Raw genomic sequence first — 132,122 nt, forward strand, 5'->3', positions numbered from 1 at the left:
TTCTCATAGGTTTTCCAAGGACCGGAGAATCCCGCGTTTATGATCTACATTGGGCTCGTTGTCCCTGGCCATTTCTCTCCTGTCTTCCCCACGATCCCGCATCAGGTGAGGGTGATATGGCGGGGGGAAGTTGCATGAGCTGGGTTAAATACGTCGTGGGACGGAAGCAACGGGCATACTATGCTTAGCCGGAATACTCGTCAATCTGAAGCAAGGCGGAGAATATTGCCGGCAGTGGAATTGAGTAGTAGTGGTGGTAGACCACAAGGAAGCAAGGTAGCAGTAAACCACAACACTACGCATCAAAACGGGAGCCTGCATATTCTGATATTCTGATGTTGAAGAAACTCTAGTTATGTTGGGAACAGATCCAAGCCAATTCAATGCAATATGAGTTTGGCAACCGCCTCCTAGACAGAGCTCGGGGAGGAACTGGAGGAGGAAACTTGCCCAACAAACATGCCAAACTGGTAAACAGCGCGGGGGAAGAGGAGGAGGGTTGTTCAGTCGTCGTTCCTCCGGACGATCGTGGGATCGCAGTCATCCCAAGTTCACCCCCAAGACAAACGCAGTACCGGCTTGGAAAGTTTGCGGCGTCTAGAACCCCAAGGATTGACAGAATCATTTGTCACCTGCTGTGCAACCACTTACAGACATTGGCACACACTCTACTTACAGACAGACACACGACACATAGGTACCAGGGAGCACACCGGCGGCACACTACTGTACAGCTAGCATCCCAGTCACCGTGGTGCCGTCTATTGCTTCGGGTTCCGCGCGCGGAAATCTTCAGGAGCAGCGGTTGAACTAGACTAAGGTATTCGACTTTCTTTTGCAACGTCAGTGCTTCGCACCCTGGGAGAGTGCCGTGCGCCTCGCCAACCCTCGAGTCCACCACTTAAGCATATCACCATGGTATTTCTGGATCTTTAACATAGTAGTCGTGGTAGTGGTGGTGGTGCCGTGTGCGCGCCGGCGGCACTCTTGCCATGGCCAGGGAAACGCTGCCCGGCAATCGGAAGAGCCCGGCGAGAGGTGAGCGCATCTGTCTTTTCTGTCCGCCCCCCCCCCCCCCCCCCCTTTCTAAATTGTTGTAGTGATCATTAGATGGTTGGATTGGTGTAAAGAGAATCTCTTGAAGAAACCTGGAAGACGCTGCCGCTGCCGCTGCATGATTGACACTAAGACGCACAGAGAGCAGCGCGGCCATGCAAGTCGAGGTCGTGATCATATGCTTTTTCTCGGCAGCATTTCTGGAGACTGGGCGCGCAAAAGAAAGGAAATCCACTTTGGAGACACACACAGCGTGGTCCTTGCCTAAAGAGGTAATACATGCGCGGACCAGACCGTTTCGGAGCACACCCCCGATCCATACCCTTACCGCGACCCGACGACGACGACGATTTCTTCTCCCCGTTCACAAGGTACACTAATTAGTAGAGTAAGGTGGGTAGGGGGGTGATGCAGTCTGCGAATAAGAAGGAGCTCATCACCAACAACTGATCACCGTACCGCTGCCCGCCTGCCCGCTTGCCCGCACTGCACCGTTCCTGCTCCTTACCCGCATCTGCGCGCGCGCCCAGCCTGCACCCCGCCCCTTCCGCAGTACACCACCTACCTACCAAGGTACTAAGGTAAGGTAGGTACCTACACAGTACAACTTTTACGGGCCCCTGCCTTCCCTTGCCGTGAGCCTGGGCTTGCCTGGGTGTCTTCTGCAACCACAATCCCGCAACCCGCACCCTTAGCAGTCCATTCCCCGTCCATCATGTCCAATTCCATCTCTTTTACCCCAGATCTAGCAGGTTACGCCCAGCCTCACCCCAAGCCCAAGCCCAAGCCCTTCACCACCCATACTTCCTTCCTACACCCATGCCTACCCGGTCCGAGGAGGGCTAAAAGAATCAGATTCGAAAGGGATGGCCGGGGAGGAGCGGAAGGAGTGGATTCACTTCCTCACTCTCCTTCATTCCCAACATGGATTGGCGCATGACTGTTCGACCAGTGGCGTTGGACGAATTCTGAATGACTGCCTCCTGCGGCAACAAACACTGCTTCATGTCCGGCTGCCTCACTTCTAACCCCTACGTATATTCTACGTATCCCACATATGGACGTTGGGGCTGGCCATGGCACACGATCATCCGTCTTCGCCGGAACCCGGGTCCAAAAAGACGTTGGCGGGGGAGGGGCTACGATCCTGCGAGCACTGAGCAGCACCGTTTGAAAAGTCTCACATGCTTGCCCCGTAAACGTTTTGTGGCTTTTCCTCTCGCTCCATTCCACCGGCCTTGGGTACACACTCCGTCGAGGCTGCCACACTCACCCACGAGACCATAATCTCGGCGTCAACAGCCAAGGGGACCATCAACCTAAACCATTGGCGGCGGCGGCAGAGGCGAAACCTGGCACTGGGACACTGGTCACTGGTCACGCAGAAACTACATGCTAAGGCAAGGACGGAGACGGTGTGATTCTTTTCATGCGTTGTACCTGGGGGCTTGGTATTACCGAATTGGCGTCAGCTTAGGTAGCCGGATCCTTTCTTCCAGACTCCAGTTATCATCTCGGATGTCTATAATAGAAGATGGCGCGCTCCCGTTCACGCGTACATTGTCTGGGACCAAAACACCCAAGCCTCAAAAGCAAGCATAGCCGCAGGTTACCAAGGAACGAAGCGCAAGAGAACACCTGTTTTAGGCCCGCTGCGGTCTTCTACGTGGGAACACGTCGAGCCACAACTGGATCCGATATTTGAAAAAACGAAGCTGGGACCAGACGACTAGCCGGACCTCCCTCCGTGCTACTTAGCCTTACGACTCTTTTCTTTACTTGTGGTACGGACACAAGGCAGATCGTCCCGGGACAAGGGCAGTCGAGCTTACCTTACTTACACGGGCGCCGATTGCGAGACATCAAGAAGCAACGAGTCAACGTTGAGAGAAAGGCAGCGCATCGTCACCACATACCACAACAGTGGGTCGCATACAACGTTGAACCCGGGAGCTAGACGACAGCAAGCGATAGAAACGCCAAGGGCTCGATGCTGTAAAGCTAAAGCTGATTGCCTTTTCTGTCTATGCTGGTGAATAGACCAGTAATGTGAAGAGGGGCCTTTGCTCGACAAGGAATGCGAGAAGCGGCAAACCGGCAGATGCAGCGGGAATCTGGGCGCGGCACGACTTGATTTGGTTTCTGATTCCCCGATCTCTAATATCCCGTCATCGGCCGAGCTTCAAACCTACAGGCGACAACTCTGTTCGATCTTCAGACCAAGAAATCTAACTTGGTAGCGTCCACAAAGAAAAAACCGCAGGGTATCTGAGTGGGAAAACAGGGTTCTAGACCAACGTACATGACAGCAGCTCCAGCTCTGTAGGGATTTCGTTATTGGTATGTCATGTTGAAGGTTACTTGAAAGGTATGCGACCCGTCCAGAGTCGCCCTTAACGGTAGTTGGTCATCGTTGTTGAACTGCAGTGCCATTTCCTCTCTGTTTTCTTTTGCACATCTCTTCTTCCTTTTTTTTCTTCTTTTTTTTTTCCTTCTTCTTTTTTTCCACAAGCAGTTTGAAAATCTGAGCAGGCAGAAGATATCTTCTGTACTGCGCAAAGAAAACAACACGATCAAGTACTGACCGTTGTACACGGCAGCTTATTGTCCGAGTTACACAACAGAAAGACACGCCGGACAAAGCATAAACACCCACATGAGGGCAGGAGGTCAATCATCTCCTGAGACCGACATTGGATGGCTGTGCTCCAGTGGCCAAGTGTGCCGAATCTTGAAGAGGACGGCGACATTGAGTTCCCCGGAGTTGTGCTATTGACGCAGCAACAGCAGCAACAGGAAACCCATCAACATTGTCAACAAAGCGAACATCTATCACAGCAAAACTACTTTGGATTCGAAGAAGAAGTAAAACAAGACATCAATTTTCCAGAACTGGGCAAAGACGCCGACAGTGAGGTTCGAAAGCACAGCCTCGACCATCACGTCAGCCGCGACCTGGACCTGAACTTGACCTTCAGCCTTGACCTCGGCATCGACGGTGACATTGACCTTCCAGCGGCTCAGGTTGACGTGGCCGAATCTGGGATTCTGACAGAGAACAATTACAACGCGATTGCCGGTCTGCGGCAACAAAGCGAGTCCAATCCAACGTCAGTGCCCTTCCCGTTTCATCAGCCGCAGCAGAGACAAGAAGAAGAACAGACGGGGCAACATCAGTTGTTGTTTGATACGGGTACATTGCCGGATATAAGCAGCAGTGCAGGAGGAGTAGAAGAAGAAGAAGGAAGAGAGGCAGGAGTTATAGAGGTCCCCACGTTTGCATTGCACCTTCCTGGACCTCAAGCTGTGTTAGGTTCCGGACCTACTATTGACCCATCTTTTTCTCTTTTGGGATCATCCACAATACCAGCGACAACTTCAGGAATCACAGGAGCAGCATCATCAGGAGTAACAGGAGCGTCGGCAGACGTGCATTTTCCGAATTCCATCTCATCAATCTCCAGCCCCAGCAGCTCTGGCACTAGCAGCTCCACCGCCTCCAGTTCCACGTCCCGCCGGCCCATCCTCTTCCCATCAGCATCAGCACCGGCACCAGCACCATCACCGGCATCAGGGGAAACACCATTTGCCCACTCCCACTCCCACTCCCACCACTCCTTGTCGCTGACTCCACCCCCCCTCCACCCGCATCCGCATCCGCACCCGCACACGCACCCGCACCCACGCCACCTGAACAATCCTCGCACACATCAGAAGCACCAGAAGAAGTACCAGAAGCCTTACCAGCGTCACCAACAGGGCCACCACCACCAACACCACTCTCACTCCCACTCCCCGTACCCAGCCGGCCAGACCAGCCACCACCACCACCATAATCACCAGGCTCCGCTGCCTCCGTCCATCCCAGTCTCAGTCTCAGTACCAGCACCACCAACACCAGTGCGACCAACACCACCACATCCAGAGCCAGCGCCAGAGCCAGACGTTGTTGCGCCTGGGCCACCAGAGCCAGTGACTCGGCCGCTGCCACACCTGTTCCCTCCCACTGGCCCTCCTATTACTAGTCGACCCGAGAAATTCGTCGACAAACCTCTTCACCACTACCCTCACGACTCCGTCGCAGCTCACGCTCCACGGCTGCCCATGGATGTCGATATGTCGTCGACCGACCTTTCGGCCCAGCAGCAGCAGCAGCTTAGCCAGCAACAATCACCACAAAAGTCCGAGTCGCCATCACAGGCCCAAGGAACCTCTTCCAATCCCGCTGGTACGAGTCCCAACGCTCAGGGTAGCTCTGCTGCTGCTGCTGCCGCTGCCGCCGCCGCCGCCGCCGCGAACCACTTGAGTTTTCGCAGGTTCGTCCCTCACCACCAACCTGAATCCCGTCAAATTCTTTCAATAGTCATCTTCCAATCAATGGCGGATGCAACCTGCGTGCTAATATGATTTTGATTCGAATAGGCAACGAGCTTCCAGAGCTTGCGAGGTACGTAGTCTCACACCTTTATGTTTTGTCGCGCCCGCCATTCCGTGGCCCCTCTGCCCACTTTGTGCCGAGGTATCGCTACTCGCGCCGCGGCGCTGCGCTCTACTGGTGCAATGCTGCCCTGCGAGACCTCACGCCCACCTCTTGTAGACCTTCCTCGATCCGAATTAAAGCTAACCTTGTATATTACAGACATGTCACGCCCGCAAGGTACGAATAATCTTTTTTTCTCTACTTGAGTGCTCTCTGTCGTGGACGATTGAACTTCCGACTCGGCCGATTCCCACCCACGACCAATTGGCACCTGCCCTCTCCTCCGATCGACACTTCTCGCCAAATCTCTTCGTCTAACATGTTGTCTAGGTACGATGCGACGCCGCGAGCCTCGGCGTTCCCTGCACGAACTGCGTAGCCTTCCAGATAGAATGTCGCATTCCGACCCCTAAGCGCAAGAAGACTACGAATGCCGGAACGAACAAGGACTCGGACAGGTCTGCCTCAGCTTCGCCATTTCCACATGCTCCCAATCATGGGCTAACTGAGGTGTGCTCCAGCGAGAAGGGAGATAATGCTGAAGAGCGTTCACCGAGAGCTCCCAGTGTTCCTGCGCCAGGACCTGGGACCTTCCCGCCGCGGACACCTGCTGTCTATCACACCACGGATGGCACGCCGTCGTCCACCTATACCGAGTCGCAAGCCCGAAAGGAGGAGGTTGACAGTGGCACTTATCTCAACCTGGTGATGAAACCAAAGTTTACAAGAGCCCCTATAACGGATGCCGGCAGGGTCGCATATCTTGGAGAATCGTCCAATCTGACCTTGCTTGTCCACGATCGACAAGGCTCTTCAGATGTAGTCCACTATCCTCTGCCCGAAAATGTCAGGGGCTCCAGGGCCCGACTGACCGAGCTGGACAATGTCGAAATCGATATCCTGCACCAGCGCGGTGCCTTCCTACTACCACCGAGGTCCCTATGCGACGAACTCATCGATTCCTATTTCAAATGGATCCATCCGATCGTTCCGGTCATCAACCGTACCCGCTTCATGCGACAGTACCGCGATCCCAAGAACCCGCCGTCCCTTTTGTTACTGCAGGCTGTGCTGCTGGCCGGCTCGAGAGTCTGCACAAACCCGCAGCTGATGGACGCCAACGGTTCGACGACGCCCGCTGCCCTGACCTTCTACAAAAGGGCGAAGGCGCTCTACGATGCCAACTACGAGGACGATCGGGTGACCATTGTGCAGTCATTACTGTTGATGGGATGGTACTGGGAGGGACCTGAAGATGTCACCAAGAACGTGTTCTACTGGAGTCGAGTCGCCACCATCGTCGCTCAGGGTTCTGGAATGCATCGAAGTGTTGAGCAGTCACAACTCAGCCGTTCCGACAAGAGACTGTGGAAACGCATCTGGTGGACTCTGTTCACACGAGATAGGTCCGTTGCCGTTGCTCTCGGTCGGCCAGTTCACATCAATCTCGATGACTCTGATGTCGAAATGCTCACGGAGGATGACTTTATCGAGGATGACGGCGATCGCAACAGCGAGTACCCCCCGGATCCCATACACGTACAGTTTTTTATGCAATACGTCAAACTTTGCGAGATCATGGGCCTAGTGCTGTCTCAGCAGTACTCAGTAGCATCTAAAGGACGACAGAGAAACGCCATCGACTTGACCCATAGCGATATGGCTCTCGCCGACTGGCTCCAGAACTGTCCGAAGATCGTGTACTGGGAGGTTGCCCGGCATCACTTTTGGTCAGCCCTGCTGCACTCGAATTACTACACCACTCTGTGTCTCTTACATAGAGCGCACATGCCGCCGAATGGAGGCAGTCGTTTCCCCGACGATTCTCCCTATCCTTCACGAAATATTGCGTTCCAAGCTGCGGCTATGATTACCTCTATCATCGAGAACTTGGCAGCGCACGGCGAACTTCGATTCTGCCCGGCGTTTGTTGTTTACAGCTTGTTCTCGGCCCTGATCATGCACGTCTACCAAATGCGATCACCGGTCCCATCGATTCAGCAGGTGACCCAGGACAGGTTACGAACATGTATGCAGGCCCTCAAGGAAGTGTCGCGAGTTTGGTTGGTAGGAAAGATGGTGTACACCTTGTTTGAGTCCATCATAGGAAACAAGGTACTCGAGGAACGGCTGCAGAAGGCTGCGGGCAAGAGGCATAGGAAAGCGCAACAGGCGTTGGCGCAGCTGGAGCAGCAACAACGCCCGCAGGATGTCGCCAAGAGGAAGTATGACGACATGGCGATCGACTTCAGCGTCAATACTCCAACACCTCAAGAGTCCTACGAAAGATCACGCCCGCAGACTCCCAGCCATATGAAGGGCGATGGAGGCCCTAATCAACAGACGATGCCGCCACCGATCACATCACCCAATGCGAGACAAAACGCGGACACGTTCATGGGCGGAACCTCCTCTAGGCCGCAGACCAGACCAGCGACACCCTTCAACCCTTCATTCTCAGTGCCGGCCACGCCGCCAGACCTCTATCTTGTTACACGTAACTCGCCCAATATTTCTCAGTCTTTGTGGGAAAACTTCCAGCCCGACCAGCTTTTCCCAGATAGCGCAAGTATGCCAGCATTCCCACACATGTCGCCTCCGCCACCAAATCACCAAGGCCTAGATGCTGGCCTCATGGCGCAACTGCAGAATCAAAATACGTCCCATGGTCTACCGGCGCAAAGCACTCAGTTCCAAGCACGGGGCCCCACCAAACAGGGGTTGAGTGGAAGCCCTCAACAAGGCGTCAACGTTCTTGGATCTGGCATGCAGGGTTTCCAGCAGCAGCAACCGCAGCAGCAACAACAGGCTCATGGGCAAGGACAGAGCTCCAACAACAATAACAGCCTCAACAGCAATCTCTGGACGGCGAATTTTGACGGCTTGATGCCGGACGGACAAAGCCCAAGTGATAGCTGGAGCACAGGATCTGCTCAAGGGCAACCTGTCCCAAACACGCTCAATGTTGAAGATTGGTAAGTGTATGCTCTAGCAGTTTTACGAGAACGCCGCAGAGAGCTAAGATCATCGTCAATAGGTTCCAATTTTTCGGCATTAACAACGGCGACCTGGCTAGCATGAACCTCGATCTGGGGTTGGGACCCCAGTAGAGTGAGCAGGAGGACGATTTTGCGGATATTCCATTGACCATATCCATAGTATTTGCAATCAAGGTTGACTTACGACTTGCACATGGCGGAAAGGTGCATAGCGGATGTATCGCCAAATGATACCATCTTGTCACGGGAGCTTCGTATTTACTTAGTAGCATGTGTGGGAAAAGTCGGGACATTCCTGGGCGAGTGACCTAAGCAATCAATGCATATCAATTCTTCAGTCCAGGTCGTTGCTTCAAAGTTTGAAAGACGCTCAAGCAGTATGTTGCGATGAAGACATGCTATTCATACTCTGCGGATAAAAGAAGGACTTTCATGTGACATGGCCAAGCAGCTATACAGTTTCCAATACAAAACTCTCATTCTGAGATATGCTCGCTCAGCTTTATCAACTATCGGGTACGAACCCCAAGGAAACAGATCATTTCACGTGTAGTCCAAAGAGTCCACGCAAAAGTCGATACTTGAAATCATGACCGCCAGCCAAACATTTCAAGCATTATGGTATTATGGAAAGGCTGGCTGGGGGTTGAATGATACTGTATAGCCAAAGACTGGATCGGTGGTTCTAGAAGCTGACAAAATTTGGTGTCTTTCCCCCTTTCCACCGAGAAGAATCCTTGTCAACCATCCCCCCTTCGAGTTGCCCGCCGCCAAAGCCGGGTTGTACACAGCCCCCAATCTTCTACTGCTTCCAAGTCTAATGTTTGAAAATAAAAAGAAGTTTGTAAACAAAGATGGAAGGGGTGGGTTTACTGGCGGTGGGCTCAAAAGGTTGAACACCAACCCCCTGAACGGCGCCGTACCCGCCCCTCTTCTATCTGCCCTTCCCTCAATGCCCGCTAACGCCTGTGTCATGTGCAATCACTTCAACACGAGTCCGACACCTTCCCATCTCCTGTATACCTCGCAAGGGTCTTCTCCTTGGAAATTCGAATCAGAGGGTGTGTTTCCTGCTGAGTCTTTGTTCAAAAAGCACCACCACCCATTCATAATCCCTAGTTCCAACTCTTCCCCTTTCGACAGCAGATGACGGCAGACTTGTTGTGGGCGAACTCCTTCAGTCCGATTTCTTGCCCTTTGCTGCTGCTCCGGTATTGCTCAAGCCTCGTCTCAAGACGGCTCCCTCTCCATCGCTCCTCCCACTAGAGCCCATCGTCATTGGCGCAGCGTCGAGCATGCCTGTGCTAGTCACTCCGCTGCTTGCTGGCATAGACAACCTTCCATCATCGCTGTTTGTATCCGTCAACTCGATTAGATCCAGATCATCTACTTGACGGCTTAGGGACCCCAAGGTAGGCGTGCCCGGAGACTTTGCAAATGCGCCTCGAAGCCACGTCTCCACTGATGCTGCTGCGCGGTCTAAGCCAGAGCCTTGTCGGGACGTTGCTGACAGATCCTGTCCCTCGTCAAAGGGACTTTCCACAATGCCGCTGCTGGAACCTGGCCGAAATCCAAAGTTTGCAGTCTCTGACCCCATGACGGAAATCGATGGCAGAGACTCGTCGATGGCGATTCCAGGGAGGTGCTTCTTAGCCCAAGAGTTTAAATAATCTTTCTCCGGACCAGGTGCTCGTACACTTCGCCCCATAGAGCCCACACCTCCAGGCCTCCTCATCCAAGCTGGCCGCGTGTCGCCCGCATCACTGCCCATCCTGCTTCTCGACGATGCCGGAGTCGATCGCCCTGGAGTGCCGGGGAGGTTTGGCCGACTACTCAAGTTGCTCTGGCGCCGCGATGATGGCCTGCCGACTTGCTCGGGACTTTCTGTGAGGCCAGCTGTAATTGCCGCGGCATCGAGAGAGTGTCTCGGCGTCGATATGCTTGAGGTGCTTCGGAGGCTCTTCTTCCGTCGTGGAGGGAAGTACCCAATTGTTTTGCTCGACACGCGGGCGATCTCAACTGGTTTGGGAACAGAATCCAGTGTAACCCATCGAACGTGAGACCAAGGAGGCTCCTCCTGATCTTCACTGTTGGAGAGTCGAGACGCTGAGCCGTTTTGAGCCGGCAGACTGAAGAAGTCGACTTGTTGCGGTTGTGCCGAGGTCTGCTTACCCCATCCATGAGCGCTTCGAGGTTCCGGTGTTGGGGCAAGCAGGTCGACACTTTGCCCCTCGTGCGAAGGCGGCTCGCAAGGGCGACCCTTAACTTCGCATGCATCTACTGGTATGGCAAGCCACTTGCGCACCAGTATATCTCTAGACCACAGGCCGTTTGCCTTTCTGAATGCGTCTTCGCGGCACCTGTACTTGAGCACTATGCCGGCATAGGTGTCAGTTGGTTGCACATGGTGTATATACACCAGTTGATCTTGGACCTCTTCTTGCTGTGGTGCGTCCCTGGCGACTTCGTCCGAGTTCCTCTTCTTATACTTGCCCGACACATCAAGGCCTCCATTAACTCCGTCGTGACTCTCCAGGACGCTCGCTGTCCGGGCTGCCTTGAGGGCAGCATCTCTTTCTGCGAGAGAGCCTGCTGCAATGTCTCTCTGAGCAGGCCGATTACTGGGCGGCGGCGCGGGACCCCAGTCTTTGGGAGCCTTTCGTGGCGGGGTAGAGTAATCTCTTTTCAAAGGATTGATGTTCGTCCGTCTCCCTTCCCGGTGATCTGACTCGTAGCCCGCATCGTGGACACTTCCACCAGACAAGATGGAAGAAGCAAGCCCCTGGATAGAAGCCCAGCCTTGCGACCATGTGGTATCGAGGAAACTGGCCGAGTTTGGTGCGGTGTTGTTTCGGCGGGCGGCGGAGGATGCACTTCGAGCACCAGACTTCGAGGCATCTCGGGATAAGTGGCCGGAAGGCATGGGGCTTGGCTCGCGGCTTGGTGAACGTAGGGCAGAGAAGGAGGCCGAAAGCCTGTCCAGGGGTCCTCCGGCCGCTGAGGAATCCTCTACAGTGCTGATGAGTCGCCGGTTGCGTGGGCGGGCTTCAGCATCATGACGTGCTGGCATGAGGGCCGAAGAAGACATGTGTGATGTCGACCCAGCCGGGTTTAAGGAATCTGCCATGATGGAGCCAGGCCGCCCACCTCGTCGCTTGGGTGGAAGGCAGTTGAAAGGGAGGGCATCAGCGCGTGGCTTCGATCATCGACAGTATTCGGTCGCTTGGAAGACGGTAGTAGGCGATCTGGGTGGTCGGCGCCGTGGGCGACTTCGGAGTAGGAAGCACAGAAGTTTGAGAGTGGTAGGGAGTTCGAAGGAGCGGGCGAGGAAGTGTGTGTTTCGGTCAAGGCGGATTAGGTTCACAGGGGATGTCAGAGTGTCGCTCTCGCGTGTAATTCGAAGAGTAGGGCGGCTGAGGCGAAGGGAGGAGCCGGTAGTCTTTGGTCGGGTGAGGAATGAATGGATGGAAGTGATGGAAGTGATGTAAGATGGCCGAATGGATGGACAATTGGAACCGTGGTGGTGTACCTTTTCTTTAGCGTATGCAGTAGTAGCAAGCAAGTAAGCAGTGACAAGCAGCAGGCAGTGGGAAGCGGTGGTAGGATGGCGACCGACCGTGGGTGGTGGCAGCGGGAGCGTACCGGTACTGTATGTGCGTATGTGCGTATGCGATATGGGCACCTCTCCACTGGGTTAAGTGTCCTCCCATTGCGGTGCTGAGGCGGCGGGTTGCACTGGGGCCCGTCGAGGGACGTGGACCGGGGTTTGCCAAGGGACCTGAAGGGACCCTTGGCCAGCCGCCAAAGACGACGCAATCACGCACCGAGAACTATCTGAAAGGTACTTCCGAACCTCGTGGCTCGAGGTACTTAGGTAATGTAGGTAAGGTAGTTACCGAGGATTGCTTGTGGCTCCCTGTCCTATCCGTACTGAAATGATTAGCGGTCCTCCCAGTGGGGACAGAACAGGTGGCACTCCTGCAATCCCCCAATTCGCTTGAGGCCTGGGCTGTTTGAGGTCCCGAGTTAGCGGGCTACGGACATGAGTTCCCAGCGGTGGTGGGGGAAAAGGACATGACTGTCAGTCCTAATTGCTGGAGAGACCTGGCAAGCCTGGGACTCCTGGGAGAGTCATGTTCGCTGGCTCGCCCACCACCTGCAGTAACCAATTCGCCCCTCTTGGACTTCGTAGCTACCTTACTGCCCCTCCGCCGGGTGAGGACATGAACCGTGCACGGCCATTCCACTCCTCCGACTCGACGCTCCGCCCGCCTTCCAGCGGCCCCACTCAAAACACTTTGTGCGAGTTCGCGGTCGCGGCAGGTACCTCTTTTTCCCCATATTGCAGAACTTCAAGGTACTCCGTACGAAGCTGGAATTCAGGTTCTGGCGCAGCGCAGACAAGCTCCGGTATAGACGGGCACGACCGTGCCACACGTCGCAATCGCCAATATCAATAGTCGCATACGGTCGAACAAGATACAGTAGCGAGCAACAACCTATTATCGCCGTTACCCATGCCGAACGATTCATCCCCTTGCGACGTCTTTCGACCCTGAACCCACCCCAGCTTGCGATGCCGATTTGTATCGAGTGCCGCCATCCGGTCAAGACACTATGGACCAAATACTCCAACGCTGACGACAAGTCGAGTGGTCACAACATTCGTCTGACCGTTTGCAGAAACTGCGGTCATTTTTGCGACAAATACGTCGAGCACGATTTCGTGGTGCTGTTCATCGATCTCGTCTTGATTAAACCCCAGGTCTATCGTCACCTGTTGCACAATACCTTGATGAAGGATGACGACCGTTTTGATGTAGGTCATAGGGATTTGCGTCACCTGTCTACTTCCAAGATCAAGATCTTTACTGACGGCTTTTCCTGCGCAGTCATCCATTGTACGACTCGGCATCCTTTTGCTACTATTCGACGTTTACTTGACATGGGCGCGCATTGAGAAGCAGACGGTGCCCATCTCTGCCCGGGGCGAGGGTGCCAACCTGGGCAGCTTGGCACAGCAGTCTATTGTATCCCAATACTTCTTCTTCCGTACGTATAATGCGAGACCTAGGGGCGTGCCTCAGATGAAGAACTAAAGCTCCGACAGTAATCCTTTGCGCTTTGTCGACATTTGCCTTCCACATGAGCATTCGCTTCCTTACTTCGTCCAAGTTCTCTCCGCTGAACTTTTTTAATATCTTGCCCCGATATTCGCGTCCGAATTCCGTCTCGACCGCACTCCTTGTCTCGTCCTCGACCAAGCTATTCCCGATCCTCATGGTCATTTGGCAGTACGATGTCCCAGCTGCCGCTCGATCGTTGGGGTGGGCCGTCGTAGCAAACAACGTCGAGGCCCTTCGTATTTTGCTGGACTGCGGCTACGGAGTTGCCACCTTGCTCGCCACGCTGGGAGCTCTTGCCCGGTGGACGGTGGGACGCAGTGTCCTCTGGGCTGCCGGCCTAGATGGTGTTGATTCCATCGGAGAAACGAGCATTGCCGCAGATGGTAAAGCACTCTGGGCTCTTCTGATGTACGTGAGGGAATGGGCAAGTGATCTAGCCGCAGGATAACAGGCAGTATATAGATGCCAGACTCAAATAAACGAGATGAATGTGTAATATGTACCGCTCGGCGTTGCGTGAATTGATGTTGTATAACTAGCCGTCTTGCCATCTCGGGTGCAAACTCAGTCCGGCCACAATCCTTATCACTAGCGGACTGGCATCATCTGTCGGTATCTTGAGCTACCCTTTGGGTGTGAGGCGGCACTCTTCAACAGCCAGTCACGCGCCGTTCTATGACAGAACCCTATCAAGCCCCTTAAACGCCGTCCTTATGAAGTTGTAGTTGTGTGAAATCGATAATAGTACATCGCCCCCCATCGCGTTGCATCTCTTCCCCCGCCCTTCCACCATCACCTCGAACGAGTCGTTAATGGTGCACGGCACTCTCTCGGAGGTTGCTACGTTTGGGTTCGATCAAGGGGTGGAGCTGGGCGAGGAACGTGATGGCCCACATGAGATAGCAGCATGCGAGGGCGAGGAGGAGGGAGGATCTCCAGATGCTGTAGATGATGGTCAGCCATGTGTTCTGTCGCAATGACGAAAACGATGAGAGTTCTTCGATTGCGGAGATAGTTCGCTTTCGAGTGATAGAAACACATACATTTGGGTGTCGCCCTTGGGAGACAGGAACCATGCGCCAGCGCCCATCGCGACGACGATGACGAGGCCGACGAAGATGCTGTACCTGTTGTTTCTCGTGTCAATACATCGGTCGTCGGAGTATGCTTTCGGTGAGGAGGGTGAACGAACCCTTGCGCCATTTTTGCTGCTCGATTTGGAATACGGTGTGGTATGGGGGTGTGTACAGGTATGTTGGGTTTCGCGTTGATGTCGTCGTGCTACTTCGTCGATTGCTTCTGTCGTCGTCGGGAAGGCTGAGCTAGGTAGGAGGTCCTGGACGTCAGTTGTGGGAGCAGCTGTCGGTGCAGAGCACCAGCCGGCAGCTCGACGGTTGATGGTGCTTAGTCATCCATGTTGTTCCCGCCTCTGTGAACTGATCTGTCATGCCAGGGCAAAGTACCCATCTAAGTATCTTTTTGTTCAACACTCAAGTCACTAACAGTAGATCCTCTCGAGGTTTAGCTGCAATGTGGCAATCATCTAGAGGCATGCAACTAAGTCAAAATCAATATTCTCATTTCGTTCCTAGTTTCATTTCATGCTGCATGTATTTATAATCTCATGAGCTTTGAGCTATGTTCCGAGCATTGGGATCTCATGCTCAAGAGTCATTCTCGTACTTGAGCCCAGCTTCCTTTCTTACAGCACCGTAGATGCCAGCCATATCACCTGACGGCCCTACGTGCTCCTTGACAATCTGCAAATGCCTATCGGCGTTTTCGGTATTCTGCAGTCTTGTGCCTGCGGCTTTGGCAATAGCCATCGCGTGCCCGGCGTCTTTCCTCGCCAAATCAACAGCGAAAAGCGGTTCCTCCCTCTTGTAATAGTCGCCTTCCAACATCCGCATCGAGTACGCAGGGTAAGGGCTGCCACCAAACATGGCATCAACAAACTGCTTCATATAGCCGGTTCCGAGCCCACTCTTCTCGGCAGCCACATAAGTCTCGGCGAGCTGCTCGACCATGCCCAAGATGACGGTGTTGCCCAGCACCTTCAACGTCGACGCCTTGTGGTACGGCTCATCGGCCATGTTGATCTCACGAGCCGCCATGGCATCGATATAAGGCCGGATCTTCTCGATCGAGGCTTTTGGCCCGGCAAGAACCAAGGTCGCGTTGCCGGCAGCCACCATGGCAGGCGCTCCGAACACGGGCGCGCAGATGAACTCGGCGCCCTTGTCCAGCACCGCCTTCGCGGCCGCCTCTGAGGCGCCGGGAGCAATGGTTGAGCACTCCACAAAGACCTTGCCCTCGAGTTTCTGCTGGGCTGCGGTTGCGAAGATCTCCTCCACTGCCTGGTCGTTGGCGACACACGTAAAGATGATGTCGGCCTGCGCGATAGCTTCCCCGAGCGACTCGACGACCTGCGTCTTGCCGGCGGGCAGGCTCTGGCTCAGTTCTGTGGCTCGCTTGGTGGTGCGGTTGTAGATGAGGAGCGGCTTGTCAAGTTTGGACTTTTCCGCAATGTTTTTACACATACCCTGAGTGCTAAGGTAAGCTTGCATGTCTTGATCGAAACAGGGTCTTTAACTCGGAAATTGGGAAACACTCACTCTGCCGATGTTGCCGAGGCCGATCCAAAGAAGTATCTGAGCCATTGTGAAGTGTGTTTCGGAAGATGATGACTAGTAGTAGATGAGGTTCGGAGAGAAGAAAGGTGATGATGCAGATCAAAGCCAGGTACAAGCAATTAGGAGATGAATGTGCCTGTTTTGAGAATGAGACTCAAGAGAAGCTTAATGAAGTTGGTGACATGTTAGCGGCGGCTTGACCATGCCGAAATGCCCCTCAGGGCCTCTGTCAGTTGAGTTTGAAGGGCGAGGTGACGACAACGGCTTTGCCCGAGCGGGGTTGCTTCGGTTCATCATAGAGACCACAGCGGCACTTTGATCGGTAACTTGGAACAAACAATGGCAGGGGCTAAGAGCTTGACTAGCATAGTGAATAGATATGGAGTACTCGGAGGTTAATAGAACGGGAATGCATCGGTAACTAAAGTAGGTTACAATACCTAAGTAAGTAGTGTCAACGGCACCTTAATAACAGTTGAAGACAAGTGATCAACCAACGGGTTTACAACTTTGCTCCACTGCATAGCTTGCTTTACAACTTTAGATACCTATGCATGATCCCTTTTCCACGCCAACGGAGCTCAGACGTCGGGAGCGTACCTGACGCGGAGTCGAGCAAGGTAACCCAGCTGATTAGTGTGTATCTACGGCTGTTCCCGCCCTGGCAGTTGTGCCTTGAGTTGCCAAGCAGGGAGATTCTTACTAGATTATCTGTACCTTTCTTGGTCGGCGGCAGTTGGTGTAAGTCATGCGAAGCAGCCACTGCTGAGGTCTTTTTTTGCCCCTCGTCACATGCTGAGCCAATTTTTCAACGTGCATGCAATTACATTAGGAGTGCGTGGAAGTAGATGAACCACGCCAACTGTTGAGGTTTTTTTCTTCGATTGGTGATTTGTCTTCTCTTACCTCGTCTTCTTGTCCGACAGCTCGCCTCGGTGCTACGGTAATACTTAACGGTCGCCGATGGCGGTCCGCATGATGGAGACGTATCTGATCTTATCGTCTTATCAGTACGCCCTTTGGTAGGTCACCTTGACTCACAAAGTGGGAATTTCTTGGTCGGGGGAACAGGGCGGGTTGCAGTTCGTGCTCTCTGCCGGCCTAAGCCAAGGTCCCTTTCCCTTCGTCACCGACTCTTAAACTCTCTCCGACTTTGACATTCCAACTTCACTCTTACGGGGGCGATTCAGTGCTCAGACGGATTCCAAAACGACCTGACAGTCATTTGCATGGTTGTCTGAAGGGATGGATTTGCTTTGACCTTTCCCCCTCTCACGACGGTGCCACGCTGCCTCTAATCGGCTGGAGACTTGGGCCACAGAGTCTAGCTTCTTTTGACACCTTCACTTATCTCAAAACTATTCCCTTTCTTGCTTATACTCTTTGCGAAGGAACAACAGGATTGTGTTCATCCGGACTCATTTTCAAATATCAGACCGCATCACCTTCTATTCGGTCTTCATATTACCACTGTAGGCCAACGAAGCACATCTCCGGCATGCCCTACATTTCTCGTCGTTATCGGTAAGATGCGGTCTCCAGCGTTGAAGCAAGCAAGCAACCTAGTTGCCAGGGTATGCGTTTGAACCCCCAAATCCAACACGGCTTGAAGTCGTTGTGTCTAGGCCTTACAAAGTTGATATTAGGCACCGTTTGCTCTCGACTCTTGCAGTCCGCCCAATTGTAGACTTTATCACCGCCCACGGTTAGGAGGCACGCGCCAAGAAGAGGCCTTGCAAAGTGCCCTCTCAGCAGTCCGCCACTCATCCAGCAATCAAGCTCGTGAGAGGCAACGAGCAGAGGACAGGGTACTTATTGAATGGCCGCCTTGATTATTCTTTCAATAGCTGACATGAGCTACAGGACTTCATTGTGTCCGTCTTAGAAGCCTCGGCTACCCGTCGTGATGCCAAAGGCTACCTTCAGAAATACGCCCCTCAGTCCGGCGAGGACGGTTCCAGGAAGCGCAAGGTCTCCAAGTCGCAAGAGGGGCCTGATCAAATCTATTCGTCCGTTAGAGTAATCAATCAGGCGCCGAAATTCATTCAAGGCACTGAGTTCAAGGCCGAAACCGCCATTCCTGAAGGCGAACCCATTAACTTGGCAATTGTCAAGATACGCCTTCCCCAGGATGTCGACGACGAAATGCTTAGTGCAATGGCCAAAACCCTGACCCAACTTAGGAAGCTAGGTCTCGTTAGCCTTATTGTCCTCGATGGAGGACAAGTGTCGTCTCGAAAGCTTCTCCGGGAGCAGTCATGGAGAGTCCAGCAAGCCATTGAAGCGTTTGGCGAGCCGGGTAGCATCCTACTCGACCAGTGTATTGCGGAGGCTGAGTCGCAGACCGCGCAAACAAAGGGATTCATGCCATCCGGCGTTTATGTTCAGCACCCGCACCTTCTGCTGCGAGCTCTGCGAGACAATGCGATTGTTGTTGTTCCTCCAGTCACCTTGGCACACAACATGAAGAGCATCGACGTGGTGGATGCTGACGAAACCATCATCGCGCTCACCAAATTCTTTTGTGGGCTTCAGTTCAACGCCTCTGAAAGCCCCGTTGGGGCGCCTGACTCCAGTCTCAGCCCTGGCGCCAAGGTTGCCTCGGTCGAGAAAGTCATCATCCTAGACCCAGCTGGAGGCACACCTCTGTCTGATGCACACGATGATTCGTGTCATCGATACATCAATTTGGACCAAGAATTTGAGGGCATCATGTATGGCCTCACACACCCGACAGGGTCAGAAGCACGACGAGGTAAATACCCCGAGAGTGTGCGGCAGCTCCACGCTCGGAACCTCGACCTGTCAAAGAAGGTGCTTGCGATGTTACCCTCGACTTCTTCTGCCATAATCAGCACCCCATCTGCTGCAGCAAACAAGCCGATTCAGCAGTTTACAAGCGTCACGACACGTAACCGGCAAAATCCTTTGATCCACAACCTACTGACGGATAAACCCGTCTTTTCGTCATCACTACCGCTCGACCGGGTCCGCTCTGGGAAAAAGGGCGTCATGGCATCTGGCGAGACCCATGTGGCAACTTTGGTCAAGCGCGGCATGCCGCTTACAGTGTATCCCGATCCCACGATCAGTGCTTGGGTGCCGCCTCGGCCAGGCGGTCCGCGCTTGAGACTTACAGACACCTGCATAGATATGCCACGGCTGGTCAATCTCATCAACGACTCTTTCAACCGGGAATTGGACGTTGAGCACTACCTAGAGCGCGTCAACGAGAACCTGGCCGGCATCATCATTGCAGGAGAGTACGAGGGTGGAGCAATTCTAACCTGGGAGAAGCCTTTCGGACTGGATGAGGAGACTGCGTACAAGACTGGTCGACTGGTTCCGTACTTGGATAAGTTTGCGGTTCTCAAAAGCCGACAAGGAAGTGGTGGAGTTGCAGATGTGGTTTTCAACGCCATGGTCAGAGGCTGCTTCCCAGAAGGCGTCTGCTGGCGCAGCCGACAGGACAACCCCGTCAATAAGTGGTATTTCGAGAGATCCTTGGGCACATGGAAACTTAAGGATACTAACTGGACCATGTTCTGGACAACGCCACACCTCCCGCTGAGCGATCCAAAGCTGCTGGATTATGAGAATGTTTGTCGTTATATTGAACCATCATGGGCAGATACAAAACCGCCCGACTAAGACACAAGGGGGTGGCTCTGAGAAACAGCTTCACGTGGCAGCATCAAGATTGGAGGGGGGCTCAATAGAAGGCAAAATGCAATCAAAGGAAACAAAAAGCGAGATCAACTTTGATTGTGTGCTTGTTACAAATGAGCTGTCTTAGCTGGGCCATCGTGAATCTCTAGACATCATCATCTTGCATATGGGACTATATTCCCTTACCTTAGATATGAAATTACGATCAAGGAAGGATGCATGTAAGGTCTGTAGTTCCACCTAAGACCAGGAACTCAACCAGAACCTACATGACGAACTACTCCTCGGCATTTCTACGCAAGGGATGCATCCACCAGCTGTGAGGAGGCAATGCCATCTAAAGCTGTCAGGGACGCAGGTAGTACGTACCGAAGAAAGTCCCATAAGTCACGTGCGCTAGTGTGCACCCATTCCCTGCTTGACTGATCCACATGGCCAGCTGCCCCTGGGTAGCTTGTGACAGCATGCTGGAGGTTGCTGTGCAGCCAATTTAACATACTGGATACCTGTCTATCTTGCTTCAGGTCGCAGGCAGGCACGAAGGCAGAACTCCCGCATCTACAACCCACCTCAACCCGTTCAACAGGCATTTATCGTCAGTGCCGACTTTCCCGCAGCGACCGAGTCGCTTTCTTTTTTCCACCCTACTTTGTCACATCAAACTACCGCCAAGATGGATTTCAAGAATCTCGGCAAAAGCTTCACGTGCGTTGTCGCATGCCCTTCATGTCAGCGGTCGCGAGTGCTGTATCCAGGCTGACGAAATCCCATTAATGCAGCTCCTTTGGGTCCTCAATCACCCCTTTCGCTTCCCGTACCTTCCAGTACACCAAGGAGCAGCTTGGCCAGGCCGAGGACAAGGTACGTTTGTTTCTTTGCGCCGACCTAATCAGTTGCTTAATGAAGCAAGAGCTAATCTCCTTGTCTCCCACAGACCCAGCTCCCTCCCGACTACATTGATCTCGAGAAGCGCGTCGATGCCCTCAAGCAGGTGCATCAGAAGATGCTGGCCGTGACGTGAGTTGTTGGCAGAGATGCCCCGCGAGTCGAAAATCGACCACTAACACCACTGACTGAAGCTCGCAATACTCGAACGAGGCCTACGACTACCCGCCCAACATCAAGGAGACCTTCCAGGATCTCGGTCGCACCGTCAGCGAGAAGGTCACTCTCCTTTCGTCCGCTGGCTCCCCGGCCGAGGCCCAGGCAGCCCTGACCGCTCCCCCTTCGGCGAAGCCCCAGCCCAAGACCTTCAACCATGCCATTGCCAGAGCCAGTCTGTCAAGCAGCCAGGTGCTTCACCAGCAGCATACCGGAACCGGCGAGGATCCTTTGGCTACGGCTCTCGAGAAGTATGCCTTGGCTATGGAGCGAGTCGGCGAGTCCCGCATGGCCCAGGATGCCCAGATCCAGAGCCGCTTCCTTGCCGGCTGGAACACCACCTTGAACACCAACCTCAAGTTCGCTACCCGCGCCCGCCAGAACGTCGAGAAGTCCCGCTTGACTCTCGATGCTGCCAAGGCCCGCGCTCACGGCACCACCTGGAAGATGGGCCCCGGTGCCACTCCCAACGAGGGCCAGCCTCCGGAGCTGAGCCCTGAGGCCCAGGAGGAGATTGAGAAGGCCGAGGACGACTTTGTCACGCAAACTGAGGAGGCCGTTGGTGTCATGAAGAATGTTCGTAGACCTAAACTTTTCCCAGCATGACAACGGCGATCGCTAACTCTCTTGACAGGTTCTTGATACCCCTGAGCCCCTTCGCAACCTTGCCGACCTGATTGCTGCTCAGATCGAGTACCACAAGAAGGCCTACGAGATCTTGAGCGAGCTTGCCCCGGTTGTCGATGGCCTGCAGGTTGAGCAGGAGGTTAGTCGCGCCTCGAACTACGAAGTATAACGAAGACCGATCCGTGCTGACGCCCTTTCGCTGCAGGCCAGCTACCGCAAGAGCCGTGAGAACGCCTCTTAAGCGGCTGGAAGTGAGCGCCTCTTTTCTTGATCGCCACTGCCTCTGCAGTGCTACCAGCTTCATCATACTTAGATTTGGTTGACGTCTGCCGAGCAGTCAGCATCCTACGGTTTGGTGTACCTGGGGGTCGGGGAAAACCCGATTGCTATTGTTGCAGCCGCCATGGCTGAGGCCTAGTGTGTTGCGCCCCATGTATCGTTGAGAGACGGCTTGTTTCTATTTCAGCCATGTGTGGCTTTAGGGACTACTTCGATTCGTTATCGACGTCTGAAACTCTCATACCAGGGTGTGAGAGTGTCCTGATCGCGTCCGTCCAAGGTTGATTTTACGACTTCTGAATATAGAGTTGTTTTCACGTTTGACGAACTCCGAACGACTACCAGCAGTTGTGACTGGTAGGACGACTTGGCATTAAGTTCAGATAGCTTGTCCATTTCCTCAATCCGGTATTAGCCTGCATGCCTACCTATCTGTACTTCTGCGTGAAAAGAGTCTGTTCATTGGCTATTCTATCAGTAGTGCATCACCAGTGGAGCGTCATGTCAACAGTGATCTTTGACCTAAAGAGTGCTTTCAAGTACGGCACTCAAAGTCCCAAGTAAGACGTAGAATGCAGCTGAGATCCTTGAGACCGTCAAGTACATGCACTCGATTGAAATAAATAACATCTGAAAGCGACACAGAATTGCTTGCGCTTCCGAGGGTGTCTAAGTGACAGAGTGGGAATCACGTGACTCGAAAGTGCTGACTTATGTAAGGAAATCTACTGGTCAATGAAATCCAAGCGACACTGCATCCCCCAGAATAGCTGGCCGACCTTGCGCTCCATAGCTCAATTCACCGAACACCCGCGATCTCCAATTCGAGCCAATTGATATCGCAACCATGCGGAGAACACTTCGCCTCCTCGCTGGCGTCAAGCCTGCTCGCTACCTTGAAGCCGGCACCCCGACGGGCCTCACCGGCCTCTGGACGCACAATAGCCCGCGGTCGACACTGCTCTACCTGTACGGCACCACCCTCGAGAAGCTTCAGACGGTCCCCGAGTCCTCTCTCTACCGCCAATCGGTCGAAGCCATCACGAAGCACCGCCTCGGCCTCGTCGAAGCGACGGTACCGCCGGGCTACCCTGAGTGGGAGAAGCGTGCCGAGGCGATTGTCAAGGAGAAGCCCGAACAGTTCCGCCTCGTCAGCGGCCGCGTCGACGGCAGCGGCGCGCGGACGGTGAAGCTCGGCGGCCGGACGTTTGTCGTCGCGACGCAGCACGAGGAGGGCGACGTCCGCCTCGAGGAGTGGGACGGCGAGAAGGACGAGGGCGGAACCCTGGAGGGCCCGCGTACCGAGGCCGAGCGAAAGGATCACCAGCTTCTTGCTGACCGCAAGGACCTGAACGATATTGCCAAGGTGCAGTGGGAGGCGGAGCCGCAATTGACAGCCGATCAGTACGTTTTGTTCTTTTCCCCGGGGCAGGGCCACAATTTGAGATGGTTTTGCTGGCAAGGGGGTAGGGGGACTTATACTGACGTGCGGTTTCTGTAGGGTTTCTGAGTTGGAGACCAAGATCGGAGCTGGCCTCATTGAGGAGGTCATTCAGGTTGCCGAGAGCGAGCTGAAGCTCGTGGATGTGATGACACAGGCCAAGGTGTACGTTGTTCTGCCTTTCCAATCCCTTTACCCCTCGACCTTTGCTAACTGACAATGATCAGGTGGGAGGACCTTGAGGAGAAGCCTGTTGAGGGCCAGTGGACCTACTTTGAGCGCAAGTCCTCGTAAGCGGATGCTTTCTTGCTGCAGAAGACACTTGCCAATTCTAGATAATGTACATTAGGCGACTGTGATGACCAAAGATACATCGAGATGTTGCTTTTTTCCCCCATGTGGGTTGTTGTGCAGACAAAGGCAGCTGTCGTGAGAGTGTCTTTTCCACGTGTTCCCTGGCTACGAGGTTCATTACGAGGAGTTGATAACATCATGAACTTTGTCGGCTATTGAGTCTCGAGACGGGAATAATGGGCTGGTTGAGACGTTACTCGCCTTATTCAACACCGGACAAAGCCTGCGGTTGAAGCAGGACTTGACTATATCAACAGGGACTGGAATCCGTATGGGATCATCGCGATGGCACTTCTATAGACGGATTTGGATCTATAGGAAGAGTCCGGGCTGGATTATAGGTATTGGAGCGACGCCTCTCGAACTTGGACTGAGGCCAATAACGGATGGATCAAAGACATGGCTGCCTTTGATCCCTATTTAAACGTCTAGGCATAGGTAGATATTTGAACTGAATGTAAACAAAAAAGAAGTCATGAATACTGGTGCGAAATGATTTGAAGCAACTTGATGAAACTTCGGCGTCCGTCACTTGATAATTGGCACCCTTCCGGTAGACAAGGTATAAAAGAAGCCAGCAGCCCCACTTCACTCTTGACCGAATTCTCACCACAGACTCATCTTACTTACACCATTACCTCGACCTCACTCAAGTCTGCCAACACAGATGAAACCTCAATAACAATACCAAAATAATCCATAAGACATACGACACCAATTAATTCAACCGTATCATCAAAATCCTCATCATATGTGCGCGCACACGCGGCGGCAGCAACCATGAGCCAGCCGACCACCAGCCGCAAGAGGTCCGCCTCAGCCATGTCAATGAGCGACGGCAACGAGTACAGATACCAATCCCAGCTCCCCAGCGACTCCATCAACCCGCTCAGCCATACCCCTTCCATCCTCCGCCAGCTGAATCTCGCCGGCCTCGCAGAGACGGACGAGCTGCCCTCGACAACGCAGCACAGATTTCCGCACCGCCACTGGCAAGACCCCGATGCGCCGCCGGCCCGGCTGGGACGGTCCGCCGCGTCAAAAGCACTCGAGACGAGCGAGGTAGAAGAAGAAGAAGAAGAGAGAAACGACGACGACGATGACAATCTAGAAGACGAAGAAGGCAAAAGGCGCCGCCGGAAGAAAAAAGACGGCGGTGGCATCCCAAAAGCAAAATACGCCTCTGAAAAATCTCCCTTCCGTCCCCTCGTCCGTGCAATCTACAACTTCCTCGACACCGGCGACATCTCCAACGCCAAACGCGCGTTCGGAATCCTCGCGCGCTCCACCGTCCACGGGAAACCCGTCGACGTCCGGCGAAACAACTACTGGGCCCTCGGCGCCGAGATCCTCATGCGCGAGGGCGGCAGCGCCCGCGCCACGGCGGCAGACGACGAGGCGTACCCGTTCGCCAACGCACCCGTCGTGCGCGAGTACTTTCGGGATCTGATCCAGCGGTTTCCGTATAACTTTAAGCACCGCCGCGCAGTGTGTGCCGTGGACTTTTGGCCTGCGTTGTTGAGTTATGAGGTGTTTCAGGTGCATGCGCAGCATGCGGCCTCGTTGAGGCGGATGAATCGCGAGGCGGAGGATTGGGAAGATGAGTCGTGGCAGGAGCCTTCTTCGCTGCTTGGCGGCGGCGGCAATGACAGCATGATGGACGGCACGGGTTACCATGCCCGGCCTGGGCAGGTCTACGGACGGGACATGCGGCTGCGGCAGGCGAGGGACCAGATCCGGCTCAAGACGCTCGACCTGCTGCGCGAGGTGGCGGGCCGCATGAACGACCTTCTCGAGGACCGGCCGTTTTCGCACAGCGCCGAGCTGTGGCGGGTACGCGGGATGGTGTCGCTGTATATCGGCGACCTGCTCATCCCGGCGTACACGCATGACGACGACGACGAAGGGGCCCAGCAGATGGCGGAGGCGAGGGTGCGGCGCGAGGCGGAGAGGAATAATGCGCGGAGCAGCTTTCAGAAGATGGTGGAGCACGGCGGGAAACTTGATGCTTTGATTCAGAGGCTGATGGCGCCCGTTGAGGAGGACGAGGGGCCTGTGTTGCCCGTCTTTTCGTCACTTGCGTTCAGAGAGTATCGTACAGCTAGCTAGAAGCGCTGGCCGATATTATTCTGATCCGAAAAAACCAAGATAGTCGAGAGTATCAAAGATTGGTACGATTCGAGGGACTACTCTAAAGGTACCCGGCATTGCCCTTCACCGCCCCCTCCCTGCCGATTCACTCACGCATCCTTCTTGGGTACCCATCTCTGGAAGACCAGAGCAAAGTTGGAGCTACCCACGACGACGCACCATTCACCTCCAGGACTCCAAGCGACCTGTCTGCCCACGAACGTCGATGCGCCGCAATTCTCAATCTTGTGGGGCTTCAGAGGAACCTGAGGATTGCCGACGGTAAACTTGCCATCCCACGTCTGCAGCGTCTCCTGGTTGTACTGGGCCCTCAGCTCGGGAATCTGCTCGAGCTCCGTCCGGTGAGCCTTGTCGGCCGCTTTCTTCTCTCGGACCGTCGGCGCCGCCTTGCCGTTCGTGTTGGCCCGATGGGTGATGGCTGGCAGCCAACTGGGTTTCGGAATGGCCTCCTCCCCGCCCCTCCTAGGTTTCTTGACGGCATTGATGTAATCGTGGAAGCCTGTAATCTGCTCAAAGTCCCAAAAGTAGATTTTACCGTTGGCGTTGCAGAAGGCCAGGATGGGGTGCTGGTCAGGAACGAAGTGCAGCTTGAACCGCATGAAGAACTGCGGGCCGCAACCGAGCGTCTGGAACTCGATGAGCCGCGTGTAGGGAGCTGGACATTCTGCCGACACGCCCGGGCTAAAGGCAGAACGGGTAAGATTGGCCGGGTTGATGGTAGTTGGAGCCATGGATTGTGGAGGGGGCGGATCTTGGGAGGAGAAGCCTTCAATCTTCCACAAGACAATCACATCGTCGTGGCAGGCTCGAGAAAGGATGTAGTCGCCATAGAAGGATACACTGAGAGACGTTAGTAGCGTGTAATATGCAGCTTTTCAAGCAACGACTGACCAATCTACGAGACTGCTGTGAACCTCTGATGTTGAAAAGTGAGGATAGTGAACCTCCACTGGGCGTTCGGTGTGCTCAGTTGGAAGGTCTGGCACGGTCCACTGTTTATTCGGTCTGTTAACAATGAAACTTGGGCGTGACACCATGGGGATATTGCCTACGAGGTTGATTATTTGATCATGGCCAGCGGAAAGAATGTATCGGCCCGTGTCGTGCCACGCCTATGAAAGAATCAGCATCAGGGTTGCGTCCGGGGAGCGGCAATCGAGCTAAACCTACCAATGTCAGCAAGTTCCAGTAATGACCTTCGCCTCCAAGAATGCATAAGCAGGGCTGCTTCTCGTGTTTGGGATCTAGGCTCCATATCCGGACTGTCGTATCATCGGAACACGAGGCAATAATTAGGGGGTCTATGGGAGACGTGACCACGTCACAAACATCCTGAGGGTTCATCAATAAGAGCCTCAAATATGTGATATCCTCCCGACATGACTCACCCCGCCGTGGCCTACGAGACACTAAGTGAGATGTGAGAAAAACTCCTGCGGGACTACTTGGGCTTGTCTCGACTCACATTGACGAGCTTCTGCTCAATGATGTCGTAAACTTTGATCTTGGCGTCTTCGCCGCCGTAGCACAATAGCGGTCTGCCGGTCTCCGCGTCTCTTGTCCAAGTGCAGGAGTAATTTCTTGCCTCAGTCTTTATTCGAGTCAGTGGCCGAGGCTGCTGTGGGTAATTTGGCTACTGGGGAGAACGCACATCATCATCCCGAATTATGCTAATAATCTCGCATGGATTCGAGTCATCGGCAGCTGCCGTGAGGCGGCAGACTATTATCTGAGAAAGAGGTTAGGACGCAAAGATAACTCCCTCAGTAACCCGTAAGCGCAACGTACATGTTTCTTGCTGACGGCGGCGAAGACAGGTCTCGCGTCCAATGGCTGATAGGGGCAGAATTTGACATCAAAGAACTCTGAGAGGAGATTAGCCAAGGTTGAAGGAAGTGCTTCGAGTTGATGTTGGGGCGGGGCTTACCAGGCACTGGGTCATCCTGGGCGAGGAATCTGGTGTCATCCTATGGTCCATGTCAGAAGGCTATGTTGAACGTGAAAAAGATGGAATTCCAAAGGTAGGTATTGCAGCCGGGCAACTCTCATGGCAATTCATAGATGCACAGGTAGTAGAGAACAGGTAGGCATAGACTAAGAGCAATAAGGGGTCCTCGGCCCCAGTTTGACTAGCTCAGAGGAAGGGGGAGCAAGTACCTCGAGATGAACCGAGACTCTCAGTCTCGGAAAGTCATACGGAGTTGGTGTTGAGGTGGGGGCCATGACAAAATTGAGTGTCAATAGAGGTAGGATCGTAGGACGCGTCAAAAGCGACCCCGGTCTGAGGTTCAAAGAAAGCCAACCAACTCGTTTATGCGGCAGTGCTCTTGCGAATAGTCTCGTCCGTAAAAGTGCAACTGTGAACGGGGATATGAGACAAGGAGGGAGCCGGCAAGACGCGTCGAAATGCAGTTGATACGGCTTTGTGTGTACGGGCGTGTGCTTTGTGCAAGGACTCGTGTTAGTGTAGCTGATCCCGTCCCTGGGCCTCAACTTCCCGTCAAGTCGGAGTGGATGCGTTACGGGTAAGGAAGGCGAGGTAGGGTAATGTAAGTAGAGAGAATTGAGAAAGAGCCAGGCAACGCCGCAACGCTATGCAGCGGAAGTGGTAGATGGCAACAGAGAGAACTAAGAGTAGCGCGTGTGGTGAACTACACAGTGGTAGGCAATGCAAGGTACCTTACCTTACCTTACTCCGTACGGAGTACCTCAGGTATTAAACCTGGTAATGGAATGAAATGAGTCGGTGGGGCGTGCGGTTTCTCACTTGTTCTCGCCGAATGTGGACGTGAAAAGAGGAAACTTTGGAAATGCAACACCTCACGCAATCACGCACTCGTCAATTAGGAACTTTCCGCTTTGGTGGGCCATGGTTGACGGGCCCGGGACCTCGAAGAGTCAAGGCCGGCGGGGGTCACTCATCTACCTTACTGACAACTACAGTGCCCGAATCAGTGGAGGAAGGGGCCGGTTGGGGTCGAAACGCCTGTAACGGTGCGCTAGCCCTTAAACAGCACGGGCGAGCATCAGCAATGGAACGTGGAACCGTTCCCAACTCCATCACGGCCACCTCTTGGATTCAAGCGGTAGTGCTCGCCAGATTATCTCTTGAACTTCGTCTCTTCATCCAGAGCGAGAGAGTCCTCAGTGTCTTAGTGGGCATAACTTTGTTGAAGCTGGGACAACTACCTCATTGGGACGCTGGCGTATCCCCCCATCCACTAAGATACTAAGCAACCTTGTAGTATCGGTCATGCGTTTATTCAATTTCTCGGGGTATCAAGATATATTGTGCAGTCAGTGACTCGGTCCAGAGAATGGAGCCTAAGACAAGAAACTACAAGATACGTCAGTTCAATGTATGGACCAAGGTATGGAAGGTGGCACACGAGTGATGCCATGAGGCTTTTACTATTCGATAGCGTAGGTGCCATGAGCTTTGGAACTAAGGTATCCGTACCTTGGCTGGAAAGAGCAATAGCACCGGTTAGTTACGTTACGTTGGGTGCTTACACAGTAAGTAGTAGGGCACGAGGCGCGAGAAAACATTCAGAGAACTACCTTGCCAGGTTCAAAGAGACCTGTGATTTCCACTTTGGGCTTAAGGACAGGGAAGCAGGCGGCATCATTGAGACGCCGTCAAATGACAGGCCTTCCAAACCACAATACCTCCGTTATTTTGCGGCTTGCCATGTTTTGTTAGCAGACTCGGAAGCAATATGACACTCTGGGACGGAGATGGCTTCCTGAGGAGGGTGATTAGGAGGTGATTGATCGAGACAATGTCAAGCCTTTCTCGACATCGAAGGTCCAAAAGGAGCAACGGGATGTTGAGGAAAGATAGAGTGGGCCAGGGCTATTAGATCGGTCGATGACAAAGAGACGGGCCGCTCTTGTACCGGTTTGAAGTTCGAGTACCTGGAGTGAGGTGCAAAGTCTGGCAAACATACTTGTCTTACTGAGGCAACGGCACCTTGATGGAGGTATCCAACATAAAGTGAGTTCTCACCTGATACCTGAACAGGCTGTACCTACCTAAGGAACCCTGCCTTACCACCTTACCTACTTTACCTCGCCTTGCCTTAGGGTCCTCCTTTCCCCGGGGTGTGTGTCCTGCACGGTTCGTCCTCCGGGCCAATTCGATGTCAAATTGGTGCAGGGAAAGAGCGGATCTCCAGGGATAGTGGAGACTGGTGTGGCTGCACCGGCTCTTTTCCTGGCCCGCGGACACTACTACTCTACTACTCTGCCTTAGCACCTTACTACCTTCATCACCTCACAGACCAAGCTATCTTCAAACGTCGACAGCGGAATGGTTTCGCATAGAATCTGTACGAGTTTGAGACCTCTTGAGCTGACGCCAGACGGTCGATGCCGCGAGACATCAAGCCAGCGCTTAACATCACCCAGCATCAGAAAAGGGAACGCCCTGTGTTAGTCATGAGGTAACCCGGCGCGAAAAAGGCGTAGAAGCTGGCTGCTGCGGCAGCGTGTGGTATCCAAGTCTTTTGTGTTACTTGGAAACTCCTCTGACGATCCTCTCATCACAGGTTGATTCTCCGCGAAGATACTGTTCCTAGGTTCTATCTCTGCATCTCGTAATCATTGCGCACATAATAGCAGCACGACTTCACCACAGGCACAAATGAAAGCAATGGTTCCTCAATCGCATTCGCGAGACAAACAGGCACAGGGATTGGGGATACGTCAGCCAGCATCCAGGGATATGAGAAATGACCGCGGGTCGCCATCTTCAAAGGCCCTTGTCGCTTGCAAATTCCCATACCGCCCAATCGTCGAGTCTCGATGCCAACCATCCATCACCGCATTTCGATATCGAGCTTGCATCGCGATACCCTTCGCACCTCCAGAAATCCCATTATGCTCCGGCCTGTAGATATCACACGTCTAGTGCCTAGTGTACGGATACCTCCTTGTCTGTGAACCCCCCCTACAGTCGTGTCATGGCAGTTGGGGATCCGCAAACTTTTAATAAACCTGTCCCGTCGTGGGTCTTCGTCCGTGGGCCATGCTGGGTACGCCGCTGTGATGTCTCTCATGTCTGTCGCACAAACCATCCGCCGTCGACGACCTGGCACCGCGTTCTCGGCATCCTGTCTATATGCGGTTCACGTCACGAACGGACGTTGGGGGACCCTGCGAGATTCAAAGAGGCAGTCCACTTCTTCATCCGGTGAAGAAGAGGGGAACAAAATAAGTCTTGGGGCAAACAAGATGAAAGAGTCAGTCGACATATACATTGCATATACTTCCGAGAGGTACCTACCTACGCATTAGATGTCGGCAGCTAATTTCAAAATACTCCGCACAACTAGCGCGTACGGCTCGAGGGTTCAACGGTCAACAGCTTACCTTGACAATCAGTGGTCTTCAAATAAACTACTCCTCATCTGGCTCGAGCACGGCCAACACTGTCCGTCTTGCTTTCAAGTGTCTGTCAGAGTTACGTACGTCTAGCGCAAGGATGATTGTCTTGTTGACGATCTTGTCTGTTGAGAAATTCAGGGGCTTAGGCAAGCGGATATATCCGTACGTGACGACTGACGACACGAACCCTCTACATACGACTGGCAAGGCCTGTGTACGAATATACCCTCGGGTTTTCCGACGAGGAGGAAGTCGTGATAATTATGAGCAAGGACAGTCTGAAGACATGGGCCGGACAAGTTGTGGCTCTTGCACTCGTTCAGGGACCCTAGCAGTCGATCCCAACTGGTGAACCAGGTTCTGATGTCTTCACAGCTGTCAACTGAAGTCAGACATCAAGCTATGCCTAGCAGAGCATAGCGCCCACTCTGCCCGGACACTCAACCCACACGGACGCCATTTTAGCCTTTTGCACTCCCGTTGACACGGATGACGGGCGGCCTGACGAGGAGACAGCAAGCATCAGTGACGAGAGCTTGGGGAAAGAAACGGGCTCTGCTGCCCTGCAATCTCCATCGGCTGTCAGTTCGAATTGGGATAAAGGGCCGCGTTCTCGCAAGCTCTTCCCAAACGAGACAAGAACTGTCCGATCCCCCCTGCGAGATCCCCAGACCCCATGTCTGCTCTCGGTATCATGGACATGGGCATGGCAAAAGAAGTGGACAGCTCGACGCAGAAGCTCGCAGCTCGTTCGTCAACATGAGCTTGCTGTTGGTTTTGGATTTTCAAAATCGAATGATTGATGACGGAGGATTTTCTCTCATCTACGGCAGCTTGTTCTCGAATGCGTGCAATTCCGCGAGGCGAAAGGCTATGCATCAACCCGCAGCATCGCCAATGCCCGGTGAAAATGTCGGGACTGACGCGGTTCGAGGTTGATCTTGTTCGGATTTCGGCTCGAACACCAACCGTCCAAGATCCTGACTATCAAAGTACGGATATATGGCGCCAATTTTAACAACCAGCCCGACCCTCACTGCGCGAACCTATGCACACGCAGGTATCAGCGGCTATTGTCTATCATCCATGTTCACTATTCGACAGCTCGACATATCCAGATAGCGGTTATCCCATTGGCAGCTGTTGATAGACAGCCTGAGCAAATCTATCCGGATCCGTAGATGTCGATGCTCAATGCCGGGTGTTGTATCCGGACCATGTGGACAAGGATCTCTTGTTCCAGCTCTACAGTGTTTCCCAACGGTTTGTCTCAGCAATATCCAACCACCATTTGAATGGCACAAGTGAGTCTGTCTACAACGCGGCGTGGACGCTCGTCTCGGGTAGCTGGCAACTTGGCACGTTGTGCGGCAACGATGCCTGACCTTGTACGATGTTTTGTAGGTTGGTTAGCCGCTCCTCTAGGGACCAGGGTCAAGACTGGAGGCTGGAGCTCAGTATTGGAGGCACATCAGTCCCTCCGACGTCCCGGCCAGGCACCCGGCAGAGTGTGTAACATTTAATCAATGTTCATCGGGTCAGCGGTTGAGTATGGCCGGGTCTCTCCGAGCGGAGGACCATGGGACTAGTATCCCGGTTCGAGCGTTTACCGCTGCCTCATTTCATTTTGTCCTCCCCTTCCCTGAGAGAGCAGGCGTAGGAGGCTGGGCTATGATCATCGTTTGTATTATTTGTTGACACAGTATTGTTATGACCGTGGGCGGCTCGACAATCCAAACGCGGGCCAGGGAGGAGGATAAAAAAGAAAGAATAAAAAATGCGCCGGATATGAAAAAAAAAAAACAAGCATAGTTGCATTTTATTTTGCCCCGCTGTCAACGTCAATTGAATAAGCCCCCTTCCCCTCAATAACAAGCGTTGCAATCTCGGGGGCCTTCATCAGGAAGTGGCTGTATGGATATTCGTACGGATACAGAGTCAACTTGCAGACGATCGCCGATTCCTCAGAGAGCAGCACACGGATATCACACGCTACCTGTATCGTTGTCGAGGGATTGATGGACTCTATTCGTATAGCACAGGTGGGAACGAGACAGAGCAGTGCGGCACCGCGGGTAGTACGGACGTAGGTCAGCTAGCCGAACCGTTACTAGCTAAGTAGTCTTATTCCCTTATTTCCCATGGAGGTATGGATTGGCGAATTATATGGAGGACATAGCTCCAGCTGGGCTGCGTATGAGTTTGGAGAGAAAGCCACCCTCGACCCCCTGCCCCTGTCGTAACGCCCTTTTTATGAATATCCGTACGGATACACTACCTTGGTACGCAGTACTCTGTACGGAGTAGTGCAACTGCATCTGTCGCGTCGTGTTATCCAGAGAGTCTGTCACTCTGCGCAGGTAGGCACTAAGCATTCGTTCGTACTTTAGTCTTGAGGAACGGTGATACCCTGAAAGCATGGCCCTGGCGCGAGAGATGATCATGACCCAGGCAAGCCGCAAAGCATCCACCAGGATGGATGATGGATGATGGATGGCTATGGAGTCTGGCACGTCTGGGCGTGTTCTGTCGGTTGAAGCTGCCCCTGTGTATCCGTACCCGTACTCCGTAGCGGAGACCGGAGAGATACCTCGTCCAAGGTGTCCATCGGTCCTCTTTCAGTCTTGACTATCAAGTCTCATCTGTGTGTCCATATCCAGGTTCATACGATACTCTGTAGCGCGCGAGCATGCCTTACGCACCCGCATTTGCTCAGCAGGCGGGGGTACTCCGTACGAAGTATTAGCACTGGCAGACGAGAGACGACGGTCGAAAAGTCGACAGCCGTGTCCATGACCCTTGTGGTATCCATACACAGTAGTAGTAGAAGTCGAGGTGGACGGGTGGTATCCGTACTTCACAGTCACACCTGGTGCTGGCGTGCTGCAAGAAGATGGAGGGGGGTCTGGGCCCCGGGACCCTGTCTTGCTCAGCTGGGCCCTGTCAGTTCTCCTCACCAATCTTGCCCTATCCGCATCCGTTTTTGCGAAGCCGCTGGCTGACTGGGAAGAGAGGCGAGGGGCTCTCTGGCTGCCAATTCAGCTGCGTGGTGCGGTGCCGTGCGGTGCCGTCACAGAGCAGAGAGCAAAGCGAAGCAAAGCAAAGTAGAGGAGAAGCTCAGCGCAGAGCTGGACATTCCCCCCCTCCACTGCCGTCCCCCCCCCCTCCACCGCCGCCGCCGCAGCCTCTCTCAAATCACATTTGCCAAACCACTTGCTAGACGAGCTGTCATAAAAAGATGCTCGCCTCCTCCGCCATTCGCAACACATGGCACTCCTCCAAATCTCCTCCTTCTTCTTTTTCTCTCGGTCTCCTCTCCCTCAGCCATTACTACACTATTAGGTGTTTGTTCTCGCTGTGATTCTGGACCCAAACAAACTTGAACCAACGGCATCCCGCAATCAAATCAACCCGTCGTTTTCGCCACTAGCAGCTCGGCTCGTCCCAACTTATCTACATTTACCTTGCCTGCTTGCCTTAGTCTACCTCCCTACAAAGTACGCCTACGCAAGCTACCTACGGCTACGGTACGAATAATACCTAGGTTGCATATCCTCGCCTACCCTCGACGTATTTCTTCGAGATTTCGGCCAACCTTCGTTCAACGTCCGAGTGCATCCACTACGTCAGGTTATCTGTGTCTGCATGTACCTCAAACTCAGACTACCTTAACCTCAAGGGAACCGCAACGTTTACAACCCCCGCCAACGCCAAAGGAAAAACCACCACCACCAACACCACCACAAAACGGTCTTGTTCTGACCGGCTTGCGCCCTCTCCGCACTATCCATCAGCTTGGATATCCGACTACACCTCGACCTTCAGCCCCCGTTTCTCCTTCTGCAGCAAACCGCATCGAGCTCGCAACTGTCACTTGAACACCTCCAATCCGCCTTTTCTCACTGTGCATACCTGCTTGTGTACGACGCGACGCAATACCGTCCATACTCTGCACTCCCGCTACCCTGTGCCAGTCACATAAGTCGGATCCACCACTTTCACTGCCACGGCCACTCGATCGGTATAGCCCGTGAGAGTGAAACTGACAGCCTTCGCTTGCGAGGTGACAGCGCAATCTGTGTCCCACGCCCAGCAATCTCCGCATACTACAATCAACAGCATTTTGAGAAAACAACCACTGTGCTCAGTCCCGACTGGTCTCCCAGACGTATAACAGCTGCCGCTCAAGATAAGTCGAGCTTCTATTTGGCGCGGCCACCTGATACGACGCCTTGTGGTATTGAGGATCCACCAAGCTCTCCGCGGCTTTCAAGCATTCTCTTAAAGCCTACCCGCCATACTTCGCAGCCGATCAAGACTCCGGACGACGTGTGAGGAGACGGACGTAATTGCGATTCAATCGGACATATATCCCAGACCTTGTTTCAGCCACGAGCCAACTGTTTGCCATGGAGCAAACGTTCATGACCATTCATTCCACGGACCCCAGCGCTGCCATTTTATTCGTGTCCGACTCAGTCTACGACATACTGGGTTATACCCCTCAGGAAGTGCAGGGAAAATCATGCTTTGACTTCTTCCACCCCGACGAGGTACCCTTCGCTCGCTCTATCCATAGTCGCGGCGTCTTGCTGGACAAGGCAGCCGTGCTTCACTATGCTCGCATCATGGCACGCGATGGCCAATGGGTGAGCTGCGAATGCTGCTTCACTGTCGTTCACGATGTCTTGGTTGCCTGTACCAGTATTTATCGACGGGACGAAAAGAGTCACAGTAAGCGAGGACTCTGAGCATCACATTCAATTCATCTCATGCTAATGTCGCGACAGGACGAGCCGTTGATGCACCTCAGATCCGTCGATTGTTCTCGAGCTCCCCTCGGGATCCTCGTTACCACATGCTGGAGCATCTCTCACCCAAATTCAGAATGCCCCCCGTGGAACGCGAGCCCCGCGCAGCTCTCATCCTCAACAGATTCACACGCACCTTGACCGTCATGTTCGCGACCAATGCAGTCTCCTCGATTCTCGGCGTCAGGCCCGACCAGATCAAAGACAAGAGCTTCTATGAGTGCATACAGGAGAATTGCCTGCCGGATGCCATCCGTTGTTTGGAAAGTGCAAAGGCCAATGACTCGATTGCCTATCTAAGGTTCTGGTACAGAGATCCGCGTCGGCCTGAGGACTTTGACGATGAGGAGGAAGACGAAGAGCACAACAGCGGAAATTCTAGTGACTCTGACGGCGGGGGTGTCCAACTCGATGGTCGCATGGACATTGACGAGGATGACGGTCCCGCGATCAAACAAGAAGACCAAGGTCGCCCGGATATGTCAAATCACAGCTCTGCAAACCAAACAACGACCACGAACGCCTCTGGCTCGAGCAACCAAACACAGAACACTGCAGCTACCAGCGCCCCTTCAGTCGACGGATCGGCGGCCCAGGCATCGACGCCCGCGGAACCCATGCGTAACCGTCGACGGGAACCGCCTCAGGCTTTTGAGCTCGAAGCTGTCGTGTCATGCACCTCCGACGGTCTTGTCGTTGTCATTCGCAGAGCGCGCCCACCAATTCCGGCACCTCACCCACCGTTGGTCGTCCCAACCTACACCAACGGTCTCTTTGCGGCGCCTTGGGGTCACCATCCCATCCGGCCTCAAGTTCCGCAGGAATCGCTCTACAATTTCAGACCTCCTCTCATGCCTCAGTATATGCCTTTGCAAGACAACGTCATGGCTGCTGGGGGTCCACCTGTGGACCATCTCATGAGCTCCATCAGAGATGTTGCCGTTTTCGCATGGGCATTGGTGGGAATCAATGGCAATCTTTCGACATACACGCGAGGAATGCCACGCGGCGAGTCTATACCCGACGGGGGTCTGCCTATTTGGGATCCCAATGCAGCGAGTGCTTCTTTACATGGGCCGGAAAATCAGGCGGTTCATCGATGGACCCAGTACGACAAGGAAAAGACCTTTGGCCCGCCCTCATCGGCTTACCGACAGTCGTACAACCAAGGCATACCATCCGGATATAGCCATGTACCTCAGATGGGCAGCTACATCTACTCTCAGCCACCGCCGCCCACATGGCCCGGTCTACAGCCCGCCTACACGTCGGCGTTTGACACTTACTCGAGGAACAACAATCATCGAGAACAGCATCATCAGCATCACCAACCCCAGCTTCATTACGACTACCAGGCCCCTCGTCAGCAGCATCAACCACAGCCACAAGGTTTTGGTAACGATCAACGAGGAGCGCCGGAGAATCGGCCTTGGGGTGAAATACCCCCTCCGTACAACGGTCAAGTTCAAACCAATGGTCGTTCCAATGGGCATGGTGGCGGACATCCGAACGGACAGCCCAATGGCCAGCCCAACGGGCAGTCTAATGGGCAGGCTAACGGTCAGTCCAATGGACATTCCAACGGCAACGGACATGCCGATGGAAACTCCGGCAATGGTCCAAACGGATCGGCCGGACCAAATGATCCATCTCATGGCTACCGTTACCCATGGCAGTAGTTGGAACACTCGAATATGGGAGAGGGTAGTATGAGGCTGACCATCTCAGGAACTCAGGAGCGCCTTGGCGGACTCCATGCAAACAGAATGCGATCAAAAATTTTAAGGAAGGAAAGTAGGTAGAGGCTCTATCAATCCTCGAAGAAGTCGGTAGTGGTCGGTGACGACAAGGAAACAAAAGATTGCGGTGGTTTCCCCCTCTGGCAAAGAGGACATTGAAAAGGGGGTTGTGTGTGTACCAGGCATCGGCGTTCCGCGTTTTACTAGAAACGGACGGTAAAAATGAAAAGATACCCCGCGAGGAGCTCGCAAAGGAGGAGAAGCAGTTTTGTATATAGACGAGTTGGCAGCAGGGTCGCTTGCTGATGTGGAGTTTTTGGTATATTTATTCAAACTAGGTAATTCAGGGCAAAGCTATCCATCTTACTTACATTCGGATCCCATAGCGCGTGATCATGCGTGTGTATCTAGTTAATCACGATGTTGAATCTTCATGTGCACCTGTTCCAAGAGCTTCAACGGACCAGCTCCGTCACGGACAGGACGGGAATCCACATTGAAATCCGGGCCTGGGCCGCGGGAGGGTACAGCACGGAGTGGGGTCAGCACGTTACGCAGACGGGCCATCCCTGGGCCAGTTAGCGATGGCGTGGCATCAAGTGGATCGGGGATGCGGATCTCTTTTTTTCCGATTCAAGGGAGCTTGGACCACCCAATGCTTTCGCCCTGGAGGAAACCGTGGAGTCTTTGCCCAGGAGTCGCAAGCTGCTACGTACGTCAATTAGACCAGAAAGTCCCCCATCCCGTCCCGCGAACTTGAAGGTTGCAAAGCGATTTGCAGTTGAACCATAACGATTCCCCACGACCACATTTCGGATATACTTTCCCTATTGTCCGATACGAAAGGACGAAAGCAGCGACAAGTAGTGTTGTTTGTTGAACAATACGAGTTCCCGTTTCAGCCATGGCATCTACGAGCAAACGAGACGACTATGCCAACCCTCCCTTGCCTGACGACGACTTGATTGACCCTGATGATGGTAAGCTTTCTAAAGAGAACATACGGCATGGCTGGGCGATGGAAAGCTAACACTCCAATCTGCGATGTAGCTGATCTAGATGACTTCGACGACCCCCTCGGCAATACATCCTCACGCCAGCCACTGACAGGCAACATCGGCTCGAGCTCCTCCTCCTCGCGTCCGCTCAACGAGAATGCCTGGACGTCACGCATACCGGGTGAAGACCGCGCCGCGCCGCAAAACACAATCGACGAGTCCGTGTGGGACACGCTCCGCCGCGACCTCCTCGCCGTCTGGGCCAAGATGCGGGAGGTGCTATACCCCAAGTACCTGCTGGGCGGCACCATGTTCGACGCCGACGGCCTGCGGGGCGCTTACGCCAACATCCGCGGCGCCGGCATCTCGGGCGCGCGCGAGGAGCTTACGGGCCTGGCGAGCCGCTTCATGGACTCGGAGGCGCTGCTGTCGCAGAATAACATGACGCCCGGCCTGCGGGACTGGGATCTGTGGGGCCCGCTTATCTTCTGTCTGCTTTTGAGTCTCTTGCTCAGCTTCAATGCGAGGGCGGACCAGAAAGATGTCGTGTTCAGCGGTGTGTTTGCCATGATTTGGATTGGGGAGGCTGTGGTGACGTTGCAGATTAAGCTGTTGGGAGGAAGCATGTGAGTTTTTCCCCCCTTTGCGCGGTCTCTGCGGCCAAGAACCGTACGTGTATCAGCGAAATACTAACAGACCGCCGTAGCTCTTTTGCGCAAAGCGTCTGCATCATAGGATACACGCTCTTCCCCTTGGTGATTGCGGCACTGCTCTCTGCCTTTGGTATCCCGACCGTTGTCCGGGTGCCTGTGTATCTCGTCCTCGTCGCATGGTCTCTGGCGGCAGGCGTCAGCATTCTGGGCGGCAGCGGTGTGGTCAAGAACCGTGTCGGCATCGCCGTGTACCCCCTATTCGTCTTCTACCTCGGCCTGGGCTGCCTCTGCTTCATCAGCTGAGCTGCGACGACGAGGTCGCGAGTCGTAGCGGGAGAACGAGGTGTCTGGGCAGGTTGAGAGATGTACTGTATACGTGGCCTTGGCTGAGGACCTAAGGCGCACACTGTATTCTAGATATCCATGTTGTGCTACTCATCCTCGGGATGATGGCGGGCCAATGAATGAGAAATGGGCGTTTGATTTTCTGCTGTTAGTTTGGGCTGTCTAGGGACGTGAGTGTCCCGTCTAGCGATGACCCTGCGTGTGCGCCGCCGTACCCGACTTGTCCTTTGCCAAATGTATCTGGGAGGAGAAGTGGTTTCCCAACAGAACATGTCGTGTAGTGGGAATGGTTGTAGGTAAATCGGTCATTTCGACTACCATCTAGTTGTAAGACAACCCAGGTCAAGAACCAAGGCAAGGACGAACAATTTCTAGCTGCAAGCGGCGTCGGTAGTTGCCGCTAGAATGTCACCTGCGTTGCCCTTTTTGGACAGCCACACCACGGCAGGGCCATTCATCTGACACCTCAGACGAGCGGCCCTGAAGGACATCGGAGGCGGGGAACCCCACCGTAGGAACGGTACGGTACAGTGTACCTTGCCTTATATCCCGTCACAAGAGAACCTGACCTTTTGAGTCTAAAATACCCCTCACTTCCAGTCACGGTTTATCCAATTCAAGGCCAGATCCTCGTCGTATTGAATAGCTAGCCCCCTTGGAACATTGCGGGAGGGTGGTGATATAAATGAGGCTATGAAAACGAATGAATAAAGCAGAAAGCAAGACTGGACAAAGATGCAGAGGTAGCGAGTTTCTCTCGGAGTATGGCATACCTAAGGTAGGAAGTTCTAGGCCATCTCAAAGGCAAAGGGCGCTAATGCATGCCGCCATGGGCCCAATGGAATTCAACTTTTCGGTTGGCACCGTGGACGAGCTGAAGGTGAGGTGCCCAGGCTTTTCACTCTCGTCTGGCCCGCCGGGCAGCCGTGACCCGTCGTCTTATCCGAGCCCGGAGCGCGCCGAATTGATTGGATCGATTAACTCTGGCGGGAGTCGGTCCCGTCCAATTATTTCCCATCTCAGCGAGCAACGCCAAATCTCTCTGCGAAAGACGAGCCTGCTGTCACCGCATCCCGCTCTTTGTACCGCGCCTACCTTGACTTAGTGGGTGTGTACTGCCCGTACTACGGAGTATACCTACCACCGTACCGCACTGCAGCAACATCGTAGCACCGCCACTACCTGGACAGTGGACTACCTTCCTTGCTAGACATTTCTCAACCACAACCTTAACCCCCCAAACGCCAGTCGCGCGACACCACCGCCCCCAGAACCCAGAAACGCGGGCCTCGGTGTTCTTACCCTGTCGACAACCAGGTTTACTATTGCTCTTGTCGTAGAGAACGACTCTTGGTCTATTGCACAGCAACTGCGACTTTTTTTGTTCTTTTTATTATTCTTGCCTTTTTTTGGGCTTCTCGTCCGCGCGGCAAAATCCAGTTCCCAGCAATTTCCCACGCTACTGAACTACACCGATTTTGCTCCATCGCTAGCAAAAGTCGGGCACAGAGAAACCTCTGCACCACCACCCGACGACGAACGACGTACACGACGCAGAAACCGCTTCAACACAGGAACGCAACCAAAAAACCACCATGGCCGACGATCCCCAGCCGGGCAGTCCCAAGTCGGACCCAATCGAAGCAAAGGAGGACGCCGAGACCGCCGCTGCCCGCAAAGAGCTGAAGCACACGGCCATCTCAGAGAAGTCCTCCGCGGCGGAAGGAGCCACTGCCGACACGACGCCTTCGGGGTCGCAAAACGAGGACCACAAGGACCACGTCTCGTCGCCCAAGAAGAAGCGGGCGCACGATCAGCTGGACGAGGACAAGGACGCCGACGAGGCCGACGTCAAGAGTGTCGCCTCAAGCGACTCGGCCAAGGACAGGGCTTTGCGGCTGGAGCCGGAGAAGAAGAGACATAGGGACGAGGTTGCCGGCTCTGGTGACGCTGCGGCCGATTCCACTGTAGGCTTTGATCTTGACGCATGTGGTTTTGCCGTGCATACTGACGCTGTTCCCTTCTATAGGCGCCACCGACTACCGATACCAAGACGACAGAGAAAGCCGCAACAGAAGCTACATCACAGGATTCTACAAAGGACGAGAAGAAGGGAACGTCGAGCTCTGCGTTTGCCAGCTCTGGCTTCGCTAAATTGGCGGCATCAAGTGCGTCCCCCTTCGGCTCGCTAGGAAGTGCGACCAAGGGAAGTGTCTTTGGTGGAGCGAAGGCTGGCGCATCACCCTTTGGCGGTTTATCTCCATCCAAGCCTGATGCCGCCCCGGCTCCTACACCTACCCTGAGCTTCGGCGGTGCCGGCTCGGCCTCGTCGCCTTTCGCCAGCGTTAAGCCCGCTGGCGCAAACGGCGGGTTTGGCTCAGCGTTTGGCAGTGCCTTTGGCGGCGGTCTAGGCGGCAAACCACTTTCGAGCTTCGCCAAGACGGGCGAGTCTTCCTTTAAGACCGAAAAAGCCGCCAAGCCGTTCGGAGCTCCTGACAGCGACGCGGAAGACGACAACGAAGACGAGACTGAAGGCGATGCCGATGGAGCCTCAGAGTCTGGCGACAAGGACGAAAAGGAAGAGTCTGACAAGGAAGAAACCAAGGCTGGGGACGACAAGAAACGTACCAAGCTGCAGAAGAGTAAGCAGGCGTTTTCTATTCCGGGACGCACAAAGTCATACTAACCTCTTGTAGTTACTGTCGACGACGGCGAGGCTGGTGAAGCTACCATAGTCCAGGTCAGAGCCAAGATATTCTACTTGGAAAAGGAGGTTGGCTGGAAGGAACGCGGATCTGGTATGCTTAAGATCAACGTTCCCGAGGCTTGTGTCCAGTTCGACGAAGGTGGCTTGCCGATACCTGGCTCCTTTGATGCATCAGCTCTGGAAGACTTGGAAGATCCCGAGGCTGGCGAGAGCAGAGGCAGCAAGGTGCCTCGTCTCATCATGAGGCAGGATCAGACTCACAGGATACTACTGAACACGGTTATCCTGCCGGCGATGCAATTCCAGGAAAAGGCGACGTTGAAGAGCGTCGGCGTCATGTTCACCGCCTTTGAAGGCGCGGAGGCTAAGCCAGTGAGCGTTCATGTACGAGTATGTGTTTCCCAACACCACCAAACTGTGAAGCGACTTGATTTGCTAACTCATCACGTCCAGCTGAGCGCTGCTAGTGCAAAGTCATTCCTGAACGAGGTTGGAATGGTGCAGCGAGAGCTCTTGAGCAACTGAGTGATCCATACCGGTATTTCTCAAGTGATTTTGAGATAGCCGGCGGCGTTAATGGTCGCTTAAATATACCTGTTCAACGAACAAGGGGCGAATACGCATCACTATAAAGGGAGAGCCGGCGTGAGCATCTCCGGAGACCGCCTGGAGACCGTAGGCTACCTGAGAGAGCGGACAAGAAGAAGGGCATGCACACAATTGATGGGACGGCAGAGATTTGTTTAGGAGTCCAGTTTGAACTAGGCGGATATCTCAGGCCCTTATCCATGATACCAGGAAATCAGGTATCCTTCGATACATTAGATATTACACTCAGTGCATTGTAACATGGACACAATTCGACTGAAGATTGAATATTCGTTCAAGTCGTCGGGACTTGGACCGTGTCTGTATAGGAGCTTCTGAACGACTGAAGTTAGAGTGTCGAGAAGGTAGTAATGTAGGTGGCGCACGTGACCTGGTGTGGATTACGTGACGCAGACGACTTCTTTGATCTAAGAGGCAGTGACGTCGCGCGTCCGAATGCCAAATACGCTCTATCATTCTTCACCATCCGTATGTCCAAGAGCTTTTCTCATAGGGTTTCCAAGCCAGTCGATTTCTCTTGTCGACTTCTAAACCCCAATTCTTCGCTCCCGCATTCGAGAGATGGCGGCCTGCTAAGGGTCACTGGTTCAAGCGACCATGTCAAGCGCTGCTCCAGGCGAGCCCCAGGCGATAGTACGGAAGCCCAGGGGTAAGAGGAAGCGACAAGAAGATGAGAATGATACCTCTACGCAAGAGAGTCAGAATGGTGTCGATTCTGTAGAGGACGGTCCATCAAATACCGACGATGCAGCGTCCACTGACACCCAGAAAAAGACCAAGTCCAGGAAAAGGGCTGCGCCGAAGAAGGCCGGGTCGAAACGGAATAGCACGGAAAGCGTAGCCCCCGCCGAGGAGTGCAAGATTGAGTGGCCTCAACGATTCAAGGACTTGGAGAAGACCCATCGCGCGCTCAATCTCGTCTTCACGTTTTGTTGTACTCGCAAACACCTCGCCACCACGTTTGAGACGATCAAGTCCTCAGTGGAATCGCATACAAAAACGTCCTTGACAGTCGAGGATATAGCTTCTATCGCCGCCATACGCCCTGAGGGCGTCAACTTTGCCTATGTCGACGAGATTATGCTGCAGACCGAGGTCAGGGGCGCCGAACGCGACGTGGTGTTCAAGAAAGGGCGGGATTTCCTCTCTCAGGCGCCTGCCCCGGACGCCTCTGTCGGAGGCATCTCGGGTCTCGAGAAGCTGGATCACCACCCCGATGAGGCTGTCGAGGGGGGAAAGGAAGTGCTGTACTTTGAGTTTGTGGACGGCGATCTGAAACGACAGGTCAAGGACAGGAAAACGGGCGAGATTATCAAGCCGAATAGGAAGCTGAGGGAGGAGACTCTCAAGATGCCCGTCTACAGCCAGAAGCAGATGACTAACTTGATCGAGAGGCGGAATCAGAGGTTCAACGATGCCATTATTTATTTCCTCAACCAGTGCGTTGCTGATGGGCTTGATCCCGATCTGAGCCTGGCGACGGCAACGGAGGCTCATATTCCTGTGCCGTCTACCATAGAGGAGGAGGGGCCAAAAGATCTCGGAGCTTTGCCCGAGTCCATCCCGACGGAGCGGAAGAGTGTCCCGGAGATTGTACAGGAGCTGAAAGACTGCTCTTGGTACAGTGGCCAGATTGTGCCCGACGGACACCGCGTCTTCGAGCCGCAGGAGCCCGTCTACGGCGATCTCAACTTCCTCCTCAGCCAGGATCTCGTGAATGCGCTGTACAACGCAAAGGGCATCACGCAATTCTTTGCGCACCAGACCGAAGCCATCAACGGCCTGCTCGAAGGGCAGCACGTCGTCGTGGCCACGTCGACGAGCTCCGGCAAGTCTCTGATTTACCAGCTGCCAGTGATCCACGCCCTGGAAGAGAACCCGCACACGCGCGCCATGTACATTTTCCCGACGAAAGCCTTGGCGCAAGATCAGAAACGGAGTTTGAGGGAGCTCATGAGCTATATGCCGGGTATGGAAGAAGTGCTCGTGGAGACGTTTGATGGAGACACCCCGATGAAGGAGCGCAATGTGATTCGGGAAGAGGCGAGAATCATCTTTACGAATCCGGATATGTTGCACATAACCATTCTGCCGCAGGAGGAGAGGTGGAGGACGTTCCTGAAGAACCTCAAGTATGTCGTCGTCGATGAGCTGCACTACTACAATGGGCAGATGGGTTCCCACGTGGCGTTCATCATGAGGAGGCTACGAAGAATATGCGCTGCCGTTGGGAACCGCCACATTAAGTTCATCTCGTGTTCTGCGACGGTAGCCAACCCAAGGCAGCACTTTAAGACGATCTTTGGCATAGAAAATGTGCGGCTCGTCGACTTTGACGGCTCCCCGTCCGGTATGTTTCCTGCCTGGCCCCGTTTCCATATTTCCATGGACTAACTTCAGACAGGCCGCAAAGAATTTCTCTGCTGGAACACGCCGTACAAGGACCCCGGAGACCCGGCAAGCGGTCGAGGTGACGCCTTGTTCGAATGTGCACGCCTCTTCTGCCAGCTCATGCTCAGGGGCGTGCGCATTATTGCCTTTACCAGAGTCAGAGAGCAGTGCGAGAAGTTGGTCACCGCAGTGCAGCAGGAACTGGAATCTCTCGGGCGGCCAGAGTGCGTCAACAGAGTCATGGGTTATAGAGGCGGCTACACGGCGCAAGACCGACGGCGAATAGAGTCAGAGATGTTCGAAGGTAAACTCCTCGGCATCGTCGCGACCACCGCCTTGGAGCTTGGTATCGACATTGGCACATTGGACTGCGTGCTAACCTGGGGGTTTCCCTATACCATTGCCAACTTGCGTCAACAGAGCGGCCGCGCCGGACGAAGGAACAAGGACTCGCTGTCGGTGTTGGTGGGCGACTGTTTCCCGACTGACCAACATTACATGCAAAACCCGGACGAAATCTTTTCCAAGCCGAATTGTGAGTTGCAGGTCGATCTGGAGAATATGCTGGTGCGAGAGGGGCACATCCAATGTGCCGCGTATGAAATGCCCATTCGGCCGGTGGAGGATGCTCAGTACTTTGGTAAGGATTTGCCCATCATCTGTGAGGAGAGGCTGGTGAAGGATCCTTTGGGGTTTTATCACTGCCACGATCGGTTCCGCCCTATCCCTTCGAGGTTCGTCGCCATCCGTGATACCGAAGATGATCACTTTGCCATTATCGATATTACACACGGTAAGAATGAAGTCTTGGAGGAGCTTGAAGCCTCGAGGGCAACGTTTACGATATACGACGGCGCCATTTTTCTTCACCAAGGGAACAAGTACCTCGTCAGGGATTTCCAGCCCGAAAAGATGATGGCGAGGGTGGAACGCGTCAAGGTCGAATGGACCACGACGCAGCGAGACTTTACCGACATTGATCCAATCGAGACGGAAGCCATCCGCAAGATCTCCGGATCCATGTCCAGGGCCTTTTACGGCATAATCAAGATCCAGCAGAACGTGTACGGGTTCTTCAAGGTGGACAAGAAGAAGCGCGTGCTGGACGCCGTGCACGTCGATAACCCGCCCGTCATCCGCTACGGCAAGGGGATGTGGCTCGACATACCGAAGAAAGCGCTACAGATCCTCGTCGACCGGCGCTTGAACATTGCCGCGTCGATCCACGCGGCCGAGCACGCCATCCTCAGCCTGATGCCCAACTTTGTCATCAGCCTACCGGGCGACGTCCGCACAGAGTGTAAAATCGCGCTCAAAGAATTCGCCAAGAAGGATTCCCAGAGGAAGAGACCTGGCCGACTGACGTTTTACGACGCCAAGGGCGGCGCCAGCGGGTCGGGCATCAGCACAAAGGCGTTTGAGCACGTGGACCACCTGCTGCAGCAGGCCGTGAAGCGAGTCGAGGACTGTTACTGCGAGCACGGGTGCCGGGAGTGCGTCGCGTCGGATCAATGTAAGCAGGCGAACGAGGTGATGAGCAAGGCGGGGAGTCAGGTGATCTTGAAGACGTTGTTGAACTTGGAGATTGATGTTGATGCGTTGCCGATGGGGCCGGAAGAGTATTGTCCTGCGGGGATTGAGACTGTTGTTGTGGCGCAGACTGTGCCTGGTAAGGATGGGGAGAGGGTGAGGGTTGTTGAGGTGAAGGAGGAGGAGTTTGATGAGGGGGATACGATTTTGTTGGAGGAGGTTGAGGTTTGGGATGGGCGGGAGGAGAAGGATGAGGTACGGGAAGATGGAGAGGTGTGAGGTTGTGATTGTAGGAGTTCGTACTGGGATTACGATATAGCCTACCGATACCACTCAAGGAACTCGAACACTGAAGGAGCATGAACAGAGTTAGCTGTTGTCGACACATCACACTGTGGTGTCTGTCTACCTATGATTACCCGTCTAAAGACACGTCCTCATCAACTCGCCCTATTCTGTCAACTTCAGGGGTTGAGTAGCCGAATGCTAAAAGATAAAGACGCAGGGGTGGTTTGTTCGTGACTAAAACCAGAAAGCGGCTAAGGATCTCTTTCCTGGGTCCTCGTTTGTGACGTTGCACTCTTCGTATGACACGTCCTCTTGTTTCTTCACTTTGAGGTACTCGGCTATCTGGACAAGACGGAGTATATAAACGGCGTTTCTATGGCCATGGCAGACAGTCAACAAGTGAATTGAAGTTGATTCCCTTCCTGGGGAAATAACACACATGATACGCCGTCCCGGTGAAAATATCACTGATGGTGATGGGTGAGTGGTGGTCATAGCAATACATGATAAATACTGGAGTCGACCTCGTTTCCTGTTCTATTGGGTTCTTCATCTTTGCCACCCCCTATCCGCACTACATCGACATCATGGAAGATGGCGCACTATTGTGATTTTGATATTCAACTGAGAACCAGCGACCTACTGAAGCCAGATTAAAAGGCAGGATCGAGTGATTAACGTACCTACCCAAACCGCTCTGCCTGGCAAATTTCTGCTTCGAGTTCCGTCTAGAACATCATCAAAATACGACATCGGCACCTCTGCTTGAGTATCACAACTACCTTCCTAGTCCAAGACACCTGGGGTTTTCAATAGATACCATCATCGTCTAGTCTAATTCTAAGCACTTCAGTAGACATTTCGATTGGGATGAAAAAGGTGAAGGTGAAAGCAAAAATGAACGGACCTACCAATCCAGAATTCGAGTGATCGGAACCTTGATGTAAACCAGAGACTGCAGAATTTAGTCAAAGATCAAGACCCTCTACCCGTCGACCTCCAGAGCCTTTCGTGCTGTTGAGGGCCGTGAAGCTGATCATAAGGTGAGGGAGGACAGGCAGGCAGCATCAGATGAGGGAGAGACCCGTTCGTGAGGGTATATTCAAGTAATGTGAATACACACCTCACCCCATCGCTCCCTCCCATGGGTGATGCCTTTTTTCCTTCCCTCTTTCCCTCGACAGCCTAAAGACCGCCCACGAACTGCCCTTGACTGAATCCTCCTTTCTCATTCCTATATGTATCCCCCTTCTTATCCTCTCCTCTCTCGTCCATCTTTTTTCCTTCACGCTTCCACTCACGCTTCGACCTTAGCTTTAAGATCGCCTTTATCACCTCTTTCTCTTGCACGATCATATACGTTAAGCGTCAAGACGTTGATCAACTTACATTAGACCGAAAGCTTTCCCCAATGTTTTCGGCATCAAGTATCTCCATCTCAAACCAGCGCCCTCGTCCATTGACGGTAGCACCCAGACAGCAATCAGTACATCGCTCTCTTTGTGCCCTATCAACTTGAATTTTCACTGACATTCACGATAGAAATGGCTCAGAACGATGCTCAAAGACTTGCTCCCCACGACCAGGTCCTGGCGTCATGCTTGGCCCGGCTCGACCTCGAGAATGCCCAAGCTCGAAGGGCCTCTGCCGCTCCTGTGGCTGCCACAGCTGCTGTTGGTGGCAAGAGTGGTGGCAGCACGAGCAGCAGCAGCAGTCTGAGCGGTCTCGGTCGTGGCGGAAGCAAGACTACAGGAATTCAAGGTGGCACCATGGTTAGAAGAGCATCAGCTGCAGGCTCCCTCAACGGCACCCTCAAAGCTGGACCTTCCAACACTGCCGACGTCGAGCAGCTGGTTTGCATCGACACACAACCCTCCAACGCCAGCAAAATAACTACAACAAGCCATAGCAGAGGCTTTGCTCCAATGCGTATGGTTGCTGAGCAGCGGGGCCAAGTCACTCATGCACCTCACAAACAAGCGATCTCACGGTTTGCAAAGGAGTTCTACAACCTGCCGTCCAACTACGCTGGCGACGCTTTGAACCTTCGCAATCAAAGTGCGGCATGCAAGGATGAGGAGAACACAGCACTCTTCATCCCCGAACTTCCAGCCAATTGCACTCATACGATGCTGCTGGGAGCTGTTGCTCGTTGTGCGCCAGTGGGGAAAGTCTATGCAGCCGTCATCAACGCTGCCAAACCAGCTGAAGGGCAGCTTTGTGCCGCAGCAAAGATGGTATTCTTTGACCGGGCTGGCGCTGAGAATTGCTTTAAGGCCATCAAGCAGGGAAGGCTCATTGTCGGAGGGCGCCGTCTTAGAGTTGTCTGGAACAGAACCAAGTCTGCTGCACAGCCAGACACCAGCAACTCAAGGGTTGTTCTAATCCCGGGCCCGTCTGGGTTGGTCAAACGCAATGAGCTCGAACACTGGTTCTCAAAGTACTTCGAGTACCAGACAGAGAGCGTCTTGGTTCGCAAGCAGACTGGACCCCAGGTTACAATGCTGGAATGGCGGTTTGGAAGCTTCCGAGCACAAGCAGAGGCCGCTACTTTACTCCTTGGTCAGGAGGAATTTGGGAATACGAAGTTGGAATGGCATTGGGGAGTGGACCCTTGCGCCTAGAGATCTTCCAAACTGTTGGAAGTAGAATCGGCGGATCGGTTGTTACGGCACGGGAAGTGCGGGAAGTCAGAACGCCAGAAGGTTAGTGTTGGCGAGGCTGGCTGGGAGGAAGTGGACATTGTTTTGGATGTTTTGGGCGTTTTGAGATTTCGTTTTTAGAAGAAAATACAACCAAAGACACGATTACGGTCGACCAAAAGGGGATGTGCACCAGGATATGCAATGGAAAGTCAGAGTGAATGCAGGCAGATCAAAGAAGCTTTTGCCAAGGGGACAAGCTGGGATGGAACGGTTCGCTCATCGGGGGGTGGAGGTGGAGATGCGCTGTGCGACGGTGTCTCAGGCTGTGTGGAAGCTCGTGGCATCTTGCTTGGGTGCTTGGCTTTGTCGATGGCAGACCCAGTTGTTCGTCTTGGGGAGATCCTAGTGTGAGTCTTTTCCTCTTGGCTGGTCTTGGCTCATATCGGCTTCATCTTGGTTTGACCTGGTTCGACATTTGGTTTTTGCTTACTACAGTAGGCACCGATCGTAGGTTCTCGGAACAATGGGCGTTATAGGCCCAGGTCTCTTGGAGTTGAGCCTCCCTCGTTCCCCCGTCCTCTTCCCCGTCCCTCAGCCCCCTTGTGTTGTGCGCGCGTTCCGTCAAAAGTCTGTGCTTGGCTGCCTCCCTCGGAAAGTTCAGGTGTCCTTACTTTGTGTTCCGTCCGAAAAAAAGTCAATTGTATGGACGGTGGTTCCTTGCGACTTCAGGGCGGGTTGCAGTTAGACGCATCGGACGCCCGCCCGCCTGCTGCATAACTTTGCCCAGATGCTGAGGTTTTGAGAGAAGCCTCGGCACTTTACCAGGAACCGGGAGACTACTGTGGCAGACCAGACAGTGACACTATCCGTAGAAGGGAGGACGGAGATGAGAAGCAACGTTCCCCCATGTCAGCGTGGTCATTGATTATGGACAACTTTTGAAGAAAAAATGATGAAGGCAGTGGCTGGATGCGCGTGGAACTCTGAGAAATCTTGAAATGAAAGTCTTGGCACAATCTCTTTAACTGGTGGAGGAAGAGGGAAGGAAGACGGTAGTGACGGTAGTGACGGTAGTGTGCAGGATTGCAGCAACTTGCAGTAAGGTACCTACTCAGTGCTGGCGTTGCATTCTATTAGGGAAATGCTCCGGGACTTTGATGGTCTTCAGGGGTCTGCGATGGCTTTGTGACGTCGTTTGGCGTCGTTGGGCTGCTGCTTATCTGCACGACGTTTTGTCTTGGCGAATATTTCCTCCCTCCCCCCCCCTTGCCTGCATTACCGCCAGTCTGTGAGTGGTGTCGCTTCTTTTTGATGATGCAGGCTGGCTGGAGTCTGGACAACGCGAAGGTGAAAAAACAACAACAAACCAAAACATAACATGAAGCCTCGATACACGAATGGACCAGGCTTCCAGAAAGCAGGGCGTGTCTGCCTTTCCTATCGTCCGTACCTTACCAAGGACTCAAATTCCAATTACCACCTCTCTCTCTCTCTCACGCGTCGCATCCTCACACACGGACGGGAAAAAGTATCTTGTACTTTTGGTTTCACGGCATTTCAGGCGGCGCCCGTCGAACGAGCCAGCTGGCCAGGTGTACCCATACATACACACACACACACACGTACGCCCGCCGTCGCTCTCTCTTCCCAAGTTCCCACTCGTCCAACAATGCACAGGGGTTCTGTCAGAGCTCTTGGCATGACAGCAAGCTTGGCTGTGCCTTGATTCACCGACTCTCAACACGCCTCTCTCTCTCTCTCTCTCTCTCTCTCCCTCCCTCCCCGAGCAAGGTTTCTCTCGCTAGTATTGAGTCTGCATGTGTATCCGTACCTTTTTTCTTTTTCTTCGGCTCCCCTTGCTACATATGCTGCGAAGCCGAACATGTCACGAACTCTCTTGCTCTCTTTCGGATTGATGTCCCCTCAAACCACCGGTCCACCGTACACAGTTCAAGCATCACTTGCACAACAGCAACAAGACAATACCTAGATTCATACTCAGGTTTCCCCTTCTCACCGACTGGTCAGCAGCGAGAGAGAGAAAGCTCAAGTTGAAACGTACTCGCCCCGAAACCCCCCCAGGCCCGGTCCAGCCCAGCCCCCCCGGACAACCTTGAACACACAACCCCTGCTACCGCTACCACTACCCGCGGCCACCACATCACCGACGGACTGGACCACGTTGATCAAGACTGGGGAACGAAGGGCCCTCACTTCTTCTCCATCTCTTGGAAATCCGTTTATTATATCCCCCCTTCCCCCATCTGCTGTTCGTCCAGCCACACTGTCAAAAGTCTTGGTATTGGGGCTGTTCCACACTTCTTCACCGTTCCTCATCCCAGTGATACAACCTCGGTGTACCCGCCTTCTTCGACTCCATATAAGATATACTTCCCGCCTTCACAGCATTCCCACTTCCTCCAAGTGAAGCACCTTAGCAAATACATAGTATATCCTGTCTAGACAAACATAGACGACTCAAACCGCCGTCATGTCGGCTCCGAGGTCACCCTACCGCCAGAGCCACAGATCGTCAACCGATGGACGATCACGGCGACGAGAATCAAACCACCCCATCATCCCTCCCGAAAAGGCACGCACTTCCAACTACTCTTCCCGCGGCGGCGACGAGCTGCCGAGTCACAATGGGCACCTCCACCGAAAGCCTCCGCCAGGTAGCAAAGTCAGAGTCAAGCCGTCCGGCGAGAGTGGCCGCAGGGGATTTCACCCCTTCAAGTTCCTCAAGATTTCCTGGAAATCATCAAGTCGAGCTTCCCTACTCTGCAACTTCCTCTGGCCATTTGTACCTGCCGCTTTTGCCGTTCGATACATCCGACCAAACGACCATGTCCTCATCTTCATCCTCACTTACATCGCCATGATCCCCTGTGCCAACATGGTTGGTTTCGCCGGCCAGGAGCTTTCCCGGAAAGTCAGCCACGTCTTTGGCGTGCTGATCGAGACGACGTGAGCCAAGCCCGTTATTCTGCCGCAGTATATGATGCTAATTCTATTTCGCAGCTTTGGATCCATTGTCGAAATCATCCTCTTCATGGTACTTCTCGCCGGAGACCAGTTCACCGTTATCAAGGCTGCCATCCTGGGATCCATCTTGGCAACTATGCTTCTCTGCTTGGGATTGTGCTTCATTGCCGGCGGCATGCGACGAGATGAAGCCGAGTTCAGCGAGGTTGTCAGTGAGGCAGGTAGCGGCTTGCTCCTCACAGCGTAAGTAGAAACCTTTCCACTGACGATGTTCACCCGATGTTAACAACCGTGACCAGCGGTGTCGCCCTCGCCATCCCGACCCTCTTCGCCAACTCGCTCGAAAACCAGCTCACGGTCGAAGAACTCGGCAGCAAGACCCGCCACATCTCCCGCATCGTATCCTGCCTCCTCATCATCGCCTACGCCGTCTACGTATACTTCCAAGCCCGCACCCACCACGGAATCTACGACGCAATCTTTGAGCACGACGAGCAGCGCGATCACGACAAGCGCAAGGACATCAACAAGCCTAAGCTGACGCTGACTGAGTGCCTCGTCGCCCTCGTCATCTCCATTACCCTGGTGACGTTCATGGCCATCTACCTCGTCGAGCAGATCGCGCCCATTGTCGAGAAACACAACATCTCGGACCCATTTATGGGCCTCATCCTCGTGCCCCTTGTCGAAAAGGCCGCCGAGCACCTGACGGCCGTCGACGAGGCGTGGGACAACCAGATGAACTTTGCGCTGTCGCACGTCCTCGGCGCCACGCTGCAGACGGCGCTCTTCAACGCGCCGCTTGTGGTTATCGTCGCGTGGGGTCTGCACAAGCACATGGATCTCGTCTTTGAGGTGTTTGATATTGGCATGCTCATCTTGGCTATCCTGACGGTTGGAAATTTCTTGAGGGATCAGAAGAGTAATTACCTCGAAGGGTTCTTGAGCGTGACGATTTACGTTGCTATCGCTGTGGCTGCGTTTTACTATCCCACGCTACATGGCGGTGCTGCTGCAGAGGGTGGGGGTGCGGAAGGGGGCCATTGAGGCGGCGTGGGGATATGTATGTGTATGAATGGGATGGGAAGAAAAGGAAATAACAATAACGATAGTCACGAAAGAAATGTACATGATTTCTTCTTTTCTGGGAGGTACTATTTACGGGGAGTCCAACGGTGTATAATCAAAGAGATTGGTCAAATTGCAACATGCAAAGTGCCTTAGTCCCAATGGCTCTACACGTTATATCGCATAATGAGATGTGAGACAGAACTTGCCATGATCAGTCTGATATTGCATTGCTAGGAAGGATACATATCGGCTGGGTATCCGCAGCGCCCACCCCCATGTCACGCGTGTAAGTGCAAACGAAGCGAAGCTTGTGTGCGAAATCTTTCCTTGCTCCCCCCCCATCCCGCGGAGATATCCAAATACGCCGTTAAAAACTGAAAGGAGCCCCCCGCTGATAAGCAACAATTTGTAAACATGCCGGTTTTCCGCCCCCGACCAAAAAGATTTGAGTTAAAGCCTCCCTTCGGAGATGCTCGATTCTCTGCAACTACCTAACTCTCCATCTCTCTAGATGCTCTGTCGTTGATACAAACTCCACCCACACCCTCCATCTAGACTACGGCCCGGCGCGGTGGCGGCTCTGTCTGCTGACCAGGGAGGGGACCTGTGTGCCGAACTTCCGAGATCCGTGGGCCCGGGGTCACGCGAACGGGGCGTTTTGACGCCCCCTAAGATGCAGAGTTGGCTACCGTAACTTTTTTGGACAGTGACTAGAAGAATAACAAATCGTCTTCCTTCCATCCGAGGCTAGCAAGACTGGCGCGAACCCCCTTCTCCAACGGTTCCGGTCCGCAGACGAGGACGAGCTCATCGTCGCCGCCGCCGCACTTGCCCACCTCCCTCTCGAAAAAGGCGGCGTCCATGCGACCCGTCAGCCCCGTCCACTCCGGCGCGGGTTTCGTTAGGGAGTACACCAGCCGGCACTTATCCGGCCCGGCGGCGGCGGCCATGGCGTCGAGCTCCGCGCGGCAGAGGATATCCTGCTCGACGCGGTTGCCGTCGAGGACGAGGCACGTCGTCGGGTCAGCTTCATCTTTGAGTACGGCGCGGAGGACCTGGAAGATTGGCGTGATGCCGGAGCCGGCACAGATCATGACGAATCGTTTCACGGTGCGGTGTTTCCCCGAAATGGAGCATAACCCCTTACCGAGGTACTCAAATTTGCCAATGGGGCCCTTGAAGTCGACAAAGTGGCCGACGGGGATGGCGTCGAGGGCCTGCGTCATCTTACCGCCCGGCTGGCCGCCGGGGGCGTCGTAGTAGATCTTGACGAGGACGTGGAGTTGACCCCGTTCGGTGCCCTCTGATATGGGTGTGTAGGCACGGATGATGGCTTCGCGGGTGGCGGGGTCACGGAGGCGCATCATGAGGTGCTGGCCGACGGGCAGCCCGGCGATTTGGTTGGCGTGTTCAAGGGTGAAGGTGAAGATTTTGGTGTCGGAGGAAATTTTCGTCTTTCTCGAGAGGATGCCCTTTGTCCAGGTCTTGGACTGGAGGAAGACGGCGCGAGGGGAGGCTTGGGCGTCTACTACTACGACCTCGCCTTCGCTTAGAATCTTTTGGGCTGCGGAATCGAGGGTGCCAATGTGGTATTGAGGCATCATGGCCTTGGCATTTTCGCTGTCTTGAGGGATAGTGTTAAAACAAGGCACCTTGCAAAATGGGATGGCTGCAAACTCACGAATGGTCAAGAACTCTTCTGATACGTCCTGCGCGGCTGCTCCAAAGATGGATGCTGCACCTCCAGGATGGCCTTCTAAGAAAGGGGTGCCGTCGTACACTTCGTTGTTAACGACGAACCAAGGCTCCTCTTCGCCCTCGTGCTGGCGCAGCTCGTCAATGGAGATGGCCCGCTTGACAGTGTCCTTGGTCATACAGATTTCCTTGACAGGCTCCAGCTCTGTGGTATTGTCGGTCTCGCCCTCGACCTTCTCACCCCAGAACCCGTTGGCCAGGTTTCCACCGGCCTTCTTGACGCGGTCCATCCACCCGCCCGGCATGAGAGCCGGTTGCGTGGGGTGCTCGAAACGAAGGCTGTGCCCTTCTCTGTGGATGACGACCCTGAACCACGGATTGTTCATCATGCCCAGAACGCTCCAGTACATATCTCTCGGCTGCACCATCATGCCCTCGTCCATGGCGCGGACCATGACGTCCGCCGCGTCCGCGAGGTGGGCGACGGGGATGTCCAGGTCCCAGAAGCACCAGCAGAAGCAGCTCTCTCTCCAGTCCATGTCCACGCGGCCGCCGTAGAGGGTTTCGCCCTCGGGAGCGAGTCGATACGTATCTTCGGGGTAGTTGATGTTGGCGAGGAGCCAGGTCTTCCCGCGGTCTAGAGTTATTTCTACTCGGGTGATGCGTCGTCCGCCACCGCCATACGCGTATCCGCGGACGTTGTAGGACTCTGGACCGTTGGTCAGTGGCAGAATCTCGTCGTGCGCAGGGTAGCAGGTGGCGCTATTCGTGTTGAGGTCGTAGATGGCGTAACGTTCATCTTTCCACACTTCCGGGAGGTCGGCGCTGGCATCTGGAGAGACCATGGTAGGGAGCACGCGGTTGTCGTAGATATGGTACCAGTTGTCACTCGGCTCCTTCGTCACGATGATCTTCTTGAGCCACTTTACGCTTCTGCCGCCGATCTGCCCGGGAATAATGATGCGTACTGGCTTTCCGTGGTCGGGGTGCAGCAACTCGCCGTTCATGCGGTAGCAGACGGTCACACCGCGGTTGGGGTCCATGCACCAGTTGAGCTTGATGCTCGTTCCATAGTATCCGTTGGGCAGCTTGTCGGCGCCCTCGAAACAGACGTATTTGGCGCCCCTCTTGGGCATGGCTTTGGCGAGCAGGTCGCCTATGGAGACACCGGTCCAAATGGCTGTTGACAGGCCCGCGGCGCCCCATGAGAAACCTTTGGACTTCCTAACCATGTTCTGTTCTTTCCGGCGGTTGCCAGCACATACGAGGGTGACAGGGTAGGTGATCTGCTCGTAGTCTGAGATGAGGTCTCTGAGTGTCATTTTGATGGGGTTCTCGACCAGGCCCTCGACGGTGAACTCCCAGTCAAACATGTCCTCGTCGTCGACTTTTGGCACGGGACCGTGGTTGCGTACATAATGCAGGTCTTTGGTGGTGATGAAGCCTTCGTCGTACAGCTCGGTCAGGGGAGCCTCGACGTTGAAAGGGTGAAGTCCCGTTAACCGTATGAGTCTAGGATCTCGGGTGACGTGGCTGTCGGGTGTCTTGAGGTCTTCCGTAAGGACCTTGTTGACTCTGGACTTGGGAGGTAGGGGATATGTGCGGGGCCCCTCAACGATGACCTCGTCTAATAAGCATCCTGATATTGAGCAGTCTGATCCGCCGTCGACGCTATAAGATTGACCCTCTCTTACTGTCGTTGCCGGACTTGGAGGGAAGCTGAGCTCCTTTTTGGCGTGTGATTCCCGTAAGGATATCATTCCAGGAGCGGGGAGAATATCCATGGTTGATAATCGCTGTCTATGAATGCCTCGTAGGCGTGATGAGGAAGAGTGGATGAAGCTGAGCAGGATAGGCCTCCGGGTAACAGTTGTCTTAGTCGTTGATGACAATCATAAGCTAGCCATCAAATTGCTTAGACACTAGGTAGGAATTACTCAAGTATCAAACGAGAAAAACAAGGCTCGATGCAAAGTCGCTATGGAGCAGAGTAGATAGTCAGAAATCATGAGAGAAAAGAGAGAATTTACGGACGCCGGGCAAGGATGGAATAAGTAACAGTGATGAGTGGGTTTGGGTTGGTGGAGGTGAGAATTGGATTTCCTGGGGCCGGAGTCTGGTGTCTGTGGTGTGGGCGGGCCAGACGCACGACAGGGGGCGAGGGGGATGGGGAATTGCTGCATGGCATGACATGACATGGCAAGTACTTCGTACGGATACATGGCCAAAGATATTAGGCCTTGCTTGGGGATCGGGTGGGATAGTACAACATCGCATCATCAGATGGAGGTGACGCTAAGATAAAGGCTCATCGGGAAAGGGCCGTGGACAGGCAGGATCATCTTTCCGAGAAGCGTCGCTGACGGGTGGACAAGAACGTACACAATAAGATAATTAGAGAAAGTCCCGCCCTTGTACAGAACCTGCCGTGCCATATTCCATCCTCGCCAGAGACTTTAGCTTGAGTGCCCTCGTTGGCCTTGGTGAAAGTGTCGTGTAAGTGAAAAGACGATTCGCCGGCGAATGAGATCGACCAGACGGCCCCGAACCTGGCGACTTACCCTATTCGACGGGCACAGGACGGCGTGAGGCGAGGAGATGTAACATTCCAGCTAGGAAGGGAGTGGGCTCTACGTGTTGAAGAGTTCCGCGGAAGAAGACACACACTAACACTACTGGCAGGCTGGAGCGGGATTCTTATCAGTTGGCGTCATTTTTCTCTTGGACAGTTTGACGTTGGCGGTTGGACTGATGCCATTGGGGCGATAAGGGTTCAAAGCAACGGACGAGGGAAATCTCAGCGGAGATGCTTCATTCGACTTTTCCTCTCTTTATCGGCTCGGCATTTCCAGGTCCTGGATTGGTCAAATGGTTCGAATGGAACCCCGATCGGGATCCACGCGCCCCTGGGTCCGGGAATGGCCCGTGGAAAGGGTTAAGAGGATCCCGGATCGGGGGAGGGGGGGTTCTCTGCCCATGCCCGTCCGGTTGGCGGCCGCATGAGCCGTACTTACCTCGTCTCTCGAGGCCGCACTTAATCATGTTCACATCTAATTTTGTAGACCTATTGCGCTTGTTCAAGCTAAAAAACGGGAATTGGTTATCAGTTGCAACTGCCGCACCAATGCTGTAATGGTCAGCAGGGTGGTGAGATCTGTTTTACTATTGACAAGTTCAGTGATGCATTATAACAGGTTTACAATCTTCAACCTGACAATCGTTCACCTGTCGTCGGGCTAGGTCTCTTGACCCCGTCATCCTAGGGTCATCAACGTGGCACGTCGCACAACTTGACTCCCATCACGACGGTTTGCGGAGATTTCTCTCGTGTTGCCTGTAACACTCATGTCGTGGTTCATGATTAGCGTCGCCCCGTGAATGTGGCGACGCGAATCTGGAGAGCAACATCGTGGCTGGCAGTGAATGACTTTTCATCGTTCGCTGCGTGACATTTGATTCTACAGACAACAGTGCGACTCAACGTAGGAGAGCCTCGGATGAGGCCAGAAGTTTGGACCAGCCACACCTTCAGCGTTTGTGTTTCCGTATTGCGTAAAGTTTTAGTCACAAACTATACGTGTGGTGTTGTGGCTGATTTGTCGATAATAGGATTGGCAGGCTTCCGCTCTTGATCCTGGTACACCCGCCATTGGCCAATTGAGATGTTGATTCGTGGTAATTGAGCATCAGCATGTTGACTCTGGATTGGTGTTCGTAACTCGTTCCATCTTTCCTCCAAGGCAGCACGTCTCATTCTCATGGCTGAGCCCGTAGGTGGAGAGAGAGGCATTCATCGCGAAGCCACAAAAATGGGCGTTCGGCAGAAATGTGCAAGACTCACCCAAGCTTGGGGTTCCCAAGTTTGGCTTAAAATCTCCATATACCGGTGCTTTAGGTAGTAAGCACTCATTAGTCGATATGAAGACTTCTCAAGCGACTGACTAGGTGATATTTTTGAACTTCGTGAAGTATCGTGACGGGGAGGCTTGATGGTCCCGTCTTTCTCTCACTTCCGCATCAACGTAAATCCTTCCGACAATCATCCAGGTTCTAAGTGCTCAGTGAGGTGATTGTGGGAAGTGAGGTGGGCCTGTAAACGACAAAGGTACCCAAAGCGCCGGGTCATGACGCTCACCGCCCGGACCACCAAGATGACCGTGGAATGCGACACCCAAGGCGGCAAATCAGATGCTACCTTCAGTGCTTGGGTGTGCCTACTCACCTAAGCTACAGGCAATCCACAGCAGGACCCATGCGCTGAATAAGTTCCTCCCTCCGAAACTCTCACTGCAAGGCGCCTGTGACCCTGTGCAGCCTTCCCCATTGCAAAACCTGGAGGGCTCTCCGCGACCTTCCTGAATCTCCAAGGTCGCTCGCTACCAAAAACCCACTAAATGCAACCGCCACCATCGCTGCCCTGACTTGGTGCAGATCCAGCAGCGACAGGCCACCCGACGGCTCCTCACCTTCACCTCAGGTCCAGAATTCTCTCAGCACCGCCAACACGATCGCCAACGACGCCATTCACACGAACCCGAACCGACACGACCACTTGCCCCTCCAGGCAAGGCCTGCCGCTGCGAACCACTTTACCGATGCCGGCCCATGTTGACGCGCAGAGTCACATTCGTTTACAACACTCGATCCCATAGCATCAGCTCCCGACATCATCAGTGCCATCCTGCCCTATGTAGCGCTCGTCCGCTCTCAACCCTTGCATATACAACACCCGATTCTCACGATCCGCCATGGATCGTGCCAGGAAGCGTCAGTTCTGCCCACTCGCCCGCCGCCTTCTCTTCTACTATTCGACACCTTGCTAACAATCATTCAGGTGAATTGCGCTCCCTGAACACCCGCGCTTGGGATGGCGAGCAAGGTTCGTACATCAGGTCCAAACCCCACCATACCCAACACCCCTCCTCTGACTTGGTTCTCCTACACAGATCTGTTTGCTGTCAGCAAATCTCTCGATTCATCTCTCAAGAAAAATACCGCCTTCATCAAGCGCCTTCGAACCGCCGTATCAGCCGCGACCCTAAACACTTTCCTCCAAGAGATCCGCACCCTCAGCCTGCACAAGTACCTCTCCGAAATTGTCTCAGCCTGCTTCGAGGGTCTATGCCGACTCAAGTCCCCCGGCGAGATCGAAGCCGGCGTCGAAATCGTCAGCGCTCTGCACCAGCGCTTTGGCCCTAGCGAGTTCACCGAATACCTAGGATGGCTGCTTGGGAAGGGAATGGCAACGCCCGACAAGAGCTTGCTCAAGTCGTTGGCACCCGAGGTTCGCGAGAAGGAGGAGAAAGAGCGCTTGACGCGCCAGCGTGTGCTCTTGCGCATTGTCACCGAGCTTTGGCTGGTTGATGTTCTGCGAACCCTCGATGACGTTACACGGCCAGACGATGCTACCAAGGGCGCCACGGGCAAGGTTGCCGAGCTGAAGCCTAGAGCGCAGGCAAACAGGAGCGGCGCTACCGAGCCCTTCCCTCTCGAGGTATTGAAGGATCTGTTAGGCCACGATCGGGAACACGTCAACTTGCCTCTACTCGTCATCTTCGTAAAGGCTTTCAGCTGGGATATCTTGGGCGTCAAGTCTACGGTAGCCGAGGGACGAAAGACTGTCGAGGAGGACGGTGCGACCAAGACCGCCAACGGAATAGTGCACGGCGAGAGTGGCGGCGAAGACCAAGTCAACGACACCGAAGATCAGCCGGTCACGCCCCCTGAGCTTCAAGAGAAGTTCAAGACAATCCTTAAAAAGTACTTCGAGGACGTCAAGAGCCATGTTGTCCGAGACCAGAAATCGATTCATTCTCAAGCTCGCCGTAACGCCGAAGCCTATGTCAAGTCAGGCGAAGTTTTTGAAGATCGACAGGCCAACTTTGAGAAGCAAATGAAGGCCCAGGAGCGGCTGGTAGCCAATGCTCAGGCCATTGCTGACGCCATTGGCGCTGATATGCCTGATCTCAAGGAGAGCGATGACTCGCTGGGCAACACCAATGGCTCGATCGGTCTGGTCAAAGCCGGTGACTATCTTCGAGGTCTTGGTGACGGTGCTGGAATATGGGAAGACGAAGATGAGCGACGCTTCTACGAAAATCTCGTCGATCTCAAGGGCAAAGTTCCGGGCATTCTCTTGGACGACGGCAAGAAGAAGAAGTCCGATAACGAGGAGCAAGTGGGCAAGAAAGTGGAAGTCACCGAGACAGCTGAACTGCCCAAGGTCCCGGACGCCGCTGAAGACCAGTCCACCTCCATTGCCAACAAGACGATTGGCGCTCAGGTGGATGCAGTGTTGGCTCGCCTGCCAGATCTCACCAACAAGGATGTCATTGACCAAGCCGCTATCGACTTCTGCTACCTCAACTCGAAAGCCTCGCGTAACAGACTGATCAAGGCTTTGACTGAAGTCCCCAAAGGTCGCGGCGACCTGCTGCCATCATGGGCTAGGCTCGCTGCTACTTTGGGTAGATACATGCCGGATATCCCCAAAGGTCTCGTCGACTACCTTGATGCCGAGTTTCGCAGTCTGCAGAGACGAAAGGACAAAGACTTCCTCGGCCAAGTTCGCTTGAGCAACATTCGTTACCTTGCTGAACTGACCAAATTTGGCATCGTCCCAGAGCATGTTGTGTTTCATTGTCTCAAGGTCAGCCTCGACGACTTCTCGAGGATGAATATTGAGATTATCTGCAATCTCCTAGAGAACTGTGGGCGGTACCTTCTGCGGAACCCAGAGACCTCACCACGCATGGCAACATTTCTCGAGACATTGCAACGCAAGAAGTCTGTCCAGCACATTGGCCAAGCCGAGCGCATGCTCATTGAGAACGCCGTCTACTACGTTGACCCTCCTGACCGTCCGGCTATTCAGCAAAAGGAGCGCACTCCCATGGAGCTGTTCATTCGCAAGTTGATCTACATGGATATGACTAAGCGTAATTACAGTAAGGTCTTGAAGCAGATTCGCAGACTTCACTGGGAGGAGGCCGAGGTAAGTCAATATCTATTCTTGCTGTGTTGTCAAAAGTTAACCACCTGAAAAAGGTCGTCAACATCCTCGAAAAGGTTTTCTCCAAGCCAGGCAAAGTCAAGTACGGGAATATCCATCTTCTCGCAATTCTCCTCAGCGCGATCTACCGCTATCACCCAGCTTTCGTAGTCAGGGTCATTGACACTGTCATGGAATCGATTTGCTTTGGCCTGGAACAGAACGACTTCAAGTTCTACCAGCGAAGGATTTCCGAGGTCAAGTACATTGGTGAGCTCTATAACTATCGAATGGTCGAGCATCCAGTCGTCTTCGACACCATGTACAAGATCATGACGTTTGGTCACGGTGGCCCGCCCATTCCCGGACGATTGAACCATTTTGATCTGCCCGACGATTTCTTCCGTATTCGTCTGATTGCGACTATCTTGGAGACATGCGGCATGTATTTTGCCAAGGGTGCGGCTGGCAAGAAGCTAGACTATTTCTTGTCTTTCTTCCAGGTTTGTGTCTGTGAATTTGGGGTTCATTTGCATCGACTAATACATAATAGTACTACATCTACACCAAGCAATCGTTGCCCATGGATATCGAGTTCATTGTTCAAGATACCTTCGCTCTTACACGACCGCAGTGGAAGTTGGCAACCAACCTCGAAGAAGCTTCAAAGGCATTCCAACTTGCCATAGCTCAAGATCAAAAGGTGTCAGGAGCCGACAAGAATCTTGAGGCCGATGATGCATCCATTGGGTCATCTTCGGACGATGAGGATGGAGATGAACACCTGCCTGAGCCGGAAGCTGATGAAGAAGAGTCTGATTTTGACGAAGAAGCTGAGGTAGGAGAAGTACATAGGTCGTGCTGGTCCAAACCGTCACTAATCAGTCGTACAAACAGGACAACGACGTTGACATGTCTCACGCGGACTCCGACAGCGAGGATGAGGCCATCGTGGTCACTCGTCAGCAGGAGCAAGTTGATCCGGAAGCCGAGGCCGAGTTTGAACGTGAATATGCCAAGATGATGGCCGAGAGTCTCGAATCTCGCAAATTCGAGCGCAAGCCCTTGTTCGACGTGCCGTTGCCCGTCCGTGGCAAAAGTAAGGAGTCAGCAACCGGGCCTGACTCTGGAGATACTAGCGTCCCCGCTCCCAGTAGTACAATGGCCTTTTCGCTCTTGACGAAGAAGGGCAACCGCCAGCAGGTGCGTGGAGTCATGGTGAATTGAGTGCAGCCACTTGCTTTGCTGACACGCCTCGCAGACACGAACTGTAGAACTCCCTTCCGACTCAACATTTGCTGTGGCTATGAAAACTCAGCAACAAGCCGAAAGAGAGGAGCAGCAACGCATCAAGAACCTTGTCTTGAACTACGATCTTCGCGAGAACGAGGATCAGGATGGTAACGACTGCCCAAAACCACTAAAAGCACATACAGTTATTCACAACCCCCAAGCAGGCCACGAGAAGGCAACTTCCTACCACCACAATCGGACAGATCGCGGAAAGGACCGCGGCGGACAACGGGTTCGCAAGCTTCAGCTAAGTGACGTTGATTGGTATGAATCATCAACCCAACGTGGAAATCATTTTGTGCGGGTGCATACTCCTCGCCCCAACTGGGACGTAGAAGCTGGCAACGATGTAGAGCAGTCAGAGACTTCTCCAACACATCATCGCGGCATCGTTCACAAGCGTCACATGTCGGCCATGCACTCTACGCCCAGACCGGGGGATCGGAAGGAACAGCCTCGCCGGGTTCGCAAGTGCCAGTAGAGTTTGCTAACGATGAGGAAACCTCGCTTCCATTACAGGACGTGAAGAACGCACCATCATACAGAACTAGGTTCTGAGGAAACACATTATTGTAGTCTACCAGGCGCCACCGACACAACCCGCCGGAGGTTGCCGCAGCTGCCAAAACTTCCGAGGTGGAGGATGGCTCATGGGGCTTACCGAGGCAGACAATCCATGCGAGGCACCAAACGCAGCCGAGTATACCCTCGTCAATGAAGCTTACCGGAGGCGCCTGACCGATTGGCTCTTCAAATTTATAAAGCTCTACGGTCTAGCCGAAACCCATGGCAGACTGACAAGTAAACGATCCAAGCAGCGATCGGCAATGGTTGACGTATAGGATTCACATGGATGAAGAGGCATGGATTGCAAGGACGGCCAGTCAACGACGAGATCGTAGTTCGTGGTTGAAAGTGACGATAAAAGGAGCGAGGAATGCCAGGTGGAATGGATGGGGTGCAGAGCAGATCTTTACCACACCAGCTAAGCAAGTGGTACAGTACCTCTTAAGATCTGAAGCCATCGCTCTGGTAGATTGACACAGGGATTACTACTGCCGCCTTTTCTTTACAGAGGAGGATTCCCACATTCAACATTCTTTTGATAGAGAGAAGTAGATGTCCAATATCAAGGAAGGTAACAGTTGCATGCGCAGACACATGACAGGAAACGTTGGCCATTGTTACTTCTTGTGGGCGAGTCTGGCCAAATGCTTCACCCGCAGGGGCATAGCGGGAAAAGGACAACGTGAATGTGACTTTTGGTCTTGTCGTTGTAGCAAAGTCTCGATAGCCTGATCTTGTATTCTCGCAGGATTTGCAGCTGAATGCTGTAATCCGCAGGATCAGGCTGGTTGCGGGTGTGGCTTGTAGTCGACCCCAATGTGTGGTTCGAGAATTGGCGTGTAGTGGAGTGGAGCGTCATGGCCCTGGTTGACGGTGCTAGATCTGATGTAACTCGATGGTGCTTCTTGGCAAGCATTAGCTGTGGGCAAGAGGAAATACGAAGTGCACATGTTTCAGTTGGCACAAGCAGTACCATTTCTTGGAGAGGGTGCCATCGTTCGTTTCACCTTGAAGAAATAGGCTGACGTTGCATCGTCGTCGAAGCTGGCCAGCCCAGTCTCGGTAGAGAATTTGTTTTTCCTTTGCTGCAGGAAACGTCCCGACAACAGCATGCTGTGCATTTGGCGCTGCCATCGTTGCCGCGCAGCTACTCAGCAGAACAGCATCGCGACTGCAGCCGCGACCGGACGTTAGGTGACCTACATCCGGTGGACGCAAGACGGACTGCGAGGAAGCCGAAGGTGTGCTCCGAGATTCATGCAGGTCAAAGGTGTACATCTAAAGTCTAGGCGATAGCAAAAGACGAACAGGACCCTGTGCGCGTGTCGAAGCCGATGGCGACAGCTTGACATGGCTGGGCAGCACTATTGGGCCGAACCTTGACCTTGTTTGTGCATAAGCTTCCTTCATTCGTCCGATGTCGAGGTTCTCGCGACGCCTGCCTCAACTTAAGGTAGGTATCGCAAACGGAGAGAGGGATGTTGCTGATGCATTGTATTCTGCGGACTTGACCGACAGGCTATCAGCAGTACCGCGTTAAACTGCTGACAATACGGAATTGGAGGCAACCACATGTCGCTCTCAGACTTGAGGTGGTTGATGAGGTTACTAGCCACAGTCGAAACTTGAGTCGGCGGCGGCGGGCGATCGCGTGGCAAATCAAGGCCGCAAACAACTATCTGTCGCCTGCGTGATGCCATCGCCGAGCGGGATGAAGATGAGTGGGAGTAGCAAGGAGTGCTTGAAGGGGTGCTCTGGAGGCAGGTGGGGTGCTCTGGAGGCACGCGTGGGCGTATGGCGCCGTTGTCCCAGTGTGTCCTGAAATAATCATATTCCGGCTGATCCTGGGTTGCTCGGACGTCCACGGACCGTCCTGGGGTGGAATCTGTATGATACCATGTCTATATCCACCGGCTAGGTAAGAGATGTTCAGCACCGACCACGGTAACGCTGAGCCTACCTTGGACTGGCGGACGAGAAGATGGATGGATCAGTAAAGGATGATTCGAGCGAGTTTAAGGACGTGAGGAACTGGGCAGGGTCTTGCTGTAGACATGTGTGTTTCGAATCGAGATATCCGTAGTAATGGAAGCTTGAGGTCAGATAGATGCCTTGGGATACGGCCGGAGTTGGCGTAGATGATTTGGAAGATGGTTGTGTGGGCTGTGGAAGAGTTCGAATGCGGCAGAGGTTAGAACAAAAGCCCACTTTGGTTCTGGCCCGAAAATAGACGGGATCATTCGCGGTAGCATGGCTATCGGAGAATTTCGTCTCTTGCCTCGTCGACTTTGGAGAAGTGAAATCAGACAAGCGCGATGGATGTTTTGGGAAAGAATTCCCCACAGGAGGGGGGATCGTCGTCGGCAAGATTGGCTGCCCCTGGATCGAACCGTCTTAGCGCCTCCAGCAAGGTTCAGCGTGCTAGCTACGTACTCCGTAGTGGCTACCTACCTACCTAAGGTTAGTACCTAGTGAGTGACCTTGAGGGAGGTAGGTACGCCCATCATAAGGAATCTCCTTCCCGTTATTCCTGCATGTTTTGTCCTTCAAAGTGCGATGGAAGCCCCCAGATGCAAATCATCAGTATTTCCTTCCGTCATCTCAGTCAAATTCAGCGGACAGGGATCATCTTCTCAGCGTTTGACAACAAGGGTTCACTAGCCCCAGTATACCTACCAACCTGAAGCTTGCTTCGCTGCCTCGCTCGGTTCTCGACATGCTCCAAGCTTTCCTTGGTGATGCTGCCTCCACTGCTCTAGGAAAAACGAATAGGCATCTGTCGTTGTTTGGTCTTTGATAGGTGACGGTCACGGAGTGGCAAAGGTCAACCGGAATGGCTTCTACAGCAACTGCGCGCAGGGACAAGCGGGCGGGTTGCGGCGTCTAAAGTACGTGACTATCCACTGTGAGAACAGAACATTCCATCACAAACTCAAAAAGAGACACTTCACCTTATTTCCCTGGGGTGATGCTCTGCATTCACCCTAATGCGATGGCGGTCGAATAAGATGGCCGTACAGGGCACCGCAAGTTCTTTGATACAGCGGCCCCTACCGCCCGATGTCCCGGCTGTGCTGGTGACCCACCTGTCGGCTCGTCTGATCCCTGATCCTTTCCCTGACTTGACCCAATTTGGATGCTTAGCTAATACAAACAACCCCTGCCTTACCAAGGGTAGTATGGTAGATGCAACTTCACGTCCTGCTTAAGTGCCAACAGCGCATACCTACTTTGCTACTCTCACATCGCTTCGGTGATTTTGCCTGGCTCACCTGCCGTGCACGTCGCATTCTACACAAACATGCTCGGATGTTGAGGATGCGGGATTTCCTAACTTGCCCCAGGAGGTCTGGGCTGTTCAGACAGGTGGTCCTAGATCGAGGAGGTGTGCAAAGCAGCTCTCACGGGCTCGACTGGGCTGTGCATTCCACAGTTGATCATCACGTCCGTCTCACTCTCCTACTCAGAGTTGTTCCCAGCAACGAGTGCCTTGACCGACGTAGACGCCGTTACCATCGGAAGCACATCATTTCTCAGCAACGATTGCGGATCTAAACGAGACCATGAGGACGGGTGATGCTCCCAACCTAACCTTTGCGTGATTAGCATTCCGTCGAAAACCCGGCTGCGTGGGAAGTTGAAGACACGAGGCATGTCGTACCAAGGGCCCTGACAGCCGCACCACATGCCATCCTAATCATCTCGCCCGGTTAACTGATACAGCATTTCTGGGCGAGGCTATTGCCACGATGGCAACCCGATTCGTCAATGTTGCCACGCACCAGACGCCGGGGACGTCCAGGAAACTGTAGAAACACGTCTCTAAGGCCCCGCAAGGCGTACAATTTGCACCTCGAACCGGCCGGTCGCCATACCAAGAGCCCCGTCCATGTGCGCAGTCGGGTGGCTATCCGCGCCAAATGATGCCTCGTCTGGCTTGACATTGGCGCCCATCCATCAATCGGCTAATGTGATCCGCGCAGGTGGGTGATCCCTGAGAGCTGCTTTTGCTTGCTTGCTTGTTTGCTTGATCCCCTTGGGCTGAATACCCAATCATCCTCCTTACCCACCTAGGTATTCAACTTGGACCATCCAGGACCCCCCCCCCCCCCCCCCCCCCTCACCCACCCCCATCAGTCTATGAGGTGCCGGATCGATCCTAGACGGGCGCGGTTCTATCGAGCCTCGAACCCCGTCCGCGCCTCCCCCCGTCTTTGGTACCCTTTCCTTTTCCGTCTTGCTCCATGTTGCGCCCCAGGCTTCTTAAGACGAGTAGGAGCCGGCCAACATCTCCCGTCATCTGATTATCTCCTCAGCGTCTCTTTTAGTCTCCGTCGTTCCGCGATCTTTCTTTGTCCTCTCTTGCTGATCCCCGCTCATGATGTACTCGTTGACCTCATAAGAGCACATCTGAGCTTGAGTGTCGCGACCGACCTTTTCTTGCCTGGAAGTGGCCAACCTGAACGGGCCGGTCACTACTGGGAAGTGAGTCGTTTCCTCATCCGGCCTATTGGAAGTCACCCCAAGCTCACCTCACTCGAAGAAAAAGGCAACTTTGCCCATATTCACGGCCGAACGACCACAACTCGCCTTCCGCGGTCACCGACCACTCTGTTCGGATACCTCGCTTCCGTTGGCACGGTACAACTTGAGTCTTAACTCCAGCCCGATACACCCGTCCGACTGGGTTCAAGAAAACGAGTCTTCAACATAGTACGTGCCGAACAGGCAAGCTGCAGCTACCCGACAACAACACGCTTTATCTGCACGATCCCGTCTCCCTCACCGCGTCGTGGACTTTTTCTATTCAGCTGAAGTTGCACTTCCCGGTCGGCTTCTTGCCCGCCTGCGTTTGCTCATACCACTCGTGTATCGTCGGTTCAGTACACATTCGTTAGACAAGATGGAAGACTATAGTTATCTTGTCAAGATGGCGGAGCCTGGCGACGATAATTACTGGGCCCCCAAAGATGTGAGCTTCTTTGCATCTCACATGCCCATTAACGCTGGCTAATGTATGTCTAGATTGTTTACACTGCGATTGTCGGATTGGTGATGCTGGCAGCCATCCTCGAATGGTTCCTATGGATTGCCGCATTTCTATACTGCCTGTGGAAGGTCTTCGTCAAGGCTGAGCATTGGTCCATTCGAGTATTGGCAGTCATTGTTGGCGTCTTGTTCACTTGTTTCAGGTAAGTGACGGCTGTCACGCAATCCCTTCGTACGAAGGATGGTTGAGCTCACGATCATTACCAGAGCCATTTTCCTTCCCATCATGATCGTTACTCTGCCACTGCCCAGTGCTGTCGTTAAGTACTGGCCAACGAACATGGTCGATGTGCTTCAGTGGTTCGCTTTCTGGAGTTTCGCTGGTCTTCTGACCATTCCATGGCTTTTCTGCGTCTACCAGCTTGTTACCAACCAGCTCGGAAGAACGAAGAGAATCAAGCAGGTTTTGGACGAAGTTTCGGCACCAAAAGTTGTCATCGTCATGCCCGTTTACAAGGAAGACCCGGATGTTCTCGTTGTTGCCATCAACTCCGTCGTCGACTGCGACTACCCGCCCTCATGCATTCACGTCTTCCTCTCATTCGACGGTGATCAAGAAGACGAACTTTACTTGAACACTCTCGAGAAGATGGGTGTCCCATTGACATTGGAGACATACCCCAAGAGTATCGACGTCTCATACCGATCCGCCCGTATCACCATCTCGCGATTCCCCCATGGAGGCAAACGTCATTGCCAGAAGGCCACCTTCAAGCTCATCGACAAGGTTTACGAGCATTACCTCAAGAGAAACGACAACCTCTTTATCCTGTTCATTGATTCCGATTGTATCCTGGACCCCACCTGCCTGCAGAACTTCGTCTTCGATATGGAGTTGAGTCCCGGAAACCCCAGAGACATGTTGGCCATGACCGGTGTTATCACGTCTACGACTAAGAAGCATAGCTTGATCACACTGCTCCAAGATATGGAGTATATTCATGGCCAACTTTTCGAGCGAACTGTCGAGTCCGGATGTGGCGCCGTCACTTGTCTTCCCGGTGCTTTGACTATGCTTCGATTCTCTGCTTTCCGCCGCATGGCTAAGTACTACTTTGCCGACAAAGCAGAGCAATGCGAGGATCTTTTCGACTTCGCCAAATGCCATCTGGGCGAGGATCGCTGGCTTACGCATTTGTTCATGATCGGAGCCAAAAAGCGGTACCAGATTCAGATGTGTACCTCCGCCTTCTGCAAGACCGAAGCTGTCCAGACCTACGCATCCTTGATCAAGCAGCGTAGACGTTGGTTTCTGGGTTTCCTTTCCAACGAAGTCTGCATGCTTACTGATTGGCGTCTCTGGAAGCGCTATCCCATCCTAGTTCTCGTTCGATTCATGCAAAACACTATTCGAACTACGGCTCTCTTGTTCTTCATCATGGTCCTCGCTATCATCACCACCTCCAAGAAGGTTGACAACTTGCCGGTCGGCTTCATTGCAATTTCGCTTGGACTCAACTGGCTTATGATGTTGTACTTTGGCGCAAAGCTCCGCCGATACAAGATTTGGCTGTACCCGATCATGTTCGTCCTGAACCCCTTCTTCAACTGGTTTTACATGGTTTATGGTATCTTCACGGCTGGTCAAAGGACATGGGGAGGCCCGAGAGCTGATGCTGCTACTGCCGACACCGAGACTACTGCGCAGGAGGCTATCGAGCAAGCCAAGGAAGGTGGAGACGAGCTCAACATCGTGCCCGAATCATTCATCCCTGCCGCCGAGGCCAGAAAGGAGAGTATCGCCGGCGGCAAGGGCAACATGGGCCCAATGGGTCGCAAGCACAGTGTTGTTCAGCCACCATCGCAAATCGAGGGACGCTTCGCCGCCAGAAAGAAGTCAGCTGCTGGGTTCTACGTCAACGCCGACGACTCTCAAGTCACCGTTAATCGATCCGGACCTAGTGGTTTCGGTCCGGCATGGGCTTTGCAGTCACGCGACTCATTCGATAGTATGGTGTCGTCGCAGACGGCTGGTAACTCAGTCTACATGCCTCGTCGTGTGGAGAGTATCATGGGAGAAGAGGATCGCAAGAAGTACGAGCTCGCACAGCAGAGCCAGTTCAACCAGTTTTTGTCCAACTCTAAGCGTTTTGGAGCTCAGACTACGACCACTGGCCAGGTATACGAATATTCCGACGCTGAAATGAAGCGGGGAGGATACCAAGACGCCCCGGATCCGATGGACAGAGGCCAGGAGTACACCGACAATGTCCGGATGGGCACTGTTGACAACAGCTTTTCCGGACGGCCGCAGTCTTCGGAAGGGTTGCCAAGGCAAGGAATGAGTGCTACACATTCGGCCAGAGGTGGGCGCAGTCCTCTTGCGCGTGCCAGTTTGGTTCGCACCATCCCTCTTGAAGATGTCCAGTCTGAGGGTGAAAGTTCAAGCGGAGACCGGGACAGCCGGGATCACTCGCCCAAGAGGAGACACTAGAGAAGGGAGGGGGGTCGAAGCAACGACGATGTGCGATAGAATGGATACAATTGCATGTTTTGGCGTTGAAAGGGCTCACAAAGATGAAGCAAGAGAAGGTCAAGATGCCTGACAACATTAGTTTCTGGTTTTTTTCCTTTAGTTTTTTTCCCATTTCTTTTGTACAACCCAGGCGTTGACAGTGCAAGAGCTGGCTGTAAAACACCTAGCACGGCGGACATTGGAAAGAAATATCATGTGGCCAGACAGCCAAGCCATTAGCAATAGTTACATAATGCAATGCATTTTTGAGGCATTCCTACTGTTGCAAACTGACGACATTGAGCAATGGACATTGAACCTGGCGACATTGTATTGGAAACAATATAACATTTGCAGCATGGCCTTCAACCCAAGACGTGATGGGTAATTCGTGGACTACCGATGCCATGGCATTAGCAAAAAATATCCGGTTGAGTGACCGGGTTCGTTTGCAGACTGCTGGATGCTGTGAAGTAATAACAATCAAGATCAAGATGTAGAGGGCCGGGGAAGGGCATGCATTTGGTAATCATCGCGGCATGGACACGATGTATTACCCAATAGAGGGGTATCGCCAAGATAAGATTAGATAAGTGCATGTGGACTCGGAACGATATCGTACTTGGCAATAAACCTGCAGAGACAGCGTATTGTCTGGTTGTATGTTATACAAGATCGTCTACAGTCTCACGGGAACAGCCTGACATTGACGGACATTCTTAGTCATGATGCCCAAAGTGCTCCGTATCTACACGCAGGTCGGATCTGTTTGGACAGGTTTAGTATACCAACAAACGAACAAGGACTGGGTAGGTGTTCTTGAACAAGGGTGACTTTGATTTTTGGAGGACAAAGGATGGATTGCTTGCTTCGAATCCGAGGCGGTCCACCATATTCGTACATTATACCCCCAAACTCCGTTGAGAAAGTATGTATGGCTCACTGACATGCAGAGACCAACGGCGAGCAAGTCTACCAGCCAGCCTTACCTTACACGTGGAGGTGGTTCTTCGTTGTCCGCGTTGCCTCACTTCCGCGGGAGCCAGTTGGAGTCGAGAGAGGCCACGATTGGGTGAGGGGTGGCGGGGTGGAAGGGAGATGGTGGAGGGGCAGAAAGCTGGACGGGCGACAAGAAATCCATGGTGGCAGCGGAGTGGCACGGTGACCCGAGCGAGCAGGGGTGGGTGGACCAAGGCAATTAGGAACGACAGAGAACGAAGGAGAATCTTCTTTCCCATTCGGCCTCCACTACTATTTCAGCGCCCTGACACCGTCAAAATTCCATTTGGATCCACCCATCTCAAGTCATTCCCGTCCCGCCGAGTACCTAACATTTCCTCGCCCTTCCATTTTCCGAGGAACCTTGGCTTACTCAGAGCGCACTGTCACAGCAATCCACCCTTCCAAGCAAAGAAAACGTCCACTAGAATACGCTCCAGTTACAGAGTATCGCACGCTAAACGTCGATGTCATATAGTAGGTACCCAACTTGACAGCACACACAAAATCCAACCCAACCCACCTCAGGGCAGTGTAAGGTACCGTGTCAAAAAAGGTACTTGACCGCCCTTCTTCCATCACCACCAACCCAAAGTAAACCCGGTGTGGCCACGTACCTTACCGCTACCTGGACCTCTCCCCCGGCCTTCCCTGTCTGTCCCGCCCACCTCATCCACCTCACACATTTACTGTGGCCTGCCTTACCTCAGAGTACTTACTTGGTGGACAGCCTAGCCAGACACTTCCTGGTGACGCTAGAGCGCACTGCACCTTTTTTTCCACACTCCCGCACATCCCACCTTCAGGTTCTCTTGCATATTGACAAACTCTTAAACCTTGCATTTGTCTGGACTCGACATTTTCCTCCCCCCCCAACCTTTTCGACGAGACGACCTTTCGACTCGACCGCTTGCAAATACCCTTCCCGCAAGTCGGATAATCAATCATCACTCGACCAAGACTCGAATCCCCATCAAACCTCTTTCCTCTTCTCAGAGCGTTGTTGTGAGCGCAACCCCGCTGCCATCAGAGAGTCCGCTAGACAATCCTTGTTTACAATATCCTCACAGAAAGAACACTACCACCCAACATGAGTGTCGTCGGTATGCTTGCGCCTCTCTCCCTTTCCTTGCCGACCTGCTATCTGTTGCCTCGCCGAACCGTTGCTGACTCTTGTCTTCTTTGCTTCAGGTGTTGATTTCGGAACCCTCAAGACGGTCATTGCCGTCGCCAGAAATCGCGGTGTCGATGTGGTGCGTACCCCGACCTCTCTGCCCCTCCCCCGCCAAAAAAAAAACCAGCAGAGATTTTGCGACAGAACAATGAAGACTAACGATCAAATTTAGATTTCCAACGAGGTCTCCAACCGTGCCACGCCGTATGTTCAAACCCAATATCCCCCGGCCGGCCGAAATTACACAAAGAGATGATGCAGTCAAACTAACCTTTCTACATAGGTCTGTCGTTGGATTCGGTCCCAAGTCGCGATACCTCGGCGAGAGCGCCAAGACGCAAGAAATCTCCAACCTCAAGAACACTGTCGGTTCCATCAAGCGTCTTGCCGGCCGCGCCTTCGCCGATCCCGATGCCCAGCTCGAGCAGCAGTACATTACCGCTCCCCTCGTCGATGTCAACGGCCAGGTCGGTGTCGAGGTCTCGTACCTTGGCAAGAAGGAGAAGTTCTCCAACACCCAGTTGATCTCCATGTACCTCAGCAAGATCAAGCAAACAACACAGGCTGAGCTGAAGCTTCCCGTCTCCGACTTGGTCATGAGCGTCCCCGCCTGGTTCACCGACATCCAGCGCCGCGCCATCATCGATGCTGCCGAGATCGCCGGCCTGAAGCTCCTCCGCCTCATGAACGACACTACTGCTGCCGCTCTCGGCTGGGGTATCACCAAGCTCGATCTCCCCGCCCCCGAGGAGCAGCCCCGCCGTGTTGCCTTCATCGATATCGGCCACAGCAACTACACCTGCTCCATTGTTGAGTTCAAGAAGGGTGAGCTGGCCGTCAAGGGTACCGCCTTCGACCGTCACTTTGGTGGCCGCGACTTCGACAAGGCTGTCGTCGAGCACTTGGGCAAGGAGTTCAACGGAAAGTACGGCATTGACATTCACTCCAACGGCCGCGCCATGGCCCGCACCATCGCTGCCGCCGAGAAGTGCAAGAAGATCTTGTCTGCCAACCAGCAGGCTCCTGTCAACATCGAGTCCATCATGAACGACGTCGATGTTTCTGCCATGATCACACGCCCGGAGTTCGAGGCCCTCGTCGAGCCTTTGCTTCAGCGTGTCCACGTTCCTCTCGAGCAGGCTCTTGCCGAGGCCAAGTTGACCAAGGACGACATTGACGTCATCGAGGTCATTGGTGGTGGCAGCCGTGTTCCCGCCCTCAAGGAGCGCATCCAGGCTTTCTTCGGAAAGACCCTGTCTTTCACCCTGAACCAGGACGAGGCTGTTGCCCGTGGTGCTGCCTTCAGCTGCGCTATTCTGTCCCCCGTCTTCCGTGTCCGCGACTTCACCGTCCAGGACATCATGAGCTACCCCATCGAGTTCGCCTGGGAGAAGGCTCCCGATATTCCCGATGAAGACACCAGCCTGACTGTCTTCAACCGCGGCAACGTTCTGCCGTCCACCAAGATTCTTACCTTCTACCGCAAGCAGCCCTTCGACCTCGAGGCCCGCTACGCGAAGCCCCAAGATCTCCCCGGAAAGATTAACCCGTGGATCGGTCGCTTCTCTGTCAAGGGCGTTAAGGCCGACGGCAAGGACGACTTCATGATCTGCAAGCTGAAGGCTCGTGTCAACATCCACGGTGTTCTCAACGTCGAGAGCGGCTACTACGTCGAGGACCAGGAGGTTGAGGAGGAGGTCAAGGAAGAGGAGAAGGATGGCGAGAAGAAGGACCCTGATGTGAGTGTTGCGGCGTCTCGTTACGAAACTTTTCCTTCTGCCGACGTGCTTGATAGCTTGGAGTTGCCGCTCAAACGACGGCGCCAAACTTTCGACACGGAGTCGCGTTCTGTTCCGGCCCCATCTCACGCGTTTGTCGAGGATGAAGAGATCCCGAAGCTAACAATCTACTCACCTCAAAAGGCCATGGAGACTGACAACAAGGAGGATGCTCCCAAGAAGACTCGCAAGGTAAAGAAGCAAGTCCGCAAGGGCGACCTTCCCATTGTCAGCGGCACAGCTTCCCTATCCGACTCAGCAAGAACCGCTCTTCTCGAGAAGGAGTCTGCCATGGTCATGGAGGACAAGCTTGTCGCCGACACCGAGGAGAAGAAGAACGAGCTCGAGACCTTCATCTACGACCTCCGCAACAAGCTCGACGACCAGTACGCCGACTTCGCCAGCGAAGAGGAGAAGACCAAGATTAAGGAGAAGCTCGAGGCCAGCGAGGTAAGACAGCTTCTTGAAATGCATGCGATTTGAAGTCGGCTGCTAATGTCATGTTTCAGGACTGGCTCTACGACGAGGGCGAGGACGCCACCAAGGCTGTCTACGTTGCCAAGATTGACGAGATCCGCGCCATGGCCGGACCCATTGTCCAGCGCCACTTCGAGAAGGTCGAGGAGGACCGCCGTATTGTTCAGGAGAGAGTAGAGGCTGAGAAAGCCGCCAAGCGCGCCGAAGAGGAGGCTCGCAAAGCTGCCGAAGCTGAGAAGGCTCCTCCGGCGGCTAAGGATGAGGAGATGACCGACGCCGATGCCGCAAAGGCCGATGCCGAGGCCGAGGGCACGAAATAGGATCCCGTGGACCTGACCAACGTCTGAAACTTGGAAAACAAAACAAGACAGCAAAGAACAAAAAGCGAGAAATCAACGAAGATGATAGAATAGACCCTTAGCTATGATTTCTTTCGGGTTGGCATAGGGTTATCAGGCTAGAGCAGCTTCGACGGTTATTATGCAATGAGAGAAATGACTTGAAATTTGACAATGATCCAAGGATTCCAAGTCCACGTCGTGTATTCAAAAAGCGTGTTCAATGATTCCCTGCAGTTTCATCCTCGCAAACCAGATGTGACTAGAGTTCGTGCATGTATGATCATGTTGCCTCGAGAATACAAATCACAGCACAATGAGCATCGCTTTCTCGACTTCTCGTCTCTCTCACCCGTCCGGATCGACTGGCCGCCATGGTAATATGCAGTTGATGGGACGGGGCACATACATCCTGAGGCACAGAGCATAGCAAACATACAAGTCAGAAGCCTAGATCAACATTTCTTGAATTCTTTTGCCTACTACAACTCGCGATCTTTTTTGGAGAATGACCATGGAAAACAAACATATGCCTTTTAAGGGGTGGTAAACCGCCTCATAGACAAGAAATCCACATCACGTCTTTGAAAAGAAAAACCCTCGTCATGTCCATCCCTTCATGCAGCCAGATAAAACCCACTTCCTATACCATTCTCACTCATTCCTCTCCATACTTTTCCATCTCCAACCTCTCTCTCTCTCCCTCCCCCCCTTGCCATATAGCTAAACACGGACAAGAGAGACAGACGCTTGGGAGTAAATATTGTGTAATCAGTGGATATCGAAAAGGGGCTTGAGCTTGATGATGAGCTGCCACTCGTCGTTGGAGACGTCCTTGCGGTAGAACTCCTTGAGGGTGTTGATGCTGGCGCGCGAGATGAGACTGTACAGCACGTCAGACTCCTCGAGGTGCCGACCGTATGTCGGCTGGTGGCCGCCCATTTCAATCTTGACGGCGACGGAGGGCTGTCCCTTTTTGCAAACGGGGATTTGCTTGTGGTCACGCTCGATACCGGTACTAGTAGAGCAGGTCTCGGATTAGCTTCAAATTGTTCTCATAGTTTCTTTGTCAGGTCAATGCGGGCTTATGGACTTACACTCTGCCCAAGTTGATGATTTCCTTGACACCGGTGACGGCGTTGGTCTTGACAGCTGCAATGGGCGTGTTGACCTTCAGCTGACCTTCAACGACGTCAACACCGACGACGATGGGGCCGGTCTTGTTGAAGACGGCAACCGTGTTGAGCACGCAGGGGAACACGGCCAACATCTTGGACTCTTCCTTCTTCTTCTCCAGCAGCTCGGCCATGTGCTTGGTGAAGGCATCAAACAAGTGGTAAATAATGTCCGCAGTGAAGACCTTGACGCCGACATCGTCAGCGTACTGCTGCGCCTCCTTGTCGACCTTGACGTCGAAGCAGAGCATGACGGCGTAGTCGGACGCCTTCTCCAACATGATACCAGCCTGCATGACGTCGCGCTTGTACACCGGGCCAATACCGACGTTGGCGACGGGAATCTTGCAGTCCTTGAGGAAATCCAGCAGGGCCTCAAGGGAACCGAGAGTGGACGCCTGGACGCTGACACCACGACCGGTCTTTTCGACACGGCTGAAGAGAGTCGCCAGATCGGCCTCGACCTCGTCAATGATGTCGTCCTCGTCGTCGTCGGGGCCGACGACCATCATGCGAGAACCGGCAATGGCACCCTCGAGACCAGGGGCACTGATCTTTACACCGAGAGCGGCCTTGACCTCCTTGTTGTGCACGTAGGCAGACTTGAGACGCAGCTCACGCATCGGTGCGGGCGTCAACAACGCACGAATGTTAGTGGTGATGGCACCTTCCACACCACACAACACTATTCTGTCACCCTCGCGCAGGATGCCGTTAGACAGGACAACGTCAACAGTCATACCGAAACCTTCAATGGCCTTGACCTCGAGAACAGTAGCCTGAACCTCGGAAAGGTACATCAAGGCTCCGACCATGCGCTCCTGGGTGAGCTGCACAATGAGCTTCAGCATATCGGGAATACCCTCTCCGGTGTGGGCGGAAGTAGGGATAAGCGACACGTTCTTGGCCATGGACTTGTTCTCGTAGAAGAGCTCCGCGTTGAAACCCTGCTCGGCGAAGGCGACCTTGGTCTGCTCCAGGCGGTTCTTGAACTCGTTCTGGACACCCTTAGGCTGCAACGCCAGAGACTCCTGGAAGCCGTTGTTATCGACCTTCTTCCAGCCGTACAGACGATCAATCTTGTTGAGGGCGACGACGAAAGGAGTCTTCCTGTCACGCAGCATCCTCATGGACTCCAGAGTCTGGGGCTCGAGACCGTGCATGATATCGACGACAAGAATGGCGATGTTGCAAAGGGACGAACCACGAGAGCGCAGGTTGGAGAAGGACTCGTGACCAGGGGTATCAATGACCAACAGACCGGGAACCTTGAAGTCGAAGGCGCCATCAGGATTGACGACGGCGGTCTTCGCCTTGATGGCCTCGACAGGGAAGTAGGTGGCACCAATTTGTTGAGTAATACCACCAGCTTCGCCCTCCTGCACATTGGTCTGACGAATCTTGTCGAGAAGCTTCGTCTTTCCGGTATCGACGTGACCCAGAATACAGCAAATGGGCGATCGGAGGTTGTCCTTGGATCTGGCAGCCAACGCGGCTTGATGAGCCTTCTCACGGCGCTCTGCGGCCTCCTTCTTGCGTTGGAGTTCGGCTTGACGGGCTGCTGTCTCCTTCTCATCCTCCGAGTCGGATTCAGATTCGGAGTCAGAGTCATCATCTTCATCGTCGTCCTCGTCATCATCCTCATCCTTCTTGTCGGCCTTGCCGTTAGCGGCCTTCTTCTTCTCTGCTTCTTCGTCACTGTCAGCATCCCAGCTGTCCTTGACGTCGTCTTCGTCAGAGGCGGCAGCAGCTTCCCAGTCGTCTTCCAGATCGCTTTCTGCCGCCTTCTTCTTGGCAGCAGCGGCAGCCTCGGCCTCAGCCTTCTCCTTGGCGGCCTTATCCTCGGCCTCCTTGATGAGTCGCTCAGCTTCCTTCTTAGCGCGCTCTGCAGCCTCAGCAAGGGCCTTGTCTTCGTCAATCTGTGAACCAGTATGTTAGCGACAGTCTACTGTGGGAACCCGCCCCGTCTTTGGAGCTTACCTTATCTTGCACCCTGCGGCCTCCCTTCTTCTTGTTGTCGTAAGAGACCTTCTTCTTCTCGCCCTCCTCGGACGGGCCAACCTTGATACCGGCAGCAAGCATCTGCTGGAGCTTCCGCTCGTTACGGGCCTTTTCCTCCTTCTGCGCCTTGGTCATGAACTTGCCCTCCTTCTTGAGCTGCTCAATCTTCTCCTTCTCCTTTTGCTTCTTGAGTGCCTTGGCCTCCTCTTTGCGCTTGTTCTCTTCCTCTGCGGCTTTCTCCTCCTCCGCAATTCTCTTCTTCTCGTTTTCGGCGAACTCAGCGTCCTCTTGCTGTCTGCGACGGAGCTCCTCTTGCTGCTTCTGGAGGGCGGCCAGAGCGGCGGGGATCTTCTTCTTTTTGCCACCCTTCTCCTCGGCCGGAGGGGGTGCGACGGCAGCGGCGGCGGGCGTAGGGGAATCCTTCTTCTCGGGAGCTGCCTTGACAGGCTCAGGCTTGGTAGCAGGCTTCTTCTTGGCGGCCTATGAACGGGAGGCATGGTTAGATTGATCGTATGGGTAGAAAAGGCGTTTGTGAACTCACATTTTCCTTCTTGCGCTGCTTCTCTCTCTCTTTCTTCAGCTTCTCCTTCTCGGCCTTGGTAAGGACGCGGCCGGAGTTGTCGTCGTCATTGCCAGCTGAGGCGGCGGCAGCAGCCTGCTTTCCCTTGCCACCCTTGCCCTTCTTCTCAGGCAGGGCAAACTCGTCGTCCATGGTCGCTTCTTGAGGGGCCTTCTCAGCAAGACTGGGTGAAGGTGCGTCCTCCTGCTCGGGTTCGGCGATGGGTTCCTCAATACCCTTCTTCTTTCTCTTCTCTCTGTTCTTGCGCAGAGTGGCCATGAGACCACTGACCTCCTCCTCCGCCTCACCCTCGGCTGGCTTTTCGGCATCAGCCTCGGGGGCGGCGGCGGCAGGAGCGACAGTCTCGCCGAGCTCATTCTCCCAGTCGTCGTTGGCGCGAGCCTTGTTACCCTTCTTCTTGGGAGGCATCTTGAAGGTCTTCGACGTCGGAGTCGTTAAAAGGACTTTGGAAATGTCTCAATGTAAGGATTGTGTCCAGTTTGTAGAATTAGATCAGGAAAGACCCTAAATAGTTGCCGATTGTGGGCGATCCAGCCAGTAAATGACGGCTAGAGGGACAGACGGAAATTCCCAAGGATGGGTGGGGTTTCGATGATTGGTGGTGGCACGCGAAAGAAAGAGCTCTTTCAGCGATGTAAGAGATGAGGTGGCGAAACCGAGTCCTGAATGCGATTCTGTCGGGGCCGACACGACATAATACGGACGAGGCGATGCGTCTTGTCTGGCTTCAACCGGGGGAAAGAACAGAGGTCGTTGAGAACTGGCCAAAATCTCGAGCGGGAAAACTGGAGGGCAATTCACTGCGGGGCAAAGTTCGGGTTTTGGGGCAACGTCTTGGTCGTACGGTGCACTTGGAAGTTTGATGGTGGGCAAGCCGCAAAAGCCATGGATGTCATTTGTACTAGGAGCAATGTGACGGTCGTCTTGCGGCGCCTCAGGTTGTGCAAGTGCGTTTCTACTACCCAAGTCACCTATTTCGCACCTACCTGAACTGAGGTAGGTACCGGTAAGGTTAGGTAGTTGGACCTATGATTGCTTCTTACCCGCGATTTGCACTATTTCATGACTGCTCTTTTGGCAAGCTATGACTAACTTCGTATCTGCCTAGTCTACCTCAGTTTAGAAGTGACTCTTTCAACTAAGGCAGTGAACGAGAGCTCTGCAGGATGCTACCGTACGTTCGGTGGACATAGCATGGTGATATCTCTCCTTAACTCCAGGCCAAGTGAGGCCAATTCCCAGTGAAAGAAAATGTAGGGCATCAGACAATATTTTTAGCCACTGTGCGAACAAAATTCATCGAGGTGCCGTCCACTCACATTACGCCGTTGTGCATGCTAAACGCACCAAAGCTACCCATGCTAACCCCTCCTTCTCCATAATTATGTTTCTGGGTCATGGGAAAGAGTGGGGTGGTCACTCAGACGCTTCAAAGCGCGTGAGAGCTTCACGTAGGGTAATTAGAGAGTCAGTCGCTGATAAGACTCGAGCTTACGTTGACGAGGCCAACTTTAGACTTGCCTGTCATCCAATACGATCTGTTGTAGAAAATCTCCGAGTCGTGAGTAAAGAGGTTTAAATCAAGCTTTGGTGGCCTCTCCGTGAGTGGACTCGGATTCTTTCTTGGAACCCAAGGGCGACTTTTCATCTACGTAGTCTACTGACCAGCCCTTCTCCTGGCTTTCCCTCAGTTATACATTGACAGCCTCGCTTCCCGTGAACAAAGAGTTCTTCTCTTGATCTCCCTCAAAGAACAGGGGCGAGGAAGTAATCCAAAATGTCGTAAGCCAGATCGAAATACCTCATCAGCTCAGGGTCGTTGTCTTCTTGGAAAGATGCTGTCCACTTTCCGTCATCCAACCCGTCCAGATACTCTCGTAAAAGGTCGTGGTTGCTGTCTCCCTTTATGATCGCCTGGAGAACCCGCTTGTCGATACACTGCTGGAGTAAGTCTCCATTGATGTGCCTCATCGACTTTGGCGTATCTTTCGCTTCCGCGTCGTATTCCTCGTTGTCCAGGGTGGACACTTCGTAACTGTACGGAAACAGCAGTCGGCTTCTCAGCGCTAGGTTCTCAACAAGACGCAAAAATCGCCATGTTTGAAGGTTGACTAGGCTGAAGTGCATCAATGATCCGTCAAGACAGATGCCCAACACCTCAGCACCATCTACTGTACTTGGTATACTGCCGTACCGCGGCATATGCTCCGTCGCCACCCACTCCGGCCGCACACGACCTCGCTGAAGTTTCCTGATGCTGGCGGGCAACGGCCCTTCCGCAACGAGCTCCAGCTCTCTCTTGGGCTGTTGCCAAGGGGTCCAGACCGCCGTGAAGGACCGGTCCATGCCCGTCAGCAGAGTCACTGGCCAGGCCATCTCTGAGTCTGCATCATCTCCGACATCGAAGAAGTGATTCGACTTCCGTGTCACTTGATCTGCGTGAACTTGTGTCATTTCTCCATGTGCATTCTCTGCCTTGTGGTCAATAACCACCAAAGAGTCGCTTAGAGTGAGCGCCGAGATCTTCCCATTCACCATCCGTAGTGAGATGGCAGGTGAGTTTAGCTCGTACGTCTTTTTGCGGACCAATCTCTTTTCGACGGAGTCAAGGACATCCCAGTGAAGGACTTTTCCAGTGCAATAGATGATGCTGTCGCCATCGCCAACAATGGAGTATATGGGCGCCTTCTCCTTTATCCTGTATTTGGTGGAGAACCGAATCCTCGATTTCCTATTGCCCTCAGGATCACGACTCTCTTCCTTCTTCGAAGACACAAGTAGGAGGCGTCCGCCTGCCGTCGTGACGATAAGGTAGTGAAATGTCATGCCGTCTTTGATGAAAAGCCAGTCGTAAACTGCGTGGATTTTGTCGTCTTGGCTTCCCAAGCCGCTGATGAATGTTGTTGCATTCCCGTGCTTGTCTTGCGGAAGGGAGATGTCTTCTCCGGTCTCGGGGTCCAAGAAAAGAACCGTTGGCTTCTTGTCGATCTGCACTGCAACTACTAAACACTGCAGAGTTTGAGAGTATAGCACCTTGGCAGGTGTTCCGGGCAGTGGTAGTGTCTTGGGCACCGGCCCAGGTTGCAAATACAGCTCTACGAACGACATGCGCTCTCCTGACAGAAGGACCAGTGGTGCGCGGTTGTTGCCGCCCAAATCGGCGGGAATGCATGCGGCAGAGATGATAGGCATCGATGGAGTTGCCGGGTGCTTTAAGTCGGTTGTCCATACCCGATGCTTCGTGGCAAAATGACCTGGCCGTCTGGCCTCAAAATCCCTGAGAAGCAGAAGGCTGTCATTGCAACAAACCAGTACCGAGCCAGGAAGTAGCGGCGTTGCTAGAGGCACAACTTCGAGTGCGACTGTCCCCAATCTCTCCTTGAAAGTCCGATATTGGAAGGGTTTCGCAGTGAGTTGGACTGTGATTAGATGCCCGCTTCGGGTACCCACGACTACGCTTGTTTGCTCCGCTGATTCCGCTACTGGCACGATGGTGGTGACCAACTCGATCGTTGGGGTAATATCCATTGCATCAATGTCTTCCGCATCATGAGCCTCTTCGTCTACGGCAACTTGTTAGATCAAGCGCTCCAAAGTCTTGCAGGATAGGACGTACCCATGGTAAGCCGTATCAACTCCGGCTCCTCTCCCGATACGTCTGTCGGGAAAACGGCCAAATAGGGGCTGTTTTGTCGCCAAAGCCCAGCCAGTACACATTCTCGTCCATCCAGGGAACAGAGAGCCAGACACGTAACTTCGCCATCGACAGGGTAAGTTTGTGTAAGGGATGTTTCCGTCCCGTTCGTGCGGAAAGTGTGTATTCGGAAGCGAGATTCTTCAAAGGTGGAAACGCAGATACAACTGTCTCTGACGGCTGCATGTTCACCTAACCTGCCCACGCCCTCAAAATCACCTAGCTCATATCTTGAACTATCAGAACGTTAGCAAAGCCGGAGTGGCACGTGGAGGCCGAAATTCCGGGGAACAAACCTATGGTGCTCGTTGATAGTGATGATGCGCTTCTCGGACACCTGAATAATCGTACTGTCTCGGCTTTGCTCCGCTGCCAGAGTTCGAGACTCTGTGTCAAACTGGGATGTCATTGGATCGGCCATCTCCGCGTGTGATAGATCAAATGATACTAGCAACACGTCAGAATTCCCGGGGCTTGCCATCAGCATCTGATACGGCCAAATTGCGTCTGTAGTTCTGAAAACCCAAACTTTTCTTGTCGGTAGCGGCTCGAAATAGGATATAATATTAGCAGGGAGTCCATAGCGAAGCTCTGTTATGCTGCCCTGCGGTCCGTTCCCGGACGCGCAAAGGATTTTGTCTGGGGCTGTTAAATGGTCCAACGTTCTGTCTCGCCATGGCACGATGGATTTTCCCTTAGAGCCGATCTCAGGATCCCACGATGTTAGAGCATCTGTAGTGACGAAATCAACCGAGCATGACCAGTTTGGGATACTCCCAAGCTCGACGAGAGGTTCTCGAGGTTTGAGCTGCGGAATTATGTTAGCAGCTACCCGGTAAACAACACAGCATTGTGACTTGCCTGAAAGACCATACCGGGGCCAGAATCACCTGCGACAATGGCCACGTCGGAGTAAGCATCATACATTGTGGTGAAGGCGGTCGAAATATTGCAGTTGCAGCTGCCGACATTCATGGCAGCGCCTAGGATATCCGTCGTATTGAACTCGAAGAAGACAATCACGCCGTCCTCTCGAGCTAAGTAGATCAGATCTTTTGTGTCGTAGTATCGCCGCCTCCTGACTGGTCTATCCCAAGCTGTCCAAAGAGGTACACCAGTACCGTGATGAAAAGGGCTCGCGGGATGGCTGATTGGATTGATTGTTTCAATATCAGGGGGTCCTTGCAGAGGGTCTTTGCATATACCAAGGGCGTGTTCGGAAACTGCAAAAAAGGAACTCCTCACTGTCAAAGGAATGATGAGAAGAGGGAGGCGATGCTCCGGTGCTATGCGATGGCCACGTTTTTCTTCAGCCAACACTTGGCCAAGGTCGTCCCCGCGCTCCCATTCATATATGACCATCTTCGACCTGTCGGCCTTTGCGATAATGAGAAGGAGAATGACGTGGTTTTCGTCCTCGGGACGAGGCCACAGGAATTCCATCTTGAGGATGGTACCTTGGACTGCTCTTGGGTGATGCGCCCTGACTGGTTTGAAGGGCTTATTGAGTGTGAACTGGTCGCCCATTGCCTCCATGGACTCTAGCTCGTAAACGACGAATTTGTTCTGGGCGTCCGCAACTGCGATATAGCGAGACCTGGGGTCGACAGCTACGTGAAAACCCAAGTGGCCTAGTCTCCTTGCTGGGTTGTGGAACGGCGATGTGACGAACTCCAGGATGCCTGTGGTAGCATCTCTTCTGATGAAGAGGAAAACAAACGAACCTGATTCGAGGATAAGGAGCAACAAGTGTGGCGGAAACTGTCCATGGGAACTACTAATGCCAGATGCAGAGCCAACGTCGGCCATTTGGGTGTCGTCGTCTTCGTCTTCGCTTTTTATGTGATCATGACCAGGGTCGTCTGGGACAACGCGGAAGTGCTCGTACTTGTTTCCAATAACAAGGGCATTTCGGATGCGACAGCCAAAGTCGTTCTTCCGCAGCACCTCCTGAAGCTGTCCGTCCTTGCGCAACTCATTGACGCTCACATAACGGTCCTATCTATGTAAGCTTCTTCACATAATGTTCTGGACAGAATGTGTGAGGGGGAAGGGCTGCGAGGCTTGAGATATCGGATATGCAAGCCTCCAGGAAGCTTGAGAAAGAGAATGAGTGACTCACCCCAACGAAGGCAACATCATTGTGGTGTGCAGACCTCAGACGAGCAGGTAAGACCCATCGAGCAATAGGGCTTTCGATGACAGTTCTCGTCAAGATACCACAGCTTGGCGGGGCGGGGAGTGAAGGAGCGACAGCGGAGGTGGTTGTGGTTGAGCCCCTCAGAACAGTTTGGAGGTCAATAGTCTCCGTCACCCAAGCACCGTTTCTGAAGACGTTTGTCTGGAAAGCCATTTCGACAGGTCTTGTTATGTCAACATGGTTGACAGTTGAGTGAGCTTCTGTAGTAATGGGTTGAAGAGAGGCCGAGAGAGGTGAAATTGAAGCAGAGGTATTTCGGGATTGCGGCGGGGGATATGGGAACCAGATTGCCGGGTCGCGTGATTCGAAATTCCAAACCGATCAGACTGTATGACGGACCTGAAGTTTTGTCTCCGATTCAGGGCCACTGGAATGGCAAGTAGCGGCCGTACGACGTAAATGCGACTGGGTGGGCGCTATCTGCTGAGGAACAATGTGAGGCAAGGAGACAGGTAGGCAACGGCGCCATGGAATGAATGGCTCCAGGTTGTGAGGGTTGGGCGGAGTAGAGGTTGGTTTTAGAGTCAGTCGTGCTGGGTGTAAGGCGAGGTACATTGGATGTTAGCTAGCTGGTGGGGCACCACGTTGCATGGAGCATTTGGAGCATTGGAGCACGAGCTTACCTGAGAGAAACCACCACCACCACCTCAGTGTCCCAAGTGAGGGCTTTCCAACGGAAGGCAGTCGTATGCAAGTAGCCAATAGTTGCAAGGCACCTCGCATTACCCTTTCCGTCAGTGCCTACCTTGTGAACGGTACATAAACACATTGGCAAGCAAGGTAAAGTAAGTGGAGGTACATCGTACTTGCTACGTAGGGACGTAGGTAGACACGGCAGGTACAGTAAGCCTAGGTGTGCAGTACGTGATGTGAGGCGGCAGGCACATCGGATCCAATATGTGTAGGCGTGAGCAACACACGGCGGTGGGACAGAGGTGGTTGGCTGCCATACCAAAAAGATCATACATGATACTAACTATCAATGATCAAAGACAGAAAGAGATGTCATCCCAGCTCTACTTCGTACACAATAAAGGTACTTTATTTCACATCCCTTGTCCAGTTCGATCTAGGGGGCGTAAAACTAAGAATGCCACTCCGAAGCAGCAAGAACCCCAGCAACCCGAGTTACCTGGTATGCAATCATCATCAATTACAGCGTATTACACCCATGCGAAGGCAGGACAAGTGTATCCCGCCTTCCCTTGTGGCGCTTGGAGGGATCCAAGAGAACCCGATCTGTTGGCGTTGTGGCGCGCTGGACCCTGATTCATCTTAAACCTTTCACAGTATCTCAAAGTGGGGTACCCTAGAATATCCCAAGAATGCGGCTTGTTGAATTCGCGGGAAATACCATTCTCGGCCGAGGTAGCTGGGCTGTGTCTTGGGTTGTGTCTCGACCACTGCGTATGATTTGCACCTCAGCCGGACTCTATCCACTGTGACGGGACTTCGGTCAATAGGGCGATGGAACGTCGGTGGTGAGCTGGCCGGCCATGTGCCTAAGCCGTTGCTGACTTGCTGAAGCATCGTGCATGGGCGAGGTATCCATCGTGTTCCTTGCCTAGGCGGGCAGCCAAGCCATAGGTAGAGAGTCCTGGCTAAGCGGGGACTTGTTCTCGGTAGGCTGATAGGTTGCCTCAATAGCCTTGTCGCCTGCGATAAAAGTTAACTGGCTCAAGGTGCTTGATCGCCTACAGTAAGTACCTAGTGAGATCATGGTGCGCGAGCAGCTCAACTTAGCAGGAATGCTAGGGACCGGATGACACTGACGGTTGCTGAAGAAATCGACTTCATCCGCCGTTGTTGTCCCATCTTGCCATCCTATATCCAGTGTCCAATAGAAGATGAGGTTGGTTCAATACTCATCAATCAAAGGCAGTCTAGGCCTCCATCTACATGGTTGTGCCAACGAGGTACCTTACCCTACGTGCCTACAGTTTGAGGGCACGTCCCGGCGCGAAAAGAAGAAAGCTGGAATGAACCGCGTCTTGCTGATTGGGTAGACGAATGGCCTTTCCTCAAGACGTTGCTGCCCTACCCAGCTGAAACCATTACTTGCCCCTGGGGTAGGAAGGCAATTGGATGTCTTCTTTCCATTAGTGTGGGTGTAAGTCCCACATACGGATAGCTACACCAACCACCATGAACTTCCATACCCTATACCAGTGTGAACAGTTGCATCGCTGGATTCCAAGATGCCCGGCCGGCCATTTCCGCTGCGGGTTCGGATGCCTCCACTGTCTTACCCGCCGTTTCCCTCGGGCACTGTTTATTAATGTTGACGTCTCCTCACGCAAGCAGGGCCTTGCTGAAGTCTCTTTTCCCCTGCCCTCATACACCAAATGTCCAAGTCAACACAGTAAGTCTGATATGATCTAAGGACAAGTCTTTTTCCTTGACTAACAGCCTAATAGAGCCCTCCTCACGAGTGCCGACTGGTACTAGATGAGAAATCAGTGCGGATCGGTTAAAACATGGACCAGGGCTCGTGTGCGGGTCTGGAATACTCCAGAAAAGCAGGGGGCAGAAAACGACCACCCAGGGGTTCTATTGCCATGGTTATTTATTCTACTCTGTATACTACGTAAGTTGTCTGTCGCGGGACGTACCGGGCAAGTCAAGATACCAAATGACCTGCTAGATGTGCCTTTCATATTGTACTAGGTAGTCACGTAGTCTCAGTATGAGAGCGAAGCTTGAGGCATGTCTGAATCTCCACTTCTTGGTTAGGTACGTTGCAAGGATGTTGAATCTGTCAAGAGAAACCGTCTCACTCATGGGCTATTATTGCCAGATCCTGTCAACAATGAATCTTAGACATTGCCCAACGCAATCCAGGTTGCGGCATATCCCAACTCGCCGACCTCTATCGGCTCTGAGCACGACTGCCTGGCTCGAATAGTCCCTCGCTTGGAAAGGATCATGTTCATGCATGGCAGAGCCAGTGTCTCTCTTCTCCTATAGACCAATCCTATAACCAAAGAAACACGTTGAGTCAACGGAGTTGCCGGTTCGGCCGCAGCGCAACCGACAAGACAACTAACTGACATCAATTGCATGTCGATTTCATTAAAGAACCGCCCTTACGTACTCAATTTACCGAGACCATTATGCATGTCTGGCTTGGGCTGTCTCGGCTAGGCACTGGCTGAGTCGAGTTGCAGGGTTCAGGAAGAGGACGCCTGGTCCGGTGGTTGGCAATGAACGCATCTTCAGAGACTAGGATTGCTCTAACGACCGTTACTTCCCTCCGTTGACGGCTTTCTCCAAGCGCATCAAGCGGGAGTGGCTTAGGGTATGTAATTGCGAGTAGCACCTTCATCCGAGCTATGCTCAGAGACCACCGGGGCAAGAAGAGCCCAACAATCCACCTCACACCTGACAAACTGAAATCCTCGCATCGGAAAAGCGGCCTTACGATCTCAGAAAAGTGACCTCCATACTAGGTAGATGGGCAGGCACTATGTCGACGAACCTGTCTCACGGATCGACGTGGGGTGGCGTAGTATGGTTGGCGAGTTGTGCAACCGCCATAAATGGTGACCTGCATGGTGCGCAGCCGATGCCGGGCGTGAAGTCATGTAAACACTCTCATGAATAGGTGAGCCGCTTTTCTGAGCCGAGCTTTACACATGATCACCCCCAAAAAATATCGGCCCGGATTCCTGCCTCTCTTTGGCAAAAACCTGAAGCTGGACAGCGTAATATGAAAGTGGTGTCTAAGAGCTTTAATAACATCCACGGCGCAGGTTCACCATATCTGGCCCGTGCGTCCCGTCCCGGCGATCAAGGCCATGGGGGCCGGGTGTCCCTGGGCAAGTTGCTCTGAACGTACGCTAAGCCTTGGCGTCAATGGTTCGAAACAGATCTAAAGATCCGCTGTGGAGGAAACTCCGCTATTACCTGGCTTGTCACATTTGTGGCAGCTCTTGGACCTACAGCTTCCCTGTTCCTACAACCAACGACTAGTCTTCGCCGGCAGGTTGAGTACGTGTGTAATGCATCCCACTTCAACCTCTGCTTCATGTTGTTGAAGCCGTGTCCGATAGCCACTTCACCACTCAGGATTTCATGGGCTTCCTCGGCTCAAACTAGCGTCCGCAACGTAAGGCGATAGCGACGCGCGCATAACCTCTCCTGAGCTCGCAACCACACGATGCGCACGATCCCGTGACGAGCACACCCCCTCGACTCCAGCGACGCCCTGTGACGCTACCTTGCTTGCTACGACACAGTGGTCATGGAAAAGAATTCGATCAACGAACAGAATGCTCTGGGCAGCTCTGACTCTGCGGCCCCCGTAGACCAGGAACAGCGCAAGACGGTCAATATCCTCGAGGCGTGCAAATGGCGGAACATAGAAGACCTCAAAGGCTTGGCCAGTACTAGAGGCGGGTTTCTTACCGACACCCTACGCCGTAAAGCCTGTCAGTAGAACGTGCCAACAACGGCGCTGTCGTTCTACGATGCTCCGAGGCTAACGGAACATTGTGTATGTAGGGCCTATACTCTTAGGTCTCCCAGACAGTGAGGATTTCCAGGATACAATCGCAGCTGGTATAGACGAGAAGGTCTCATGGAAAACCCTTCCAAGTCATAGAGACGAGGAACAAGTTGCGCTCGACGTTAACCGCGCCTTCATCTACTACCCGAATCGTGAGACCATTCCTTCGTGCGATCCCCTGAAGGAGGGTTGCGAACTCGCGCACAAGCAAGCTAACCAATCCCGCGTATAGATCAGAACGACACCGAACTCGAGAAGAACAAAAGCGAGCTATCCGATCTTATTGTCGAAGTCCTCCGTCGATACCCATACCTATGCTATTTCCAAGGCTACCATGACATTTGCCAAGTCTTCATGCTGGTCCTCGAGCCCCCATGGCGCGCCCGCCTGGTCTCGCGACTCTCAGTGCTCCGCATACGAGACTTCATGCTCACCAATCTCGAGCCGACCATTGCACAACTCAGGCTGATCCCCGATATTCTCAGCGCCGCCGACCCGAAGCTTAAGCGCCACCTCTCTGGCACGGAGCCCTTCTACGCTCTGGCGGGGACCCTGACCATGTACGCGCACGACATCCAGGCCTACGGCGACATCGCCCGCCTCTTTGATACTCTCCTCACCCGCGAACCCGTCTTCAGCATCTATATGTACGTCCAGATCGTCCTGAATCGCCGCGACGAGCTCTTCGACCAGGAGGAGGACGACCCTTCCATGCTCCACCTCATCCTCTCCAAGGTCCCGCAGAAGATGGATCTCGATGCGTTGATCACAAGCACGATTGCCCTCTACGAGCGATACCCACCCGAGTCGCTGCCGCAGTGGCGCAAGATATCCAAAGCCAGCTCCTTGAGGACGGCACGGTCCGTAGAGGAATGCTCAAAGCAGACAATGGACGAAGGATACACGTATTTCCAGAAACAGCTGGCTGAGCTCAAGGCCCTGGAGCGCCGGCAGAAGCTCATGAAGGTGATGTGGGCGTACAGAAAGGGGGCCGCTGCGGCCGGACTGGCCGTTGTCATCGGTCTAGTGGCCGTTTACCTGGGTAGACGAAACTCTAGTCCCATAGCTGCCATGGCATCTTTGTACAATAAGTGGACCAACGGAACGACCTGGACGCATAACTTTTAGTCAAGAGTGGAAGGCCATCTGAACAGCCCCCAAGAACAACTTGTCTCATCATGTACATTTAGATTCCCCCATGTAGAGTAAAAAAAAAGGCTATCATACAATGTGATTTGCCACTGACAGTCAAGAACCCCTAATGTTGCGCCAATGCCAAAATAATCCAACAAACTGCTGTATGCCTGGTGCTGCGCTCTTCAAGCGCCCTCCTGGAAAGCCGCTTTGAGGCCCTCGAAATGCTCCTGCTGCTCCGTGCCCAATTTTCCCCCAACGTCGCTGATGATGGTCGAAATCAACGAATAATTGTTATAAAGAAACCTTTCCCGCTTCCGCTTGTCGCTAAAAGTCTGACTGTACCGCGTCAAGAAGGCCTCTGCCTCTGACCGCAGACGACGCAAGCTGGTTACCACCGGTTCGTCGTCTCCTGCCTCTGTGCTGAGCGCCAGAACTCCCTGCAAGATCTGGCCGAATCTCTGGGTGACGAGATGCGGCGCTGCGGATAACTTGTTCTGATCAGCCGCTCTGGGTTTTGTGGGCAAAGTGTTCATCAGCTGCCGTAATGATTCACAGTGGTGATCCATGACGACTTGCAGCCTCGGCCATAGAAGCATTGTCGTCATGTTGATGTAGCTGTCAACAGCTGGCACCTTGCGCCGTTGTAGTTCGAAAGCGAGGTGCTGGTTGATGCGGATGCTTAGTAGCAGTCCCAGAGCGTCGTATGACTCAGCGGTGAGTGTCTTGGTGAGAGTTTTGCCCAACGCAAATGTCGGTTCGAAGATGTAGTTGAACTGCCGTGACACCGCTTGCAGAGATAACGGCGGAGAGAAGAAGGCGGCTAAGAATGTGTACTCCGCGGTGGCATTGTCTATAAGCGCCAGGTTAAAATTCCTGAAAGGCACCTCTAGGTAATGTGTTGTCTGGTCTTCCTCGGCCAGGTAAGAAGATATCGCGGCAGCGTTACCCGATTTCAGGAGATCAATACGTCGTCCCAAGTTGAAGGCATCGTGAGGAGGCCCAGCTGGTTTGGTGGCAGATAATACAGTGGCTCTCCGCGTGGGTTCGTCGTGCCCAAGAACATCGTTCTTGTCGAGAACGTGCAGCTTTAGCTTTTCCAACGCCCTTTGATATCGTCCGAACTGGTTTGCGTAGTACCATCGCATAGTATTCATATAAGCCTGACTGATCTCTTCTGCAAGCGTGGCATGATGCTTGTGCAAGAAGGTGTATAAGTCTTTGAACTTCAAGAAGTTTTGCTGTTGGATTATTTGGGCGTTGATGTGAGGGGATCGTAAGGCCTTGATCTGGGCGACAATGAAGTCCCGTATCCGCTCGACGGCTTTCATGGTCAGTTTCTCCAGCAGAGGGCCAAGGTCTGCCCAAGCCTTGCTCTCTCCCTGGTTCGAAATTGACTTTTTGTATGCTGTAGCTCGCTTGTCCACTTCCGCCAGCATCCTCACCCACGTCTCGTCGATTTGGCCCTCGGATATCTTCGACACCACATGTGGGGAGACGCTGAGCTCCTCAACAACTGGACCAAAAGCCTTTTCAACTGCTTTTCGATTGTCTAGCCTTACGTTCATCGCCGCCGAACGAGATTGCAGGCTTTCGATATCCGCGGAGACGGCCGCGAGGTCATTACGGAAGCTCGTCAGGTTGGTCTCCACTGAGCCTAGAACCCCATCGCAAGCTGCAATTGATCGATGCAAGTCCTCGAATTGGGATTTATTCGCTTCAACTAAACTCAAAGATTAGCGATCTGCGAACAGTTGGGCCAGCCAATAGGGAGCACATACACTCCTCTGCGGTTTGCCGCCGGTAGCTATCCGCGTAGTTTGTATCGATCTCATCGGAGCTTGCGAGCTCTCGTAAGCTCAGACCTTCGAAATGGAAGTCTAGTTCGAGATCGTCCTCGGTTATCGTGGCCGTTGTTGTCTCGGATATGGGTGCTGTATCAAGGATCTGGCCCAAGATCTCGATCGAATCCGGTCCATCGTAGGTAGTCTGGGACTGTTTCAAGCCGGAACCATTGACTCTGCGTGAAGCTAGGAAAGAGCTCGAGGAATCGTTGGAGACAAGGGAGAGTTGCGAGCCTCTTGGTGTGATGCCAGGTCGCTGCGAGGTTACGTAGGGGCTGCTGGAGGTTCGTCGCGGAAGAGGAGAGTATGGTCGACTGCCGGGCTGCGACGCTGAGGGAGACGAGTTCGACTGCGCTGCAAGTCGATCAAGCCACATGGTGGACTTGTGGTATGGAGAAGCTAAGAAGCGATGTGGTCGACAGGTCGGAGCACCATGTCATCGAGGGATCCTAAATCGCACGGGTGATGTTGTAGAATCGAGAGATCGGCGACTGGCTTCTTGGAAAGATGTACACCTGTGACTTTGGTTACCTTACCCCAGGAGACAGTAAGGTAGACAAGGCTGGGAGGCCTTAGGAGAGCGACGTGTTCTCATTGGGTGATCGATCAGTGACAGTCACCAGCCACAAAGATCGTACCCACGGGAGCTTCCTGTGGCGCGGCAGGGGTCGGGCCCTTTGTCTTCGAGGGGTCGAAGTCTGGAAAGTGCGGGGCAGAATTCTGAGTGAGGGCCGGCGGCAAACAACCTGGAAACGTGCGGGGCAGGGACTTGGGATGGGCGATTGAAGAGCAATTAACAACCCATTGATGCGTCTAGTATGGATGAGAGAGAGGCTGCACACATGTCGTGCAGATTCCGCGACATCTCCAAGGTAACCGTAGCTCGAACTGCTGAAATTGTCTCGGGGGGAAGCTCCTGCATGTTACAATGTGAAGGCATATAGTTGGGCGCGAATAGGTGCGCAAATCTCAGGGAGGGTGGTTGGCCTGCTGCCGTCTTACATACGACAGGAGCTGGGTACGGAAGAACCTGCCACAATGTCCGGACAATGATATCCCTGGTAATATCTACCTTACCTAGTCGGGTAGGTATCCAGGCACGACAGTTTCCCGTCAAGTTGGTAGGAACTCCGGCGCATACCGTCAAGATCCATTCCCGTAGTCCGGACCTTCTGTCGCCAAAGTGCTAATAATAACGGAGGTCAACGAAGATGGCAGGTAGGCAAGCAAGGGTCACTGGCCCACGAGGTTTTGGCATGGCGGCATTAGCGCCCAAAAAAGGTTGTTGCCACAGGCCGGTGGACTGTCCTGTGCCCATGTGCTTCATTGTCCTTCGGGAAACCCTGTGAAGGGGAAGTCATTTCGACAGATTGAGTCTTCGGACACGGGAGGGAAACCTTCAGCCATAGACCTCAGTGGCACCCTCGCCGGTCTGGCCTGGCGTGCCTAGCTGGATCGGATAGGGCATTCCACAGGCGGTCAGCGGCCTGAATATTAAGCAGGCGTCCGGGCAGTTGTTAGGTTGCGGAATAGGAGCTCCAGCTCCTGCGGTGTGTGGTGCTTTCGGCGTGGGAAGGTAGATGGCAGACGGGAGAACCTAGATGGGTACTTTGTTCACCGCAGAGTCATCCACCGACGACAATGTCACTCGGGGAGGGGCCTGACAGATTCAATCTGCGAAAAGAAAGAGAAGAAAGCCCACACTCCACCTTTTTTTCACTGCGAAAGTGCTCCCTGCACCTGTCCCACCCAACGCTTGAGAGGCCACGGACAGACAGAGAGAGGGGCGCGAATCTGGGCCTAGGAGTGAAAAAAACCAATAATAAAACCAGGAAAAAAATTATCTACTCCCGCCTCGCCTTCCTTTTTTCCCCTCCATTTCCCCCCTCTGCCCGCTCTCTTCCTTTCACAACTCTCCCCCCTCAAAAAAATATCAGCCGTCTTTAGCTGGGTAATTCCGCCTGTCGATATCTTCCCTTCGATTTTTTAGACATCTTCCAGTCAATCCTTCAAAATGTCCAACGACGACGCCCAGGTGAGTCTTTTGCGACAGCTCTATTCCCCTCCGTGCCCTGTATCTTTTGGTGGTGGTGTTGGCGGTGGTCGAATGCGATTGATGTCGGCTGCTTTGGCGAAAATCGACCACCCCGCATCCACATTGGCGAGAGAGCCCCGCGGATGCTTCAACGCACCACGGCTCTGCACAGAAACTCAGGCAACACACGACGCATACGAGCATCAAATACCACACCAATCTCGACTCCACCCTGCCGCCATCATTATCATCATGTCGAACGAACGCACATATTTTGAGTTGGCCAAATCGCTAACGCATCGTCTCCCAACAGCATGAGATGACCTTCGAGTCCACCGACGCCGGTGCGTCTCTCACCTTCCCCATGCAGTGCTCTGCTCTGCGCAAGAACGGTCACGTCGTCATCAAGGGCCGCCCCTGCAAGATCGTCGACATGTCTACCTCCAAGACTGGCAAGCACGGTCACGCCAAGGTTCACTTGGTCGCCATCGACATCTTCACCGGCAAGAAGCTTGAGGATCTTTCTCCCTCCACCCACAACATGGACGTCCCCAACGTCTCCCGCAAGGAGTTCCAGCTCGTACGTTGCCACAAATCTTCTCATATGCCCTAAATACTCCTTGTATGCTAACAGACACCCTTCTCAGATTGACATCTCCGACGATGGTTTCCTCTCCCTCATGAACGACGACGGTGACCTCAAGGACGATGTCCGTCTTCCCGACGGCGAGATTGGTGACAAGATCAACAAGCTGTTCAAGGTTGACGAGAAGGACACCAGTAAGACCTCCCACTCCTCACAACGAGCTCGCTGCGCAGCACAAGAGAGATCCAAACTAACACACAACTACAGACGTCGTCATTCTTACCGCCATGGGCGAGGAGGCCGCCGTCGAGGCCAAGGAGGCCCCCAAGCAGGGTTAAGCGCTGCATCTCTACCATATCATCAGACAATGACTTCCACAAGCGCTCAATTCAAGCGGCCTTGCTGGCAGATGTTGGCAGACTGGGGACATTTCTTGCGATATTTCTTGGCGCTTCGAAATTAACGGTATCCCCGTCAGTCGTTGCGTAGGCTATATCTGGACAGGACTTGATACTGGGTACGCGAACTTGACAACTGCAAGACATGTCGCACGACTTTTTTCCTTTGTTTTGTCTGTCCCACAGACTCTTAACGACGATCAGACTAGCAATGGGATAGGTGAAAAAAAATGGGAGAGCCTCGCGGTGGCAGCAGATTTGTCCGATGGAAAAGCGGTACATATCTCCACCACGCGGTCTCTGTTTTTCGTTCAAACTTTACGTACAGATCTAGTGAAAGTGCCAAATATGTAATGTCCGTGACTATGATTCTACTACAAGTTATTGTCTCTGACCTGAAATCCATATGCCACATCTTCTATAGCATGTGGCGCTTTACTCGGCTCACTTTCTGATGGCGGCTTAGCTAGCTATAACCAGCTTGACTGTCGTTGATAGTTAGTATGAGTGAGTCAGACTCAGCTGTTCAGACTATGCCACACAGCAATGCTACTTATCTGTAAATAGAAACTTACAATCTGCCAAACTACCATTCCTCGTTGGCACCTTGAAGCCTTGATTCGAGGATAACATAAATCGGGGGCTGTATTGTGACGAATTGCCTACCAGGTCCCTGCCTAGTAAAGGTGCATCCCCAGACACGGGCGCCGCGCACTGTCTAAAACTTCACCAATCCGGGGACGATTTTGCCCAGAACAACTTTTCAACAAAGTACCATCAACAAATCAGTCAACGCGCCATGGCTCCAGAGAGGGACCTTCATAAGTTTCCAAAAGGAGAACGCTGTGAATTCTGCGGCTCTCGTAAATGGTATCTCGAAAATGGTTTGAGATTCTGCGCCAAGGAAGGCCACCAACTTCAAGTTTGTTTAAGCCATACTATGCACCTCATGTGATTAGCCGCATCTCACACTCTACCCCAGGGTTATGTCGAATTTGATCTCGGCGATGAGGACTTCGGTCAGAAAGGCCGCGTGGCTCGGAAGGAGAAGCAGGCCAAAGAGCGGATCAGACGAGTTCTCACCGGCCAACAAGCACGAGATCTGTACCTTGAGTGCCTGCAGCTTATCCTCAGAGAGCAGGTGAATTGGCTAGTGGCCGCCAAGGAGCATAAACCAGAACTTGAGACGGTTGTCCGCGATCTTTGGGATCTCCGCATCTCCGGAGCTGCGACAATTGTTCAGGATGACTCGGCCTCTGAGGGAGAGCCCACGCTTTTCAGCTCGCAACTCGACCTCGCTCAGGACGAGCAACACCAGTCTCGGAACAAACGAGCACAGAGCTGGACTGGAGAGAATGGGAGCGAGTGGCCGGCACCTCGAATGATTGACACATTAGGCCTCTGCTTCCTGGGGTGCATGTTGCTGAGGATACCCACGCGAGTTGGTGACTTTTGCAAGTGGGCGAGAGGGGGAAGCATCCCGTATAAAGAAGCTGTTGGTACTACCTTCAACCGTTCCCAGATGTTCTCTAACTAGTCACAGTATCGCCAGCTGCCTCAGGAGATGCGTGATCGATTGCCAACCGGGTATACAACACCACTCAAGTCGGCAAACCTAGCTGCGTTCAATAATGGAGAATTGCATGCTTCGGTCATGAACCTGGCCTTATCGTATCATCTCAATTACAGCATGATATTCCCACCGCTCAACGATGTCCTGATGACATTGCAGTATGCCCGTGAGCTTGGCTTGCCAGGTAGGTCCTATAGCCGTGCCAAGGGATGAACTCGACTAATGACTCCCAGTTGAGACGGTAGCAATTGCGCGCCGCGTTCCGCCCATCGCCAATCTAGCCTTCAGTTTTCCACTAGAGAAGACCCGACTCCGTCTCATAAATCAGCCAGAAATTCTACTCGTCACCATACTTGTGCTTGCAGCGATGCACTGTTTCCCATTCGAGGACAAGATGCCAGCTCCTCGAGACGAGAACAACTTCATCCTACCTAAGCTTGACTGGAAAGAGTGGAAGAGGATAATGACTGCAGCCTTGGCTACAGATGAAGCTACATCTACCGTTGACTACACAGACGTTACGGCGTCTCAGATCACATCGATGAGCCCAAAAGAGCTAGATGAGTACTTTGCACACCTTTCACGACTGACTGAAGCGCAAAGTAAGTCGACGTTTACTTTACTTCGCTGAATCCCGTTATTGACAACGACTTAGCCGAAGAGACACTACTCGCGAGATACTTCCCTGTGGACGAGCAAGTGCCCAGGCAAACAGTGTCCGAGACAACAGGGAATGAGGTGACTGAAAGGCTGCGCGCTGTCCAAACACAGGCCGCGTCCTTCGCCGACTTAGATGAACATGGCAGACAAGGGGATGAAAGCTTGCGGAAGAGTCGATATCACTCGTACAAATCCGAGGAAGATCTTCCTCCCATAGGCAGGGACTTCTTTCAACTGGCGGCGCAGCTGGCAGGGCTGTCCGTTCCAATGTTGGTGCGAGCCGTCAATATGCTTGAGGGCCACATCGTGACCTGGCAAAAGGAGCAACGCAGGGCAGCTAACGAAAGACGTGAACGATCGCGGTCTGTCGTGCTTATGGAGTCGGATACTGAGCAGCCAACATATACTGAGTAATGCGCGGTGTGGAGGTAGGCATGTACGGCCTGCGGTACGTCCACCTGAAGAATACGGGGTTGGTGGGCGTGTAAGTGCTCTCAGCACCTTGAATAAGCATGAGTGTGCGGAAGTTGAAATTATCAGCATTGAGATACCCATAAATTAGAAAGAAGTCTTCTTCTAGAGCGAAATATGAAATTGAGTCTTTCATCCTTGTTGTTCTCAGTATTCCGGAACAATTGGTATGAGCTAATGGCCATATTCAGTGCATCAGTGCATGCACTAATTCAGGGCGAAGAGCAAAAGGATAGCAGAGCATTTGGAGGATGAGCCTGTTGAAGTCATCGCAACCCAAAGAGTCACTGGGCAGGCCCATAATTTCCACAGGGTGCCCTTCCCAGCCCGTTCAAATTTACACCTACTTTGGCGCTCGGACCATGTCCGTACCCGCGTGCCCTAATTAGGGCTTGTCGGTCGCTCGCGCCGCAACCTCAACACTCATTCTCAAGCCCGCCCCACCAATTATTTGCCGCGATCACCAGAACTTTCTCGGTAACAACAGCCAGTTCACGAACGTCGGCAAGAGTAAGTGATGAGAGTCCCCTGCACGGCGAGACGGCGTCTTGCTGCGCGCCGTTGCTCTGATGGTTGATTTTGGGCGATGCTAACGATATTTTGCGTGTAGTGCAGATGTGAGCCAACCCCGAACACCCCTCCCGCCCGATCCCGAGCGCAGCAAAATCTCTTTTCCATGCGACGACGAAGCCCGAAGACGCCGATGTACTGACGATGGATGTTACAGTTTCGTGAAGACCCTGACGGGTAAGACCATTACCCTTGAGGTCGAGTCCTCCGACACGATCGACAATGTCAAGTCCAAGATCCAGGACAAGGAGGGCATCCCCCCCGACCAGCAGCGCTTGATCTTCGCTGGCAAGCAGCTCGAGGACGGCCGCACCCTCTCCGACTACAACATCCAGAAGGTTAGTCTAATTGCGCCGGACACTTGAAAAGAGGGGGAGAACAGCATTTGGGACGTCGGGGATATTGAAGCTACGATGGCCGAACAGACATGGAAGCTGACACACCAAACAGGAGTCCACCCTCCACTTGGTCCTCCGCCTCCGCGGTGGTATCATTGAGCCCTCCCTGAAGGCTCTTGCCTCCAAGTTCAACTGCGACAAGATGATCTGCCGCAAGTGCTACGTAAGTGGCCTCTTACCCTCAATCCCCGCCAACTGAAGTCGGCCGCGCGACCCAATTAAAACCTAACATGGAATGATTTAGGCCCGTCTTCCCCCCCGTGCGACCAACTGCCGTAAGCGCAAGTGTGGTCACACCAACCAGCTCCGCCCCAAGAAGAAGCTCAAATAGACGATTCATTACGGTTGCGGCGTCACGGGTTCTGGCATTCTGGAGAGGATGGCAGGGATACGAATTTTCCTGGGCTTTGTGGTAGCATTACTTTCCATCGGCAAGCAGTTCGTCGAATAAAAACTGAATTGGTCGCCCTCCTACCTCAAATGTCAAAAGGAAACACAACCCGGACTACCCCGTTATGCCTGTCGTACATCAACAAAATGATGTTTGGAGGCTGAGAGAAAAATCGTTTGGCGAGAGAGCGCGCCTAGGCGTCCTGAGTGCAGCATGGAGATGCTAATGAGCATGAGAGACGTACTATGATGGATGCGGGATGGCGACTGACCTGCCTCACAATGCTCCATTGACTACAGTGGAAAATCAACACAGTAGCGAAATACAGAGCCTCAGACCCATATGCCGTTCAATTTGGTGATGCACGTCATGCATGTGAACTTGATGATTGTGATCTAATCAGATAGTGTCCATTGCTTCTAGCGAAATTCTGTGCTTGCATAAAACTGGGACGTGAATTATCCGTATTAGTGCAACACTGGTACGGGCTCAGACATGGGTGTGTACCTGAGTGGAGACTTTTGCTTCCCAGGGAGCTGCAGGGCCAAACTGCATATGTGGGATTACGACACCTTGTCCAAAGCTCTAGGTATTCGTACGTACACACGTATCGGCCGTCCCAACTTGCCCGACTTCACGATCCCCAACGCCGACGACCCAGCAAGCCAGAGCTCCATTGTGACGAACCATCAAGGCAGATACTTGTGTCGGAGATCAAAGGCGAATCCTTCTCGGCTTCAATAACCAATCATGTCACGGTCTGGGTCCGGATACGACGCCGTCGTGGACGTCGACGACGAGGTGAGAGCTCCCTCCCCTAGTTCTTCCTTGCAACCGTCCCTCAAAGCTAACCATACTTCCTCTCGCAGGGCGACCTCGGCCACACCGACCTCCAGGACGATCTCGAATTTCACAGCTCCAACTTCCAGGACACGACGCCGGGGGCTCGCAAGGCGCCTGCGTCAGGTCTCCCGCCGCCGGCGACAGCGTCGTCCGGATCCTCGAAGCGCTTCCTCTGGAGCATCAACTTTTACGCACAGTACTTTGACGTCGACACCTCCGCCGTTCTCTCTCGCTGCTGGGCTGCGCTCTACCCGCGCGCCAACTTCCTCGACGTCTTGGAGGGTAACCCCGACCTTTACGGCCCCTTCTGGATCGCCACGACCGTCGTCCTGATCCTTTTCCTTGGTGGTACCATCAGCCAGTACCTTGCGAGCACAGGGTCTGGCCCGTTTGCGTATGACTTTAAGCTCCTGAGTGGTATGGGCTCTTGATAATTCAGCCAACAATCTTCTACGATGATCACTGACACACTTCTCCTCACAGGCGCCGCCGGTCTGATCTACGGCTACACCCTCTTCGTCCCCGTCGCCCTCTACCTCGCCCTGCGCTACTTCGGCTCCGAGTCCGCCAACCTCCTCGAGCAGTGGGCCCTCTACGGCTACGCCAATCTTATCTGGATCCCCGTCGCCCTCATCAGCTGGTCCCCCATCAACATCCTCAACTGGGTCTTCGTCGCCGTCGGCTGCGGCCTCTCCGTCGCCTTCCTTCTCCGCAACCTCTACCCCGTCCTCAGCGCCACCGACCACCAGACGAGCAAGATCCTGCTTGTCGTCGTCGTCGCCCTCCATCTCGGCCTCTCGCTGGCTATTAAGATCCTCTTCTTCGCCCATGGCAGCCCCGTCGCGAGCAAGGACCCCGCGGCGCCGCCCGCCGCGCCCGCTAACCCCCCTGCCGAGGGAGCGCCTCCCACCTTTTGATTTACCCTCGGGAGTTCCGCAAAGTCACCACTAGAACCTTTCAGAAGCTGTTATAGAAGAGCGTGCGAAAAGGAGCTTCATCAACTTGAAGTTTGTCTACTTTGGAACAGGTGAACTGCTGTGTATCATCCGCTGGAGCGTAGGGTTTCATGTACCATATCTGTACAACGAATATCATGATCAAACTCGCCGTCTATCTTTGCCATGTCGTACCATGTCGTGCCGTATATTACTCGCCTCAAAGACTTATTCATACATCCCACCACCGCATGACAGATCTGAACGGGTCTCTACTCCTGCCCAGGCCCCTTCCCACCCCTCTCAACCTCCCCTCCCTTCTTCGCCCAGTCTAGCCAGCTACCGGGATACTCCCCGACCTTGGTCCACCCAGCATCCCGCGCCAGCGTCGCCAGCGCCCGGCTCCGCACGCCGGCCTTGCAATAGAAAACCAGCTCCGTATCCTTGCTCGGGCGCGGGTACCCGTACCGGTCCTCGAAGTCCTCTTCGGCGATGAGGAAGCTCTCGGGCGCCGTGGCGACGGGGATGTTGATTGCGGTGGGGATGCGGCCTGTGTCTACGAGTTCGCCTGGTTCGCGGGCGTCTTTGGGGCACAAGGGATTTTCGGTTAGCGAAAGAAAACCATTTAAGGATCAGCCCGAAGAGTGGCAAGGCCACAGGGCGGGATGTGTAGTAGTAGTAGTAGTAGTGGTGGTGGTGGTGGTGATAGCAAAGACATACCGACAATGACGACGTTGCCCGGATCCTTGGCCAGCTCCGCCATCTGGCTAAAGTCCCAGATCTTGCTCCCGTTGGCGGAAATCTGGTGGTAGTCGTCCTCGACCCTCTCCTTCTCCGAGGAGAAGAAGCGCGCAGCCGCCGCCGTCGTCCTCGTCGCCGCAGCAGGAGTAGCACTCCAACCGAGGCGTGCCGTCGTTGTCTGTCCCATAACGCGGGCCGAGAACGTCGAGTTGGCAGCAACAGCAGCAGCAGCAGCGAAGCACCGTCTCGTGGCCGCTATCGGGGCGACGACGGAACCGAGGCGGCTGCTGCTGCTCGCGCGAAGGGCGTTGGCGCAAGCTCTTGTGGGTGCCATTTCTTCCTTCTTTCCTGTCTCTTGGGGGTGTAGAGGGGAATTTGAATACAGCTCGTATTCACCAGAGTCTTCGGCAGTCAAAGGGAGGTGACGGAAGTTGCTAAAAGAAGTGGGAGATCGGAGCTGGAGCTAAACGGGAGATCTTTAAGGAAGCTCCAGCGGGTATCTGTCGGCCAAAAGACCGGGGCCCCGGGGACCTGCGTTGATGACAGTGCCCGCTGGTCCCCTCCCCTCCACCTTGGAGCTCTGCCGGTCTCCACTGACGTTGAGCGCCCGGGCGGGCTTCAACTCTGTTCGACGACCTGTTTGGCACAATCCATGATTGACGCACTTTGGTTGGCTTTGGCTGGTTCCTTGGCATACATCTACTTCGCCGAACTCAAGATGTAACTCTCTCAAGAACATCTTCACTACTCTGCAACTCTAGCAAGATGAGGACGAGGTTACTTAAGTCACAGCCACTTTTGGTGTCAACCCAGCAATCAGTCGCGTGGGATCTTTAGGTACGACACAGCTTCTTCACCTCTACCAATGTTTATCTTGCTCCATGAATCACCGGGCCATTTTGTTACTTCAAGTTTTTTTTATTTTTACCATTGGCTCTAAACTGAGTCTATCGTCACCCAGTATCATTCAGATGGGCCGTTTAGCCAATATCCATCCTCGTCTGGGAATCATGATCCCTGGGCGACCCTAAGTCCGCGGCATCGCCCGCTCTTTTTAGGACCGTTCTCCTCGAAATTATGTACACATAAACGTCTATTACAAGTTTGTAGTCTAAGGGTCTGGCGTTGACCAATCTTGACTCGAGTTTTACGAGCCTCCCGTTCCGACGGGCGATTAAAGTGGCGTCTGACATTGACAAGGGCGCGCTAGCGGAGATCTTGCAGCATCAGCCGGGCCCAGCTCATTCATTGGGCGAAATCACTGCCAGCCCGTAGCCTAGGGAAAGAGGTATAAGAGATCTATGCCGTGCGCTCGTTGAAGGTAAGAGGGCAGTCATCCTATGCTTGTTAGTGTTCTATTTCTCACGTTTCTGCAGGATAACCTCCAACATACCATAGGGAAGATGGTGGCGAACACCTTGATCTCCTCGGACTTGGGTGTAGGGTGGTGCACCCAGTCCAACATGACAGAGGCTTTTCCGATCATCAAGGCCAGGTTGAGCTGAGCGTAGGTTTGGCCGATACAGTAGTGAGGGCCGGTTCCGAAAACGAGGAAGTTCTTGGCGCCCTTCTCCTCCGCATCGCCGGTGTAGTAACGCTCGGGGTCGAACTCGTCGGGGCGGTCGTACACCTCGGGATCACGGAGCGCAGGGTAAACGGTAGGAATGACCATGGCGCCTGTTTCTAATCAGCATTCACTCAAACAACTAAACGGCGATAATATGCTTACCCTTGGGAACAGTGTACTCGGGAGTAATGGGGAAGGGCTTCTTGACAACGTAGGGAACCATGAGGACAGGAGGGCGGTAGCGGAGCAACTCGCGGACGACGGCACGGGTGTAAGTCAAGGACTCGAGCTGGTCCATGTTCAACTCAGCATGGCGGTCGCCGTTGCGAACCTTGATGTTCTCTTCGCGGACACGATCGAGGATGTCGGGGCGCTGGGCCATAGTCTGGAAGAGCCAAGTGGCGGCACTGCTGGTGGCATCCTGGGAGGCGAAGAGGAAGGTGAAGACGGTCTGGGCAATCTCATAGTCGGAGAACTCGCGGAGAAGGGGGTGGGGCTTCTCGAGACCCTCAGTCTTGCCAGCGGCCTCGGCCTCGCGCCAGTTCTTGGACTCGAGGATAGACTTGACCCAGGCGTCCATGATGCAGGTCAACTCACCTCCGGCGGCCATGCGAACCTTGCTCTTGGCAGAGCACTTTGCGAATTCGGCGATAACCATGTCGGAGGCCTTCTTTCCGTACCAGGGCTTGGTGAAGGGCAGGATAAGGGGGAAGTTGACGAGCTCGAGAGCCTCGGTGATGAGGAAGTAGTCGGTCGAAATCTTGCGAACGGCCTCATCGGAGATGTAGTAGCCGACAAAGGTGCGGCAGGAAACGGCGGTCATGACGTCGCGGAAAGCAGGCATGAAAGGCCGGGCCTCGCCGCCGGCTTCCTTGGTGATCTGGAGGAACTCCTGGAAGTACTGCTTGTACACGGCCTCCTGGCCAGGGAGGTAAGAGGCCAAGGCCTGGCGGGTGAAAAGGCCGTTGAGACCCTTGCGGAAGTCGACGTGCGGCTTGCCGTCGAGGAACACCCAGTTGGTGGGGCCGAGGAGCTTGTGGGCGACATCAACAACACAAGGCTTGACGTAGCCAGGCGAGTTGAAGACCTTACGGGCCATGTCGCGGGTTGAGGCAATGACGACGAACCTATAATCGTTAGATGTCAAACCACCTACAGGTATGCCTGTTGTGCGCAACTTACTTGTGGAAGACGGAAACACAGCTGAGAGGGCCGCTGGCCCACTTGGCCTTGTATTCAGAGAACTTGGGGTTCACAGACTCCAAGAAGGGGCCGATGAAGGGCATCTTGAAGGTAGGGCCAGCAATGGAGCCCTTGGAAGTGATGTAGCTGACTATGTCTTGTCAGATCTTGTTCCATCTCTCAGGCCACTTCTGGGCGCATCACTTACTCTGGTCATATGCGACAGCGAGGGCCAGCAGCGTGAACAGGATCGTCACGATGCTAGCATTGGCCACTTTCTCGATCACATAGTCGACTTGAGGGGGGATGTTGACATTGCCGAGCTTGGCATTGGCCAACACCGAAGTGAAGGTCGTCGCGTTGGAATCCATCGTGGTCGGTTCGAATATCGAAATCGGGGTGCGTGTGTCCGGAGGGGAGGCCGGCCGGGGGGAGGGAAAAAAAAAAAAGACACCAGGGCGCGAAAGGGTCGGTCGACGGCTTAGGCGCAACACACAACAACCAAATAAGTTTTGCGCTTGTTGAGATCCTCGAGGGAGGGAAGGCAGCAAGCAGTGAGAATGCCGCGCGAGGTCAGTGACTTGAGCAACACTCCCGGTAGAGGTTGATTAGGAGCACTGCGGGTGAGATGTGGGAGGGAAGGACATGTTCAAAAGATTTAAGAAGGGAGTTCGATTACCATGGGCATGGACGGGGACGGGTACGGGGGGGCATGGGAAGAGGTGGATACCCGGATGAGGTTGTTCGTTGTGGTAGGCCAGGTGAAAGTGAGCGAGGCAGGTCCCAGTCTCTGCGAGACGGGTCACTGGGATGTACCTGTACCTTCCCTGCCTTCCCTGCCACCACACGTAGGCGCGAACGGGGGTCCCAAGGTCTTTCTACTTACTTGTAAACAAATCCACCTCTGTGTTTGGACAGACGAGCAGGCACAGCAGTTTCCGCACGCCAATTGCGACCGGGAACACAGAGAAAGGCGATCAAAACACCATAGATTTGTGGGTTTGACTCCGTTAAGGCCGATGTGGGCTGCTGAGATTCTGAATTTTCTTTCCAGGTTCTGATCAATACCACCTCACCCTGTGGCCTGCGCAATAAGGGGCCCCGATTAGAATTTTGGAAGCACGCGCAATTGCGGCGCAAGGCCCGAATCGCCCAAGCACTCCCGTCTTCAGACTTCAGGAACCATCAGACGGTGATGTGAGCTGGAGGTCTTTTCTCGCCCCGCCTATCCGTCCGTCTGTATGCTTTCCTCTGCTCAGGTACTCCGTACCTTTCAGCTCCTGCTCGCTTGACTTGGGTAGCTAAAACTCACTTTACCCCAGAGAAGGTCATTGACTTTTGATTCCAGTCAGATTTCGATGAGCAGCCTTTTCCGTATGCTTGCTTTACTTTTCGATATAGCTCGCAGCGCAAAGTGAAAAGGAGGGGCGGGGCGGTCGTCACAGTCTCAATTCAATACATGAGACTATCGCCATGTGCTCGGATGGCCGGTAAGTGGAATGTCCGCCCGCCTATCATCCAACATCAAACGAAATGACAATTTTGTTCCTTCTGGCTCTGTCTTGCTTAACTAGCCGGGATATAATCTGCTGGCGCATAGCTGATAGTGCAACCAGATGAGCTAGTGTCAAAAATTTGTTGGGTCCAACTCATTCACCTGCTTTTACCAAGCAACCAAAGGTACCTACCTAGTCGTTGCTTCGTTTCGTTTAGGGGGAAAGAGGGCCGCATTGCTTGCATTGCCCATCCACCAAGCAGGCAAGGGCAGTTCGTCTCCGAGCTTTCACACGCACATAATAATCGGCCCAGCACCACATCTCGGGCCTGTGGGCTGTGACACGCCGCTTTGTCAATGTCTATGGACATCTGGGCATTCGAATGACCTTTCGCCTACCCTTATTGGATGCCCATTGCCTGTCTCGGCCGCCGTCAATGGAGCGCGAAAAGACCGAATGGCGCAAGATCCGGACGTGGGGTTGGTTCATGACCCTGAATCCAGCACATCACGCAGCGATGCGAAATTGAAGCTGTCATGGGCCAATCTTTCTATTGCTCCTGTCCACGTATTCGTATTCATACAAACAGCACTCATTCTCGGATTAGACAAAGGAGCCGCGGGTTTGTTTGACGGCATGGCAGTTAGTCTCTTCTTTTCCTTTCTTCTTTGTCTATTTTCTCTTCTGGTCCCCTATGCTGAGTCTTGGTAAACTGACCGATGTATCCGTACACTGAGCGCTATTCGGCCAAGTCGAGAAAGCCATCATGTCCAATTAGCTCGAGTCCCATGGTCAACTCAACTGTCAGTGTCACCATGTGTTCCCTAACCCACCCGAGCAAACCAACGCCAGCAACGCAGCCAAGATGGATGGCGCCAAGCAAAGTACCGGCTACAAGCGTCTACTTGTGCCCTCCACGGAATTGTGGCGTCTGTCGGTGACTTGACCACACTCGACTCGATACTGTGAAAGTGCGTACGGTACATACCAATGCACTCTCGGTGGGCAACCTTCCCGGCCGGGGGTCCAGCGACGTTTCATAAAACACGCAGACGAGAATGCACAAATCGTCCCAAGAGGAAATTCTCTTCCGCTCAACCATCATGACCAGACAATTTCTCATTTTGGAGCATAAAGCAACGAGTTGTGCAAATGCGACCCTCCACCGTCTGACAGTAGCGGGAGCTCATCAATTGGCCAATCCATCAGGGACGGCAGCTACCCCTGACCTGTGCGATCTGGACGGCCCGGCCAATCAAACCGTCTGATCTCTTTTCGGCCTCCGTCTCTCGACCGTCTTTTAGTCACGTGATAACACGAATACGAGAGTGCCCCTCCATCCATCATTCCCGTCCCGCTGATAAGAAGTCAAATCCAGGCTCCGATTAAGACATGGCGGGGTAATGCCTGATCAGCCCGTCGCAGCGCCCGGCCACCGCCTTTGCTGCGGCGTCTCAAGCGTCGCTCTAGCTTCTAGACCGCTTTGCAGAACGTCATGACGCTCTTTTTTTTTTTCCTCTCTTGCTCCGTACCTTACCAAAAGTGAGGCTCTGATTAAGGTTTGTGGAGCGCCTGTCGTCTGACTGACACAGACCACATTTCTATCATGGCGGGACTCGACTTTCTCACTAAAAGCAGTCAGTTCCATCATCGTTGTTTGCTTTTAGTATACTTGGTCCGTTGCTCATTATTTGTTCCTCGAGTGATATTGCTCCGTACTTGTCCCAGTCATTATTCTCGTCTGTCTCAACTAACCTGGACATCTCGACAGTGTGGCACTAGTTCTCTAGGCTTCCTCAAACCAACAACGAATTTTAGGCCCTTAGGAGGGCGTATTTAGATGGAGACTATTCCCAAGTTTTAACATATTGCTCCGATCGAACTTTCAGCATTATCGCTTAACTACACCATATTAAATGAGAGGACTCAAGCATAACACCCACTCTCCATGAGCTACGAAGCTGAGAGTCTGGTCCATTAAGCGGACTATTCTCCAGTTCACTTTGTATCTTTCACTGACTCTCACTTGGCGGTGATCCACCTAGGGCTCTATTGGCCACGATAGGATGGACCTCGAAGTATACCATCATGCTCTAGCTTCGAAACGCGGGTTCGGAAGGCTAGAGAATGCTCAAGTCATTGCGTTGAGACTGGCCAGAAGTAGTTTGTAATGTGCCTACCGCGGACGACCAGCCCACCTTCTGAAGAGAATGTACAATCGGCCCTTCCCTTGAAGTATGTATCTCCAGGCGTATGTATCCATGATGTCGAAGCGCGATTCGAAGTCATGATATTGCAGATTGAATGAGGTAGCTCACACATAGGTCTCGACTGCTGTATTCAAGGCCCGTACGGCGGGGATATGTGTAACAGCTATCCGCTGAACTTTGCAGCATTCGTATATTCTACCATCAATATACATTTCCATAGGGTTGGATTTGGAGTGAATATAGCGCAACTCCAGCTTGTCTGGTTTTCTTTATGACATGAAGGTTATGCTTGCTGGATCGACATCTAAGGGCCGCTCATTTCAGAGTCTCTCATTTTAGAGTCGCTCATGATAATCAATTGCAGTCGCAGACGGGATGTCTGAAGTGAATCTACTCCCATCTCTTCACCATGCAGGTCCATCAATCCCTCTCTGCGTCTGCCGCGTGTGCTGATGAGAAACAGACCAAACCTCACCTTGCAGGGAAGTGAAGATTCATTGAGACGTGGTTCCCGTCATATCAAGTAGAGTTTTCAACGCCTCGTGCTCCAAATCTTACTTGCATCGTCAACGAACGAGAAGGAGAGTCTGGGGTGGATGGGAAGAGCAGTCAGCGTCTCCCCATACCGCGACACTGCGTTACCTTGATCCTTCGATAGGTTTCAAGAGTGAAGTTTCACGAGGAGCGGCTGACGGAGGTGCCCATTCCAGAGCCGGGCTTGACGATGTAATATCTGAACAAAGGTGCATGTCGGACCACGCGATAAGACGGAACAGTTGTAATAAGCTAAACAGATACTAGGAACGAGTTTTCAAACTGTAGCAAACAGAGTTTAATTAGATGCTATGTTGACGTAGCCAAAGTACCAAAGTCTATCAACGAATTGCGCGTCACATTGGGTGTAAGAATGTAGAGCCTACTCCGCAGCCAACCAGCCACGCGGCCTTCGTCAGGGATCTGCTGATGGCAGAATACAATCCAAACAACGACATTGCGTAGTCGCCTACGAAACAAGTACCGTAGACGAATTAGCCCGCCATCAAGATTAAGCTTGTTTTTAGCCGAGAACAACAAAGTTCTTGGGTCCAGTGCCGAAAGTTTTCACGTCGCGAGCCCGGTTCTTTGGACGATCAACGCCCGTTCACTGAGGTAGTCGACGGGACTGCCATCTGATCTTTCCCCTTACGATTACAGACACAGCCGAATCATCTCTGCCTTTAGACCAGTACGAGTCCCGTTCGTAGTATACAAAAAATTCGGGTGAGACTCACGGCTCGTCGGCGAGCTTCTTCGCGACGCCGACGAAAAAGAACACAGCAGGCTCGTCTTGCCAATTGGGCGAGTCGGTACCGGCGCCGATCAATCTGCCAAGCGGGCTTTCGTTCGCCCGGGAATAGAGAGTGGGGCCCGTTGATTCGAGGTTGCCGAAAACTGGGAATGCAAGGCGGGTGGGGGATAGGTGACTCGGAGTGAGTCAGCCCGGATATGAGCGGGCATGCAAGCTTGCTAGGTACGCCAAAAAACCAAGGTCGTGTAAGTGAGATTACGCAGCGCCAGGAGAGAAAATTTTGCAGTGAAAAAGCATACGGTGATTGGGTGAAGAAGACGGGAGATAACCCTCTCACCGCGAGCTTGTCACTGCTGAACGTACCCCCAAAGGAGGCCAAACACTGCCGGAGGGCTGTAGTACAGTAAAATCAGGCATTCACCCTCAGCCCCCTCCAAGGCTCCAACATCCAAGTCGGAGTAAGATACGGCCGACTCTGACTCCCATGACACCACACATGGCATTCAAGATGAACCAACCACAATCGTTACAAATACACTTGATACATTTTCGTTGCCGTGTATGTACCGCTGGAGCCTGAGAAAGCTGTTGCGCGAATCTAGGCACAGCAGGCTTGGATGAGGGGCTCTTCGTCAGGCAGACATGCCCGTCAGCAAGTCCATACCGGAGGTAAGATAGCTCACTTGGACCTCCACGAGAAGACGTATGACACTTCCATCAAACTCCATATTTACAGAGTACACATACGCAAACGCACCATCCGGCGCATCTTTACACCGGGGCGCTTACCTTATCCCCGGCCTTCCTTCACCCCTGATTAGCCCCCAAGATGATCGATCTCCAGGGAGCTATCCTGTACGTTCGCCCGGTAAAGCTTACACGGAATTCTGGAGCATACGCACCCCTTCGGTATGGGATCACAAAAGCCTCCTCCAAGATTCGCATCCGTGACTCTAATGAGGCTGGCAAGCTTGCGTTTGAGGCTGCATGAGGCACAGTAGGCCTGCATGGTGTAATGACTCACCCGGTTTGTTCTGACTATCTTACCGGACAACGTCTATTCGTTCCTGTATTGCATTTGCTCTGTGACCCCTGTATGCGAATGCCGCCCCGGATGTTCTGTCGTAGGCTTACCCGCTACTTTGGAACCGTTTCCCTACAATACCTCCGGCCGGCAGGCTTGCGGGCGGGCGGGCCACGCGTGACTCCCTCTCCTGCGGCTTTCCCTGGCTCCACACCTCCGAACTGCAATGGGTCCCCCATCGACGACTACGACTACCGATGACGGGTGTGTCGAGACGCGCAGCCGGGGGCTGTGGTACCTGGTTCCCAAGATCCATACTGCACATCTCAAATTCCAAGGTTGGTGTAAGTAAGGTAAGTCATGTAAAGTACTGTACTCCAAAGTCTCAATTACAAACCCTAGAGATGGACTTGGTATAAGTAGGGCCTCTTCGTTCTCGTCCTCAGGTTTGTCTTTTAGATCATCCTCATCATCGAAGCAAATCAACCCATCCAAACTACCAAGCAAAACTTAACCCCGATATCAAGATCACTTTGTCCAATCCAAAGCTTTATCTGAATCAAACCACCTCACCATAACAACCTCACCCAACCCAATACAAACCCAAACAACCAAAGCAGCAATGTCCGGAATGCACTCCACCTTCTCCAGCTCCATCACCGGCGACAGCCGCCACAGCTACGCTCTTCTCTCCGCGATACAACAGGGCTCAAAAGCTTCGAGCTCCTCCTCCTCCGCCTCCCCCTACCAAAAGGATACCGATATCGCCTCAATCTCGAGCTTCGGCAGCTCCGCTTCCCTTCTCAAGAGCAAACTGAACAAGCACTCCGGCGCAACAAAATCATCATCACCCTCCTCGTCATCATCATCTAAAAAGTCTTCGTCTCTGATTTCCCGCCAACGGGCCGCCGAGGACGCGAATACTCAAATCATGAACTCGCAGGCCGCATTCTGGCCCTCGTCTATTCGCCACGACCTGTAAGGAGCCATTCTGGCAACAGCACCATCTCATTAGGAAGGTTCGATTACGATGAAACCAAATCAGAAAGCGGCGGCGGCAAAGAAACTGTCATGTTTCGAGGGGGTGGCGCCGCCATGTTTATATGATGGAAATTACAGGAGTTATGGGAGTTGGGTTCTTACACATTAGACGGCCGTGCTGAAATAGCGGCCATTCGGATGGAGTCTTCCTGGATAAAATTGTTCCTTACGATGTTTGAGGTCTTCGACATCAGAAATTGCTGAAACATTCGGTTTCCTATTTATGTATGCTCAGATTAAGAGGACTAAAGATCGAAAGCGAGGATCAGAATGAAAGGGTTTCATTTATGTAACCAAGGGTATCTTGTCTATTAGTAAGGCAGCCTTTAATATTCTCGTGGCAGACGACTTCTCCGTTGCCGATCTCTATTAAAAGATTTCAAGAGAATCAAAAACTCTCATTGAGAATGTCCTCGTTCATTTTGACCATCGTAGGACTGTACTCTGAGCTCTCCGGCTCGGCGCCCGCTGTGAGTAGAATGTCATCGACAATGCGCTTGCTTGCCTCGCGAGCTAGTAAATGTTGTCAGTAAATGGGTCATTCACTGCAGAAACAGAAAACCACTCACCAGGAGTCTGAAGCAGTTTCGACGGGGGGAGCGCAAACTGGATAGTCTTGGGCGGACTCATACCGCCATACAGCGCATGACCCTCATCACTGTCGCTCTCCCAGTCAATCTCATATTTTTGTTTGTCGAACCTGGCGCCGAGATCCGTAGTCGTGTCATCATCGTCGTAGTTGCCTTTGGTAGCAAACACATCTTTGGTCTTCCTCGCACCGCCCGGTGTCTGCACGCTCACGCCCGGAGTCCGTGGTCCCGCAGATGCAGTCGCGGCAGCAAGACGCTGTCGGGCATTGCTCTTGATAGGAGACATAAACGCCTCGCTACGTAGCTTTGGAACGGCCATCACGGGTGACGACATGGGTGAGTCCTGCTGCCATGCAGGTACGTTTTCCTTTTCCTTGTTCTTGTCATCACGCTTTAGCGGCGAGACGCGGTAAGCGGGACCCTTGTGAGGTGTGGCCTGGATGCGGAACGTCTTGTCAAGCATGCGGTGCATGAGCGGGTCCTTGTGACTCTGCTGCTGCTGCTGCGGCGGCGCGAACGAGGAGCGCGGCGTCATGGACATGTCTGGAAGACGGGCCGTATGCTGCGCAAAGAGGACAGTCGAGTCCTCTTCAAGTCCAAGATCCTCGTTCTCGTCGTCTTCCTCGTGTGGCGCAGGTGGTTCGCCTCTCAGCTCGCGCTTGAGTGCCTCGTAGGGGGATTCGAGGTTCGAAAACTGCGGCTTCATCGTCTTTGTCCTGGGAGGCCGAGGTGTGCTGCCAGTGAGGTCGTTATCGTCGAGTACAGAATCGTCTGCGCGGAAGGTAGAGTCGGCTGTCGAAACTATGGTCATGTCTTCTTCGCCTTCGGGGCGTTGTTGTTGGGGTGTGCGGGTGTAGTCGACGGTAGTGTCTTCTTGAACAGTCGACTCCTCGGTTGCGCCGGTCTCACCATCCCCATTGTTAGCGTTCTCCTCGTACCCGGAGAGGGAAACGTTGGCAGAGGCCTCGAAGAACTGCTTCCAGAACTGCAAGTTCGGTGTGTCAGTGATGCTGGACTACCAACCCATCAGAAGGGTACCCGAAGAAGTATTACGCACCTTGGACGCATCCCAAACATTTCGCGAATGCTCGCCGTATTGCTCTACAATGGGCAAGATGTTCGTGGTAACGATGCGGTGTGCCTTGCTAAAGTTGTGGTCGATCTCTGGGGAATAAATAGGTCAGCCGATTGAACATAGACAGAGCAGGTGCTCTTTGAACCGGAGTGTTTACCTTGGAGTGTCAATGTGATAGACTGCTCCAATTTCTCCAACTCTTCTGTGAGAGTAAGATTCCGCGCGGAGAGGCCAGGACGAGCCATGGTGTTAGTGTTTCCGGCGGTTGTTGAGCTTGAAGGTCGCAATAGAAGAGCTTAGTTTGTTTTGTTCAAGTGCACGGTTTCGTCCAAACGAGGGAAGTAAATCAACAAACGCGGGCAGGTGGGACACGCGATGCGGGGCACTGCCAGGGAGGTCGGGGCCGGGGCATCACTTTGGCGGGGCAAGCCACCGCCCTTCCATCTTCCGCACATGTTTGGCCTCGGGGCCAGTCGTCATTCTAAATGCTTAGGATCAGAGCTCAATCGAATAGCCCTATTATCGGTGCATCAGTAGAAAGTGACTCATCAGACGCCGTAGGCGAGACTAACGTAATTCAAAGACAGTGGCTGGCATTGATCTAATGGACGCCCGGGGTATCTAATCTGTTCATCAACGCAATGATCCAACCGTCCCTCATCAAACGATCATGCCTTGGAGTAATAGCCAGACATGTCTAGCTTCAGAACAAGCTGAGCAATGGGATTTCCCTCCAGTGAATCAACTCTTCCCGAGGTCAATTTCTCTCCAGCGGTATCCTTCATTCCATAATCTCCCTTTTCACTCAGGCCCTTGCAGACCGCCAGAAAAACCTCGACATTCCGCTTAAACGTCTTGTACAGACCCTTCGCAGTGGCGTCTTCTTGACCTCCAGATTTCCTTCCAGCGGTCTTGCGTCTTGAGTATTGGGCAAACTTCAACACGACTTGGAAAATGTCGTCTAGAAGCTTGAGCACAGGCTGTTGCCGCTTGCGTAAAAGTAATGCCAGCATGATTCGATCAAGCACCTGAGAATGGTGTTCTCTTAAGCGGTCGGGGCTAAGTACTGAGCCTGACAGCGTGCTGTGGTATTCGGCTCTGAGATCGACCTCGATTTGACTCAGGAGTTGTTCAAATGCCTGCCACGGCATTTCGATGCCAATGTCAAAGATGTAGGAACTGAGGCTCGATACAAAGTGACGAGCTTCGAAGCAGAAGCGGATGGATACGTCATCGACATCCCGCCAGCCCGACTCCCTAGCCGTGACATCGCGGAAGATGCGGTTCACTGTGTACTGCATCCGCAGCACTCGAAGTAGCAGTTTAAAAACCCGATCATACTGCACTAGAATTACAGGGGTGATGATAGCCCCCAGAGCTGCTGGTGGCTTGTAGGATAGCCGGAGAAAGTCCAGGGCCTCCAGTCCGGTTGGATCCATGCATTTGTCGATTTCCTCATTCGAAAGACTCCGGACTCCGAAACTAAGATCCCCAGGGAGTTCACTCTTTTCGCCATCCCGAGATCTTGAGCCTTCGTGAAGAGGTCCCTCATAGCTTTCAGTCAAGACCCCCATCAGGGCTAAGCGTAACTCAGAGCTAGCGGGCGGCCAAGTGTCTCTGCCGCTTAAACGTAGTCCCATGACTCCGCCTTGGTGTGCAAGACCAGACTGTCTTTCTGCTGTCTCGAGATCTGGGTCGAATAGGGCATGGGATAAGCGGCTACAGAAAAATCCGTTGCCCAGTAACTGAAACTCTTTTTGTAACTTCAGATGCTCACGCAGGTTGTGAGATGCGAAGAGCAGTTTTAGACTCTCCCTGCCCACGACTCTGGATTGCGCAGATATGATGGACCCGAACGAGAGGATCGGAAGTAATGACCAGTGCGGTGTGAACTCGGTCCCGGCACTCGCGATCTCGGTCGTGACGTCCGACAAGCGCTCCCTGATGATGATACCTAGCAGGTCTTCTGACGTCGAGTCGGCAATGGGTTTAGCAAAGTCCTGGATAGACAAGGCTAATTTACTTTGCAGCTGATTCTCATCCAGGCCAAAGAGTTGCAGTTGGTACGTAGTTGAATTCCCCATCGGCCAAGCAGGTGCCGCTGTTTCGGCAGATTCCTGTGGAGAAAAGTTCTTGATGGCTTCCAGAAGCGCGCTTTCGTATGATAGGATCATGCCCTCCAATTGCACGACCGAGTTCCAGTCAAAAAGCCACTCGACCGTCGGGGGTTGACTTGAAGAGATAGTGCTCTCATGTGCCAAAGGATGTCCAGGGTGATTTGACCTTATGAAACGAAGGTTTCGTCCAACCTCAAATAGAGATTTGACGACGTCTTCCGGCATAAAGCTAGGTATTCGCTTCGCATCAAGGCGGAAGTCAACCTCATCGACCTCGTCACCGAAATCGTCCACATAGGTTTCGGATTCCACCTTGACGAAGCCTTTTTGTCTTCCAATTTCGTGCTTGCTCAGAGGCACGCCGATTTCACGACGTGTGCCGATCCACTCCTCGACGAGCTCAATCCAGGGTTTGGATACTCGCCGGAGGACTTCTCGCATCATATCTCTGAGATGGGTCTCGGCGTACTCGGCAGACTGAGCCTGCTGGAACACGATGACAAAGACATCTTCATCCAGATGACCTCGTCGAATCTTTGACAACAAAGACTCAAACTGGCGCAAGGTAGTGTATATATGCGCGACGAGCGATTGAACTTGGAGAATCGATCGTGGGTGTTGATGATGCAAGGCGACACTGCCCTGAATAACCAAGAGGGCCTTGTCCACAGCGCTCGCCAAAGCAACGCGGCATGGAGTCGGGTTCTTCAAATATGTACTGTCGACAAACTTGCGAAGTTGACGGTATGTATTCCCACACTTGAGACATGAACGCTGAACTTCCTGAACGGCCTTGCCCGAATATGCTGGTATCCTGATCTGGGGTAAGGCTGGCTTGAAGGTTTCATGCACATCTTGCCAGGAGAAGAATACCGAGTCTCTTCCAAGAGCCAAAGCTAGAAGGGCATTGCAGTATGTCTCGGCTTCCACCACGGTGAAGCCAGCACCTCCAATGTGTAGAGGATCTTCTTTAAGCCCAATCAAGGCATCAAATGCTCCAGGCCCAGCCTCCGTTATGAACAACGGCTTTGTCGAGAGAATGTCAGAAGACTGGAAGCTTTCCCAGGTCTTGTACTCTGGTTGCTTCGCAGCGGGCTCGTCAAACCCTAACCAGAAATCGATCGCTTCCGTCTCTTCCTTTGCCGCGGGTTCTTCAAACGTAAATTCGAGGTTCTCAGTCGTGTTCGGCTCCTCCTGCTGCTCCTGCTGCGGCGCAGGATCTATGGCAGGGAGGGTGAAGAGTTCGCCAGGTTGAGAATCGGGAGGTTTGCATAAAGAAGGCAATTCATTATCTGGACATAACATTGGTCAGTAAAGCGACCAGGAGCCTCTTGAGTTCGAGGGACCATACCTGTTAAGTCGAGGGCAAAGAAGCCAGTATCGGCTCTGGGCAATTGGTTTTCTAGCCATTTGGACGGCTCTCGGAAGTCTGGAATCGCAAAGACGTTCGAAAGACCATCTTCTTCAAACATGGTTGTGCCGACGGTAGTATTGCGACGTCAAACATTGGTGTAGACGGATATGGGGCGCAAAGCCTGCAATCAGTGACATCGCATCTTTGAGGATTCAGGTTCCATATGACGTTTCTCTCAGGCACTTTTGGGGACAAAGGTAGAGGGGCGGCTAGGGGCCCCCGCGACGCGACTGGCGCGTCACACTTTCAGGCACAACCTGGAACCCCTGCATGTCTCTCTGTCCGGTTCTGATCATCCCCGCAGGTTCGGCTCCTGGCGTCTGAAAAGCCTAAGACTCAAAAGGTACCTACCTACCCTGCTATGTCGGCCACGCAGGAAAGTATGTGGAACCAATCGAGAGCTCTCACTGCCTCAACCCGCTCGAGCTCTCAGATAATACGGAAGCTTCTTTTTTCAACCTTTCCAGTGCCAGAGTATTTGGTCGACAGCCCTGCCGCCTCCATATCATCACCGAGCATCACATCTACACACGCCAAACCCCAAGGAACGCCATCTCTGTTTATTTACGCTGCTGGCCCTCGCTGCCATGCCTCCCAAAAAGAAGATGCGCAGCAGCGTTTCTGCTGTCGCAACGCCAACACCAGCCCGCGACGATGATGCCATGGATGTCGATACCCCAGCTGCAGACACTCCTGTGGCGAGTGCGCCTCCGATAAAGCCTTCTGCGGATGAGTGGCCGAATAATCTGTGGACCGACGATCAACTTTCATCACTCTACAAAGGAGTCATCCGGTGGAAACCAGCGGGTTAGTTGATCGGCCTTGGAAAGCCAATTGAATCTGACGGTCGAATCGTAGGCATGCACAAACACTTCAGAATGATTGCTATCAGCGAGCACTTGCGGAATCACGGTATTGATCCCGACTTCTACACCCACACACGCATACCCCATATCTGGACGAAGCTTCGTACCTTGTACGATCTTAAGACGATCGACCAGCGAGAAGACTTTTACGACGCCCAAGAAGATGACAACTACGACGACCGATTCAAAGAGTTCTCTCTTCCATACGACGAGTTCGACGATATGATGATGGAGCGCCGCCTCGCCGATGCCAGCGAACCTCCAACCTCACCACCCGAATTCGAGCTCACGCCGCCACCGCCCTCTCCCGGTGGTAGCAACGCTGGCGGAAACACCAGACGGAGAAAGCGCGCTTCCACAATTACGAAGACTCGCGCTAGCACCGTCGAAGATACGGAAGACGCTGGCACAGACACTGCATCGCCGCCTCCAAAATCGGCGCGGGTGGCCAGGAGTCAAAAGAGGGCCGCTGGCAAGGCTAAAGCCGAGAAAGCTGAGAAGGTCGAAGAGCCAGAAAAGCCAAAGAAATCCGGGAAGCCAGAAAAGGCAGAGAAACCCAAAAAGGGCGGCAAAGCTGGCAAGGCTGAAAAGGCCGACTCGACGAACTCGGAAGATGACGATGATGACGACGACGAGAACTCGGGCGGGGATGAGGACGGCTCGGACTCGAATGAAGAAGAGCAAGATGATCGCAATGAGGGCGAAGACGGTGAAGATGGAGACGAAGGAGACGAGGAAGAGGAAGGTGAGGGGAGCAACTCTGGTGATGGTAGCGGCTCTGGTGATGCCGGCGACTCTGGTGGCTCTGGAGATTCCGATGAGGGAGACGAAGAGGAAGAAGAAAGCGCCGAGGACAGCGGGACACCGGTATCGCGTTCAACAAGAGGGGCTGCTCGAGGTCGTGGCAGAGGCAGAGGCCGAAGTAGAGGACGGGGTCGGGGACGTTAGTAACGAGGCCGGGTGCGTTAGCATGAGTCGACTGCTACTTGACCCACGAAAGCAAACAATCTGGCGGCTGTCCATCCAGGCCTAGTGGGATAAAGATACCCGTCGCGATCTGCGACTTAAAGAATGTTCCACTCGGCACGAGCGTTGTCTTCAGATAGGCCTCGTCCTATGTCCCACACAATAGCATAGGCTAGCAAGAATGGTTTTGGCATTTGGGTGAAAAAAGTAGATAAGATCCAAGTATATGGGTATCAAGGACAAGAACCAAACTCAACTACTAAACTAGGGATCAGGCTTTCTTGTCCTGGAGCTGAGACGTGCCGAGCATTTCCCACTCACTGTGATACACCAACTTCTCCCTCCACCGCCGTCCGACATCGTAGAGGTCCTCCACCCCCCTTGCTACCTGTCTAGTAGGCTCTGCGGTCTGCGTCGTGATCACAGGCTCTGGGGGTTGTCGCTGCAGGAGCCGCCACATGTCCGACTCGCACTCGCGGCTCGCCTTTGCATCTTCAGCCTCTGCGTACGCTTCCTGCGCCAGCTCATTCCTAATTCTGTTCTTCAAGGCTTCTCTCGTACGGTGTGTCTCGGGGAAGTCATAGGCGGAGTAGACGAGTACCTCCTTGGCCTCCTCGACGACCTCGCGTTCTGCGTCGTCCATGATTGCAGGCGCCTCATCACTGGATCCTTCAGAGACGGAGTCCTCATCGTCCGCTGAGTCCGACATTTCGTCTTTCTCGAATTTGATCTGCGGCGTCGGGGAGGTTTCGCCGGTAATAGGGGACCCGGGGAAATTCGTTCCGCTCCGTAGGATGTTCTCCACGCGGTCGTATGACATTGGCTCCTCGTCCTCGTCATCCCCAACATCTTCAGCATCATCATCATAGACGTCGAGTCGTAGCCTCCGCGCACATGTCGTCCAGAACTTGTCGCTGTTCTGCTTCATCCCCAACGACGCAACTGCCGCCTCGACATCCTTGCGTCTGACCAGGTTCCTCGTGGATGGTTCAACGTGCTTCTTGGCCCGTATCCGGGATCGCGCAATAAACAGTGTAGTGAGGATAATCTTCTCGGTGACAGAGACGAGAAGAGAGTGGAAATCCTGCAGCGCCGTCGCCCTGATCGTCGGCGGCTCCTCACTGACGTACTGCCAGTTATTCTCGGCGTTGGATGCGTTCATGAAGATGCGTTCGGAGAGGCGAAGGAAGCTCTTCATCCGAAGGACCTCGGTGAATGCCAGCCCATGATCGCTTGCCAACGTCGGGTCCTTTTCCAGGCCGTGGTCGCCTTCGATTCGTTTCGCGAGCTCCAGGTTGATATTCCAGCACTCACCCCACTTCTTCTGTTCGACAATCTCCTCGTGCCGTTCTTGGCGGAAAGAGAGCGCGTCGGCCGCTGCGTCGAGCGCGTGGCAGCATAGCGGACTGATTTCGACGGCTGCAGGGTAGTCTGCTAAATGTATTGGCTTGTTGGCTCCGTCCTGCTCCTTGTCCCTTCCCTCGACGGCCGCTTGCAGGAGAAGAATGTACTGGCGGACTTCAATTTCACTCTTGGTCTGGATCTTGGCCGAGATACCCGGTAAGTCGTCCTTGCCGAGTCTTGAGAGGGCTTCGAAGAAGAGCTTCTTCTCGTATGAGGTCCAAGTCGTCAGGCCAATCTGCGAAGGTGGCATATCATCGTCTCCTCCAACAATCGTCTGATGGACGACATCTTGAATTTCCTCATTCAAGAGATCCAAGTAGTTGTTGTTGAAGATGCCTTTGTGACGCTTGAGAACTGGCTCCACGATCTCATTTTGCGCCCGTCGCTTGTGGCTTGAGCAGCCTTCGTCTGTGCCATTTTCATCGTCGCCAGACGATACGACGGAATAAGCAGAATGCGATCTCTGGTGTTGGGTTATTTGCCGCTTTGGTGACTTTTCGAGGTCCTCGAGGTCATGGTCTCCTAGGTCCTCCTGATTTGGCAAATAATCGTCTTCCGGCTCCATGCTCATTTCCGTCTGAAACTCTGAAGTCGACGATTCGGCCTAGGCGGTGTGTCGCGTACATGTTGTGATGAGAGCACCAGAATAAAATTGTTGCCTCATAAGAAGCCGAGTTTCGCGTATTGAATTCCAGGCTTGGTGGATGTAATGGGTGGCTGCCTCTTGGATATGAGGTTTGTTGGTTTGGTATGAGATGAACGCTGCCTCCATATTGTGAAATTGAAGATTTCCCAGCATTGGGAACCACAAGTTTCCCATAGCGTGACTCTAACAGGCACGTGCCTAAAAGTCTGCTGCGAGTGTTACCAGGAAACTTCGAGTACATTTGGGCAAGTACCATCTAAGGCCTGTGGAGACAACATTCGGCGGTCGATTGGAGCAACTGCTCGTCCCTTGCCTTCCTGCACACCCAAGTTTCCGCAACAGCGACCCTCAAATACACTTATTACCTTACTTGGACATCCTTTTTCTTCTTCAAGTTCTTGTAGGATGGAGACCATTGCATCATGATACCCTTTGTCTCACGGAAGCTTTTGGCACCTTCCTTTACTGTAAATGAATTGAGACTTCCCATTCTTGTTAAATCCCCTGTTAAGAGACATCTTCCCTATGCTAGGGTACAATTTGCGAGCTCTCAGATAGAACTGAGAGACTATCAAGAAGAATGCATTCAATCTGTCCTACAGTCTCTCAAAGATGGACACAAGAGACTAGGAATCTCGCTGGCTACCGGTAGCGGCAAGACGGTTAGCCTCTGTGACGCAGTGTTGATGACTATAGACTAACAATCCCAGGTCATCTTCACCCAACTGATTCAAAGAGTTCAGCCGAGGGAAACCATCGCCACTCAGACTCTCATCCTCGCCCACAGGAGGGAACTTGTCGAGCAGGCGGCAAGGCACTGCACCAATGCATACCCCGATAGCACCGTAGAGATTGAGATGGGCTCCATGCATGCCTCTGGCACCGCAGACATTACCATTGCCAGCCTGCAGAGCATCACGTCTGGGGACCGACTCAACAAGTTCGACCCGCAAAGATTTAAGCTGGTTCTCGTCGACGAGGCGCATCACATTGTAGCTCCAGGTTATATGCGAGTACTGGGTCACTTTGGACTCGACAGTAAAAAAGTGAACTCGCCGTCTTTGGTGGGCGTTTCTGCCACCTTTTCTCGATTCGACGGCCTCAAGTTGGGCGCCGCGATTGACCAGATCGTCTATCACAAGGATTATGTTGACATGATCGGAGACAAGTGGCTCTCGGATGTCATGTTCACCACCGTCGAATCGACAGCAGACTTATCTAGGGTCAAAAATGGTGCCAATGGCGATTTCCAGCCGGGAGAACTGTCAAGGGCCGTTAATACGGACCAGATCAACGAAATCACCGTACGGAGCTGGCTGGCCAAGGCATCCGATCGGAAGTCGACTCTGGTCTTCTGCGTAGACCTTGCGCACGTCGCTGGTCTGACGCAGACGTTCCGCAAACACGGCTACGACGCAAGGTTCGTAACGGGAGACACGCACAAAGTCGAGAGAGCTAAGACCCTTGAGGATTTCCGCAGTGGAAAGTTTCCTGTGCTCGTGAACTGCGGAGTCTTCACGGAAGGAACCGATATCCCAAACATCGACTGCGTCATTCTTGCTCGTCCGACACGATCTCGGAATCTTCTGGTGCAGATGATCGGTAGAGGTATGAGGTTACACAAGGGAAAGTCCGACTGCCATATCATCGACATGGTTTCCAGTCTCCAAACCGGTATCGTGAGTGCGCCGACGCTTTTCGGTCTGGATCCGAGCGAGATCGTTAGCGAAGCGACTACGGCCGACATGGAGGAGATTAAGGGCAGGAAAGAAGCAGAGAAGCTCCGACAGGACCACGCTTACTCTGATGCTTCTGCACCTGAAGCTACTGCACCCACCAAGTCGGTGACTTTCACCGACTACGACTCCGTCTTTGATCTGATTCAGGACACATCCGGCGAGCAGCACATTCGGGCGATAAGCCAGTACGCGTGGGTTCAGGTTGGCCAAGATAAATACGTCCTCTGCGCGCCCAACGGATCCTACATCCGACTCTTCAAAGTAGACGCTAAAACGAAGTTCGACGACGACGACGGCGGCGACAAAGAGCAGCTCCTCTGGCAAGCCGTCGAAGTCCGCACCCTGCCCTCAGGCGTCGCCAAATCCCCCTTCGCCGCGCCCCGCGAGCTCCTCCAAGCCGCAACCTTCGCCGACGCGGTCCACGGCAGCGACAACTACGTCTCCAACTCGGAACTCTACCCCCACACATTCGTCCAACGCTGGCAACGCTGGCGCAAGGGCCCGCCGACGCCGGGACAGCTCGACTTTCTCAACAAGCTCCGGCCTAAGGAGGAGCCCCTGACGGCCGCCAACGTCGACAAGGGTAAGGCGATGGATATGATTACCAAGATCAGGCACGGTGCCAAAGGCCGTTTCGCGAGCTTGAAGACGGAGAAGCGGCGCGTCCAGCGGTCTCACGATAAAAAGGCACAGATGGAGGCGCGTGCGCGGCAGGAGAAGGTCTCGGTTGGTCCTATCTCTTCTTGATTGTATGCCTATGGGTTGTGAGGTTGGAGATTGAGTCTATTGCTTCTACATGGGGCATTTCTTTTCGCTATGGGATTTGAGGGGACATCTCTCTTGCCCAGGGGTTTGAGGGGTGTCGATGTTGTAAGACCACGGCTTTTGGAGGTCAGCCTTTTGAGACTATTCTAGTGTGCATGTCTAAATCATAGAGACTTGCAAGGGAGCGGTTGTAAGATAGGAGAAACCTGTACAGCATTTTTGAAAGCATCTGTAACTTGGGTCTATGTTATTCAAGATGTGAAGCTACATTTCAGAGGCCATTACCAGACACACTTTGCCAGCAAGAAGAACGGCCTCAGGGGGGTTAAAGGGGCTCGCAAGACACCTGGTTGTGGATTCGGTCTCGAGGTTGAACCGTTACATTCGTTCTTTGCTGGTCGAACGCAACTAATCGATCCGAATATCGACTTTCGTTGTCCACCAAGTCGAGATGATAGAGCTCCACCGAGTTTCCATTCCTCCTAACCGGCAAGTAAGATTCTCCCAGCCCCCGTTGCCTGTATTGATCACACATCACACTGGAAAAGGACAGTGGTTTGAATGACCATGGGTATCGTTGCGTTTCAAGGTCAAACTAAAAAAAAAGGCCTGCAGGTATCCATATAGTTCCGTCGTCATCTCCCGCTTGCAGTTCAGTCAGCCGCTGAATCTTGCGTCATACTGGCCTGCCGCCATAACAATTTTCCCTTTCACCGCCTGGCGGACTTGCTGAGCCAACCCACACCCAGAGAGTATAACTACCTATTTCCATCTTTTCCCAATTGACAATCCATGCTGACCTCGAGGTCTCGTATGCCCCTATATTTCAGCCCCTTTGGCGGCAGAGACAAATGTTGTGCGGGGCGTGATCTATATTGAATAGATCTGTAGAGGTTTGCGGGACCTGGCCGCTGGACTATCAGAATCGAGTTATGGGCGAAACCATGTGACCCCTCGACCTTTCGCTTTTTCGATTCCCCTGTGACCGTAATCATCAGGAGCGCTGAATGCATAAACAAACAAAGCCAAACCGCAAACAAGGTATCTTTTCTTTTTTGTCCTCCGCCTTTCGACTTCGGGGGTATAAAGAGTGGACGTGAACACGTGCGATAGCGACTATCGAAACCCGCAAGACTCTGAGACTAAATCAACTAAAATAAAGTACGGTTAAAGCAATAGCAACAAAGCAAGCAAAACAATAACTTCGGCCGACCGATGCATCGGAAGCAACGTTCCGGGGGTATTGTACGCCAGGGTATATCCAGCCGGGGTATTTTGCACGTAGTAGATTTTCTAAGACGGGAATCTAACGGAAAGGTCCGATGGGACCGGGGTATCCAGAATTCGTAGAATGAGACGTAGAAGGGCGCCCGCTGTCGCCGGACGCTCGAGTGCTGTGACGTGGCGTAACGTCACCAGGTTGGGGAATGGTCAGTTTATCGGAACCATTTCCAATGGGGCGGTGGGCCCATGGGTTGTCGTCGTCTGGAAGATTAACGCCGCTATCGTTCCAGGGGTTTCTGTCCGCATTGAAGCTGCGGGTAGACTCGATCGAAATAAGGGAAGACTTGGACACATTGCTAGATCCCTTGAAAAAGTTGGCGTGGGTCGAGTGAGAGCTGTTCTTGCGGCGGTCCAAGAAGGACGAGATGGAGGTCATGCTGCCAGGCTTGCGGAGACGGTCGAAGATCGTGCCTCGCTCGCGAGCAACCTCTCCCTCGAAGGCCGCCTTGGTTGGGGAATCGGCAGCGATGGTGGCCGGAGCATGCTGAAGAAGCTTCGAGTCAAAGTACTGAAGCGAGTCTTCGAAAGAATCGGACTTCGGCCGAGGGATCGAACCCTTCAAAATGGTCACCTCAACGCCAGCAGTGGCGAATTGAGCAAGAAGGAAGTCAATGGCGTCACGCAGGCCGCCGGCATTGTTGCGAGTAAACGTCCAGCGCAAGGCGAGAGCCGGCAAGCCATCCTCAGAATCGGCATCCTGATGGACGGTGACCTCAACTTCATACTGCGTCTTCAGTTTCGGAACAAGGTCGTGAGCGAAGCTGGGCGACTCGAGGAACTTGATGAACTCTGGGGTACGGGTGAGAACCAACTCGTGGTTGTCAGGAACCATGCCCTGGCCAGAGTCAGTATAAAATATTCAACAGCAAAAGGCCGATCGGAGGTCATACCAAGAATTCATCGACACAATGAGGCACCTGCCACTGTGGACCAGTCACAGTGACCTCATCGCTAGCCTGCTCAGTGCTCGGGAACACGATCTTGCAGTTGTACTTGCCCTCAAGCTCGTCAATCTCGCCGAGGCGAGCCAAAAGCTGACGATGATACAGGCGGTCAACGTTGACGATCTGCGAGGTGTACTCGGAGTCCTGTAGCAAGTCGATTAGCGTGGCAATTCGGGTGATTGAACCGGTCAACTTACGGCTCTGTCGACCATTTCCAGAATCTCGTTCTTGACAGCATCGAGATTCTGGGCGTTCCTTGCAGGAGTACGGCAAATGACGTTGTCGACCTTGACATCGTCATCCTCACGACCCATTCCTCCGCGGTCCATAGCGTTGGAGAACTTGACAAACACAGAGTGCTTCTTCATGATGCGCTGGATATGCTGTCCTCCAATGCCAATGATTCGCTTGTGGTACTGATCAGGAACGTGGAAGGAGATGGAAGCAGGCATCTCCTGTTCGACAAGTGTTAGGCCCTGCTTCATCGAGTCGTAGCTGGCAGCCATGACATCAATGTTGAAGTTGTACTCGTTGAAGCCGTCGAATATGATCTGTACACTGCTTTGACCCATGATTTTGTTGATTTTGCCATTCTTCTTGCCGCTCACAAATTCCTTGTGCTCATTGGCAAGTTCAATCTTGACTCGGATTTGGTACTGGGACTGGACAAGAAATTTGATCTCAGACATGACCATCAAGGCGGCCTTTACAGCATCATCGGAACCGGTGATTGAGAAGTTCATCTTGTCGAAAGACAGGTCGGCATCCGAGTTGGCACAAACATCACCAAGCATGGTTCTGACGTCAGCGGGGTTCGGAAGCTGGCGACTGTCGGGCTGTTGGATCCACCAAGCTGCGCTGTAGAATTGTCCAGCCTATGATAGATTGTTAGATTTGGGCGGTCGTCTGGTTCTCCTGCACAACTTACCAAGGCCATGACCTCGCGGACGGTGCGCTCAACATGCAGTCCTTCGCTTCCCTGGACACGAACCATATTGCGCTGGCTTGCCAGAGGAGGGAACAAGATGTAGGTGCCATTGGCTTCAAGGATCTTCCGAACCTTGTCAAGACGGGTGAGCAAGACGCTGTCAATTTTGGCGGGCGAGATAGTGACATCCTTCATGTACAGGCGGATGCGGGAAACAGTCTCGTGGAGCTTCTGCTTGGCAAGTTCAATAGCCTGAGGGCTCTCGCCCGTGATGAAGATGTCTGTAGGGTCACGACGGCTTGCACCGGGCGGGCAGTATCGGTACATCTGAGAGAAGGGAGGCGGGAAGTAGATGGCAGTACCAGTCGAGGACTCAATGAGCTTAATGTTCTTCCGGTGGCGGCCGCACACAAGTTGGTGAATCGACAGGTCAAGCTTGGTGGCATCGACAACTCGGCCGAGCTACAATGCGGTTAGCGAGGTGAGACAGAATCATGCCGTTGATTGGCCAGGCTTACCAGAGTGTCAATTTGGATGAGCACACGGGCCTTTGCATGCTCGACGGAGAGGATATCACCATAGATGGCTACTCGCCATCTTTGATCAACGCGCATCTCGGCGTCACCCGTCATGCCATCAACCACGGGTGTCAATTTGGGACCCAGCAAGAAAATGTCGACCCCGCAATACTTGGAGATGTAATCCAAGGTGTCCGTCACTTGCTGCTTCAACGCACCGGCGGTCAGGTCACAGACGAGGTGGCCCTCGACATCAACAGTCGTACAACGCTAGATTGACACAGGTTAATCCACGGTCCAACGCCCTTTTCCGTATTTGTAAAAACCTACCAGGACAGTCTGGTTGTCGTTCAAAATCGTCTCCCTGCTCTTGTTGACCATTTCCGGAGTTCCCGACAGGCAAACAGTGGTGACCTGCTGTCCCTTTGCATTCTTGGGTGTCGTCGAGATGACATGAGCCTCGATCTGGAAAGGCCCGCTGGTGATGTCCTTGCAGACCTTGCGCAAGTTGGCAAGATTCTGGGTATGAACGGGCAGCTCGTGAACCTGGACGTCATCGGCAACTTCCTCGGGGTGGGTCCAGCGCAGGACAGCATCGTCGGTAGCGTGAAGGATGTCCTCAGTATTGGGACCGGCGAGGTCAGAGGCGAATGGCACATTGAAGGAGTAGTGAATGATCGGTGTCGGAGCATCGAGAGGCTGGGGCGAGCTTATTGAAGCAGGCTGTTGAGGAACTGTATCTCTTCTCGGGTTCATGGGGTTCATGGGCATGTTGGGACGACCCATTCCGAAGTTGGGGCTCATCCTCTCGGACCAGTGACGCATGTTCGCCAGTTTGTTCATATTGCGAGCTCGCAAAGACAGTCGTGGGGACAGGGAGGGGAGGAGGCCACGAAACCGGACCACGAACAACAATTGAGGGTATCGAAACACACGAAGGGGGCAGGGCAAAGGAGAAAAAAGGAAAAGGGGGGATGAAGAAAAAAAAGAAGAGGTGTCGCTTCTCGAAGCTCTCTCTCAGACTCGGTGAAGGGTCTGCAGAGAGAAGATTGCTGGAGAGAAGAAGATGTGTAGGATGGGTGTGTGAGAGTGGAAGAACTCAAGAGAAGAGGAGTCGAGAGATTCAGAATGCAGCGAAAGATGGTCATAGGTGCCCGTGGTGGTCAAGGCCGCACTGCGGCAGGCCCAGGCCAGACCAAGCAAGGCATGGCATGCTATGGCAAGGTGGTCCGGCCACTCCCAGTTCCCCGTCCCAGTCCCAGTCCCAGTCCTAGGTCAGGGCCCCAGTTTTACGGCCAACCAGCCAGTCCCTCGACTTTTAGTGGTGTGTGGCCCCTCTCCTAACAGGACACCAGAGGCTCCTCCTCCTCCTCCTCCTCCTCCTCCTCAGTCCCAGATGTTCCCCCGTCCCAGTATTAGGTACATGTAAAGGTACATCCGCGGTCGCGCTAATGTCGCGGTAACGCGAGGTATCTTGCCATATCCACTCTGTCTTGGGCCCACGGACACCGGACACTGGCACACACTGGGGCCCCTGTTGAACTGAGAGTGGCCAGTGGTGGTGACTGCCCGGGCTCGACTCCCTTCAGGCGAGGGGCCACTAAACTTTCCCCCAGCGAAACCACCAAACCATCCACACAGCCCACCAGCCAGGGCACATCACCTCACACCTCAGTCACAAGATAGATTGAGCGCAGATCGGGTCCAGCAGGACCCTTAACTAAGTTCACCTCGGGCTTTTCGTGTCCTGGACGGATACCATACGGATGCTGTAGGTACTCGAGGATGGCTTGGCTGTGGCTCAGGTTCTGGACAGTTCCCAACATGGTATGTTGAGGGGCAGTGGAAGAAGCACAAGGTTACTACCTACCACCGCCGAAGAATACTCAGACTCATAAGATGCCGTCAGCATACCATTTGCTGGTCACACACAGATTTATGTTTCTTACTGCACTCAACAGCCCTCAGGTACTCTACATTGTGTAGGTACTTATCCTCAACCAAGTCTTCCTAAGGTACCTCCGGCAGGTAGGATAGTGACACCCTTGAGCGATGTACCCACATACGGCACACCCTTGCATTTGGGGTGCGCTCACTCACAGCGGCCGCAGTCCACTGGGCTGTTGCCGCGACGTACCTGGTAAAGTGCGTGACAGGGCACAGGGCAGGGACTGTCAAAGTTGGGTGGGCCGATGCCGTCGGGGCCCGGCCAAACCGACGGGATGTCGCTATGAGCGGCTTCTACTGCGGAAAGGAACCTCACCTCTGTTAGTGCAGCCCTGCCTCAGCTTCCTTGCACATCCTCCACTTCTCCTCATTCCACCCTCTTCCACCACCAAGACCAAGGGATTCCGACAGAAATAATGGCGTACAGAGTAAATGTTATATGTATCCAATCCAGGTCCAACATCACATTTCGCAGCTTCATATTACCACAGTGTATTACATCATGGCAATACCTTCAAACTAAACGACCACTCGCCGATGAGCCGAGCGTTGGGGAATTGCAAATGCCAAGGTGTGACCCGGCTCCTTACCTCCGTCCGCCGTCCTCCGCTACCTTAGCTCGCCAGGTATGTGCGTTGCCGGCGAAGCATCGGAGCGTTTAGTGGTCGATGATTGAAAGCGCGACATTGCAATATGAGAAGCACGTTCATCTTGCGGCAGCTAAACAATAAAGCTTGCCTGCTCGGCTGAATACCAAACCGTCGTCGTGCATGTACGGAGTACCTACACACGGTCTGTATGCCGCGCGCCGAGTACCAATCCAAAGGCACATATCAGAGACATACAGACCTGCTTAACACGCGCAAGAGGGAGGTTCCGGCTAGGAGCTTGCCGTCCCGCATCGCAACGCAAAGAAGGGAACCTGGGCAACTCACCCTCAATAAGCAGGAGAGTAACAACAACGCGTAAACGACCGTGACGAGAAAGGACACGACTTACAACATGTATGTCGGATATTCATTTGCAAGCACCTAGGACCCCGAAGCTAGTCCACCAGGACACGTACGAGCAATAGGGCTGTGTCCAGCTTTCCCATCTCTTTTGGGTCTGTGTCCGGTAAGCCATATCCGATGTCCGGTGATGTCTTTTGACTGTCTACCTGACCTTCAGGTGAGATTCCCATATTCTCAAACCCTGTCCAGGTATACTAACAGGCTCACCTTGGCCCTGGAAGCAAATAAGCTCACGTACCTGATATGCAGAGAGCAAGCAGTGAAGACTAAGCAGCCAATATCGCAATCTCCCCATCCTTAAGCACAGCCTCAGGGGGACTCCCAACTGACGTATTGCCCCAACCGCTCGGAGACAACAAGGGTTCCGAAGCCGCCACTTACAGGCCAGCATAATTCATGTTAGCAGTTGATGATTCTTGAGAAAGAGAAACAGATGAGCAGAAATGCTTGAGGAAACGGAGCATCATAAC

At 53.4% G+C, this 132,122-nt stretch overlaps 39 protein-coding genes across 39 annotated transcripts; 25 read left to right on the forward strand and 14 right to left on the reverse strand.

The window, feature by feature from the left end:
* Window positions 1–5,172: 5,172 nt before the first annotated feature.
* BDP55DRAFT_689728 (fungal-specific transcription factor domain-containing protein) lies at window positions 5,173–8,646 on the forward strand (the record flags this gene model as incomplete). The annotated part of the gene is made up of 4 exons (XM_060576772.1): window positions 5,173–5,372; window positions 5,479–5,503; window positions 5,867–8,511; window positions 8,574–8,646. 4 exons carry the CDS (start codon window positions 5,173–5,175, stop codon window positions 8,644–8,646), a joined length of 2,943 nt encoding a protein of 980 aa, XP_060435407.1.
* Window positions 8,647–9,712: 1,066 nt separating this feature from the next.
* BDP55DRAFT_689729 (LysM domain-containing protein) lies at window positions 9,713–11,662 on the reverse strand (the record flags this gene model as incomplete). The annotated part of the gene is made up of 1 exon (XM_060576773.1): window positions 9,713–11,662. One exon carries the CDS (start codon window positions 11,660–11,662, stop codon window positions 9,713–9,715), a length of 1,950 nt encoding a protein of 649 aa, XP_060435408.1.
* A 1,449-nt stretch (window positions 11,663–13,111) lies between these two features.
* Window positions 13,112–14,109, forward strand: BDP55DRAFT_541136 (Arv1-like family protein; the record flags this gene model as incomplete). Its single annotated transcript, XM_060568187.1, has 3 exons — window positions 13,112–13,354; window positions 13,428–13,587; window positions 13,646–14,109. The coding sequence occupies 3 exons, from the start codon at window positions 13,112–13,114 to the stop codon at window positions 14,107–14,109; spliced, it is 867 nt and encodes a 288-aa protein (XP_060435409.1).
* Window positions 14,110–14,470: 361 nt separating this feature from the next.
* On the reverse strand, window positions 14,471–16,321 carry BDP55DRAFT_540793 (uncharacterized protein; the record flags this gene model as incomplete). Its single annotated transcript, XM_060568153.1, has 4 exons — window positions 14,471–14,603; window positions 14,705–14,983; window positions 15,345–16,204; window positions 16,277–16,321. The coding sequence occupies 4 exons, from the start codon at window positions 16,319–16,321 to the stop codon at window positions 14,471–14,473; spliced, it is 1,317 nt and encodes a 438-aa protein (XP_060435410.1).
* Window positions 16,322–17,485: 1,164 nt separating this feature from the next.
* BDP55DRAFT_202053 (putative N-acetylglutamate synthase) lies at window positions 17,486–20,074 on the forward strand. Its single transcript, XM_060565945.1, has 3 exons — window positions 17,486–17,868; window positions 17,941–18,102; window positions 18,158–20,074. The coding sequence occupies exons 1-3, from the start codon at window positions 17,824–17,826 to the stop codon at window positions 19,943–19,945; spliced, it is 1,995 nt and encodes a 664-aa protein (XP_060435411.1). The 5' UTR covers window positions 17,486–17,823; the 3' UTR covers window positions 19,946–20,074.
* Window positions 20,075–20,636: 562 nt separating this feature from the next.
* Window positions 20,637–21,932, forward strand: BDP55DRAFT_723311 (bin/amphiphysin/Rvs domain for vesicular trafficking; the record flags this gene model as incomplete). The annotated part of the gene is made up of 6 exons (XM_060578726.1): window positions 20,637–20,668; window positions 20,743–20,824; window positions 20,898–20,980; window positions 21,043–21,640; window positions 21,699–21,830; window positions 21,897–21,932. 6 exons carry the CDS (start codon window positions 20,637–20,639, stop codon window positions 21,930–21,932), a joined length of 963 nt encoding a protein of 320 aa, XP_060435412.1.
* An 885-nt stretch (window positions 21,933–22,817) lies between these two features.
* On the forward strand, window positions 22,818–23,705 carry BDP55DRAFT_540934 (ETC complex I subunit conserved region-domain-containing protein; the record flags this gene model as incomplete). Its single annotated transcript, XM_060568163.1, has 3 exons — window positions 22,818–23,374; window positions 23,472–23,576; window positions 23,639–23,705. 3 exons carry the CDS (start codon window positions 22,818–22,820, stop codon window positions 23,703–23,705), a joined length of 729 nt encoding a protein of 242 aa, XP_060435413.1.
* Window positions 23,706–24,277: 572 nt separating this feature from the next.
* BDP55DRAFT_202142 (uncharacterized protein) lies at window positions 24,278–25,939 on the forward strand. Its single transcript, XM_060565946.1, has one exon. The coding sequence runs from the start codon at window positions 24,546–24,548 to the stop codon at window positions 25,872–25,874; it is 1,329 nt and encodes a 442-aa protein (XP_060435414.1). The 5' UTR covers window positions 24,278–24,545; the 3' UTR covers window positions 25,875–25,939.
* Window positions 25,940–26,005: 66 nt separating this feature from the next.
* On the reverse strand, window positions 26,006–28,139 carry BDP55DRAFT_540638 (WD domain-containing protein; the record flags this gene model as incomplete). The annotated part of the gene is made up of 9 exons (XM_060568140.1): window positions 26,006–26,756; window positions 26,808–26,908; window positions 26,969–27,028; window positions 27,087–27,248; window positions 27,305–27,325; window positions 27,382–27,507; window positions 27,705–27,781; window positions 27,844–27,883; window positions 28,074–28,139. The coding sequence occupies 9 exons, from the start codon at window positions 28,137–28,139 to the stop codon at window positions 26,006–26,008; spliced, it is 1,404 nt and encodes a 467-aa protein (XP_060435415.1).
* A 3,613-nt stretch (window positions 28,140–31,752) lies between these two features.
* On the forward strand, window positions 31,753–33,064 carry BDP55DRAFT_710392 (uncharacterized protein). The gene is made up of 4 exons (XM_060578152.1): window positions 31,753–32,053; window positions 32,486–32,608; window positions 32,709–32,812; window positions 33,008–33,064. The coding sequence occupies exons 1-4, from the start codon at window positions 31,794–31,796 to the stop codon at window positions 33,016–33,018; spliced, it is 498 nt and encodes a 165-aa protein (XP_060435416.1). The 5' UTR covers window positions 31,753–31,793; the 3' UTR covers window positions 33,019–33,064.
* Window positions 33,065–35,713: 2,649 nt separating this feature from the next.
* On the forward strand, window positions 35,714–37,794 carry BDP55DRAFT_723315 (uncharacterized protein; the record flags this gene model as incomplete). The annotated part of the gene is made up of 2 exons (XM_060578727.1): window positions 35,714–36,038; window positions 36,095–37,794. 2 exons carry the CDS (start codon window positions 35,714–35,716, stop codon window positions 37,792–37,794), a joined length of 2,025 nt encoding a protein of 674 aa, XP_060435417.1.
* Window positions 37,795–38,758: 964 nt separating this feature from the next.
* BDP55DRAFT_723316 (Yip1 domain-containing protein) lies at window positions 38,759–39,808 on the forward strand (the record flags this gene model as incomplete). Its single annotated transcript, XM_060578728.1, has 3 exons — window positions 38,759–38,834; window positions 38,905–39,478; window positions 39,559–39,808. 3 exons carry the CDS (start codon window positions 38,759–38,761, stop codon window positions 39,806–39,808), a joined length of 900 nt encoding a protein of 299 aa, XP_060435418.1.
* A 1,637-nt stretch (window positions 39,809–41,445) lies between these two features.
* On the forward strand, window positions 41,446–43,082 carry BDP55DRAFT_626373 (uncharacterized protein; the record flags this gene model as incomplete). Its single annotated transcript, XM_060571623.1, has 4 exons — window positions 41,446–41,817; window positions 41,880–42,492; window positions 42,547–42,947; window positions 43,011–43,082. 4 exons carry the CDS (start codon window positions 41,446–41,448, stop codon window positions 43,080–43,082), a joined length of 1,458 nt encoding a protein of 485 aa, XP_060435419.1.
* Window positions 43,083–43,763: 681 nt separating this feature from the next.
* Window positions 43,764–47,366, forward strand: BDP55DRAFT_541003 (DEAD/DEAH box helicase; the record flags this gene model as incomplete). Its single annotated transcript, XM_060568174.1, has 2 exons — window positions 43,764–45,516; window positions 45,571–47,366. 2 exons carry the CDS (start codon window positions 43,764–43,766, stop codon window positions 47,364–47,366), a joined length of 3,549 nt encoding a protein of 1,182 aa, XP_060435420.1.
* A 1,281-nt stretch (window positions 47,367–48,647) lies between these two features.
* On the forward strand, window positions 48,648–49,999 carry BDP55DRAFT_710397 (uncharacterized protein; the record flags this gene model as incomplete). Its single annotated transcript, XM_060578153.1, has 1 exon — window positions 48,648–49,999. The coding sequence occupies exon 1, from the start codon at window positions 48,920–48,922 to the stop codon at window positions 49,997–49,999; it is 1,080 nt and encodes a 359-aa protein (XP_060435421.1). The 5' UTR covers window positions 48,648–48,919.
* A 1,355-nt stretch (window positions 50,000–51,354) lies between these two features.
* BDP55DRAFT_644342 (uncharacterized protein) lies at window positions 51,355–51,802 on the forward strand. Its single transcript, XM_060573579.1, has one exon. It carries the CDS (start codon window positions 51,399–51,401, stop codon window positions 51,744–51,746), a length of 348 nt encoding a protein of 115 aa, XP_060435422.1. The 5' UTR covers window positions 51,355–51,398; the 3' UTR covers window positions 51,747–51,802.
* A 709-nt stretch (window positions 51,803–52,511) lies between these two features.
* BDP55DRAFT_723320 (calcium/proton exchanger) lies at window positions 52,512–54,052 on the forward strand (the record flags this gene model as incomplete). The annotated part of the gene is made up of 3 exons (XM_060578729.1): window positions 52,512–52,987; window positions 53,042–53,248; window positions 53,305–54,052. The coding sequence occupies 3 exons, from the start codon at window positions 52,512–52,514 to the stop codon at window positions 54,050–54,052; spliced, it is 1,431 nt and encodes a 476-aa protein (XP_060435423.1).
* Window positions 54,053–54,786: 734 nt separating this feature from the next.
* On the reverse strand, window positions 54,787–57,555 carry BDP55DRAFT_723321 (uncharacterized protein; the record flags this gene model as incomplete). The annotated part of the gene is made up of 2 exons (XM_060578730.1): window positions 54,787–55,700; window positions 55,758–57,555. 2 exons carry the CDS (start codon window positions 57,553–57,555, stop codon window positions 54,787–54,789), a joined length of 2,712 nt encoding a protein of 903 aa, XP_060435424.1.
* A 2,964-nt stretch (window positions 57,556–60,519) lies between these two features.
* On the forward strand, window positions 60,520–64,536 carry BDP55DRAFT_541181 (MIF4G domain-containing protein; the record flags this gene model as incomplete). The annotated part of the gene is made up of 7 exons (XM_060568191.1): window positions 60,520–60,538; window positions 60,606–60,650; window positions 60,718–62,765; window positions 62,819–63,265; window positions 63,316–63,600; window positions 63,660–63,965; window positions 64,024–64,536. 7 exons carry the CDS (start codon window positions 60,520–60,522, stop codon window positions 64,534–64,536), a joined length of 3,663 nt encoding a protein of 1,220 aa, XP_060435425.1.
* Window positions 64,537–69,552: 5,016 nt separating this feature from the next.
* BDP55DRAFT_723323 (class VII chitin synthase) lies at window positions 69,553–72,105 on the forward strand (the record flags this gene model as incomplete). The annotated part of the gene is made up of 3 exons (XM_060578731.1): window positions 69,553–69,594; window positions 69,648–69,814; window positions 69,879–72,105. 3 exons carry the CDS (start codon window positions 69,553–69,555, stop codon window positions 72,103–72,105), a joined length of 2,436 nt encoding a protein of 811 aa, XP_060435426.1.
* A 1,282-nt stretch (window positions 72,106–73,387) lies between these two features.
* On the forward strand, window positions 73,388–76,970 carry BDP55DRAFT_202664 (hsp70-like protein). The gene is made up of 6 exons (XM_060565947.1): window positions 73,388–73,602; window positions 74,317–74,378; window positions 74,472–74,503; window positions 74,583–76,038; window positions 76,222–76,527; window positions 76,587–76,970. The coding sequence occupies exons 1-6, from the start codon at window positions 73,593–73,595 to the stop codon at window positions 76,872–76,874; spliced, it is 2,154 nt and encodes a 717-aa protein (XP_060435427.1). The 5' UTR covers window positions 73,388–73,592; the 3' UTR covers window positions 76,875–76,970.
* A 386-nt stretch (window positions 76,971–77,356) lies between these two features.
* Window positions 77,357–81,516, reverse strand: BDP55DRAFT_710403 (uncharacterized protein). Its single transcript, XM_060578154.1, has 4 exons — window positions 80,610–81,516; window positions 80,048–80,548; window positions 77,990–79,986; window positions 77,357–77,910 (listed from the first exon to the last, which is right to left on the reverse strand). The coding sequence occupies exons 1-4, from the start codon at window positions 81,054–81,056 to the stop codon at window positions 77,664–77,666; spliced, it is 3,192 nt and encodes a 1,063-aa protein (XP_060435428.1). The 5' UTR covers window positions 81,057–81,516; the 3' UTR covers window positions 77,357–77,663.
* Window positions 81,517–82,394: 878 nt separating this feature from the next.
* On the reverse strand, window positions 82,395–86,695 carry BDP55DRAFT_540680 (thermotolerance protein; the record flags this gene model as incomplete). The annotated part of the gene is made up of 5 exons (XM_060568144.1): window positions 82,395–84,211; window positions 84,265–84,578; window positions 84,639–85,150; window positions 85,189–86,340; window positions 86,465–86,695. 5 exons carry the CDS (start codon window positions 86,693–86,695, stop codon window positions 82,395–82,397), a joined length of 4,026 nt encoding a protein of 1,341 aa, XP_060435429.1.
* A 4,090-nt stretch (window positions 86,696–90,785) lies between these two features.
* On the forward strand, window positions 90,786–92,177 carry BDP55DRAFT_540475 (GTPase-activating protein gyp10; the record flags this gene model as incomplete). The annotated part of the gene is made up of 3 exons (XM_060568126.1): window positions 90,786–90,972; window positions 91,046–91,201; window positions 91,282–92,177. 3 exons carry the CDS (start codon window positions 90,786–90,788, stop codon window positions 92,175–92,177), a joined length of 1,239 nt encoding a protein of 412 aa, XP_060435430.1.
* Window positions 92,178–92,368: 191 nt separating this feature from the next.
* On the reverse strand, window positions 92,369–94,403 carry BDP55DRAFT_689749 (Vps52/Sac2 family protein; the record flags this gene model as incomplete). Its single annotated transcript, XM_060576774.1, has 2 exons — window positions 92,369–93,906; window positions 93,965–94,403. 2 exons carry the CDS (start codon window positions 94,401–94,403, stop codon window positions 92,369–92,371), a joined length of 1,977 nt encoding a protein of 658 aa, XP_060435431.1.
* A 1,349-nt stretch (window positions 94,404–95,752) lies between these two features.
* BDP55DRAFT_644406 (translation initiation factor eIF-5A) lies at window positions 95,753–97,362 on the forward strand. Its single transcript, XM_060573580.1, has 4 exons — window positions 95,753–96,062; window positions 96,376–96,642; window positions 96,710–96,842; window positions 96,916–97,362. The coding sequence occupies exons 1-4, from the start codon at window positions 96,042–96,044 to the stop codon at window positions 96,984–96,986; spliced, it is 492 nt and encodes a 163-aa protein (XP_060435432.1). The 5' UTR covers window positions 95,753–96,041; the 3' UTR covers window positions 96,987–97,362.
* Window positions 97,363–97,845: 483 nt separating this feature from the next.
* On the forward strand, window positions 97,846–99,693 carry BDP55DRAFT_540992 (uncharacterized protein; the record flags this gene model as incomplete). The annotated part of the gene is made up of 5 exons (XM_060568169.1): window positions 97,846–97,968; window positions 98,029–98,541; window positions 98,590–98,803; window positions 98,853–99,221; window positions 99,275–99,693. The coding sequence occupies 5 exons, from the start codon at window positions 97,846–97,848 to the stop codon at window positions 99,691–99,693; spliced, it is 1,638 nt and encodes a 545-aa protein (XP_060435433.1).
* Window positions 99,694–100,478: 785 nt separating this feature from the next.
* On the forward strand, window positions 100,479–101,049 carry BDP55DRAFT_541095 (uncharacterized protein; the record flags this gene model as incomplete). Its single annotated transcript, XM_060568183.1, has 3 exons — window positions 100,479–100,658; window positions 100,771–100,881; window positions 100,963–101,049. Coding segments are annotated over 3 exons (378 nt in total), but the record flags the coding sequence as incomplete, so codon positions are not given.
* An 810-nt stretch (window positions 101,050–101,859) lies between these two features.
* BDP55DRAFT_540722 (Yip1 domain-containing protein) lies at window positions 101,860–102,869 on the forward strand (the record flags this gene model as incomplete). Its single annotated transcript, XM_060568148.1, has 3 exons — window positions 101,860–101,910; window positions 101,979–102,369; window positions 102,436–102,869. The coding sequence occupies 3 exons, from the start codon at window positions 101,860–101,862 to the stop codon at window positions 102,867–102,869; spliced, it is 876 nt and encodes a 291-aa protein (XP_060435435.1).
* A 290-nt stretch (window positions 102,870–103,159) lies between these two features.
* BDP55DRAFT_541266 (Rhodanese-like domain-containing protein) lies at window positions 103,160–103,471 on the reverse strand (the record flags this gene model as incomplete). Its single annotated transcript, XM_060568203.1, has 1 exon — window positions 103,160–103,471. A coding segment is annotated over one exon (312 nt), but the record flags the coding sequence as incomplete, so codon positions are not given.
* BDP55DRAFT_203087 (uncharacterized protein) lies at window positions 103,448–104,285 on the reverse strand. Its single transcript, XM_060565948.1, has one exon. It carries the CDS (start codon window positions 103,960–103,962, stop codon window positions 103,513–103,515), a length of 450 nt encoding a protein of 149 aa, XP_060435437.1. The 5' UTR covers window positions 103,963–104,285; the 3' UTR covers window positions 103,448–103,512.
* A 642-nt stretch (window positions 104,286–104,927) lies between these two features.
* On the reverse strand, window positions 104,928–106,748 carry BDP55DRAFT_689753 (cytochrome P450; the record flags this gene model as incomplete). The annotated part of the gene is made up of 5 exons (XM_060576775.1): window positions 104,928–104,966; window positions 105,022–105,305; window positions 105,358–106,322; window positions 106,378–106,528; window positions 106,586–106,748. The coding sequence occupies 5 exons, from the start codon at window positions 106,746–106,748 to the stop codon at window positions 104,928–104,930; spliced, it is 1,602 nt and encodes a 533-aa protein (XP_060435438.1).
* A 5,135-nt stretch (window positions 106,749–111,883) lies between these two features.
* Window positions 111,884–113,663, forward strand: BDP55DRAFT_203169 (uncharacterized protein). Its single transcript, XM_060565949.1, has 2 exons — window positions 111,884–112,040; window positions 112,923–113,663. The coding sequence occupies exons 1-2, from the start codon at window positions 111,989–111,991 to the stop codon at window positions 113,375–113,377; spliced, it is 507 nt and encodes a 168-aa protein (XP_060435439.1). The 5' UTR covers window positions 111,884–111,988; the 3' UTR covers window positions 113,378–113,663.
* A 161-nt stretch (window positions 113,664–113,824) lies between these two features.
* On the reverse strand, window positions 113,825–115,346 carry BDP55DRAFT_626391 (DASH complex subunit Ask1; the record flags this gene model as incomplete). Its single annotated transcript, XM_060571624.1, has 4 exons — window positions 113,825–113,949; window positions 114,006–115,011; window positions 115,084–115,190; window positions 115,259–115,346. The coding sequence occupies 4 exons, from the start codon at window positions 115,344–115,346 to the stop codon at window positions 113,825–113,827; spliced, it is 1,326 nt and encodes a 441-aa protein (XP_060435440.1).
* Window positions 115,347–115,634: 288 nt separating this feature from the next.
* On the reverse strand, window positions 115,635–118,901 carry BDP55DRAFT_599681 (Spc97/Spc98 family protein). Its single transcript, XM_060571037.1, has 2 exons — window positions 118,570–118,901; window positions 115,635–118,510 (listed from the first exon to the last, which is right to left on the reverse strand). The coding sequence occupies exons 1-2, from the start codon at window positions 118,688–118,690 to the stop codon at window positions 115,770–115,772; spliced, it is 2,862 nt and encodes a 953-aa protein (XP_060435441.1). The 5' UTR covers window positions 118,691–118,901; the 3' UTR covers window positions 115,635–115,769.
* Window positions 118,902–118,936: 35 nt separating this feature from the next.
* Window positions 118,937–120,591, forward strand: BDP55DRAFT_203288 (chromatin modification-related protein EAF7-domain-containing protein). The gene is made up of 2 exons (XM_060565950.1): window positions 118,937–119,439; window positions 119,491–120,591. The coding sequence occupies exons 1-2, from the start codon at window positions 119,220–119,222 to the stop codon at window positions 120,444–120,446; spliced, it is 1,176 nt and encodes a 391-aa protein (XP_060435442.1). The 5' UTR covers window positions 118,937–119,219; the 3' UTR covers window positions 120,447–120,591.
* BDP55DRAFT_203289 (uncharacterized protein) lies at window positions 120,592–122,636 on the reverse strand. Its single transcript, XM_060565951.1, has one exon. It carries the CDS (start codon window positions 122,437–122,439, stop codon window positions 120,736–120,738), a length of 1,704 nt encoding a protein of 567 aa, XP_060435443.1. The 5' UTR covers window positions 122,440–122,636; the 3' UTR covers window positions 120,592–120,735.
* A 166-nt stretch (window positions 122,637–122,802) lies between these two features.
* On the forward strand, window positions 122,803–125,256 carry BDP55DRAFT_571634 (P-loop containing nucleoside triphosphate hydrolase protein). The gene is made up of 2 exons (XM_060570748.1): window positions 122,803–123,176; window positions 123,225–125,256. The coding sequence occupies exons 1-2, from the start codon at window positions 122,937–122,939 to the stop codon at window positions 124,998–125,000; spliced, it is 2,016 nt and encodes a 671-aa protein (XP_060435444.1). The 5' UTR covers window positions 122,803–122,936; the 3' UTR covers window positions 125,001–125,256.
* A 1,068-nt stretch (window positions 125,257–126,324) lies between these two features.
* Window positions 126,325–129,517, reverse strand: BDP55DRAFT_541553 (KH domain-containing protein; the record flags this gene model as incomplete). Its single annotated transcript, XM_060568228.1, has 6 exons — window positions 126,325–127,137; window positions 127,193–127,390; window positions 127,444–128,121; window positions 128,175–128,636; window positions 128,693–128,962; window positions 129,023–129,517. The coding sequence occupies 6 exons, from the start codon at window positions 129,515–129,517 to the stop codon at window positions 126,325–126,327; spliced, it is 2,916 nt and encodes a 971-aa protein (XP_060435445.1).
* Window positions 129,518–132,122: the final 2,605 nt, after the last annotated feature.

This window comes from Colletotrichum godetiae, assembly GCF_030913485.1.
Source record: "Colletotrichum godetiae strain CBS 193.32 chromosome Unknown BDP55scaffold_3, whole genome shotgun sequence".
NCBI lineage: Eukaryota > Fungi > Ascomycota > Sordariomycetes > Glomerellales > Glomerellaceae > Colletotrichum > Colletotrichum godetiae.

Coding starts and splice junctions, on each gene's coding strand:
- BDP55DRAFT_202053 (XM_060565945.1), top strand. CDS start 17,824: ATGCGGTCTCCAGCGTTGAAGCAAGCAAGCAACCTAGTTGCCAGG. Junction 17,869..17,940: donor CAAGCAACCTAGTTGCCAGG/GTATGCGTTTGA, acceptor AGTTGATATTAG/GCACCGTTTGCTCTCGACTC. Junction 18,103..18,157: donor GGCAACGAGCAGAGGACAGG/GTACTTATTGAA, acceptor CATGAGCTACAG/GACTTCATTGTGTCCGTCTT.
- BDP55DRAFT_202142 (XM_060565946.1), top strand. CDS start 24,546: ATGAGCCAGCCGACCACCAGCCGCAAGAGGTCCGCCTCAGCCATGTCA.
- BDP55DRAFT_710392 (XM_060578152.1), top strand. CDS start 31,794: ATGACGGGCGGCCTGACGAGGAGACAGCAAGCATCAGTGACGAGAGCT. Junction 32,054..32,485: donor GACGCAGAAGCTCGCAGCTC/GTTCGTCAACAT, acceptor CCGGATCCGTAG/ATGTCGATGCTCAATGCCGG. Junction 32,609..32,708: donor CCACCATTTGAATGGCACAA/GTGAGTCTGTCT, acceptor GATGTTTTGTAG/GTTGGTTAGCCGCTCCTCTA.
- BDP55DRAFT_644342 (XM_060573579.1), top strand. CDS start 51,399: ATGAAGCCTCGATACACGAATGGACCAGGCTTCCAGAAAGCAGGGCGT.
- BDP55DRAFT_202664 (XM_060565947.1), top strand. Junction 74,504..74,582: donor GTCTCCAACCGTGCCACGCC/GTATGTTCAAAC, acceptor CTTTCTACATAG/GTCTGTCGTTGGATTCGGTC. Junction 76,039..76,221: donor GCGAGAAGAAGGACCCTGAT/GTGAGTGTTGCG, acceptor TCACCTCAAAAG/GCCATGGAGACTGACAACAA.
- BDP55DRAFT_710403 (XM_060578154.1), bottom strand. CDS start 81,056: ATGCCTCCCAAGAAGAAGGGTAACAAGGCTCGCGCCAACGACGACTGG. Junction 79,987..80,047: donor GCCGCAGGGTGCAAGATAAG/GTAAGCTCCAAA, acceptor ACTGGTTCACAG/ATTGACGAAGACAAGGCCCT. Junction 77,911..77,989: donor ATCATCAACTTGGGCAGAGT/GTAAGTCCATAA, acceptor CTGCTCTACTAG/TACCGGTATCGAGCGTGACC.
- BDP55DRAFT_644406 (XM_060573580.1), top strand. CDS start 96,042: ATGTCCAACGACGACGCCCAG. Junction 96,063..96,375: donor TGTCCAACGACGACGCCCAG/GTGAGTCTTTTG, acceptor GTCTCCCAACAG/CATGAGATGACCTTCGAGTC. Junction 96,843..96,915: donor GGTTGACGAGAAGGACACCA/GTAAGACCTCCC, acceptor ACACAACTACAG/ACGTCGTCATTCTTACCGCC.
- BDP55DRAFT_203087 (XM_060565948.1), bottom strand. CDS start 103,962: ATGGCACCCACAAGAGCTTGCGCCAACGCCCTTCGCGCGAGCAGCAGC.
- BDP55DRAFT_203169 (XM_060565949.1), top strand. CDS start 111,989: ATGAGGGGCTCTTCGTCAGGCAGACATGCCCGTCAGCAAGTCCATACC. Junction 112,041..112,922: donor TCAGCAAGTCCATACCGGAG/GTAAGATAGCTC, acceptor CCCGATATCAAG/ATCACTTTGTCCAATCCAAA.
- BDP55DRAFT_599681 (XM_060571037.1), bottom strand. CDS start 118,690: ATGTTTGAAGAAGATGGTCTTTCGAACGTCTTTGCGATTCCAGACTTC. Junction 118,511..118,569: donor CTTTGCCCTCGACTTAACAG/GTATGGTCCCTC, acceptor TGTTATGTCCAG/ATAATGAATTGCCTTCTTTA.
- BDP55DRAFT_203288 (XM_060565950.1), top strand. CDS start 119,220: ATGCCTCCCAAAAAGAAGATGCGCAGCAGCGTTTCTGCTGTCGCAACG. Junction 119,440..119,490: donor CATCCGGTGGAAACCAGCGG/GTTAGTTGATCG, acceptor GTCGAATCGTAG/GCATGCACAAACACTTCAGA.
- BDP55DRAFT_203289 (XM_060565951.1), bottom strand. CDS start 122,439: ATGAGCATGGAGCCGGAAGACGATTATTTGCCAAATCAGGAGGACCTA.
- BDP55DRAFT_571634 (XM_060570748.1), top strand. CDS start 122,937: ATGATACCCTTTGTCTCACGGAAGCTTTTGGCACCTTCCTTTACTGTA. Junction 123,177..123,224: donor CTACCGGTAGCGGCAAGACG/GTTAGCCTCTGT, acceptor TAACAATCCCAG/GTCATCTTCACCCAACTGAT.